The following is a 144,179-nucleotide window of genomic DNA, read 5'->3' as shown; positions in this document are numbered from 1 at the left end:
GGAAGTGAATAGATTTGATGTTCATTTTTTTCATTATATGAGGGCTTACTATGTGCAAAGAATTAGCAAAATGAAAGTGATGCCCAGACATTTTCATACAAAAATGTCATATACTACTTTCTTGTCTGACATGTAAAGAGGTTGGGAGTTCTCATTTCTAGTCTCACAACAAGAAAAATGTGGGAAAACTGAAAATCAACAACTCTTTTAGATCTATCAGAGAATCGAGCTCATAGAAAACTGCCACCCCAAAAATTGGAGAGAAAGGCAAAACCAATATCACAGCTTACCTGGGATAGAAACTTCTGCTGCAGCCAGCATTGGGTAGAAAAGCTTAAAAGGTAATTGCATACTCATTGAACACTAAGCATAGAGTATCTTGAAAGATTAAAAACTTCTGGGGGCCCAGCCTTGTGAGCTTTATGTCTAGGAGTCTCAACAGGTTTCCAGTGTGAGGACTGGAGAAAAATTCCTTCATGTTTTTGGAAGGAGGAGGGGAAAAGTAAGTATTTTGGAATACACCCTGAGCATTCTGTTCTCCTTAACCTTTCCTCAAGGAAAACTGTTAATAGATCCTACCTGATGTGGTAGAAGGAAAATGCTCTGGCCCGCTTTATCCTTCTTGTCTCACCTAATGAGAGTAGGGGGTGGGGAGCTGTGAAGCATTTGTGAAGGCATAGCCCAGGATTACAGGCTCATTGGAATATGAAGACCTAATCATAGGGTTATACCCATTGCCCTCTAGTCAATTCCTACTCACAGCAACCCTATCGGACAGAGTAGAACTGCCCCGTAGTGTTCCCAAGGCTGTAATCTTTACAGAAGCAGACTGCCACATCTGTCTTCCACAAAGTGAATGGCATGTTCAAACAACTGATCTTTTGGTTAACAGAGAGCCTTTAACCACTGTGCCATCAGGGCTCCTTTTAGGATTATAGAATGCTTCATATCCCCCATAGCTTACCATCACATAATTAGTGCTCCCGTGTAACAACAGGAGGTTACAGCTAAAAAGAATTGCAAAGTCCAGACCCTATTTAAGAAGGTGTCTCTCGGGAATCCCAAAGACAACAGGGGAAGAAAAAACACAAGGATACAAGAGGAAATTTTAACCTCTGACACCTACAGCTAAGCACACAGTAAATATAGCCTGACTCCTAGCCAGAAAACTTAAAATCTTACAATAATGGCCTATTTACCTCCATTCCTTTTATCTGATACATCATGTTCAGCTTTGAGCCAAAAACTATAAGTCATACAAAAGGCAAAAACATAGTCTGAAGAGACAGAGGAAGGATCGAATCAGACTCAGATATGGCAGAGATTTTGGAATTATCAGATCAGGAATTTAAAATAATTACGAGTCATATGCTAGGAGCTTTAATGGAAAAAGTGGACAACATGCAAGAAAGGATGGGTAATGTAACAGTGAGATGGAAATTCTAAGAGATAATTGAAAGGAAATGCTAGAAATAAAAAATAAAAAAAAAACAAATATAAAGAATGCCTTTGATGGGTTCATCAGTAGACTAGATATGACAAAAGAAAAAATCAGTGAGCTTGAAGATATGTCAATAAAAACTTCCTAAACTGAAAAACAAAGATAAAGAATGAAAAAAGTAGAATAAAATATTCATGCAATGGGAATGCCAGAAGAAGAGAGAAAGGAAGAGAAGAAATATATGAAGTAATAGTGGCTGAGAATTTTCCAAACTTAATAACAGACACCAAACTACAGATCCAGGAAGGTCAGAGAACACTAAGTATGATTAAAAAAAAAAAAAAAAATTCACTTGGGCATATCATATTCAAACTGCAGAAAATCAAAGATAAAGAGAATCATGAAAGAAGCCAGTGGGAAAAATATTACTTATAGAGGAACAATGATAAAAATTACATCAGACTTCTCTTCAGAAAGCATGCAAGCAAGAAGAGAGTGGAATGAAACACCTAAAAGTTTGGGGAAAACAAACAGACAAAAGAAATGCCATTAGCCTGGAATTCTGCATCCAGGAAATTTACCGTTAAAAAGTGAAGGGTAGAGGAGGCGGAGCCAAGATGGCGGAATAGACAGACGCTTCTGGTGAGCCCTCTTTACAACAAAGACTTGACAAAACAAGTGAAATGAGTATATTTGTGACAAGCTAGGAGCCCTGAGCATCAAAGGCAAGCTTAGACAACAAACTGAGGAGCAGAAGGAGGAAGAGACTGTTCAGAAGTGGAGAGGAGTTACCCGAGCTGAATCGCAGGGAGCCCTCAGGCACCATTCACGGAGCGGCGGCGGCAGTGGGGGCCTGGTACTAGCGTTGGGCTGCAGTTTTCTCAGGGAGAAACAGCCAGCCACACAGCCTACACACAGCTCTGGAACCTGAGGAAAATGACGCTCCCGGCAAAAGCTAAGTACTTGTGTATATTTTACCATGCCCTCCACTGCCACCCCCAAGCCAGCTTCAGTGGCTGAATTCCTGGGCCTGAGATAGACCCTGGTGAGCACCTAGAGCCATCCTCCCAGCCTTGGGGAAGGAAAAAAATTGCTACTGGGGGGAAAAGATAATTTGCTAGCTCCATTAACTGTGGGAGCTCAGGACAGAAGAGGCTCCTGTCCAGGCATAAACCATCCGTGGACCTTGAGCACCTTTCACTTCTGCATGGACCTGTGTGGGCCTATTTTGGGAGAATAGGCCCTTTTTGGCAAACTCCAACCATTTCAGCTTTGTGGCGGAGAGGTGGGTGTTTGAAGTTTGACATTGCTTTGCCTATTAAACAAGGTCCTCACCTACCCACATCAGGGACCTAAGGACCAGAACCTCCACTCAGGTCACCCAGCCACCTGCGACAGGGGTCCAAAGACAACTAGTACCTCCCAGTTCTTACAACCAAAAACTTTGCTGCTCATGGTCCCTCTGCAGAACCCACACACCAGTACGCTCTGGGGAACAGAGATGTATTTTCTTCAGAGACACTTGGGGGTTGGTTCTCAGCCCCCTGCCTTGTTCAGAGAGTGACCCCCTGCTGCAATCAGATACTGGCTTATACGCCAATCACCCCTGCCCCTCTAAAACTGTAGGACACAGCCTGTACTATACACTTGATGATCAGCTACCTGGAAACCTGAGCTGAATTCATACAAGAAAACTGAATGGACTCCTTGACTAATACACCTGATAAGAGATCTAGCCAGCTGGAGACAGGACACGAGAGCTCCAAAGGTGAAAATAATCAAGCTAGCTCACTCAAGCAACCCATAGGGGTATACCAAAACAAAACAAAGCAAGAAGGTATAACACAGTAAGCAAGCATAAACTAATACAATAACTTATAGATGGCTCAGAGACAACAGTCAATATCAAGTCACATAAAGAAACAGGCCATGATCTCCTCAACAGGCTCTCAAAACAAGGAATCCAGGGATCTTCTAGATGTAAGTACATTCCTGGAATTACCAGATGCAGAATACAAAAGTTTAATATACAGAACCCTTCAAGTCATCAGGAAGAAAATGAGGCAATACACAGAACAAGCCAAGAAACACACAGATAAAGCAACTGAAGAAATTAGAAAGATTATTCAGGAACATAATGAAAAGCTTAATAAGCTGGAAAAATCCATAGACAGGCAGCAATCAGAAATTCAGAAGATTAACAATAAAATTACAGAAGTAGAAAACTCAATAGAAAGTCAGAAGAGCAGAATTGAGCAAGTAGAAGCTAGAATTTCTGAACTTGAAGATAAATCACTTGACACTAATATATTTGAAAATATCAGTTAAAAGAATTTAAAAAATGAAGAAACCTTAAGAATCATGTGGGACTCTATCAAGAGAAATAACCTACAAGTGATTGGAGTACCAGAACAGGGAGGGATAACAGAAAAGAAAGAAACGGAGAGTGGCAGAATGGATTAAAAAACAAGACCTGTCTATATGCTACCTAACAAGAGACACACCTTAGAGTTAGAGATACAAACTAAAACTCAAAAGTTAGAAAAAAATATATCAAGCAAACAACAATCACAAAAGGGCAGGAGTGGCAATATTAATTTCTGACAAAATAGACTTTGAAGTTAAATCCGTCATAAAGAATAAGGAAGGACACTATATAATGATTAAAGGGACAATACACCAAGAAGATATAACCATATTAAATATTTATGCACGAGATGACAGGGCTGCAAGATACATAAAAAAAACTCTATCAGCATTGAAAAGTGAGATAGACAGTTCCACAGTAATAGTAGGAGACTTCAACATACCAGTTTCCGTGAAGGACAGGACATCCAGAAAGAAGCTCAATAAAGACACGGAAGATCTAAATGCCACAATCAACCAACTTGACCTCATAGACATACAGAACACTCCACCCAACAGCTGCAAAGTATACTTTCTTTTCTAGTGCACGTGGAACAGTCTCTAGAATAGACCACGTATTAAGTCATAAAGCAAGCCTTAGCAGAATCTAAAACACTGAAATATTACAAAGCATCTTCTCTGACCATAAGGCCATGAAAGTGGAAATCAATAACAGGAAAAGGAGGGAAAAGAAATCAAACACTTGGAAACTGAACAATACCCTGCTCAAAAAAGACTGGATTATAGAAGACGTTAAGGATGGAATAAAGAAATTCATAGAATCTAATGAGAATGAAAATACTTCCTATCAGAATCTTTGGGACACAGCAAGAGTGGTGCTCAGAGGCCAATTTATATCAATAAATGCACACATCCAAAAAGAAAAAAGGGCCAAAATCAAAGAATTATCCCTACAACTCGAACAAATAGAGAGCAACAAAAGAAACCCACAGGCACCAGAAGAAAACAAATCATAAAAATTAGAGCTGAACTAAATGAAATAGAAAACAGAAAAACAATTGAAAGAATTAACAAGACCAAAAGCTGGTTTTTTGAAAAACTCAACAAAACTGATAAACCATTGGCCAAACTGACAAAAGAAAAACAGGAGAGGAAGCAAATAACCCAAATAAGAAATGAGATGGGCGATATTACAACAGACCCAACTGAAATTAAAAGAATCATATCAGATTGGTATGAAAAACTATAGATCATGGAAGAAAAAATAGGGACAATGTTAGGAGCCCTGGTGCATGGCATAAACAGTACACAAAACATTACTAACAATGCACAAACACCAGAAAATAAACTAGATAACTGGGAGCTCCTAAAAATCAAACACCTATGCTCATCTAAAGACTTCACCAAAAGAGTAAAAAGACTACCTATAGACTGGGAAAAAGTTTTTAGCTATGACATTTCTGATCAGCACCTGATCTCTAAAATCTACATGATACTGCAAAACAACTGCAAAAAGACAAATAACCCAATTAAAAAATGGGCAAAAGATATGAATAGACACTTCACTAAAGAGGTTATTCAGGTAGCTAACAGATATATGAGGAAACATTCACGATCATTAGCCATTAGAGAAACGCAGATCAAAACTACAATGAGATTTCATCTTACTCTAAGAAGGCTGGCTTTAAAATAAAAAACAAAAAATAATAAATGTTAGAGAGGATGTGGAGAGACTTGAAGACTTCTACACTGCTGGTGGGAATGTCAAATGGTACTACCACTTTGGAAATCGATTTGGCGCTTCCTTAAAAAGCTGGAAATAGAACTACCATACTATCCAGCAATCCCACACCTTGGAATATATCCTAGAGAAATAAGAGCCTTTACATGAACAGATATAGGCATACCCATGTGTATTGCAGCACTGTTTACAATAGCAAAAAGATGGAAGTGACCAAGGTGCCCATCAATGGATGAATGGATAAATAAATTATGGTATATTCACACAATGGAATACTATAAAGAACAGTGAGGAATCTGTGAAACATTTCATAACATGGAGGAACCTGGAAGGCATTATGCTGAGTGAAATTAGTCAGTTGCAAAAGGACAAATATTGTATACGACCACTATTATAAGAACTTGAGAAATAGTTTAAACTGAGAAAAAAACAGTCTTTGGTGGTTACGAGAGGGGGGAGGGAGAGAGGGTGGGAGAGGGGTATTCACTAATTAGATAGTAGATAAGAACTACTTTAGGTGAAGGGAAAGACAACACGCCATACAGGGGAGGTCAGCACAACTGGACTAAAGCAAAAGTAAAGAAGTTTCCTGAATAAACTGAATGCTTCGAAGGCCACTGTAGCAGGGGCAGGGGTTTGGGGACCATGATTTCAGGGGACATCTAAGTCAATTGGCATAATAAAATCTATTAAGAAAACATTCTGCATCCCACTTTGGAGAGTGGTGTCTGGGGTCTTAAATGCTAGCAAGCAGCCATCTAAGATGCATCAATTGGTCTCAACCCACCTGGATCAAAGGAGAATGAAGAACACCAAGGACATAAGGCGATTACGACCCCAAGAGACAGAAAGGGCCACATGAACCAGAGACTACGTCATCCTGAGACCAGAAGAACTAGATGGTGCCTGGCTACAACTGATGACTGCCCTGACAGGGAACACAACAGAGAACCCCTGAGGGGGCAGGAGAGCAGTGGGATGCAGACCCCAAATTCTCATAAGACCATACATAATGGTCTGACTGAGACTAGAAGGACCCCGGTGGCCATGGCCCCCAGACCTTCTGTTGGCCCAGGACAGAAACCATTCCTGAAGCCGACTCTTCAGACATGGATTGGACTGGACAATGGGTTGGAGAAGGATGCTAGTGAGGAGTGAGCTTCTTGGATCAGGTGGACACTTGAGACTATGTTGGCATCTCTTGCCTGGAGGGGAGATGATAGGGTGGAGGGGGTGAAATGGAGACGAAAAGAGAGAGTGGAGGGAGAGAGTGGGCTGTCTCATTAGGGGAAGAGTAATTGGGAGTATGTAGCAAGGTGTATATGGGTTTTTGTGTGAGAGGCTGACTTGATTTGTAAACTTTCACTGAAAGCACAATAAAAATTAGAAAAGAAAAGTGAAGGGTATATAAAGCCTTTCTCAGAAAAAAAAAAAAAAGGAATTTGTCACAGTAGACCTGCCTTGCAAGAAAAGTTAAAAGAAGTTGTTCAGAGAGAAGGAAAATGATATAGGTTAGAAACTCAGATCTACATAAAAAAGGAAGAGCATTAGAGAAGGATATAAAATGTAGTGAAATCTTTTAATTTTCTCATTTATAACTTATCTAACAGATAAACAGCTATTCAAGAAAATAAAACCAAAAATATATTGGATGATTATAGCTTATGGATAGGTAAAATGATTTTCAGCAATATCATAAGTGACAGGAGGTGGAATTGGGATACTCTGATATAAGGTATCTGTACTACCCATGAAGTGGGGTAGTGTTACTTGAAAGTGGACTTAGATTAATTACGAATGTATTCAGCAAATCTGGGACAACCACCAAAAGTACTTTAAAGGAGGTATAATTGATATGGTAAGAGAGGAGAGAAAATGGCATTATATCTGGTGCTCAATTAAAATCAGAGAAAGCAAATACTAATGGAAGATAAAAAAAAGAAAGAATAAGGACAACAAATAGGAAACAGTTACAAATATGGTACATAGTAATCCAGCTCTATCAATGATTACTTAAAGTATGAATAGTCTAAATACACTAATTAAATAATGAAGATGTACATAGGATAAAGTAAAAACAAGCACTAACTGTATGTTGTCTACAGGAAACCCATTTTAAATATAAAGACACAGATAAATAAAAATAAAGGAATGGGGAAAGATATGCCATGTTAACACTAATTAAAAGGAAGTTAGAGTAGCCATACTAATTTCAGACAAAGCAGACTTCAGACCAAGAAAAATTATCATGGATAAACAGGGACATTACCTAATCCTAAAAGGGTCAATTCTACAAGAAGGAATGACAATTCTTAATGTATACACATTTAACAATAGAGTATCAAAACTCATAAGGCAAAAACCGACAGAACTGCAAGGAGAAATAGCCAAATCCACTCTTACAGTTCAGAATTTCAACGCTCCTCTGTCAATCATTGACAGATCCAAACAGGCAGAAAATCAGTAAAGATATAGTTGAACTGAACAGTACCACCAATCAACTGGATTTAACTGACATAAAACACTTCATCCAACAGCAGTAGAACACACGTTCTTCTCAAGTTCACATGGAACATTCAACAAGATAGACTACATCCTGAGCCATAAAACTCACTGTAGTAAATTTAAAAGAAGAGAAATCATACAAAGAAGAAAACTGACAAACACAACAGTAAAAAAACTAGAAACAGTAAGTAATTATATAAAGATTGAATACGGGTGTGCTTATGTCTATTTGTGTGATGACTCTTATTTCTCTAGGATATATTCCTAGGAGTGAGATTTCTGGACCATATGGTACTTCTATTTCCAGCTTTTTAAGGAATTGTCAAATCGTTGGTGAAAAAAATAAATGGAACATAGATCAATGGAAGAGAATAGAGATCCCAGGGGCACAAACGGAGTCAAGAGAACTTTGACAAAAGAGCAAAGACAATTCCATGGAGAAAAGTTTTTTCAACAAATGGTGCTACAACAACTGGCCATCCACATGCAGAAAAAAGAAGAAGAAGAATCTAAGCACAGACTTTACATTTTTCACAAAAATTAACTCAAAATGGATCATAGGCCAAAATGTAAAACTATATGTGAAGGATAAAAAAAGAAAATCTCAGTGACTATGGGTTTGGCAATGACTTTTTAGATATAATACCAAAAATGTAATTCATGGAAGAAAATATCAATAAGTTGAACTTCATTAAAATTAAAAACTTCTGTTCTGCAAAAGACACTGTTAAGAAAATGAAAAGACAAGCCATATGCTGGGAAAAAACACCTATCTGATAAAGAACTTGTTTTGAAATATTTAAAGAGTGTTTTCAACTTAAAAATAAGAAAAAAAAAATTTTTAAGTGAGCAAAAGATCTCAGCAGACACCTTACCAAAGAGGATGATAAATAAGCATAAGAAAACATACTCTACATCATATGTCACTAGGGAATTGCAAACTAAATAACAATGAGATACTACTACATATCTACTAAAATGACTAAAATCCAAAACACTGACAATGCTAAATGCTGACAAAGGTATGGGTTAAATAAAATATATTAAAATTAATTTTACTTTTTTTTTTCTTTTTTAGTATGGCTACTAAAAAATTTAAAATTACATCTGTGGCTTGCATTTGTAGCTCTTATTGTATTTCTATTGGACAGCACATATCTTCATTTCATGGAAGAAAAACAAACTTAAAATGTTAAAGGATTTCTTCCAAGTCAAGAAACTACTAAAATTATTAAATGGTTTGTATTTTTTTGTTGTTGAAGGAGATAGAAAAATAAGAGACTTTGAAAAGTATTGAATACAGAAAAAAATGGAATTTTTAAAAATCACATATAAAACTGAAAAACTATAGAAAGGATAGGTCTACATCTTGGGGAAAAAAATTAGAAGCACATGTCTGGAGCAGGGGGAGTAGTGTCTACATGCTGTTGATCAAACCTCACACAATCTGGGCAGACAATGACAAATTTGAATATGTCCTGACAAGAAAAATCAGAATAATGATGAGCTTTAGGTAAAAGAGCTTTGGAAATGGAAAAACACTGTATTATTATGTCACAAAAAACAAACCACATCATCAACATGGGGATTAAAGAAAGTTATATCTCTTATTTTTCTACAAACTTTGGCCCTTATCTGACTTTATTAGCTGGAAGTCCAGCATCTTTCTCTTGAAATCCACTCTTCTCAGGCTTCTTTCACCCAAAACAGCATTTCAAAACCTGTTCTCACTCCATCTATCCCAAAAGGGTCAGTTCAGCTTCCAAGTGTCATGGAAGGGAAAACCAAAAAAAAAAAAAAAACCCATGGAAAGGAAGAGAACTACTAAATACAACCTGTTGTTGCTCTGGTGTTACCATAGCTGCCACAAGGTGTCACTGTTGAACACTGGGTCTTGCACAGCCCTGTCTACTGCTAGTCCAAATCCCTTGATAATAGCCTCCCACCTGTTTCTTAGTAGTCTTTCCTCCTTACTCCTATTATTTCCTTCCAAACTCCAAATTCTTGGTGATTTTTTTAAAGATACAGAACAGCTTTACCTTATATATTTAAAATCCTTTATAGAGTAGTTTCCTAAACAAGAACAGCTTTCCTTTTATTATTCTGCTGTTAAAAATATTTTTTTCTTATCTTGCTACATTATAAATAATAGATCAGAAAATTACAGGTAGATCTATTACAAGGATGTTAGCACTTCCTACCACTTGTGCTACCTTGTGAAGTAGTCGATTCCTCAACACCGGAAAATTTCAAGCAGAGGCTAAATAGTCATTGACAGGGTTTTTTTAAAGCATGAGGGAAGGAGTTAACTCAGCAGGCCTGGGTTGTTCAAACTCTGTACTTTCCCAAGTAAGGTCTATTTTCAGGACTGGCCTTTGTCCAACTCCAGAGAACTTAGCTCTTAAAATATAAAGTCTGATAAGTGTATTTTTGTAGACCTGAGGCCTTGGGCCATGCTATACCAGTTTTTCCAGATAGTTTATTGTAACGATGTGATGCATGGTAAAGAATTGTTTTCTCTCTGAATGTCTGCAGCTTAAGTAATTGATGTCAGTTGTGAAGGCTCAGGCAAGATTCCCTAGTTGGCAGTACTTTACGTGTGTTATCACACATCGTTACTGGGAGACATAAGTGTATCCCATGAGACCCAACTGAGAAGGGACACTGAAAGCTTGTGCCTAGTTTTCTCTGGACGTTGCCCCACATGGCTTCTTCTTTTCCTAATTTTACTCTCTATGCTTTCACTGTAATAAACTGTAACCATGAGTATAACAAACTGTTAGTCCTGGGAGTCCTTCTAGCAAATCATTGAGCCTGAAGATGGTCTTTGAGGGCCTCCAACTCAGTGGGTATCTATATGGGTGAGAGATTGTTCTCAATTTGCATATAAAATACTGGCCATCGAGGAGCCTGCAATAAAATCCACAGCATAATTAAAAAAAAAATCAACGTATGTAGGGAAATTGAAGGTATGAAGTTTAAAGGTATATGAATTGCCCAGTTGCTGTCACTGAAGGAAAGAAAATGACAGAAATTTCATAAAATTGTGGAAAAATATAATAGAAGAATCCTCAGTAATATACTAATCTAACTTCCTCATCCCATCTTTTTTCTTTTCAAAATAGCATATGCTTCATTACTGCACAGCCAATATTACAGCAATGTTATGGATTGAATTGTGTCCCCCCAAAATGTGCTGTAAATCCTAACCCCTACACTTGTGGATGACCCCTGGTGGTTAAGAGCTTGGCTGCTAACCAAAAGGTCAGCAATTTGAATCCATCAGCTATTCCTTGGAAACCCTACAGGGCAGTTCTGTTCTGTCCTATAGGGTGGCAATGGGTAACAGGATACTTATGGATGTAATCCCATTGAGAATAATATTTTCTTTGTCATGTTAATGAGACCATATCAGGGTAGAGTGTGTCCTAAACCAATCATTTTTGAAATATAAAAAGAGTAGATTAGGCAGAGAAGCAAGAAACACAAAAGGAGAAATATTGATGCTACATGGAGATTACTAAGGAACCAGTGAAAAGAAGCTGAAAGAGACAAGGATTTTCCCCCGGAGCAGACAGAGAAAGCTTTCCCCTAGAGCTGGTGCCCTGAATTCAGACCTCTAGTCTCCTAAAAAAAAAAACTCTCCTAAACAGTGAAAAAATAAATTTCTGTTTGTTGAAGCCACCCACTCATAAGCAGCACTAGATAACTAAGACAAGCAATAATAGAAAATTCACAAACATCCTGATGGGGAATTACTGCTTAAATTTTTTTAGTAAAAAATAAAAAGACATGTTATACTTGTGCTTTTCTTTTTCAGTCCAAAATATCTTTAGAAGAAGAGATTGTACTTTCTATTCTATCCTCTCTAATATTGAATTGGCATTTCATAAAAGAGTACATTATTTTAGTTAAACTGTATTAAAGTAAAACAACAAAAACATCCTGAATTCCACTACCATAGCATATAGAGTCAGGCACTCTTGGGTTCTTTGCCATTTAGTAGCAATGTGACCTTGGCTGAGGGACAAATTATATTTATTGTCAGCATTAGCCTATAAGATGTTTTCACATTTCCTTCCGTAGCTCCTTATCCACATATCAACTCCTTTATTTTAAAACTTATAAACCAGAGTAGCTACATAATTTGCCCAGCTGTATAACGGTCACTTAGCTAGTTGACAGTAGGAAAAGAACTACCACCCAGATGGTCTAACTCTTAGCCCAGAAATCTTTCTTCCCTATCATGTTTAATATAAAGTTGTGGACAAATTTTCAAGGACATAATAGCTTGTTTAAAATAGATTGTTTATTAGTGATAAGGAGCAGAACAATTCAACCAGCAGAGTTCAAGAAAGCATCTGTTGCCCTGGAAGACGAAGAACTTAAAACGGAATTGCATAAAGCCTGTAAAGAGCAATGGAACCGTCTGGTTCCCATTCCCGTTTGCTATGGATTGAATTGTGTCCCCCCAAAATATGTGTTGTAAATCCTAACCTTTATGCCTGTGCTTATGCCCCCTTTTGGGAATGGATTGTTTTTGTTATGTTAATGAGACCAGATTAGTATAGGGTGTGTCTTGAGTCAATCTCTTTTGAGATATAAAAGAGATTAAACAAGGAAGAGAGAGGAGCAGAGATGTGGGAAGATTGAGGCCAAGACACATGGAAATCTCCAAGGAACCAGGAAACAAGCTGAAGAGATAAGGACATTTGCCCAGAGCTCACAGAGACAAAAAGCCTTCCCCTAGAGCCTGCGCCCTGAATTTGGACTTCTAGCCTCCTAAACTGTGAGCAAATAAAATGCTGTTTGTTAAAGCCATCCACTTGTAGTATTTCTGTTATAGCTGCACTAGACACCATTCAGTACAGGAGGCAAAAACTTCATAGATGGCAGGAGAAGTATAATCTCCGAAGAAATTGAGCCAGAGAACTGTGGACTGAGTGACACCAAGCATAGAAAAGTGTGTGGTTAAGTCGTGAGTCTGAAGTCTGAAAACAAATCCAAACACACAAGAGAGTAAGTACTGTGTGGTTCCATCTATATGAACTTCAAGAACAGACAATATTAATCTGGAGCAATAGCAGGCAGAATACTCAGGGAAAGGAGAATTATCAATGCAGACGGAAATGGGGTAGGGAGGATAGAAATTTTCTATACCTTGACCAGGATGGTAGTAACATAGCTGAATACATTCATAAAATTTGTGGAGCTGTGTACTCAAGATTTGTTTATTTTACTGAATTGATAGCATATCTCAATTTATTAAAAGAATCCAAGGGGTCTGTTGGCATCAAATCTAAACCTCTCAGGCTCAGTAAAGTTTTTGTAGAAGCGTAAGAAAAGAAGTCCCCAATATATAATTGAATTTGTGTTTTGGTTCTGTTTTTCACCCAGAATACTCGATTCTCAACTTTTCACTGGGTGAAATTGTCTCTGCTGCCCCAAAATATTCTTCACATTTATATAACTAGCTTATCCTCAATCTAAACCCCCAATTATAGCCACTACCTGTAGTGATATTTAGATTTACATGTTTTTAAAGGGATACCTAACACATTATTCATGATCTTTAATAAGTCAATAAGCACAACTCGCCCACCTCCCAAGGTAAGTATTATTCTAACTCTATCACCATAAATTTGTTCTGCCTAATTTTGAACTTCACATAAATGGAATCATATAGTATATACCCTTTTGTGTCTGGCTTCCTCCATTCAACATAATTCTTTTGGAAATAGTAACTTGACATATCTGGGTTGACAGTCTTAACTGCATAAGACTAAAAACATAGAGGGATGTCAGGGTCTAGAATTAATTCTGCTCGGTGTTATCAGGAGGTCCTGGAGCACCTAATCAGTTGCCAATGACGGAGATAAGCTCAGTCAACCAGGTGGAACAAGACACCTGAAAGTCTGACAGTAGACAATAAGGAAATGCACAGAACAGTTTGAGCAGAAAAGGGACAGTCAAAAACACAGAGAAAAGGATTCCAAAAGGAAGTAATGGTAATCGAACAAACAGAGGGACCACTACATTGGGAATCCAGGGTCCAAGAGATCCTTGGAAGTTAAGTATATGTAATCAGTAAGATTTGTATAGCAGTGCTATTCTTTGATGTGGGGCAAAAGGGAGGTTAGGCAAGTGACCACTGTGTTCGGGGAAAGGAATCAAAAGTGGGATGAGCCATACCAGCAGCATGCATGACTTGATGTTGTGTCTGCAAGTGCTATGGCTTTAAATCATTCAGTCTTAAGTTAGGGTTGGGCTGTCTGTCTATTGGCTTCTGCTTTATGAAGAAGAGTGAGGAAGAGTCAACAAACCTGGACAAAGCCAGAGATAAGTAAATACTGCTTTCCTAAGGATGAAATCTGATTACAAAACATTATTGGCACTATTTCTGCTTCACAGATTCCCAAACCTATTCAGGAAAACTCTACTTCAAGTCAAAGAAATCCCAGTAGGGAAAGAATTCTGTCCATTTTAGAGTCTCTTGGAAAAGATACTGCCCACGTGACATAACATCCAATGTGATTAATAGACACCTACATCAGAACTTCTATAATTCTACCCTAGGCCTAAACAGTTTCTTTCAAGTTGATTCCAACTTATGGCAACACCATGCGTGTTAAGAATAGAACTGTGCTCCAGAGGATTTTCAAGTCTGACCTTTCAAAAGCAAATCTCCAGGTCTTTCTTTTAAGGCTCCTCTGAGTGGATTCAAACCACCAAACTTTCTGTTAGTAGTTGAGTGCTTAACTGTTTGTGCCACTCATGGACTCCTACCTAGACCTAAAACTGAAACCAAACCCATTGCCGTTGAGTCAATTCCAACTCATAGAGACCCTACAGGACAGAGTAGAACTGCCCAATAGGATTCCTAAGACTGTAATCTTTACGGAAGTGGACTGCCACATCTTTCTCCCACAGGGCAGCTGGTTAGTTCAAATGGTCAACCCTTTCGTTAGCATCCAAGCACTTAACCACTGCTCTACCACGGCTCTTTCTCTGCCTAGACCTCCTGGTGTAGAATTTCTTAGGGTAGGTACTTCAAATTTTCCTTTTCAATAAACTCCCCAGGTGATTTTTATGCCTGTTAAAGCTTGCGAACCATTGTTTTAGATTGTTCCAGAAATAATTCTAATTGTCAACCACGTCCATGTAATAATGAATAATTAACTCTAAGAAATCAACTATTATGTATTTTCAGGTACTGAGGTCTTCAATTCAAAGAACTAGCTGTAAATCAATTTAAAACATAAGAGAGTTAAAATTCTGATCTTCATGTTTTTTCAGAATTATTTTGTCAATATAATTTCTGATCATCACCTATTGTTATAGTTCTAATTTTATCCAGTACGTATTTAACAATATATTTCCTAACCGAAAATATGAGCTTGTATCTTGCTCAGGTACCCCTCCATGACTCACCATAAAATACAGTCAAAATATTTCCAAAAATGCAACACCAGTATTCATGGTAGTAAAAATTTTGAAAACGTTTCATTTGAGGAAAAAAATATTGTCAGTTTTTTTTTTGGCAAATCCAGGTAGTCGTATATCATCTCATAACCTTGACATTTTTCCATCAGGCAACAGTGAATAACAACTTAACATGCAGTTATTGTATTCATTGCAGATTACTGCTGTGTGATTGAAAACATAGATCACAACTACATCACACAGAGTTTCCTTTATAGTGATCTCAGGAGAATTTTTGTCGGTGATGGGAAATACTGGGTTTCTTCAGAGTAGCTCATTTATTCTTATCTTAGGGACACTGGAGCTATTCTAACTGAAAATAGTTTTTTCATGATACTACCTCTCACTAAATTGAAAGTTAAATTTTTTACTCATTTTTCAGTACGTACTCATTTTGTGTCTTAACGCTATCCCTGACTTTAGTTTCCCAATTTTATCTTTTATTGTCATCTCTATCTCCATTTTTCCTTCAATTTCATTTTTCATCCTGCATATTAAGAACAAGTTCTGTTAGAATAAAAAGTGTTAGAATGAAGAATCTCATATCATTAAATTCCACATTTTAGACAAGTTTCTATCACCAAACCAATTGAAGTTTCTAATACTTCATTCTAGTTTCAAGCCCCAGGTAACATCCTTTAAAGATCTGAGGAGAACACACTCTCCAGTTCTTTCAAGTTATTATTCAGTTATTTTTGGAGAAGAATAGAAATAAAAATGTAAAATCCAGGGATTTTCAGATTAGTCTGATTGTGACCAGTTAAAACATTACATGGTAACTTTTGTGATGTCTAATTTAATGGCACCACAATGTACTGGTATTATCTTGCTATTTTTCCAGATGAGTACTTTATGGTTAAATTTTTGCAATCATAAGAGGATATTATTATACCTGTTGCATTTTTATATATTTTTTTATGATTTTCTTCCTTTGACAACAGAATGAACTTCTTAAATTCACAATTCTAAAAGAACACCCTTGGTTAAAAACCCTGCCCATGTACACTTATAACATAATTTGTTTTCCTTTCAAAACCACAACATACTTTTAAAAGTTATCACATATTTTGAATATTTCCACAGCCATCAGTATATTATCGTATTTTCCCCACCACCAGTGCTATTGAGTTGATTCCAGCTCCTAGTAGAACTGCTCCTTAGGGTTTCCAAGACTGTAAATCTTTATGGAAGCAGGCTGCCACATCTTTCTCCCATGGAGCTGCTGGTGGATTCCAACCGCCCACATTTTGGTTCCCAGCTGAGTGCTTAACCACAATGTCACATTATTCAGTGTTTCAGTTCCATTTTACAGACAGTAAGTTTTCAGAAGAAAGTCCTAGAGATCTACTTTTGAAAAATCAGCCATTGAAAATCCCATTGAGTACAGTTCTATTCTGACACACATGGGATTGCATGAGTCAGAGTCAGCTCGATGACAGCTGTTTTTGTTGTTGTTCTAAGTAGATGCTAGGTATGAAAATGGTAATTTTGGTAGAATTTCAAAAAAGAACATAGTACAAGGGCCAACTAATAGTGTTTCCACCTACCAGGCCACTTTTTAGTTTCCTTCTTATCCCTCTCCTGTATGTGACAATTTTAAGCTACAGAAATTAAGTTTGGTGTTGTCTAAACCCTGCTTCTGCTGTTGTCAAGAAAATGACATTAGCCTACAATGTGAGTAATTCACAGAGTGTATAAATTACTCCACCTGATTCAGGCCATAACAATGACCCCAGTGAAGGATAGAGAATGCCCCCTCTCTTAATGAGGAAAGAGTACATATCCATCTCAACTTGGATCATGCAAAAATCTCAGAAAATCTCAGAGACTAGGAAATTAATATCTGACTGATATGGAGATAGAACAAGAAAGGTCAGTTGCATTTTCTTTATCATGAATGTACAGGGTACCATTACAGTCAATTTCAAATTCCTACTTTAACTAGTCATGGTTTTGGAGTAGTTTTGGTCTTTAGTTTTACTAAAACACCCTCAAGAGGATTAAACTTTGCTTGGAAGAATTCCAATCATCATAAAACTTCAACAAGCCAACTTATGAATATTTAGTCTTCTCCTCATGTTCAAAAACATCTAAAAAAAGAAGAGAACAAAAAGAAATGGCCCCTCACAGGCATGATGATCAACTCTGAAGAAATGTCAGTGTCTATGGATTTGAGATATGAGATGCATTTAATATTTAAAAGACTCTTTAGCAAGGTATGAATTTTCCTTTCCAATTAATTATTGATTCAGGCACTCTTTTCCCTTTCATTTAAAACTTCTAAACAAAGTGTCTCAGCATTTGGGTTTGGTACTAGAAGGGATGGTAGACATTGGCTTGAGTTGCTTAGAGGTGGGGTAAGAAAGGAGTTCTAACAATGTGGAAAACATGCACACACGTACGACCAACTTTTATTATCCTTTATTTGACTTTTCTGGTGCCATCAGGCAAACGTTAAATAAAAAGCAAATGCTGTTGAAATGTTTAGCTAAATGAAACTGAAACACTCACAGTTGACAATTTCATAAATACTTTACTTAGAAGTGTCCCCAAAGAGTGTGTATCTTAGTTACCTAGCATTGCTATAACACAAATACCACAAGTGGATGGCTTTAACAAACAGAAATTTATTTTCTCATAGTTTAGGAGGCCAGAAAGTCAGAATTCAGAGTGCTGCTCTAGGGGAATATTTTCTCTATCTGTTGGCTCTGGAGGAAGGTCTTGTCTCTTCTGAGCTTCTGCTTTTGGGCGATCTTCAAGTGGCTTGACATCTCTCTTCCACCATCTCTGCTTGCTAGCTTGCTTGTTTAATCTCTTTTCTATTTCAGAAGAGATTGACTCAAAATACACCCTGCACTAATCCTGGCTCATTGGTATAACAAAGACAACCTATTCCCAAATGGGATTATAACCACAGGCATAGAGGTTAGGATTTACAACACATATTTTGGGGGGACACAATTCAATCCATAACATGATGTGAGTTTGAATTATTAACATAAAACACTGCATTATAAATGACAGAATTGCATTCCTAGTATGCTCCATGCTTAATTTAGTATGCCGTAGGAAAATTTGCCAATTACTTCACTGTTTTGTACTTAATGGCTAGTTTTATGTGTATATTGTTCCTTTAAGATAAAATTGAATCAGAGCGTACATACATGTTAGGTGGCATGTTACAGGGAACACTCACACTTGAGTCCAAAAAGTGGCTGATCTCGCTTTTTTTATGAATAGTTTGCATTCAAAGTGATTTGTTGTTAAGATCTCATTTCAGCTTCTGACTACCCTCCTCTGTCTCAAAGGTCATTTTTCTTCCCCAGTGATGCAGTCCATCCATAATGGCAAACAATTTTTACTGAACTGCCCAAAGCATGGCTTTTTATGTGAGTGAGTACTCCTTGGTATTATATTCATAAACATATAGACAAATAACTTTCTGAATAACAAAGAGCCAAGAATCTTGCCAAACTAAACCTGGATGGATATTGTTATTTACACTACGAGGACACATTCTAAATATGTTTCTTCATTTGAAAGGAATTGTTTGTATGAAAAATTCCAAATATTGTAGTTTACCTATGCGTATATCTTTCAAGTGTCCTCATTTCTTATGATTTTATCTTTTGTTCCCATTTACGTTGCTATTTTATTCAAAAACCTTCTAAAAAAACTGATCTTATTTTCTTCTTCTTCTAGCGGTAGAATCCCTTTGTTGAATAAAATTTAAAAGCCAAATGAGCCCTAGACTTAATAGAGTAAGCCTTATCCAGATACATGAGAAGCTAAAATAGTATGAATGAAAAATTTACATACAAAATTATTTATTTTTAAGTGTAGGTGTCTAAGGAGAGGAACCTCTTGAAGTTTTCCCTTCTAACATCTCTCTCTTTCCTTCTTTAGATTTTCCAGGATACCGATTGTCCACATTTTCTACAAAGAGTGGTCACTATGGTTAAACAGTTAGGCATCACTCTGTGGCTCTCTGCTCGTCTTCATCTTCCATCAGTGCTGCCAGGACCATAACCTGAATGGCACTCCTCTCGTTGTTTTTGGGTCCTTCTAAAACTGGTGGTATTGTTCAGCTTTTAGATAGTGGGAGAGTAGAGGTCCTTAGCCCTTCTTTAGCATAGGCCAACAAACCCAAACCCACTGCTGTCAAGTTGATTCCAACTCATAGTGACCCTATATGCTCCAGCTCAATTCAATTCACGGGTGTTCTGAAGTAGACATTCCTGTAAAAATCTAGCTAACAATGGAAAGTTGATGTGGGTATGTGTATATATATTTTTTGTTCGTTTATTTTTTAATATATTGAATTCCAGGCAGTAGATCATTTGTTACCACAATGTTGTAACTATTAGACAGGGACTTTAAAATAACTATGATTAATAAAGGATGTAGTGGGGGAAATAGACAAAATGCATAAACAGATGAGGAATTTTAAAGTAAAAAGAGAATACTAGATACAAAAGAAAAAATAATTTTAAGGGAGAGGAAGAATTTCTTTGACAAGCTAATCAACAGACTGGGCACACCTGAGGGAAAAAAAATGAGTGAATTTGGAGAAAACTCAATAGAAATTACCCAAACTAAAACACAAAGGTATGAGAAAAATGAAACGGGATATCTAAGAGCAAACACATGTGTCACTGGAGTCCCAGAAAGAGACAGTGAGAGCAGACAAAAGAAATATTTGAAGTAATGATGACCAATAATTTTTCAAAAGTAATAAAAAATAAAAACACAAATCCAAGTATCTCTGAGAACACAGGTGTATGTGTGTGCAAATTTATACACATAGAACACACACGCGTCAAGACAGAAACCTATAGCCATTGAAATATTCTTCAATCCTTCAAATATAAAGGTAAAATAAAAACATTTGGAGTCAAATTTCAAAAGAATTAATTTCCAGCTAATATGCACAATGAGACATTAAAGGAAGTTCTTCAGACGTAAGGAATTTGATACCAGATGGAAATTTGGATCTGCACAAATAACTGAAGCAAGTCATAAATGGGGGTGAATATGAGACTTTTTTGTTACTTTTTAAATGTTTTTAAAAGATACTTGATCATTAAGCAAATATTTTGACAATAAATTGTGGAGCTGATAATATATATACCAAAAACCAAAACCAAATCCATTGCTGTTGAGTTGACTCTGACTTATAGCGACCCCACAGGAAAAAGTAGAACTTCCCCTTAGGGTTTCCAAGGAGCAGCTGGCAGATTCGAACTGCTGATCTCTTGGTTAGCAGTTGAGCTCTTAAACACTGCACCACCAGGACTCCAATAATACATATAGATGTGAAATTCATGACAAACATAACACAAAGAATGGCCTGAAGGAACTGGAAGCATACAATTTTAAGGTCTTATACTCCAAAGTGGTTAATATTATTTCAAGACAGGCTGTAGTAAGTTAAAGATGTATATTATGAATCATGGAGCAAATCCTTTAAAAAAAAAAAAAAAGGCATAACAAAATGGAAAAAAAGAAAGAAAAATACTCAATCCAAAAGAAAACAAGAAAATAGGTGAGATCCCAAATATAAAGCAGATAGCATTAGATGTAAATGATCAGACATCTCAGTTAAAAGGCAGATATTCAGATTTAATTTAAAAAACCAAGACCCAACTATATGCTGCCTGTAAGAAACAGACTTAAAATATAACAACATAGATCAAAAGAAAAGAGATGGAAAATAATATATTGTGCAAATGTTAATCAAAGAAAAATCAAAGTGATTATATTAATACTAGATCAAAGAGACATCAGAACAAGGAATATTATCAGGGATAAAGAGCAAAACATTATGATAATGAAGAGAATAATTCAAGAAGACCTAACAATCTTAAATATGTATGTATCTAATAACAGAACTTCTAAATACACAAAGAAAAAAACTGAAGGAAACATGAATAGACAAATCCACAATTAAGCTGAAAGTTCAACATTCCTCTCTCAGTAATTTATAGAACAAACCCAGAACCCAGTGCCGTCGAGCCAGGTGCTCCTTGGAAACTGTATGGGGGCAGTTCTACTCTGTCCTATAGAGTCGCTATGAGTCGGAATTATAGAACAAGGAGACAAAAAATCAGTAAGGTTATAGAAAATCTGAAAAGATACTATCAAACAACCACCATATATCATATTATGGTCTAATTTTACTAAACAAAAACAAACCACAACAATAAACAAAAAATTTTACCCCCATTAATGGCTTAGAAAAGTCTGTTAACACTACATTTTCTAAAACTCTTTTTACCTCATTTCTTTTTATCATTATAAAAATGACCTCGAGAACTTTCTGATATATTTCACAACTGACTCTAATCTAAAAGTTTCATCTTATCCCGAAAGAAAGTGGCTATAAGTCATCACATCAAGATGTCCACACGTAACTGTTGTGTGCCATCGAGTTGATTCTTACCCATAGCGAACTTACAGGACAGAGTAGAACTGCCCCCATGTTTTTAATAACCACCTCGAATTTACATGTTCAGAACAAAATACTCTTCCTTTTCCAAACTACATCCTTCTTCTTCTTGGTCAATGGCAACACTGTTCTTCCATTGTCTCAAGTCAAAAACGTGGAAGCTATCACTGAATTCTGTTCTTTCACGCTTCACAACAAGTCAATAAGTCCTATCCATAGTCTGATCACTTGTTCCCAAGACCACCACTTTTCTAGACAGTATTAGTCTTTCCCTCTTTCCCATTCAGTCTATTTTTGACATAGCAGCTGAAGTAATCCTTTAAAAAAAATGCTATGTCAGATCATTTTGTTCCTTTGTGCCAGTAGTAGGTAGGATTACATTTTCTTTACTGTGGGTTCAGCACTATTTAAAGGATATTTTTCCCAGCGTCAAATTAGAAAACAATATTCTCCTTTTTGTAATCTAATCTGTCCAATTCATTTACTTCAAATTCTTTCAAACTCTTACTTTTTCCTGTCCTTCAATTTCTTTAGGTCCCTGGATGACACAAATGGTTTGCACTTGAATACTAACCTAAAGGTCGGTGGATTGAAACCATCCAATGGTGCCTTGGAAAAAAAATCCTGGCAGTCTGCCAGAAGAGAGGCCTAACAATCTGCTTCTGTAAAGGTTACAATCAAGAAAACCCTACGGAGCATAGTTCTACTCCATAACACTTGGGGTTGCTATGAGTCTGAACTGACTTGATGGCAGTGGATTTGATTTCAGGTTTCGATTTTTTTTAATCTAGAATTTCTTTTTGATCCAGTCTGGACTGGATGCTTGTTAAGGTCTGAATGGCTATCACCTGGAACTTCATTTGACTGCCCTCCTGGGTGGTACATACCATTTGCTAGATCCCATCATTCTCTACCCCTTTTTCCTTATGAAATTTGTAGGAATATATCCAAAGAAACTTCATAAGAAAAAGTGAAAATGCCTGATTCATCTCTTAAATGTTTGGCTGGATATAGAATTCCAGATTAACTTTTCCTCTTAACTTTGAAAGACACATGCCACTGTCTTTCAGCATCTCTTTTGGCTGAGGAGACAGGTGAGGCCCTATGATTCTGAATCTTTATGTGCCCAATTATCCCTGTCTCCCTGGACTCTTTTAGAACATTCTCTTCCCAATCATGTGTTTAAGTTTACCTTTTTTTTTTTCATTCTTTCAGTCTGAAGATTCAAGACTAGAGCCTTGAGATTTTGTTTTGAATGTAACTGATCGTTTTTTCTTCTCTATATTCTGGAATTTCTATTCACTAAATTTGGATAACATGCATTGCCCTTCTAATTGTCTTTCTTAATTTCCTTCTCTGTGTTTTATTTGTGTTCTAGGGAAATCCCTTAGCCTCATCTTTCAGTTCTTCTATTGAAAACTTTTTAAGTCAAGTTTATTGAGGCATAATTTTTTTATACAGTAAAATTGACCCTTTTTAGTGTACTTTAAGTTTTGACAAATACATGCAGTAGTGTAACTACCATTGAAATCAAATGTGAATTAGGAAAAAAAAATCCTTTTGCCCTTTGTCATCGGCTTCTTTCCCTACCTTCATCCCCTGGCAACCACCGATCTGTTTTCTGTCCCTATGGTTTTGCCTTTTTGAAAATGTCATAAAAATAGAGTCACATAGTACCAAGACTTTTAAATCTGGTGTCTTTTACTTAGCATAATGCATTTAAATTTCATCCATGTTGTCATGTATGTATATACATATGTAAATAATTTGTTACTTTTCATTGATGTGCAGTACTCCATTGAATGGATATACCAAAATTTATATTTATTTAACTTAGGATGAATACAGAAGTGGAGGGGCACTTGGGTGTTTTCCAATTTTTGATAATTATGTAGGCATGTTTTCATTTCCTGGTGTAAATACTGAAATTTAAAAAAAGCATGACTCATTAATTTATACAATCTTTTCCTTATTCTCTGTGCATGCCTTTTTGTTTCCATAACACTGTCCTACTTTTACTGATAGAGTATCTTTTCAAATGTCTCTGAGCATACCAATGAGAGATGAAAATTTATAAAATATTTTCTATTTCTTGAAGATTTTGTTTCCTTTGTGGTCATTTTTCTGTTCAGTTTTCTAGATGTCTCATTTTGCAAGTATTTTTAAAAAGTTGGTGTTCTTTCATTTCCTGTATCTTTAAGAATAGGCAATAAAAAGCTGATTCTGTGTTCCTTATATGTTCATGAAGGTCATTGCTTGGAGAGGAGGAGAGAGGTCAGAGGGTATATGGACAGCTTTAGGGATACAGATTTGTAATTAATCTTCTTGTTTTCCGCCTCGTTATCTCCTCTTCAATATCTCTCCTTAGAATCTCTTCTTGAGGTTATAGTTGCATGAATTTCCTTTATAAGCTTTTCCCCATAATTTTTGATCCAATTAAAAAATAACATCATGTCGGGGAAAGAATATCAGCTTTATTCCTGGAAAAGATGGATGAGGTAAGGTGGATTGGACTTGTGGCAATATTGAATATTATTTCTTAAAAGACTAAACTTGAAACCAGCCTAAGTTTATAAACAGGACACATATTCGCCCAAACAGTTTGAGATCCCACAGCCATTGGGCCTTAATAATGATAGACCTCCAGACATGGGCACAAGTGTGTCCCCATCCAGTAGAATGGCTAACTTTGAACATGACCATTCAGAGGCACTGAGCTACAATTTCTCAGATGAGTTTCTACCTACTATAGAATTTACTCTTCTTTTAGTTCAGCAGGGTAGAAAGAAGGGTGGAATCTTCTTACTTCGTGGGGATTGAATCCTTCCTGAGCAATGCATATGCTGGTGAAAGTTCTCTAGTTGTGGCTTATTCTGATATGCATCTTTTAGTATTATTCTATCCTATTAGAAACTTTGGAAACCCTGGTGGTATAGCGGCTAAGTGCTACGGCTGCTAACCAAAGGGTTGGCAGTTCGAATCTGCCAGGCACTCCTTGGAAACTCTATAGGGCAGTTCTACTCTGTCTATAGGGTCACTATGAGTTGGAATCGACTCGATGGCACTGGGTTTGGTTTTGGTATTAGAAAATTTAGGAGCCTTTGGTGGCACAGTGGAGCCCTGGTGGTGCAGTGGTTAAGAGCTATGGCTGCTAACAAAAATTTCAGCAGTTTGATTCCACCAGCTGCTCCTTGGAACCCGTATGGGGCAGTTCTGTTCTGTCCTATACGGTCTCTATGAGTCAGAATCAACTTGACGGCAATTAATTTTTTAGTTTTAGTGGCACAGTGGTTAAGTGCTATGGCTGTTAACCAAAAGGTCAGCGGTTCGAATCTACCAGCTGCTCCTTGGAAACCGTATGGGGCAGTTCTACTCTGTCCTATAGGGCCATTCTGGGTCAGAATTGACTTGATGGCAATGGGTTTTATTAGAAATTTATTAAAATCTCTTATCGACTGCTAAACTCTTTTTCATTTTCTTCACTGTTTTTCATTTATATCATTAGTTGGTTTTTACTATTATTTATGGGGTCAAAAGTTGAAGGAGAAAAGATGATTATATTCACTCCTCTATCTTGGATTGTAAACTATTCATTGTGATTTTTTTTTTTTTTTTTTTTTGCTATCCCTCTGTAGCAAAGATCTGAAAACTAAATAAAATAGATAAAAATGTCAATTCTGGAACCAAAGCACCAGATGAAGGGATAAAGAACTAGATCAAACACCAAACGGAAAAAGAAACTGAACAAAAACAGAGAATGAGAAGTACAGAGTGGAGATCACCCTCCAGCTAACACTGCACGGATTTGTCATCTTAGTTCACAGCCAGAAACTCCCTGGACAGGGAGTTAAAAAAAAATCAAAAACGAATGCAATTTCATGGAGCTCCCAACAGGAGACACAGCACACAGTAACCAGAGAAACTCACTTTCCCACACTTCATCCTTGTACCCTGTACACAGCCCCCATCCTTCCTGAGGGGCCACACTGTGCCACTCGGCTAGAGAGCTACTGGCCTGCCATCACACAGGTCTGTCCCACCTCCATCCTCCAGCTCCTGCCATGATTTTTTTCCCTTTCTCACTTTTCTTTCTCCCTTACACCTAATCCCATTTGCCACCCCTGCCCCTTCCTGACAGGCCTGCTGTGCCACTGGACTAGAGAGACCCTCTATTACCCTGGGTTCACCATGCCCTCACCCACCACCTCCTGTCATGCAAATTAATTTTCTTTTTTCTCCATCCTTCCTTTTCTTTTTCCTTCCCCCTAGCCCCATTCACCACCCTTACCCTTCCCAACAGGCCACTTTACAACACTAGGCTAGAGTGTTACTGGCCCACCTTCACCTGAGGTACTCCCTGCCCCCACCAGCCAGCTGATGCCAGGACTTTTTTTTTTAACCTTACCTCCTTTTCTTTTTCCCTCTCACTTAACCCCATATGGCGGTGTAACTGAACGAGGGTTCTTGTCCTGTCCTATTAGCCGATTGAAATAAGATGGTTGCAAGGGAACCACCAGTTGCAAGGGAAACAAAAAGGGGAAATTTATTGTTTGTGCAGACAAGGAGCAACCCAGGGTCTAGCAACCATAAGACCACATGCTTGCTGTCTGAGGGAGTTGGGGAGCTTTTTATTTCCAATGGCGTCTGGGAGTTGGGTTTGGTGCCTGGAACTCTCTGCCCTTAGCCCTCCCACGTCCACATTTGGAGGTCTGGATGTTGAATCATGTCAGTGATGTCCAGGTCCAAGGACAGACTGAGGACACAGCTCTTCAGGTCCTGCGTATGCGCCAGAATCTTGGTTCGCACATGTGCAGGATTCTGGCACCAAATTCAAACTGTGGTTATGGCCGCAGTGTGGTCAGGCCAAATCACAGTTAGAAGCTGTGGCTTGGCGGGCTGTAGGGCAGGAAACCGCTGTGGAGCAGGGGGAAAGTCTCAGCAGAGGCTTCAATCCCCCTCAACAGGTTCCTTTTAGTCTTAGAAGGGGTTTAGGGCTGAAGGTCTCATCTTCTGTAGCTTCTTCTTGCTGGCTGGGGCACTGGCGTAGAACTGAGCTCTAGCTGGAACCTGCTCAGGGAGATGGGGCAATATCCCCATCGCAGCATCATTTGCAGGCTTGACTTCTGAAGCCTGGAAGACACAAACTTTACTAAAAAGTTAAACAAACAAAGCCTGAATACAAGCAGCAGGATGACCACGGCCAAGGATCTTAGAAGAGAAAGACACAATGTTAAGTTCAGGATTGTTGCCTTTACTATATCGCAGATATTTTGTGAAGTTGGGCCTAGGTTGAACTTGTGTAGCCATTTATCACAGAGGGACTTGAGTCCTCAACAAGGGGCCAGGAGCCCTATTACTGCACCTGCCTCAGTTAGGATTAAACCCAGTGCTGTCTTTAGTCTACAACCTGAGGCTCGCCTGGAGGCCCAGTACATGCAGACACTGGTGCCTGAGAGAAAAAAAAATCCTAAGGAACACTGACTGTGACAGGGCCAGTGTTAAGAAGCTGCCTATCCACAAGCCTAGCTGCGGTCACCCAGGCACAAGCCAGACCCACACACTCAGACACATCCACCCAGGGCACACAAAGATTCAGTGATGGCACAGCCACTGGCGGTGGCACCAGCTTGTTTGAGCCGAGTGCTACTCCATAAGTTCGGGGCCAGGGGACCACAAAGCCCAGGTCAGCACACTCGGGCTCTGGTATTTTTTTCTTCTGGCATTATAAATGTGTTTCAGAGGTAAATGCATGTGCCCGGGGGTATAGGTCCCATGTTGTTGGGCAAGCAATAGTCAAGGGGCAAATAAGTTTTGGGGAAATTTTTGGATATCTTCTCTCAGTAGGTATCCCCATGTAACAGACTTGATTGGTCAGATTACTCTGGAGATAATTTGTCTCATTCTAATTGTCTGGGGTTTTAGCAGTAGAGTCAGTGAGACTCCGGATAGTCTGTTGGACGAAGTCCTATTGTAATTAATGAAAGATGGGCCCAGGGGGAGACTCATCACATGGGGAATCTAGTAGTGTTTTTAGTAGGTGGGGGCACCTGGACGGGGACTGCCTCTACATTGTCTTTAGTTCTGGTGGGGGGGTGAAGCAGACCCAGTGATTTTCTAAGTGGAGAACATTTGAGGTGTTTATGAGATAATTATCTTGCCATTCTGGGGGCCCTGTTTTTCTTCTAGAGAGACACAGGAAATAAACAAGCAGGATATAAGGCCGCATATAGGTGGTAAACTTGAGCAGAGTCATGAATAACAACCTGCACAATTGCCAGGGGATGACAATCAACTGGCACAATTGTCTATCACTTTAAATCCTCTGAAGCCTGACTTTTTCAATTATTACTGTCTTGCCAATTCTTATTGTTCTGCAGGGCTTGTTGGTCAGTATCATGAGAAGCAGCCAGCTCGATACAAGAGTTGTGGATCTACCCTCCCTTTTTGACGATCTCGATTACAGTGCTGGGGATTTGTTCTCCTGCCGGGTCTGCAGTGCTCCAGGTGTTGACATGGAGAGAAGGACTTCAGGTTGTGGAAGAGTCTATCACATTGTGTACCTGTAAAGAGAGTCAAACATCCCTGCCACAGAATACAAATATTGTTTAATAGCGAACTAGCTTTGTGTATGTCTCTAGCCTCCAAGGTATCCTCAGAACCCAGAGTAATGAAGCTCTCCCACAAGTTATGGAGGAGGGGTCACCCATACATAAGCTCAAAAAAAGGTTACCTTAAGTTTGGTTTGAGGTGCAACCCTAGTCCTGAACAGAGCCAAGGAAAGGGTCTTAGACCATGCTAATTAGGTCTTCTTGCAAGGTTTGACCCGGTGGGCTTCAATAGTTCAGTTTTCCTTTTTCTTGCAATCTTTTTGCGGAACATATTTCTGGTGCTTAGTCTCCTCTTACACTGTCAAGATCTTGCTGTCATCTTTTTTTTGTAAGTAGTGGTCTTTAATATTGAGAGGCACTATACAGAGTGACAAGCGGTATAGAGCCAGCTGTTCACAAGACTCTAAAACCTGATCCAGTAGCAGAATAAATCAATATATTTACATTTAGGTTTTTCCTGGAAACCCAGGAAAATCCTTTCTGGAGCCATCCCTCCCTTTCTTCTTCTCTACCTTTCTACTTCTTTCTCATATTTTTGTTTTCTCTTCATTCTTCTTTATCTCTACCCTTTTACTCCTCCAAGCTTCATCAGATGTTTCTTCTCTGTCCAGCCCCTATTTTTTGCAACTATAAAGGTCTTCTGTAGCTTACAGCAAGCTAGAATCAGTCACTACTATTGGGGTCACCGTTCTCACTGCTCGCTTGGCCTATAAGTCGGCCCTTTGGTGGCCTTCGGCCATCACTGTATCTTCCTGTTGATGTCCTTTGCAGTGTACCACAGCCAGAGTGACAGGGAGTGACACCACCTGAAGGAGTTGTAAAATCTGTTGGCCATGATTGATTTCTTTACTGACCCAATTTAAAAGCTCTCTTTGCTTCTACAAAGTCTCATATACATGTAAAACTGACAACACATACTCCGAATCTATAGACATGGTCACTCACTTGGACTTGGCGAGCCACAAGGCCTGGATCACCACAACTAGCTCAGCTTTTGGGGCTGAGGTTCCATTTGGTAGAGCGTTTGCCTCAAGGACTTCGGTGTGGCTGACAACTGCGTAGCCCACTCTCTTTTGGCCACCCTTGACGAAGCTACTCTCACCTCGGAAGATCTCTAAACTGGCGTCTCTTAGAGGTTGATTTTGTGCGTCTGGACAGCTGGCATGGACCAGGCCCACCCTCTGAACACAGTCATGGTGGACGGAGTTTCCCAGGGACAGAATGGGAAGAGGGGTGGCTGAATCTGGAGCGGCAACAGATTGGACTGATGTGCTGGGCTTACCGACTAGAGAGGTCTGGTATCGAGTTACTCGGTACTCACTCTCTCGGGACACTCTCTTTGTCAGTGGCCCTCTTGTTCATGATATGCACACTGGTTCTCTCCCAGCGGGGGTCAGGGCTGGGCCTCACTAGGGTCTACAGGTCTTTTCCTCCTAGGGGGCCTATACTGTTTCTATACTGTTGCTGCTGTTGCCAGTCGGGCAACCTGGCACTTCTTGTCTTTTTCCCTATTTTTATAGACCTTAAATGCCATCTCAACTAGGTGTTTGATACTCATAGTTAGTCTTCTCTCTATTTTGTGAAGTTGGTTCACAATATCCTGGGCACACTGTGTTGTAAAAATATTACTGACCATGTGAGTGTTTGTTGAGTCCTTTGGATTTTGATCAGTATACTCTCTAAAGGCTCTATAACTCTTTTGAGGAAGGCTGCAAGGTCTTCATCTTTATACTAGTTAATTTCATATACTTTGTTCTAATCTAAGAGCTTAGGCACTCCATATCTAAGGCTCACTAAAAGACAGTCCTGATATCAGGTGAGCCTACCATATTGCACTGTGTGACTGTAGTCCCAGTGGGGCCTTGAAGGGGGAAGATGTTATCGACTGCATCTCTGGTCCATTGAGCATCACGTCACCTCTGGGCTTCTTCTCTGGCCCTGTCTAGGACCATCTCCTCTCTTCTGGGGGAAGGAAGGTGTTTAAGAGAGCTTGACAGCCTGCCCGGGTGGAATCAAAAGAGTTAAAGATGGCAGTAAACAGTTCATAAAATTTCTTTGGTTTCTCTCAACATCTTAAGGTGTTATTCTTCCAGTTAATCAGGTCTGCTGTACTAAAGGGAACCTGGACCCTATTTGCCACTGGACTTGTTTGGTGGAGGAAATACTGGCCGGAGGCTAGCCCTCCTTGTTGACTCTGTCCTGGCTTTGTGGCACCCAGGGCCACATTTTTCCCTCCATAGGATGTCCCCCCAACCCTCGTACGTGGCGATGGCAAGGGAAAATTTCCAGGACATTTGAATTCTCTGCACTTTCCCCCCACCCAGAACACATCCAGAAGGGAGCCACGCAGGCTGCTGGAGTTGTAAGGGCTGTTCATCACTAACCCTGGCAGAGGCGTAGTGGACTTTCTCTTTTTCCCACGAACACAACTGAATTTATTTCAATTCTCTGAAGTACACCTTCAGGGTGAATGTTTTGGGACGTTTTTAGGATTATCCCTGTTCCTACACCTATACACTCACACGAAGACACATAGACAAAGAACACCAGTTTTAAACGCATTCAGACAGAAGTACGCTCCCCCCACCCCACAACCTAAAGAAGCACCCACCAGACAGACAGACAAAGAATACCAGTGCAAAAAGGACATCCCCTAAACCAAAAACTAAAACCAAAACCTGGACCTAACCAAAATCAATGACCATAAATTAAATTATCTGTTTTCTGCTGTGGTAGAGCAGAGACAAAGAAAGGAAAAGGGAAAAGAGTATTCCAAAAGAAAGATCGTTGTGAAGACAGGGCAACCTCTGAGGGACTTAAATATCCTCTATCAACTACCGATTAACCTTGGGTGATGGCAGATGGACAAAAATCATCGCCGATCACAGAGTGACCTGATATCCCTGTTTCAGATGGGGCAGGGACCCCAGCTAGGCTGAGGATGGATCCTGGAGGCCACTACCCCCACTTCTCTCACTTTACAATCCCTGGGGTTGAGTCTTAGGACTGCGCTGTAGGCACCCTCTTCTTTACCTAGCTCCCCAGGGGGACTGTAACCCCCCTCAGGGGGATTTTAAACCCCCTCAGATGTCCAGTGGAATAACCTGGTCCCGCACATGTGCACGCACTTACCTTTATTCAGAGCCCTTTCCCATACAGTTTCCAGTTTCTGTTTCCGAGCTGAGGTGGGGACCCCGTGGACCTCGTCCCAGGGTGGGGATCACGGTGGCCATCTGAAACTCCTTACCGACCAAACAGGGTCAGGGTGCTCCTTAAGGGGTTGCAGGGGTCCAGATGCTCACTGCCCAGGTTTTGGAGTCCTCAAGTCCCACCAGAGTCACCAAAATCTGTAACTGAATGAGGATTCGTGTCCTGTCCTATCAGCCGATCAAAATGAGAAGGATGCCACACAACCAGTTGCAAGGGAAACAGAAAGTAGAAATTTATTGTCTGCACAGATAAGGAGCAAGGCAGGGTCTAGCGACCATAAGGCCATGTGCTCGCTGTCTGAGGGGGTTGGAGAACTTTTTTATTTCCAATGGAGTCTAGGGGTGGGGTTTGGTGCCCGGAACTCTCCGCCCCTAACCCTCCCAAGTCCACATTTGGGGGTCCAGACGTTGAATCATGCTGGTGATGTTCAGGTCCAAGGACAGACTGAGGACACAGCTCTTCAGGTCCTGCGCATGCTACCAAAATCTCGGTTTGCACATGTACAGGATTCTGGCTCCAAATTTAAACTGTGCTTATGGCTGCAGCATGGTGGGCCAAACAGCAGTTAGAAGCTGTGGCTTGGTGGGCTGTGAGGGGGTGCAGGGAACCACGGCGGAGTGGGGAGAAAGTCTAGGCAGAGGCTTCAGTGTACCTCTACCCCTTCCTGCCAGGCCACACTGCTGCATATAAAAAGCTACTGACCCACTACCAGCCCAGGTACCCCCTCAATCCCCACGCATCTGCTCTCACCTCACCATTTTTTTCCCTGTCCTCCTTTTCTTCCTCCCTCCCACCAAACCCCATACCCCAACTTTATGCAATGGAATGTTATGAAGTGGTAAAGAACAATGATGAATCCATGAAACATCTTACAACGTGGAAGAATCTAGAGGGCATTATGCTGAATGAAATAAGGCAATCATAAAAGGAGAAATATTGCATGAAAAGGTTTGCACGCAGAAAAAAAAATCTTTGGTGGTTATGAGAGAGGGGAGGGGTGGGGAGGGAAAATCATTTACTAGATAGTAGATAAGTGTTAACTTTGGTGAAAGGAAAGACAACATACAGTATAGGAAAATCAGCAAAACTTAACCAAAGCAAAGCCTTGGAAGCTTCCTAGACATATCCAAATACCTTTAGGGACCAAGTTACTAGGGCTAAGGGCTGAGGATCATGGTCTCAGGGGACATGTAGGTCAATTGGTATAACATAGTTCATAAACAAAATGTTCTACATCCTACTTTGGTGAATAGTGACAGGGACCTTAAAAGCTTTCAAGCAGCCATCTGAAATACATTTATTGGTCCCATGATGTTCGGAGCAAAGGAGGATGAAGAAAACCAAAGATCCAAGGAAAATATCAGTCCAAAAGACTAGTGGGCCATGTGAACCACAGCTTCCACTAGCCTGAGCCCAGAAGAACTAGATGATGCCTGGCTGGCTATACTCATTGACCATTTTAACAGGGATCACAATAAAGGGTTCTGAACAGAGTGGGAGAAAAATGTAGAACAAAATTCAAATTCACACACACACACAAAAAGACCAGACTTACTGGTCCGACAGAGACTGGAGGGACCCCTAAGACTATGGACCCTGGGCACCCTGCTAATTCAGAACTGAAGCCACTCCCAAAGTCCACTTTTCAGTCAAACAATAACACACTTGATGAATGTGCTTCTTGGTTCAATCAAGTATAGGAGACAAAATGGGCAACACTTGCCTAAAAGCAAAAATAAGAAGGGACAGGAAAACTGGACGAATGGACACGGGGAACCTGGAGGTGTAAAGGGAAAGGAGGAGAGTGCTGACACATTGTGGGGGTTGCAACCAATGTCACAGAACAATTTGTATATAAATTTTTGAATGAGAGACTAATTTGCACTGTAAACTTTCACTGAAAACACAATAAAAAGAAAAAAAAAGTTATTATGTGGCTTTGTTTCAAATAAGAGAATAAAATTGGCTGGACTTGCAAAATGACAAATATTGTATGAGACCACTATTATAAGAACTCAAGAGAAACAGAGAAGAAAACATTCTTTGATAGCTACAAGGGTGGGGAGGGAGGGAAAGGGGGATTCGTTAACTAGATAGTAGACAAGATTATCTTAGGTAAGGGAAGGACAACACACAATACAGGGGAAGTCAGCACAACTGAACTAAACCAAAAGTTAAGAAGTTTCCTGAACACAACCAAATACTTTGAGGGACAGAGTAGCAGGGGAGGGGCCTGGAGACCATGGTTTCAGGGAACATCTAGGTCAGTCGGCATAACAAAGTTTGTTAAGAAAATGTTGTGCATCCCACTTTGGTGATGTGGTGTCCTGAGGTCTCAAAATCTAGCAAGTGGCCACTAAGATGCATCAATTAGCCCCCACTCACCTGGAGCAAAGGAGAATGAAGAACACCAAAGACACAAGGAAAATATTAGCCCAAGGGACAAAAGGGCCACATAAACCAGAGACTCCATCAGCCTGAGACTAGAAGAACTAGATGGTGCCTGACTACCACCAATGACCACCCTGACAGGGAACACCACAGGGAGTCCCTGTTGGAGCAGGAGAAAAGTGGGGCGTAGAACTCAAATTCTAGTAAAAAGACCAGGCTTAATGGTCTGACTGAGACTGGAGGAACCCCAGAGGATGTGGTCCCCAGGCTCTTAACCCAGAGCTAAAACCGTTCCCAAAGCCAACTCTTCAGACAAAGATTATACTGGATTATAAAAACATAAAATAATACTCATGAACAGTATGCTTCTTAGTTCAAGTAAATATATGATACTAAATGGGCAGTTCCTGTCTGGAGGCGGGATAAGAAGGCAGAATGTCATAGAAACTGGTTAAATGGACACGGGAAATTCAGGTTGGAAAGGGGGAGTGTGCTGTCACATTATAGGGATAGCAACTAGGGTCACATAACAATGTGTGTATAAATTTTTGTATAAGAAACTAACTTCAGCTATAAACTTTCACCTAAAACACAATTAAAAAAAAAGAAAAGAAAAAAAATTGGCTGGATTTATAACCTTCCTATTTCTGTAGTCTAATTATGAAATTAGAGTTCTTGGGTGGTGCAAATAGTTAACGTCCTTGGCTGAAAGGTTGGAGGTTTGAGTCCACCTGGAAGTGCCTCAGAAGAAAGGCCTGGCAACCTACTTCTGAAAAAGCCATTGAAAACCGAGAGTAGCACAATTCTACTCTGACACACATGGGGTTGACACGAGTTGGAATCATCTCCACCACAACCAGTTTTTTGGTTTATTGTGAAATTCAAAGTCAAATGAGTCTACATGTACAAAGTTTCCAATTTCACTTCTAATTCATAAGGGAGAGTTTAGGGTAGTTTTTGACAAATATTTCAGAAAATAGATTTGGCTGATTAACATTTTGATGAGTTAGTGGAAACAAACCTAAAATAGCAAAAAAAAAAAAAAAAAAATTGTGGTTTGGGGGAAGAGGAATGAAACCCTAAAGCATATCTTGTTTTCCTCGTTGCAAAATATTTGAAAATGAATTTGTGACTTTGTTGACTGTGCAGAGCAAATAGGCTCTACCTCTAGCTTCTGGTTTGTTTGCTTTCTGCCAGAAATTTGGGGAGAAGAACATGGGTACTACTGGCGCATGGAGTGTAAAGATGTCATATCAGAAGGTTACCGGTAAAATCTGATTGATCTTTTTTTAAAAAACTTTTTATTATAAAAGTCGCTAACATACACACATCTAGAGAGAACGGTATTATGAATGTCATGTGCACATCACTCAGCTTCAACAATTTATCAGCTCATGGCCAATCTTGGTTTATCAATATCATCGCCCACTTCACCCCTTTCTAATTAATTTAAACATCAAATGATATATTATTCTACCTTTAAATATTTTAGTCTGCATCAATAATAGCTGAGGACTGTTGTTAAACATAACCAAAACATATTATCACACCTAAAATTAATAATAATTCCTTAACACTAGCAAATATTCAGGTAGAGTTCACATTTTCTCAATCCTCATAGTTTTTTGGGGGGCCTTCACGTATGTGTGTTTTTAATAACATGCTTTACTTGGGATTCAGATGAAATCCATATATTGCAATGCGTTTAGCCATTCCAGTGGTTAAATCCAACTCTCTTCATTACATAATGAGACCCTAATGTGCCTAAAAGAGCCCTAGTGGCTCAGTGGTGAAGAGCTCAGGCTGCTAACTAAAAGGTCAGCTGTTCGAATTTACCAGCTGTTCCTTGGAAACCCTGTGGGGCAGTTCTACTGTGTTCCACAGGGCCGCTATAAGTCAGGATCGACTGGATGGCAACAGGTTTTGGGTAACATGTCTAACATGATTGAAAGGAGCCCAGGCGGCACAAGCAGGTTGAATCAGCTGTTAAACTAAAGGTTGGTGGTTTGAACCCACCCAGTGGCTCCACAGAAGAAAAAGCCTGGAGATACACTTCCATGAAGGTTACAGCCAAAAAAACCCTATGAAGCAGGTCTACTATGTAACACTTGGAGTCACCATATGTTGTTGGCCTACTCCATGGCAGCTAATGAGAACAATAACAACAATACGGTTGAAGCAAACCGCACAACCATGATGCCAGGTCTTAATTATTAATGTTACCAGAAATCATGCATTTCCCTAGACCATTTTCTCCTATTTTCCTAGCTCATGCCTTCCTTCCTTCTCTGGCTCACACCTCCGACACCTCTTCCTTATCCTTATTCTCAGGTTATGACCCAATTTTCTCTTTCAGGAACGCTTTTAGTCTCCCACTGCCATGTGGACTAACCTACAAAATCTGCAGACACACTCTGCCTCCCCACTTGCTCCTTTCTAGAACCAGGTCCTCCATTTGGGACCTCTCACCTACTCAAGGATGCTGCTGTTGTTGTTAGCTACCACGGAGTCAGTCCCTAACTCATGGAGACCCCGTGTACAATGGAACAAAATGTTGCCAAGTCCTGCTGCATCCTCATGATTGGTTGTGGATAGAACCATTGTGATCTGTAGGGTATTCACTGGCTTATTTTTGAAAGCAAATCACCAGGCCTTTCTTCCTAGTTTGTCTTAGTCTGGAGCTCCACTTGAGCCTGTTCAACATCGTAGCAACATGCAAGTCTCCACTGACAGACAAGTGGTAGATGCACATGAGGTGCATTGGTTGGGACTCGAAGCTATGTTTTCTGCATGGAAAGTGAGAATTCTATCATTGAACTATGAATGCCGTTATTAAGGATACTACCACTCCGGCGGTCTGAAATTGACTGAACATGCAGCCAGGATGCATTGATAATTACTAATTGTTGGAATGCGAAAGTTGGGAACAAAGAATAAGGATCAGTAGTTGGAAAACATGGCCTTGGTGATAGAAACAATGCCAGAGATCACGTGACAGAATTTTGCAAGACCAACGACTTTCTCTTTGCAAATACCTTTTATCGACAACATAAATGGTAACTGTCTTAGTCATCTAGTGCTGCCTCAACAGAAATACCACAAGTGGATGGCTCTAACAAAGAGAAATTTATTTTCTCATAGTCTAGTAGATTACAAGTCCAAATTCAGGGTGTTGGCTCCCGGGGAAAGCTTTCTCTCTGTCGGCCTTTTCGTCAATCTTTTACCAGACTAAGAGCTTCTTTGAGCAGAAACCCTGGGTCCAAAGGACGCACTCTGCTCCTGGCACTGCTTTCTTGGTGATATGAGGTCCCCAACTCTCTGCTTGTTTCACTCTACTTTTATCTCTTGAGAGATAAAAGGTGGTGCAAGCCACACCCCAGGGAAACCCCCTTTACCTTGGATTGGGGAGGTGACCTGAGTGAGGGTGGTCTTAAAATCCCACCCTAATCCTTTTAACATAAAATTACAATTACAAAATGGAGGACAACCACTCAATACTGGGAAGCACGGCCTAATCAATTTGATACACACATTTTTGGGAGGACATAGTTCAATCCATGGCCGTAACTATACACATGGACCTCGCCAGATGGAATACACAGAGATCATATTGACTACACCTGTGGAAAGAGATAATGGAGAAGCTCAATATCATCAGTCAGAACAAAGCCAGGGGCTGACTGTGGAACAGATCATCAATTGCTCATATGCAAGCTAAATAAGCTGAATAAAATTAGAACAAGTTCACCAGAGCCAAAGTGAACCTTGAGTATATCCCACCTGAATTTAGAGACCATCTCAAGAATAGATTTGACATAATGAACACTGATGACCAAAGACCAGAGAAGTTGTGGAATGACATCAAAGATATCATGCATGAAGAAAGCAAGAGGTCATTAAAAAGACAGGAAAGAAAGACAAGACCAAAATGGATGTCAGAAAAGATTCCAAAACTTGCTCCTGAATATCGAGAAGCTAAAGTGAAAGAAATAAATGAGGAAATACAAGAGCTAAACAGAAGATTTCAAAGGGCAGCTGGAGAAGACGAAGTAAAGTATTATAATGACATGTGCAAAGAGCTGGGGATAGGAAAACAAAAGGGAAGAACATGCTCAGCATTTCTCAAGCTGGAAGAACTGTGGAAAAAATTCAAGCCTTGAGTTGCAATAGTGAAGGATCCTATGGGCAAAATACTGAAAGACACAGAAAGCATCAAAAGAAGATGGAAGGAATATGCAGAGTCACTGTATTAAAAAGAATTAAAAAAAATTTTTTTTTTTTTTTTAAAGAATTAGCCGGTGTTAAATCATTTTAGGATGTAGCACACAATTGAGAACTGATGGTACTGAAGGAAGAAGTCCAAGCTACATTGCAGACATTGGCAAAAAACAAGGCTCCAGAAATTGACAGAATACCAATGGAAATGTTTCAACAAACAGATGCAGTGTTGGAAGTGCTCACTCATCTATACCAAGAAATTTGGAACACAGCTACCTGGTCAAACTATTGGAAGAGGTCCAGAGTTATGCCTATTCCAAAGAAAGGTGATCCAAAAGAATGCAGAAATTATTGAATAATATCATTAACATCACACGCAAGCAAAATTTTGCTGAATATCATACAAAGGTGGCTGCAGCAGTTATATCCACAGAAAACTACCAGAAATTCAAGCTGGATTCAGAAGAGAATGTGGAACCAGAGATATCATTACTGATTTCAGACGGATCCTGGCTGAAAGTGGAGAATACCAGAAAAATGTTTACCTATATTTTATTGACTATGCAAGGGCATTCAACTATGTAGATCATAACAAGCTATGGATAGTATCGTGCAGAATGGGAATTCCAGAACACTTAATTGTGCTCGTGAGGAACCTGTACATAGACCAAGAGGCAGTTGTTCGAACACAAGTGGATACTGTATGGCTTAAAGTCAGGGAAGTGTGCATCAGGGTTGTATCCTTTCACCATATTTATTCAATCTGTATGCTGAGCAAATATTCTGAGAAGCTGGACTATATGAAGAACAAAGAATCAGGACTGGAGGAAAACTCATTAACAACTTGCATTATGCAGATGACACAACTTTGCTTGCTAAAAGTGAAGAGGACTTGAAGCACTTACTGATGAAAATCAAGCCTTCAGTGTGGATTACACCTCAACATAAAGAAAACAAAAATCCTCACTACTGGGCCAATAAGCAACACCATGATAAATGGAGAAAATACTGAAGTTGTTAAGGATTTCATTTTACTTGGGTCCACAATCAACATCCATGGAAGGAGCAGTCAAGAAATCAAATGACACATTCTATTGGGCAAATCTGCTGCAAAAGACCTCTTTAAAGTGTTAAAAAACAAAGATGTCATTTTAAGGACTAAGGTGCGCCTGACCCAAGTCACGGTGTTTTTAATGGCCTCATATACATGAGAAAGCTGGGCAATGAATAAGGAAGACTGAAGAAGAATTGACGCCTTTAAATTTATGGTGTTGGTGAAGATATTGACTATACTGTGGACTGCCAAAAGAGCGAACAAATCTGTCTCGGAAGCAGTACAGCCAGAATGCTCCTTAGAAGCAAGGATGGTAAGACTACGTCTCACGTACTTTAGACATGTTTTCAGGAGGGATCAGTCCCTGGAGAAGGACATCATGCTTGGTAAAGCAGAGGGTCAGCAAAGAAGAGGTAGACCCTCAATGAGATGGATTGATGCGGTGGCTGCAACAATGGGCTCAAGCATAACAACGATTGTGAGGATGGCCCGGGACCAGCAGTGTTTCGTTCTGTTGTACATAAGGTCACTGTGAGTCGGAACCAACTCAACAGCACCTAACAACAACACAACACCACTCCAGCAATTATCTCATTTTCATACTACATCACTTTTTATTCTCTCGTGGATAATTCCCATCAGCATATATGATCACTTTCTCCCACCTTAAAAAAAAAAAAAACTGCTCCTAACCCCACTTGCCCCATCAGATTCTTCCTCAATATTCCATTTTTCTCTTTCCATTAGCATCTGGACTCCTTCAAAGTTTTGTCTAGACTGACCAAGAAAAACAGAGGAGAAAAAAAAAAGCACAAATAAAGATGTTAGAAAATATAACTACTCACACAGTATTTTATTTCAGAATATATAAACAATTTCATAGCAATAAATTTGAAGACCTAGATGAAATAGATAGATAACTTTTAGTAAAAAATATGAATTACAAAGTTTGACTTGAAAAAAATCTAAATAAAACAATAGGCTTTAATTACATTGAATCAATAATCGATACCTCATCCCTTTTCTCACCCCACGCAAAAAAGAGAGCAGGCACAAACGATTTGAAAGGTGAGTTTTTCTAAACCTGAAGAAACAGGTAAATCCTATCCTATTGTTGTTGTTAGGTGCTGTTGAGTTGATTCTGACTCATACGACCCCATGCGACAGTATAACTGTCCCATGGAGCCCTGGTGGCATAGTGGTTAAGAGCTTGGCAAAAGGTCAGCAGTTCGAATCCACCAGCAGCTCTTTGGAACCTCTATGGGGTAGTTCTACTCTGTCCTATGAGTCGGAATTGACTCGATGTCAACGGGTATAGGGTTTTCTAGGCCATAATTTTTATGAAAGCAGATTACAAAGTGCTTCTCCCACAGAGCCACTGAGTGGGTTAAAATGATCAACTTTTTGATTGGCAGTCAAATTCTTAACCATTTAGGCCAGCAGGGCTTCTAACTACATAATTTGTGAAAAAAAAAAAATATTATCTTGATAATAAAAACTGATGTGGTCAGTATGAGAAAGGAAAATTATAATCCAATCTCACCTATAGTGTATTGTTTTAAATCCTAAAAAATAAGTACTGTATTTTTTACACAAATAACACCTGCCTTCTACATTTGTTTGCCAATTGTGCCCTCCCCCCACAAGGTATTTTCATAAGCGTGCTATGTTAATTTTTTTAAAGCAACATGTAATAATACTGGCATAGTAGCACTTAAGAAAAAAAAAAATATATATATATATATATATACACATAGTAGTTGTTTTTGTCTTGTGCCACCGAGTTGATTTTCTGCTCATAGCAACCCCATGTGACAGAATAGAGTTTTCCCATAGGGTTTTCTTGGCTGTAATCTTTACAGGAACATGTATATATACATAATATATACATACGTATATACATACACACACACAGACACACGCATATGTATATAAACACATACATGGGTATATAATCTCCAATGGCTTTGTTTCTTGGAGAACTTTGACTAATGCATACCCCTTTGTCAATTTTCCTACTCCATGTCCCAAGGTAGCAGGAGTTCATGGTCAAGGTGGCCTCTGCAGGAGAAGAGTTCTTAACCAAAGCTCCTGTCCAAGGAGAGTTGAAGGGTTTGGGTTTATTGTAAGGAAGCAGGAAGGAGGTCCAGTGCATTAGGCAGACCACATAGCTGTGTCTCAGATTTCATAGGCTGCCCCTTTGCTGTTGTATATCAAAAGCAGGGCCTACCCTTCATTGGTCCATCTTCCCAAGATTGCTATATCAAAAGAGTGGACTTAACTTTACCTTGGCTTCTTTACTTTTAAGACTCACTGATTAGAAGGAGGAAACCCAGGAGGCGTAGTGGTTAAGTGCTACGTCTGCTAACCAAGAGGTCAGCAGTTCAAATCTGCCAGGAGATGCTGGGAAACTCTATGAGGCAGTTCTGCTCTGTCCTGTAGGGTTGCTATGAGTCGAGAGCAGCGGGTTTGGTTTTGTTTGTTTGTTTGATTAGAAGGAGGAAGCTAACTGATTAGTTTTCCTTGGCAATAGAAAGCTTTGAAGCAATAAAAAAGAAAATGCTCTTCTAACCAGTATAAAATTATCTGTTTGAGTGAACTCTGAAGCTGTCAATAGATTTCATATTCTCTTTTCCCAAATAATCACAAAGATGATCTTTAAGAAAATTCTCCATTCACCTTTCTTTTTTTCTTAATTTTTCCCCACGACTTCCTTTGAGAAAGCAATGATAAATTAAGGTGGTTCTTCCCGAAACAGGATACCAGTGTGCCTCTTCAGCTGTTTTTCATATAGACCATTCCTTCACCATTAAAACATCAAAATATGGGCTACTTCTTGGATTCAAAGATTTTTGGTGAAAACATTTAAAATTAGAACTACCATGAAGATAATTGTTAAACAGAATGGAAAGTTCACATTATTTGTTAAGATAAACTATTAGACTCCAAAAATATTTTTGTCTTCTGCAGCAGCTGGTAACTGACTACAATCCCCCTCTCCCAATGCTCTGTTCTTTTTTCTCTGCCATTGAGGATGCCATAAGATTACTTCAGTAGAAAAGTTTGAGAAGCACTACTTATGGTAGCGTCATAGAGTAAATGAGGGTGTTGTATTTTTACCTGAGACATATGGGTAGGTTGAGATTGTGTGTCAAATTGGCTGGGCCATGATTCTCAGTGTTTTTGCAGTTGTATAAAGTTGTGATCACTTTCCTGTTGAAATTTGGTATGTGATCACCCCCAGGAGGGAATCTGCTGAGTGGTACCGGTGGGGGTGGGGCCTGTGGCAGCTCACTGCCCCCTCAACCTTCATCTGTCCACCTTCCACTGCCTACTTCCTTCCTGCTCGCCTTGCAAAGGTTGTTGGCTTGTTCTGGATCCAGCAGCTGTCTCTTGTCTGACCTCTGGTTCTTGGGACTTGAGCTAGCAGCTTACCTGTCCATCTTGGGATTCACCAATCTTCACGGCCTGTGAGCAAGAGTCCTGCTTCCTGAGCTATCTATCTTGGGTTTGCCAGCCCCTGCAGCTAAGTGACTCAGGAGAAACTTTGCGGTCTTGCCTGCCGAACTTGGGCTGTCACAGCCTGTGAGTGGGCGCCGTGCTCTCTGATCTGTTCATCTTGGGTTCACCAGTTTCTACATCTCCATGAATTGGCAAAGGACTGTATTCTGATCCAAGGACTTTGGACATTCCAACTCCTACAATCGCATGACCTATTTCCTTGATATAAATCACATTTATACACTTTACTGGTTTTGCTTCTCTAGAGCACCCAGCCTAAGACAGGGGTAGACATCTGAAATCTACAGTAGGATGTGAAAGGAGAAAAGCAAAGATTATGAAGTCAAAGGTGTTTCCTGAATGTTTTATCTTTTAGCCTTTGACCAGACCTAAGTTTTGGGGTGTTATGTGAACTCACATTTTAATTTCTGCACATTGCTCACCATGAGGATATTCTTAGCTAATATCCAGCCACTCTACTTATGTATACTCACAAGTTTATATATGTAACATTGACACTTCACACACACATGCACACACACTTGTTGGGACAATAGGCCTAAGAAGGAAAATGTGGAAATTCAGGAGCTAGGCCCCCATGGAACACTCTGATGAAGACAAAGATGTCACCCCAAAAACATGAAGCCTGCTCCACTGACCCTACAAACTTTTAAAAATTGTTTTCTACTTTCTTGGTGCCTTTCCCCAGCCCCTAAGCAGCCATGTTCTCCCTGACTCATAGAGTTTCTACAGCAGCAGCTCACCAGGATTCCAGTAGTCTTCACCTCAACTCACCGTGGTACAGTGAACTACTTAATATGGCCCTTATAGCTGTAGTCTTTGTGACTCCCACCAAATAATTGGATGTGACTATGCAAACAAGGTGCTTATGGCCCACCAAGAGGATTGGACAGTATGTTAATAACACAAATAAGGTGCATGGCACCCTTGTAAGGGATGAGACCATGCAAATAAGGTGTAAGGAAAGGGATTGGTCAGTTTTGCCACCCCACTAGGCTTAAAATGAGCCACCCCAAAAGCAGAGGCGGGGGAGGGGGCCTCACTACCATCAAGAAAGAAGAGCTAAGAGTGGAACGCATCCTTTGAACCTGGGATCCCTGGCTGAGAAACTACTAGACCCAGAAGACCAAGAGGGAGACCTGTAACACTGGAGATGGTGAAGAGATGACAAGAAGCAATGGCAGAGAAATGGTGACGGCAGAGGCAGCAGAACCAGGAGAACAGCAGAAGACTGCATGGTGGCCTTCCTGGCCCACAGAGTGAGAAAGCTGAGTGCCTTCAGGCTTGTTTTTGTTTGTTCATTTGTTTATTTGTTTGTTTTTGTCATAAGCTATAGAGAAACAAATAAAAATCTCTGGCATGGTGTTGGGGGTTGGAGGTTGTGGTGACAGATTTTTAAAGCTATCCCACACCAGTCTCTTCGACCTAAAAATGTTCTGACGTACCATGAGGTGTGAAAATCCTTTGCCCCATTCTCCATTTCCATCCCATACATGAGAAACATGGCCTACAATGAGAGTTACCGCTGACTGTGCTGCTCACATAAATGTTGAGATGGCAGAAAATTAAAGATTGTGAATGAAGTCTATAAAATACTGAGCATTTTCAGATACTGATTTTCTATCAGAAGAGACTTTTTGTATCTTGTAACTATTAATAGGACACAAATTACCGATAAGTACAAATGAGCTTAGTGGTTTCTCAACAAATATTAGGTGGCTTAATCCTTCCCGGGGTTTTGTAGAACTTCAACCCAGTAAATAACTACCAATTAACATGAAAGCAAAAAATGGCAATGCCCTGTAAATAAAACTGGCAAAGCTGGTAAAGTAAGAATCCAAACCAGAAACTAAAGCCATATTTTCTGAAATAAATGTTTGAAAGTGGCTCAAACAACCTGGGACCTGGGAGGACAACAACAACAACAAAAATCAATAAGTTAAATACAAACGGGGTTTAAATGAAACTCAGATGGATGACTTCGTTGTGCTCCCATTGTCTCTCGGTCTGATTGATTCTGGGTAGGCTTTCCAAAGAAGTAGACTCCAAACTGTTCAGATTTGGCAAATCTCAGACTCTACATTTATCAACCTCTTTTTCTTGTCCAGTGTCTAGGTGAACAGCTTACCCTGGAATCATATGGATTTGAACAACAACAACAACAAAAAAAAAAAAAACAGTTGAGAACATCATCCTGTTTACATGAACCTGAAAGGGTGCACTGTACAAGTGAAAAAAAAACAACCTTTGGTTTAGTCCATTTTACATTCTTCATACAGGTGGTAAAGTCACTGTCCAGCATCAGCTGTCCCCACAGGCAAAGCTACACTGACAGTAGATTCAGATGGGTAAGGGCCTGGTGTTTTTAAGGGGTTATCAGGAGAATGCCAGGCCTTTTCTTCTTGTCATTTCAACACTATTTGAATACTGTACTCAAAGAATAATTCATGCAAAGAACATCTCACAGTGATGCTTCAATCCAGTATGAACTGAGAGGGACAATACCAAAGCATAATGAAGACTGTATGGTTATATTTTTCATTCACTACAGATGCTGTGGAAATACTGGTGGCATAGCGGCTAAGAGCTACAGCAGCTAACCAAAACATCAGCTGTTCGAATTCACCGGGTGCTCCTTGGAAACTCTATGGGGCAGTTCTACTATGCCCTATAGGGTTGCTGTGAGTTGGAATCGACTCGACGGCAGTGGGTTTTTTTTTTTTTTTTGGTTTTTATGGGTGCTATTATGGGTTATATATATATATATATATATATATATGTATGTATAGTATCTGCTGTAAGGAGCCCTAGTGGTGCAATGGTTAAGAGCTCAGATGCTAACCAAAAGGTCAGCAGTTCAAATCCAATGGCTGCTTCATGGATGAAAAGGCATGACAATCTGCTCCCATAAAAATTACAGCCTAGGAAACCCTATGAGGAAGTTCTACTCGGCTACATGGAGTCGCTATGAGTCAGAATCAACTTAACAGCACACACATTGGTGCTATTGGATGTTTGTTGTCTCTTTGCCTCTCGACCCCTTATTTAGTAAATTAACATTTGTTCAAATCTCAACTAAGATTTTCTCCACTATCTGTGAGACTGAGACTACATTTACTGATGGTTTTGCAAGTTCCATTAAGACAGGTATCCCTTTGAAGGGAGAAAGCTAGGTTTACTCATCTGCAACTCTCTATGTGTTTTGGTTTCATGAACTCCAAAACCCTGAAAACATTTGCTTCCCCACCTATTGGCTTTCCCCAAATTCCAGTTCTGGAACATCATGTTTTTAAGTTTAAGGGAGTGTTTCTTACAAAAATATAAAATTCGGGTGAGGAGTCACATTACAAAATGTTTTAGCCATTTCAATTTGCTTTGCTTTCTAAGAGCTGAAGAGCAGACCTGATCAATGGAGAACAGAAGAGAAGTAAGATACCCAGCCCTACTGAGGAAGAAGCAGAAGTGGGCAATCAGAGTCAATGGGATGCTGGAACCCAAAATAAATCAACTTCAGCATTTTCCGCAGGACAGTCAACAGTGAAAATCGATCTCTTATGATACAACTGGGATGAAAATTATGAAAGTCTAAGAGGGATATAATGCCCAAATCTCTAATACATTAGGTAGGATATTACCCCCAGGGAGCCCTGGTGGCACAGTGATTAAGAGCTCCGCTGCTAACCAAAAGGTCAGCAGTTTGAATTCACCAGCTGCTCCTTGGAAACCCTATGAGGTAGTTCTACTAGACTCGACAGAAACGGGTTTGGTTTGGGTTTTATTTATTACCCCAGAGACACGCCTAGGAAATGTTCTCCAGGTCAAGTCATCTGATAACATTATTAGTTTCATTCTGTTTTAAATCATTGCACTTAATGTTTGGATCCATTAAAACACAGAATAGTATCCTTAACAGCCAAGACTATAGGGCTTGGCTCTCCTAGTAAGTTACCTCCCAGGAATAGGCCCATGCTCCCTGAGACATCTCATGAATTCTTTTAGAACATGAGGGCCCCGTTAACTGAATTACTAAGTCAGCGCATTAAAAAGTACCCAGGTGGGTTTACAAAATACCCAACTACTCATACCAGGCAGTTTGTGCCCTAGGAGAATCTGTCTTGTTGATCATTAATCTGCATAATTTTAGGTGCCTGACACATGGGATCACCATGATTTGGAATTGACTCGACAGCAACAGCACACACACACACACACACACACACACACACACATTTCAGGGACTTTTTTACAACTCCTTCAAACACCATCCCCAGATATAAGCATGGCAGGAATATGCATTTAAAGCTGTTCATTATTCTAAATACGGAGAAAGTTCTGGCAATTTACTTCCTAAAACCAGCCAGTGAAAACTATGGATCACAATGATCTAATCTGTAACCAATCATAGGCATGGTGCAAGACCAGGCCGTGTTTTGTTCTGTTGTACAAATAGTCACCATTTGTTGGGAGACAGCTTGATAGTAACTAACAACAACAACATATTCTAAAAATATAAAGATCCAAGCATTTCTCATTTCCTCATCCTCACATTCTCCCATTCAGGCCACATCATTGAAGCCTGGCACCTAAATATACTGCATCGCCCATTTTCATGGAAGGACCTACACAGCCAATGTTCTTCTCCTTTTACAGTTCAAACAAAAACCCTACCCTCATTTGCTCATGTATTCTTTACTTCACTATTCCAGGAGGATGCATATTCACAGTAAGAGAAGAAAATAGCAGAAAATCCTTGCCCAGAGAATGCTTACTTCTTTGCAAATCTCATGCCCACTACCACCACCCATCTGTTAGTTTGTCGTACTGCGGTGGCTTGTGTGTTGCAGCGATGCTGGAAGCTATACCGTCAGTATTTCAAATGCTGACAGGATCACCTATGGTAGACAGGTTTCAGCAGAACTTCCAAACGAAGATAGACTAGGGAGAAAGGCCTGGTGATCTACATCTGAAAATAAGTCAATGAATCAATCGTAGAACACTGTCCAAGACTTCAACTTGCTCACTTTGGATGCATCACCAGGAGGGACCAATCTCTGGAGAAGGACATCATGTTTGGTAAAGTGGAGGGCCAGGAAAGGTAAGAGAAAACTTCAATGAGATGGACTGACACGATGGTTGCAACAATGGACTCAAACATACCAACTGTCTTGAAGATGCGGCAGGACCAGGCAGTGTTTTGTTCTGTTGTACATAAGGCCACCATGAGTCGGAGCCACGGACAGCACCTAACAAGAACAGCAACAAAGCTATTACACATGCTCTATAAATTGCAGGACCCTGCATAAGCATTCATCGTTATTTACGTTTACTCTGGAATCTTCCCCTGAAATTTTTTCTAGAATGCATTTTCCTCTCTGTGTTCTTGCTCTCTTTTCCACTCTCAGGTGAGTTTGTTTTTATTTAATCCTCTTTTTTCCATCTTCCCACCTTCTCCCTCTTGAAAGCATGGTCCTTTTTTTTGTGTGTGTGTGAAATATAATTGCCAGTAATGTACAAATATACGGCCATGTATGTTCTAAAGGAACAGCTGCAAAATTGCTAATATTAGGTCTAATTTAGCTACAATAAATTAGCACATGTGTGGAAGCACAAGGATGACAGCATAATTATAACAAGTCAATGTGTTGAAGCATATAGATGACAATACACACTAATTTTAGAGAGAAAAAAAGAATCCTACACCAAATGAAACGCACGCAATGAACAGACGGTACTAATAGCTCAGACACATATACTTAATGTGGCCAGTCACTGTAAAAAACAAAAAGATAGATGAAGCTGTTCAAAAATCCAGCACTAACAAGCAACGCAGTCTGAAACCATTAGCTGTCAGAGGTAATAACACTCAAAGTGCTGAAGGGCCGTAAAACAGCAGCACTTTCCCGGGCTGGTGGCTGTTGTACCAGTGCACACCTGTGAGGAAGACGCTGCATCTATTCTCACATTCATTATAACAGGGGGAGGAAAAACAACACTAATAACGTAAAGTACAAACGGAAATAGCAGACAGCAGAGAGTGACATTCGCATGGTCCCAGTCAGCTTGTTAGCTGAAGTGGGTTTTAATTAGCTATTTTCCAGCAAGCAAATGGGCAAATTAGTGGCAGCTATAAACAAGAAGAGACAATCAGGCCCAAAGAAAAGGAGAAGTGATCAGGGTGTCTTTGCAGGGTTGGGAAGAGGAGGGTAGGGAAACACAAAGCTTTTATTGGAAACGTGTTTTCAATCATAAAATTAAAGAATGGTATCTTCTGAAAGCACCTTCGAGGTGATCCAGTCCTCCCCGCTCAATTTACAGGTGAGGAGACTGAGGTTCAGCAGGTTAGCTGACTTGTCCAAGGTCACAACTCTGAGTGTGACTGTAAAAAACGAAGAGTGTCTTCCACGTCTGTGTTTTCCAAAAATCTGTTTCTGAAATATTGTGAATGGATCAACCCCTTAAGAACACAATAAAGTACAAAGCCATGTGCAAAGTTTGCAAAGTAATTTAGGGATAAAACTTCGGGCTCGAATATGTTGAGAGATATAAAATGAAATGAGAAAGAATATTAGATATAGGATAAGAGCACCTATAGGGTCGCTACAAGTCAGAATGGACTTGATGGTGGTGAGTATTTGGGTTTTTTTTTTTTTTCCTTTGGATAGCCAAAAGAGGATTCCCTGGTTGGTGCAAATGTTTAAGCATTCAACTACTAATTGAAAGGTTGGCAGTTTGAATCCAGACCGAGGTGCCTCAGAAGTAAGGCCTGGCAATCTGCTTCTGAAAGGTCACAGCCATGAAAACCCAGTGGAGCACAGTTTTACTCTGACACACATGGGAGCTACATGAGTTAGGGTGGATTTGATGGCAACTGGTTGGTTGGTTAGTATACCCAAAAGTACCTTTTGATAAAGTATCATTCTGAACACATATTCATTACATATTCAATTAGTATCTACTATGTACTAGGCATAGCATTAAGTGCTGAAGGTATAACTTTTTGCTGTTTGATAAGATGTGCAGAGGAGGAAACAGACTTGTGATGCCAGCTCTGATATGGCAAGAGAGAGTACCAAGGGAGCCCACTGGACATGCAGCTAAACAGGATGTGGAGGGCCAAGACCAACATTTGAGAGGAACAGCTATCAAACCAGGACCTGACAATGCACAGCGGATACCAGCCTCTTCACAACTCCACAGGAAACAAGTACTCATGTGTTTTAAGGCAGTCATCTCTGTGAAAAGAAAATTTAAAAAATAATTTGTCCCATTGGACCACATAAAAAGAAGTCCCCAGAATGCATTAACAAGAAAGAAGCATATTTTATAGTTTTTATTATCTACTAGGAGCCCTAATGGCATAGTGGTTAAGAGCTTGACTGCTAATCAAAAGGTTGGCAATTTGCATCCACCAGCTGCCCCTCGGAAGCCCTATCGGGTAGTTCTACTCTGTCCAATAGGGTTGTAATGAGTCAGAATCGACTTGAAAGCAATAGGTTTTTGGTTTGGTTTTATTATCCAATTTAATCTGACTTACTACTAATGTGCAAAGAGGATTAAATTGTATTAAAGCATGATATAACACAAATAGAATGCATAGAGAAAACATAAAATTAGGAACACGAGACTGGAACAAATATTACCATAAATGTTCGCCACTATTATAGATAATGAACTCACAGACAGCTCTTAGGGATTAGGAAACTGGAGGCTGTATTTACTGAGAAGCATCAACTTCAAAATCAGTATGGATTACATTTGTTGAATCACAATTATATGGAAGATATTGTATAGGGTAGAAAATTGGTCCTGCTTCTTAACTTTACCATCCAAACAATGACTTCAACTATGAAACAGACAAAAAGATGAATAAAAACCAAAAGCAAGCCCATTGGCATCAAGTCAATTCTGACTCACAGCGACCCTATAGGACAGAGTGGAACTGCTGCACAGGGTTTCCAAGTTTGTAATCTTTACAGAAGCAGACTGCTGCATCCTTCTCTTATGGAATGAGTTCAAACTAAGGACCTTTCAGTTAGCAGCTGAACGCTTAACCACTGCACCACCAGGACTCCTTCAAAAATATAGGTAGACACAGGAAAATGAAAAAAAGTATGTTCTTATCTCACCTGCAAAGATAAATGAGATTAATTTGTAGTGTCATTAATTCACTGTTCTTTCAATCATCCAACAAACATTTACTGAGCTCCTATTTTATGCAAAATATTGGCTTAGACACTAAGTACACTGACACAAATGACCCTAAAGGCCATTCAGTCATGTCCGGCCCCTCTTCCACATGTTGGATCTTTAGTAGTAGAAAACAACTACCATATTTTCTGATTTTTCTTTTCTTGACGCTGAACAACCATATTTTCCTCATCCTTTCCCATATGATATTTCCAAGTGCCTTCAATCTCCTTTCTCCACTATGAAGGAGATTATCTATATCTCATTGTAGAAGTGATGACTAGAATAGTATTGTCTGTTATTGCAGAATTAAATATAACTATCACCTCCCACTTTTTTTTTATCACTTCCCACAGTCTAAGTAAACCCATCACCATTGAGTCAATTCCGACTCATAGTGACCCCACAGGACAGAGTAGAACTGCCCCATAGAGTTTCCAAGGAGTGCCTGGTGGATTCAAGCTGCTGACCTTTGGTTAGCAGACATAGCTCTTAACCACTATGCCACCAGGGTTTCCACGGTGTAGATATTACTCCATTAATCTAACCTAAAATCGCATCTGCTTTGTCAGCAGCCACAACACAATGCTAATGAATTCTAAGTTTCCAGTTAACCAATAAGTCTAAAACTTTATCACATTCTGATAATATCCCACATTTGAACAGATTCTATTGAAGGATCTTAAATCCACTAAGATAATCTCGTTAGATTTTATCCATTTTCCAGCCCGTCAATAATTGTTTGTATTCTGGTCCTGTTATCTGATGTATTTACAACATTCTCCCCTATACCAATACTATGTCATCTCCAAATTCATTAAGAAACTTTCTATATTTATATTCAAGTATTGGCAACATTGAGAAAGACAGGCAAAAATACCTCCACATGGTACCATTAGAAGTATACTTTCCAATTGACAAAGCTCTATTAGCAGTCATTGGTTTATGACACTATTCAATTATCTTAGAATCTGGTTTAAAATTTTTGAATCTTAATTGGGATCCTTAAGGATGACTACAATTGAAGACAGGCAGTTTATTTGGGTGGTTATCTCAGACAGCCCTGGTGGTGCAGTTTTTGAAGTGCCTGGATGCTCACTGAAAGTTCGGCAATTTGAACCCACCAGACCCTCCGAGGGAGAAAGATGTGGCAGTCTGTTTCTGTAAAGATTTACAGTCTTGGAAACCCTATGGGAGCAGTTCTACTCTGTCCCATAAGTTCACTAGGAGCCGGAATCGACTTGGCGGCAGTGGGTTTGGTTTTGTTTTTGGTTTTGTCTCAGAAAGCACTGGTAGAGGAGAGTGAAAATGAGACAGGGTAGGGAAGGACACTGAAGATGAGGAAGCTGGGGTATGAATCTACTGACTCCCATCTGTCACTGATTGACTACTGTTCCCAGGAGCATTAATACCCTGGCCTGGACATGGTCACACACATGGCTGGGGAGAGAGATGTTCTCAACCCAGAAAGTAGCAGGTGCTTGTGGTAATAAGCCATGAGAATGCTGAGTGCTGAGGGGATATGCATGGAACACCAGCAGCATCTGCTACACTGCAGCTGATCTACTTATTGCATGAGACTTGTTTCAAAAGTTCATTCACTTAAAATTTTTGAACACTGATTATATGTTCATGTATTGTAGACACATCCTTGTTTCCTGGTGATCTATTAGACTAGTAAAGGAGCACTGGTGGAACAACGAATGGTTAAGCGTTCAGCTGTTAACCAAAAGGTTGGCAGTTCAAACCCACCCGTGGCTCCCTGGGAGAAACACCTGGCAATCTGCTCCTGTAAAGATTACAGCCAAGAAAACCCAATTGGGCAATTCTGCTTTGTTACATGGGGTTGCTATGAGTCATTATCAATTCAATGGCACCCATCAAGAACAACAATTAGACTGGCAACCTAGTCCAAAAGATGATATTCATCTTAGAAGAGTATTCTTTAAAAAGTGTATTCTGAACCTTAATGATATTTATTTATGTGTTCTCAACCAATCTTTTATTAGTTTGTTCCATAATCCTGGTGTACAACCGATACCAGGCTTATCTATTGTAAGTTTGTAGAATTTTTTTTTCATTATTTCTTTCCTTTTTTTTTAAAAAATCTGGTATCTCCATTCTTTGGCTTTATTAAATATTTGTTCTGTTCTTTAATGTTTTCAAGAGTCCCAACAAGATTTATATTTCCAGCAATATGACAGACTAGATATTTCCGTATACCAAACAAACAAAGAAACTAGAAATTCGGGGGCGGGGGGGAACATAAGAAATACCCTTATAAATGCACAGCTGAACTGATACGGACCAGGAAGCTAAAAATTAAAGCATTTAGCAGACTCCTCAAACTTTGACTTCCTGGATGATATTTGTTAATTTTTTTAGTAGTCAAGAGTCTTGGACTTTAATGGCATGTGGTGATAAGATTTCGGCTCACACAATCTGGGGACTTGGGACCATCCCCACACTTGAGTAAAGCAAATTCTCAGAAGGCTACACCCTCAGTCAAAAGTTTGGCTGGAGAAAATTCTGTTAACAAAAAGAGTTGAAAATAAATGTTTTTTTTTTTTTAAATCTCTTTCTGGAATCAAAGATAAAATAGCCTTCTCTGATAATTTAAACCATGCAAGTTTGCGGCTAAAATATACATTATCAGCATCATTCAGAAAATCAAAAATCATATGGCAGGAGATTAACTTAAAATAGTCCTAGATTGGTAACACCAAGGGTCTGGAAGTAGCAAATGCATATCCTCTATGGAAAGAGGTACCTTCCAACCCAGGCTTAGAGGAATTAAATCCACAAAAACCTCAAAGATGGAATTACGGATGTTGATACTTATGATTAACATCATTAAAGCTTTAAAATAGAATTTTTTTAATGAATTACTGAGTAGTTACAAAAAGATTTGAAATGTGTCAAGTAGAACTAGAATTTAGTTCATTGCATTTCTAAGAGTCCAGCAAATGAGTTAGCATATTAGATCCAGCCAAAGATGAAGAGATCATTTCTGAATGGGAAGATGCAAATGAAGAAATTTCTCAGATAGTAGTTCAGAGAGCTAGAGATGCTTCAACATACACTCAAAAGAAATGTTATAGAAGCAAATACAGAGAATGGGGGATAAGAAATACAGATATAACTACTGAAATTTTTGAAGAATGAATAAAAGACAGATATTCTCATATTTATAAGCATACAAATCCTGAGCAAGATATAAGAAAAAATCCATACCTAGAAAAATCATGAAGAATCAGCCAAATGCCAAAGACAAAAGGGGGTCTTGTCTGCAACCAGAGAGAGAGTGAAAGATACCCTTCAAAGAAATGGCAAAACCACTGATAACATGCTATTCAATAACAAGAATAAAAGCCAGAAGACAGTGGAGTAACTTTCAAAACATCAACAGCAGTCAACCTAAAATTACATACTCTGCTAAACTATTACTTGAGAAAAACAACAACAACAAAAAAGACAAGCTAACATCAAGAATTTACCATCACACATCCCTCTTAAGGAACTTCTAAAACTTTCACACCAGAAAGAAGGAAACTGAACCTAGAAGAGACTACTGGTGTCTGTGCCACCACAAGGCACACTCCAGGTAACATTATTTGCACAGAGTGCAGTATGAATGTCACCTGGAGGTATGCAACCCAGCAGCACTTTCAGAGAGCTAAGTACAATGTGGAAAAAAAATCATAAATATATATGTACCTAAATCTAAACAAACATCAACTATATATACAACTATGCATTTTTTTTTTAAAAAACTCCCATAAAAATGACCAAGCTCGGAATAAAAAATAATAATTGGAACTAAAATACAGGTCCCTGACAGGCGCAAGTGATTTGCAATCAGCTACTAACCTAAAGGTTGGCTGCTCAAACTCTCCCTGCATTACTGCAGAGGAAAGGCCTGGCAATCTGCTTCTACAAAGACAACAGCCAAGAAAATCTCATAGAGTGCTTCTACTCTATAATACAGAGGGTCACCATGAGTTGGAATCAACTCAACAGCAACAAGTTTGGAACTAAAATAATTGCAAATGTAAACATGTAAAATAGATCAAGACAAATATGTGAGTTAAAAATTCAATGTAACCAATAAAATTAGAAATAGAATGTATTGCTTCTAAACCAGTAGTTGGAGGTGGTGAAGGGGTGCTCCATTAGCCCAAAAGAAAAAATGAGTGGGGCCAAGATAGCAGAATAATCAGATGCTATCTGTCATCACTCTTACAAAAAAGACCTGAAAAAACAAGTAAATTGATTATATATGATGATCTAGGAGCCCAGGTCATCAAAGACAAATTTCAGAAGTTTGACCAAGTGGCAGGGGGAAGGAGAGGCTGTTCAGAAGCAGTGAAGTACCAGTAGTGAGCTTGCCATCACCCTGCTGATTGGGTTGGCCAGTGCATGCCAGCTGAGGTGAGCAGTAGTGCTCAGGACGCATTTCACCACTCGGGTGGCAGAGAGCCTGCACAAGCCTCCAGAGCCAAGGAAGCAGTGCTGAACTTGAAAAGTTAAGGGGAACCATCTAACCTACCCACTCAAGGTCAAAAAAGCCCCTCCTCCTCCAGGACTTTTATAGCAGAGAAGTGCCTCTTTCCCAGCCCCTATTCCCCATCCCTCTCCACTCTGACACCGGTCAGGCAATATTCAACAACTGTCACACTCCCTAAGCTGGAACTCAGGGATATCCACACCCAAACCAGTCTTGCAGCTTTAAAAAAATCACCATAGCTCCTAAGCCGGGAACTCAGGGAAGGCACTGCTTCTTTGCCTAGGCACTGGCATAAGAGGCTCATGGACTTCTAGTGCCCTTCACCCCTACCTAGACCTGTGTGGGCCCATTCAAGACTGCAGACCCTCATTAACGCCAAGCCCCCTAAGCCAGGAACCCAGGGCTATTCACACCAAAATCAGTCTTGTGCCTTTAAAAAATCACTACGCCTTCTAAGTTGGGAACTCAGGGCAGGCAGTGCCCTCTTGCTAGGCACTGGCATAAGACTTCTAGCACCCTGTACCCCTGCCTAGACCTGCGTGGGCTGATTCAACACCACAGCCCCTCATTAACATAAAACAATAGGGCATACACCTGAAGCCTATTTTCAACTGCAGGAGCCAAGATGGAGTTGCAGATTCATGACTTTGGATACTGCTGTGCCGATTAAGCAGGGTCCTCACCCACCCACATCAGGGGCATCTAGCCACCCACAGCAGAGGTCTGAGAGTATGTGGTACCTCCCAGTCCCTACAGCCAACAGCATTTGGTGCCCAGGTACTGGGTACTTAACTCACTCCCATAAGCACTATAGGGGACTGGGACACAACCTCCACCCAGGTACTCAGGGGCAGACGTCAGCCCCTCTGCCACCTACTGCAACCAGATACCAGTGCCTGCTCCAAACAATCCTAGGCAGCCCTGCCCACCTAGGACTGTATGTGAGAGTCTGCACTACACATTTGGTGACTGACAACCTGGACACCTGAGCTGAATCAACACAAGAAAAGTGAAATGATTCTTGGGCTCACACACCTAGTAGCTGCTCTAACCACTTGGTGACAGGACGTGAGAGCATCAAAGACACCAATAACCAAAGTAGCTCACGCACCCAGCCTACGTGGGCATGTCAAAGAAAACAAAACAAAAAGCTAATACACAGTAAACAAACATACAATAAATAAATATAATAACATATTGATGGCTCGGAGACAACAGTCAATATCAAAGCACATAAAGAAGCGGGTCAAGATGGCTACAGGAAACAACCGAAATAAAGAACCAGGAAACCTTCTGAGGGAAGAGAAGTTCTTGAAGTTATCAGAGTTAGAATTCAAATTAATATACATAATTTTTAAGATATCAGGAAGGAGATCAGGCAAAACATAGACCAAGCCAAGTGTCATGGATTGAACTGTGCCCCCAAAAATATGTATATCAATTTGGCTAGGCCATGATTCCCAGTATTGTACGATTGTCCACCATTTAGTCATCTGATGTGATTTTCTTATGTGTTGTAAATCCTATCATTATGATGTTTATGGAAACCCTGGTGGCGTAGTGGTTAAGTGCTACAGCTGCTAACCAAAGGGTCAGCAGTTCAAATCCACCAGGCGCTTCTTGGAAACTCTATGGGGCAGTTTTACTCTGTCCTATAGGGTCGCTATGAGTCGGAGTCGACTCGACTGCACTGGGCACTGGGTTTTATGATGTTTATAAGATAGATTAGTGGAAGTTATAGTGATGCGATACACAAGATTGGATTGTATCTTAAGCCAATCTCTTTTGAGATATAAAAGAGAGTGAACAGAGAGATGGGGGAACCTCATACCACCAAGAAAGCAGTGTCAGGACCAGAGAGTGTCCTCTGGACCTGAGGATCCTGCATGGAGAAGCTCCTAGTCCAGGGGAAGATTGATGAGAAGGACCTTCCTCCAGAGCCAACAGGGAGAAAAAGCCTTTCCCTGGAGCTGATGCCCTGAATTTGGACTTCTAGACTACTAAACTGAGAAAACAAATTTCTCTTTGTTAAAGAAATCCACTCGTGTTATGTCTGGTATAGCAGCAGTAGATAACTAAGACACTAAGGAACACACAGACAAAGCAATAGAGGAATATAGGACAATGATACAGGAATAGAAAGACAGATTTAACAGGCTGCTAGGAACCACAGAGAGACAACAACTAGAAATCCAAAATATTAACAATAAAATTTCAGAATTAGACAACTCAATAGAAGGTCCTAGGAGCAGAATTGAGGCAATAGAAGTCAGAACTAGTGAGACTGAAGATAAATCCTTTGACATGAACTTATCTGAGGAAAAATCAGAAAAAATAATTAAAAAGTGAAGAAACCTAAGAATTATGTGGGACACTATCAAGAGGGAAAACCTATGAGTGACTGGAGTACCAGAGCAGGAGGGAATAACAGAAAACACAGAGAAAATTGTTGAAGATTTGCTGGAAGAAAAATTCCCTGATATGGTGAAAGATGAGAAGATATCTATACAAGAAGCTCAACGAACCCCACATAGGGTAAATTCCAAAAAAAAATCACCAAGACATATTAAAATCAAACTTGCCAAAACCAAAGGTAAAGAATCTTGAGAGCAACTAGGGGTAAACAAAAAGTCACTCTACAAAGGAGAATCAATAAGACTAAACTCTGACTACCCAGCAGAAATCATGCAGGCAAGAAGGCAATAGGATGATATATATAAGGCCTTGAATGGAAAAAATTGCCTGCCAAGAATTATATATCCAGCAAAACTGTCTCTCAAATATGATGGCTAAACTGAGGCATTTCCAGATAAACAGAAGTGAAGATAATTTGTAAAAAAAAACAAACCAAAATTACAAGAAATACTAATATTTCCAGTTAGAAAACCAAGAATATCAGATGACAACCCAAGGAGAGAAGAGAGGACACAACAACCAGACATCAACCCAGATAGGAAAGTCCAAAAATAACTCAAATCCAGAAGATTGAAAATACAGAAATAGAGATGTCAATATGTAAAAGATGAAAACATTAAGACAAAAAAGAGGGACTAGATAGTGTAGTCATAGAACTTTCATATGGAGAGGAAGCTAAGGCAATATCAAGAAATGAAAAGATTGGTTTAAACTTAGAAAAATAAAGGTAAATTTTGAGGTAACCACAATGGAAAATAACAAATCTACCCATCAAAATAAAAAGAAGAAAAACATTAAGACACAGCAAGCATAAAATCAACAATAATGAAAAAGATGGAAAGATAATACATAAAGAAAAATGATTCAGCACAGAAAATTAAGTGGAAAAAAGAAACTGTGAACATCACACACACACAAAAAATACATCAAAATGACAGCAGTAAACTCGTATCTATCAATAATTACACTGAATGTAAATGGACTAAATTCATCAATAAAGAGTCAGAGAGTGGCTGAATGTATAAAAATAAGATCTGTCAATGCTGCCTACAAGAGACACACCTTAGATTCAAAGATACAAACAAACCAAAACTCAAAGGATAGAAAAAATGTACATATCAAGCAAACAACAACAAAAAAAGTAGGAGTGGCAATATTAATCTCTGACAAAATAAATTTTAAAGCAAAATTCACCACAAAGAATAAGGAAGAACACTATTCACTGTTTAAATGATCTATACACCAGGAGGGCACAACCATAATAAATACATACAAACCCATGACAGGGCTCCAAAATACATAAAACAAACCCTAACAGCATTGAAAATAGAAATAGATAGTTCCACAATAGTAGGAGACTTCAACACACCACATTCACTGAAGGACAGAATATCTAGAAAGAAACTCGAAAAAGACACAGAAGATCTAAATGCCACAATCAACCAATTTGATCTCATAGACATATAAAGAACACTCCACCCAACAGCAGCCAAGCATACATTCTCTTCCAATGCAAATGGAACATTCTCCAATATAGACGACATATTAGGTTATAAAACAAGCCTGAACAGAATCAGAAACATCAAAATATTAAATAGCATCTTTTCTGACCACAAAGCCATAAAAGTAGAAATCTGTAATAGAAAAAGCAAGGAAAAAAAATCAAATATATGGAAACTGAACAACGCCTTGCTCAAAAACTACTGAGGTATAGAAAAAAACAAGGACAGAATAAAGAAAATTTTTTAAAATAATTTTTATTGTGCTTAAAGTGAAAGTTGACAAATCAAGCCAGTCTCTCACATAAAAACTTATGTACACCTTGCTACATACTCCCAATTACTCTCCCCCTAATGAGACAGCCCACTCTCTCCCTCTATTCTCTTTTCGTGTCCATTTCGCCAGCTTCTACCCCCTCTACCCTCGCATCTCCCCTCCAGGCAGGAGACGCCAACGTAGTCTCAAGTGTCCACCTGATCCAAGAAGCTCACTCCTCACCAGCATCCATCTCCAACCCATTGTCCAGTCCAATCCATGTCTCAAGAGTTGGCTTCAGAAACGGTACCTGTCCTGGGCCAACAGAAGGTCTGGGGGCCATGACCACCAGGGTCCTTCCAGTCTCAGACCATTAAGTCTGGTCTATTCATGAAAATTTGGGGTCTGCATCCCACTGCTCTCCTGCTCTCTCAGGGGTTCTCTGTTGTGCTCCCTCAGGGCAGTCATCGGTTGTAGCCAGGCACCATCTAGTTCTTCTGGTCTCAGGCTGATGTAGTCTCTGGTTCATGTGGCCCTTTCTGTCTCTTGGGCTCGTAATTACCTCATGTCTTTGGTGTTCTTCATTCTCCTTTGATCCAGGTGGGTTGAGACCAATTGATGCATCTTAGATGGCTTCTTGCTAGCATTTAAGACCCCAGATGCCAATCTTCATAGTGGGTTGCAGAATATTTTCTTAATAGATTTTATTATGCCAATTGACTTAGATGTCCCCTGAAACCATGGTCCCCAAACCCCTGCCTCTGCTACACTGGCCTTCGAAGCATTCAGTTTATTCAGGAAACTTCTTTGCTTTTGGTTTAGTCCAGTTGCGCTGACCTCCCCTGTATTGTGTGTTGCCTTTCCCTTCACCTAAAGTAGTTCTTATCTACCAACTAATTAGTGAATACCGGTCTCCACCCTCCCACCCTCCTTCCTTTCCTAACCACAAAAGAATGTTTTCTTCTCAGTTTAAACTATTTCTCAAGTTCTTATAATAGTGGTCTTATACAATATTTGTCCTTTTGCAACTGACTAATTTCACTCAGCACAGTGCCTTCCAGGTTCCTCCACGTTATGAAATGTTTCACAGATTCCTCACTGTTCTTTATCGATGTGTAGTATTCCGTTGTGTGAGTATACCATAATTTATTTATCCATTCATCAATTGATGGGCACCTTGGTTGCTTCCATCTTTTTGCTATTGTAAGCACTTCTGCAATAAACATGGGTATGCATATATCTGTTCATGTAAAGGCTCTTATTTCTCTAGGATATATTCCAAGGAGTGGGATTGCTGGATCTATGGTAGTTCTATTTCTAGCTTTTTAGGGAAGCGCCAAATCGATTTGCAAAGTGTTTGTACCATTTGACATTCCCACTAGCAGTGTATAAGTGTTCCAATCTCTCCACAGCCTCTCCAACATTTATTATTTTGTGTTTTTTGGATTAATGTCAGCCTTGTAGGAGTGAGATGAAATCTCATTGTAGTTTTGATCTGCATTTCTCTAATGGCTAGTGATCGTGAACATTTCCTCATGTATCTGTTAGCTACGTGAATGTCTTCTTTAGTGAACTGTCTATTCATATCTTTTGCCCATTTTTTAATAGCATTATTGGTCTTTTTGTAGTTGAGTTTTTGCAGTATCATGTAGATTTTAAAAATCAGGTGCAGATCGGAAATGTCATAGCTAAAACCTTTTTCCCAGTCTGTAGGTAGTCTTTTTACTCTTTTGCTGAAGTCTTTGGATAAGCATAGGCATTTGATTTTCAGGAGCTCCCAGTTATCTAGTTTTTCTTCTGCATTCTTAATGTTTTGTATACCGTTTATGCCATGTATTAGGGCTCCTAATGTTGTCCCTATTTTTTCTTCCATGATCTTTATCGTTTTAGATTTTATATTTAGGTCTTTGATCCATTTTGAGCTCGTTTTTGTGCATGGAGTGAGGTATGGGTCTTGTTTCATTTTTTTGCAGATGGATATCCAGTTATGCCAGCACCATTTGTTAAAAAGACTGTCTTTTCCCCATTTAATTGTTTTGGGGCCTTTGTCAAATATCAACTGCTCATATGTGGATGGATTTATATCTGGGTTCTCAATTCTGTTCCAGTGGTCTATGTATCTGTTGTTGTACCAGTACCAGGCTGTTTTGACTACTGTGGCGGTATAATAGGTTCTAAAATCAGGTAAAGTAAGGCCGCCCACTTTGTTCTTCTTTTTCAGTAATGCTTTATTTTTCCTGGGCCTCTTTCCCTTCCATATGAAGTTGGTGATTTGTTTCTCCATCTCATTAAACAACGTCGTTGGGATTTGGATCGGAATTGCATTAAATGTATAGATTGCTTTTGGTAGAATAGACATTTTTATAATGTTAAGTCTTCCTATCCATGAGCAAGGTATGTTCTTCCACTTACGTAAGTCTCTTTTGGTTTCTTGCAGAAGTGTACTGTAGTTTCCTAAGTCTTTTACATCTCTGGTAAGATTTATTCCTAAGTATTTTATCTTCTTGGGGGCTACTGTAAATGACATTGATTTGGTGATTTCCTCTTTGATGTTTTTTTTGTTGGTGTAGAGGAATCCAACTGATTTTTGTATGTTTATCTTGTATCCCAGTACTCTGCTGAACTCTTCTATTAGTTTCAGTAGTTTTCTGGAGGATTCCTTAGGGTTTTCTGTGTGTAAGATCATGTCATCTGCAAATAGAAATACTTTGACTTCTTCCTTGCCAGTCTGGATGCCCTTTATTTCTTTATCTAGCCTAATTGCTCTGACTAGGACCACCAACACAATGTTGAATAAGAGCTGTGATAAAGGGCATCCATGTTTGGTTCCCAATCTCAATGGGAATGCTTTCAGGCTCTCTTCATTTAGGGTGATGTTGGCTGTTGGCTTTGTATAAATGCCCTTTATTATGTTGAGGAATTTTCCTTCTATTCCTATTTTGCTGAGAGTTTTTATCATGAATGGGTGTTGAACTTTGTCAAATGCCTTTTCTGCATCAATTGATAAAATCATGTGATTCTTAACTTTTATTTATGTAATGGATTACATTAGTTGTTTTTCTAATGTTGAACCATCCCTGCATACCTGGTATGAATCCCACTTGGTCACGGTGAATTATTTTTTTGATATGTTGTTGAATTCTATTGGCTAGAATTTTGTCAAGGATTTTTGCATCCACATTCATGAGGGATATAGGTCTATAATTTTCTTTTCTTACGGTGTCTTTACCTGGTTTTGGTATCAGGGATATGGTGGCTTCATAGAATGAGTTTGGTAGTATTCCGTCCTTATCTATGCTCTGAAATACCTTTAGCAGTAGTGTTAACTCTTCTCTGAATGTTTAGTAGAACTCTTCAGTGAAGATGTCCAGACCAGGACTTTTTTGTTGGGAGTTTTTAATTTCCTTTTCAATCTCTTCTTTTGTGATGGGTCTATTTAGTTGTTCTACCTCTGTTTGTGTTAGTTTAGGTAGGTAGTGTGTTTCTAGGAATTCATCCATTTCTTCTAGGTTTTCAAATTTGTTAGAGTGTAATTTTTCATAGTAATCTGATATAATTCTTTTAATTTCAGTTGGGTCTGTCGTAATGTCGCCCACTTCATTTCTTATTCAGGTTATTTGCTTCCTCTCCTGTTTTTCTTTTGTCATTTTGCCCAGAGGTTTATCAATTTTGCTGATTTTTTCAAAAAACCAGCTTTTGGTCTTGTTAATTCTTTTAATTGTTTTTCTGTTTTCTATTTCATTTAGTTCAGCTCTAATTTTTATTATTTGTTTTCTTCTGGTGCCTCTGGGTTTCTTTTGTAGCTCTCTTTCTATTTGTTCAAGTTGTAAGGATAATTCTTTGATTTTGGCCCTTTCTTCTTTTTGGATGTGTACATTTATTGATATAAATTGACCTCTGAGCACTGCTTTTGCTGTGTCCCAAAGGTTCTGATAGGAAGTGTTTTCATTCTCATTGGATTCTCTGAATTTCTTTATTCCATCCTTAATGTCCTCTATAATCCTGTTTTTCTTGAGCAGGGTATTGTTCAGTTTCCAAGTGTTTGATTTCTTTTCCCTCCTTTTCCTGTTACTGATTTCCACTTTTATGGCCTTATGGTCAGAGAAGATGCTTTATAATATTTCAATGTTTTGGATTGTGCTAAGGCTTGCTTTATGACCTAATATGTGGTCTATTCTAGAGAATGTTCCATGTGCACTAGAAAAGAAAGTATATTTGGTTTCTGTTGGGTGGAGAGTTCTGTATATGTCTATGAGGCCAAGCTGGTTGATTGTGGCATTTAGATCTTCCGTGTCTTTATTGAGCTTCTTTCTGGATGTCCTGTCCTTCACCAAAAATGGTGTGTTGAAATCTCCTACTGTTATTGTGGAGCTGTCTATCTCACTTTTCAATGCTGATAGTTTGTTTTATATATCTTCAGCCCTGTCATTGGGTGCATAAATATTTAATATGGTTATATCTTTTTGGTGTATTGTCCCTTTAATCATTATATAGTGTCCTTTTTATCCTTTATGATGGATTTAACTTTCAAGTCTATTTGTCAGAAATTAATGTTGCCACTCAAGCTCTTTTTTGATTGTTGTTTGATTGATGTATTTTTTTCCAATCTTGAGTTTTAATTTATGTGTATCTCTAAGTCTAAGGTGTGTCTCTTGTAGGCAGCATATAGACAGATCTTGTATTTTAATCCATTCTGCCACTCTCTGTCTCTTTATTGGTGCATTTAGTCCATTTACTTTCAGGGTAATTATGGATAGGTATGGATTTAGTGCTATCATTCTGATGTCTTTTTTGGTGTGTTGCTGACAGTTTCTTTTTCCCACTTAATTTTATGTGCTGACTATATTGTCTTTATATATTATCCTTTCCTCATATTTGTTGTTGTTAATTTTGTTTCTGCTGAGTCTCTATTTTTTTCTTGTATTTTATTTTGATGAGTAGGATATTTTGTCTCCTTTGTGGTTACCCTATTATTTGCCCCTATTTTTTAAAATTTAAACCTAACTTTTATTTCTTTGTATCACCGTATCTTCCTCTCTATATGGAAGGTGTGTGATTACATTTCTTAGTCCCTCTTTATTATTCTAATGTTGTCTTCTTTTATATAATAATTCTGCTGTTACCCTGTTTTGAGCTTTTTTTTTTTTTTTTTAATAATCTTGCTTTGATTTTTTGGATTTCCCTGTCTGGGTTGACTTCTGGTTGCTCTGCCAGGTGTTCTAGTCTTGGGTTGATACCTGATATTATTGATTTTCTAAGCAAAGAACTCCCTTTAGTACGTCTTGTAGTTTTGGTTTGGTTTTTATGAATTCCCTCAACTTGTGTTTATGTGGAAATGTCTTAATTCCACCTTCTTATTTAAGAGACAGTTTTGATGGATATATGATTCTTGGCTGGCAATTTTTTTTTCCTTCAATTTTTTAAATATGTCATACCATTGCCTTCTTACCTGCATGGTTTCTGCCGAGCAGTCTGAGCTTATTCTTATTGGCTCTACTTTGTAGCTGACTTTTCATTTATCCCTTGCTGCTCTTATAATTCTCTCTTTATCTTTGGTTTTGGCAAGTTTAATTATAATATGTCTTGGTGACTTTCTTTTAAGATCTACCTTATGTGGAGTTCGATGAGCATCTTGGATAGATATCTTCTCATCTTTCACGATATCAGGGAAATTTTCTGTGAACAAATCTTCAACAATTCTCTCTGTATTTTCTGTTATCCCTGCCTGTTCTGGTACTCCAATCACTCGTAGGTTATTTCTCTTGATATAGTCCCACATGATTCTAAAGATATTTCATTTTTTTAAATTCTTCTATCTGATTTTTCTTCAAATATATTAGTGCCAAAGTGATTTTTCTTCAAGTTCAGAAATTCTAGTTTCCACTTGCTCAATTCTGCTCCTCTGATCTTCTGTTGACTTGTCTACTTCTGTAATTTTATTGTTAATCTTCTGAATTTCTGATTGCTGCCTGTCTATGGATTTTTCCAGCTTGTTAAACTTTTCATTATGTTCCTGAATAATCTTTCTAATTTCTTCAATTGCTTTGTCTGTGTGTTTCTTGGCTTGTTCTGCTTATTGCCTCATTTCCTTCCTGATGTCTTGAAGGGCTCTGTATATTAAACTTTTGTATTCTGCATCTGGTAATTCCAGGAATGTACTTTCATCTAGAAGATCCTTGGATTCTTTGTTTTGAAAGACTGTTGAGGTGGTCATGGTCTGTTTCTTTATGTGACTTGATATTGACTGTTGTCTCTGAGCCATCTATAAGTTATTGTATTAGTTTATGCTTGCTTACTGTGTTATAGCTTCTTGCTTTGTTTTGTTTTGGTATACCCCTATGGGTTGCTTGAGTGAGCTAGCTTGATTATTTTCACCTTTGGATCTCTGACGTCCTGTCCCCAGATGGCTAGAGCTTTTATCAGGTATATCAGTCTAGGAGTCCATTCAGTTTTCTTGTATGAATTCAGCTCAGGTTTCCAGGTAGCTGATCATCAAGTGTGTGGTACAGGCTCTGTCCTTACAGTCTTACAGAGGCAAGGGTGGTTGGCATATATACCAGTATCTACTTGCAGCAGGGGCTCACGCTCTGAACAAGACAGGGGGCTGAGAACCAACCCCCGAGAGTCTCTGAGGAAAGCGCATCCCTGTTCCCTAGAGCATGCAGGTGGGTGGGTTCTGCAGGCAGACCATGGGCACCCAACATTTTTGGTTGTATGGACTGTGAGGTACCAGTTATCTTTGGACCCCTGTCGTGGGTGGCTGGGTGACCTGAGTGGAGCTACCAGTCCTTAGGTGCCTGATGTGGGTAGGTGAGGACCTTGTTTAATAGGCAAAGCAATGTCAAACATCAAACCCCCACCTCTCCACCGCACAGCTGAAATGGTTGGAGTCTGCCAACAAGGGCCTATTCTCCCGAAATAGGCCCACACAGGTCCATGCAGAAGGGAAAGGTGCTCAAAGTCCACAGACGGTTTATGCCTGGACAGGAGCTACTTTTGTCCTGAGCTCCCCCAGTTAGTGGAGCAAGCAAATTATCTTTTCCCCCAAATGCAAATTTTTTTCCTTCCCCAAGACCAGGAGGATGGCTTTAGGTGCTCAACAGTGCCTATCTCAGGCCCAGGGGATTCAGCTGCTGAAGCCAGTTCGTGGGTCAGGGGGCACGGTAAAATATACGTAAATATATAACTTTCGCTGAGAGCACTGTTCTCCTCGGTTCTGGAGGTGCGAGCAGGCTGTGTGGCTGGCTGCTTCTCCCTGAGGAAATTGTGGCTCAGAATAAAGAAATTTATAGAATCTTTTTAATGAGAATGAAACACTTCTTACCAGAACCTTTGGGACACAGCAAAAGCAGTGCATAGAGGTCAATTTATAGCAATAAATGCACACATCCAAAAAAAAAGGAAGGACCGAAATCAAAACATTAACTCTACAACTCCAACAGACAGAAAGAAAACAACAAAAGAAGTGCCCAGGCACCAGAATAAAGGAAATAATAAAGATTAAAGCAAAAATAAATGAAAGAAAAAATACAAAAATAATTGAAAGTATCAACAAAACCAAAAGTTGGTCCTTTGAAAAGATCAACAAAATTGATAAGCCATTGGCCAAATGGACAAGAGAAAAACAGGAGAGAAAGCAAAAAAAAAAAAAAAAAGAAATGAGATGGGTGATATAACAGCAGGCCCAACTGAAATAAAAAGGATCATAACAGAATACTATGAAAAACTGTACTCCAACAAATATGAATACCTAGAGGTAACAGGCAAATTTCTAAAAAAAAAAACTATCTACCTAAACTAACACAAACCAAGGAAGAAATGTGCCCATAACAAAAGAAGAGATTGAAGAGGTAATAAAAAAAAATTCCCAACAACAACAAGAAAAAAAACCCTGACCCTGAAGTCTTCACTGGAGAATTCTAACAAACTTTCAGAGAAAACTTAATACCAGTACTACTAAAGGTATTTCAGAGCATAGAAAAGGAAGAAATACTCCTGAACTCATTCTATGAAGCCAGCATAACCCTGATACCGAAGCCAGGTAAAGACACCTCAAAAAAAGGAAAATACAGACCAATATTTCTCATGAACATAGACACAAAAATACTCAACAAAATTCTAGCTAATAGAATTCAACAGCATATCAAAAAAAAAAAAAAGTCATCATGACCAAGTGGGATTCATACCAGTATACAGGGATGGTTCAACATTAGAAAAACAATCAGCATAATCCATCATATAAAACAAACATTAAGAGCTATATGAGCTTACCAATCAATGGAGAAAAGGCATTTGACAAAGCCCAACGCCCATTCCTGATAAAAACTCTCAGCTAAATAAGAATAGAAGGCAAATTCCTCAATGTAATAAAGGGCATTCTTCGAAAGCCAACAGCCAACATCATTCTAAGTGGAGAGAGTCTGAAAGAACTCCCCTTGAGAACAGGAACCAGTCAGGGTTGTCCTTTATCACCACTCTTATTCAGCATTATGCTAGAGGTCCTAGTCAGAGCAATAAGGTGAGAAAAAGAAATAAAAGGCATTCAGATTGGTAAGGAAGAAGTAAAAGGATCCCTATTTGCAGATGACATGATCTTATACACAGAAAACCCCAAAGACTCCGTGAGAAAGCTACTGGAACTAACAGAAGATTTCAGCAAAGAATCAGGATACAGGATAAACATAGAAAAATCAGTTGGATCCCTGTACCCCAACAAAAAGAACTTCAAAAAGGAAATCACCAAATCAATACCATTTACAATAGCCCACAAGAAGACAAAGTACTTAGGAATAAACCTAACCAGAAATACGAAAGATCTATACAGAGAAAGCTACAAGACACTACTGCAAGAAACCAAAAGAGACTTACATGAGTGGAAAAACATGCCATGCTCATACATAGGAAGAATCAACATTGAGACAATATCAATTCTACCCAAAGTGATCTACAGATACAATGCAATCCCAATCCAAATACTAAAGGCATTTTTTAATGAGATGGAGAAAGAAATCACCAACTTCATATGGAAAAGAAAGAGGCTCTGCATAAGTAAAGCATTACTAAAGAAGAAGAAAGTGGTAGGCCTCACGCTTCCTGATTTTAGAAAGTATTGCACTGCCACAGTAGTCAAAGCAGCTGGGTACTGGTATAGCAACAGATACATAGACCAATGGAACAGAATTGAGAACCCAGAGATAAATTCATCTACTTATGAGCAGCTGATATTTGATAAAGGCCCAAAGTCCATTAAATGAGGAAAAGACCCATACCTCACGCCATGTATAAAAACTAACTCAAAATGAATCAAAGACCTAAATATAAATTCTAAAATGGTAAAGATCATGGAAGAAAAAATAGGGACAGTGCTATGGACCCTAAAACATGGCATAAATAGTATACAGCCATAACTAACAATGCACAAACACCAGAAGAGAAACTAGATAACTGGGAGTTCCCAGAAATCAAATGCTTATGCTCTTCAAAAGACTTTACCAAAAGAGTAGCATCTGGGATCTTAAAAGCCTGTGAGCAGCCATCTAAGATACTCCACTGGTTTCATCCCTTCAGGAGCAAGGGAGAATGAAGAAAACTAAAGATACAAGGGAAAGATTAGCCAAAAGGACTAATGGACCACAACTACCATGGCCTCCACCAGACTAAGTCTGGTACAACTAGATGGTTCCCAGCTACCACCACTGACTGGCCTGACAGGGATCACAATAGACGGTCCCAGACAGAGCTGGAGAAAAATGTAGAACAAAATTCTAATTCACAAAAAAAGACCAGACTTACTGGCCCGCAAGAGACTGGAGAAGCTCCAAGAGTATGGCCCTCAGACACCATTTTAGCTCAGTAATGAAGTCAATCCTGAGGGTCACCCTTAATCCAAAGATTAGACAGGCCCATAAAACAAAACTAGGCTAAAGTGGCACACCTGCCCAGAAGAAAGGACAAGAAGGCAGGAGAGAACAGGAAAGCTGGTAATAGAGAACCAAGGTCAAGAATGAAGAGTGTTGACATGTTGTGGGATTGTTAATAAACGTCATAAAACAGTAGTGTACTGTTTAATGAGAAGCTAGTTTGTTCGGTAAACCTTCATCTAAAGTACAATAAAAAATTAAAAAAAAAAAAAAAGACTTCACCAAAAAAGTAAAAAAGACAATCTACAGACTGGAAAAAAAAATTGGGGGCTATAACATATCTGATAAGGATCTAATCTCTAAAATCTACAAGCTACTGCAACACCTCAACCACAAAAAACAAATAACTCAATTAAAAAATGGGCAAAGGATATGAACAGACACTTCACCAAAGAAGACATTCAGGTGACTAACAGATTAAAGAAATGCAAATTGAAACTACAATGAGGTACCATCTTACCCCAACGAGGCTGGCACTAATTTAAAAAACATAAAATAATAAATGTTGCAGAGGTTATGGACATATTGGAACACTTATGTACTACTGATGGGAATGTAAAATGGTATAGCCATTTTAAAAACAATTTAGAGCTTCCATAAAAAGCTAGAAATAGAAGTACCATACAATCCAGCAACCCCACTCCTAGGAATATATCCTAGAGAAATAAGAGCTATAACACAAATAGACATGCGCACATCCATGTCCATTGCAGCATTGTTTATAATAACAAAAAGAAGGAAACAATCTAGGTGCCCATCAAATGACAAATAGATTAAAAAAATTATAGTACACACACACAATGGAATACTATGCAATGATAAAGAAAAACAAATCTACAAAACATCTCATAACATGAATGAATCTGGAGGGCACTATGCTGTGTGAAATTAGTCATAGAAAGGCAAATACTATATGAGACCACTATTATAAAAACTCAAGAAAACGTTTAAACACAGAAGAAAGCATTATTTGATTGTTATGACAGTGGGAAAGGAGGGAGGGGGGAATTCACTAACTAGACTGTAGATAAGAATTATTTTAGGTGAAGGGAAGGACAACACACAATACAGGGGAAGTCAGCACGACTGGCTCAAAGCAAAAGCTGGTAAGTTTCCTAGACACATCCTATCACTTTGAGGGACAGAGTAGCTGGAGCTGGCACCTAGGAACCATAGTTTCAGGGTACATTTAGGTCAAGTGGCATAACAAAGTTTATTAAGAAAATGTTCTACATCCCACTTTGGTGAGTGGCTTCTGAATATCACTCAAAAGCGGCTTCAGCAGTGTATTGACAGGGAACTGCCAGAAATTCAGGCTGGATTCAGAAGATGATGTGGAACCAGGGATATCATTGCTGATATCAGATGGATCCTGGCTGAAAGCAGAAAATACCAGAAAGATGTTTACCTGTGTTTTATTGACTATGCAAAGGCATTCGGCTGTGTGGATCATAACAAATTATGGATAACATTGCAAAGAATGGGAATTCCAGAACACTTAATTGTGCTCATGAGGAACCTTTACTTAGATCAAGAGGCAGTCGTTCGAACAGAACGAGGGGATACTGTATGGTTTAGAGTCAAGAAAGGTGTGTGTCAGGGTTGTATCCTTTCACCATACCTATTCAATCTGCATGCTGAGCAGATAATCCAAGAAGCTGGGCTATATGAAGAAGAAAGGGGCATGTGGAGGAAGACTCATTAACAACCTGCGTTATGCAGATGACACAACCTTGCTTGCTGAAAGTGAAGAGGACTTGAAACACTTACTGATGAAGATCAAAGACCACAGCCTTCTGTATGGATTGTGCCTCAACATAAACAAGACAAAAATCCTCACAACTGGACCAATAAGCAACATCATGATAAATGGAGAAAAGATTGAAGGTGTCAAGGATTTCATTTTACTTGGATCCACAATCAACACCCATGGAAGCAGCAGTCAAGAAATAAAAAGTTGCAAGGCATTGGGAAAATCTGCTGCGAAAGACATCTTTAAACTGATAAAAAGCAAAGATGTCACCTTGAAGACTAAGGTGTGCCTGACCCAAAACCAAAGACGCCAAACCCATTGCAGTTGAGTCGATTCCAACTCACAGTGACCCTATGGAACAGTAGAACTGCCCCAGTAGAGTTTCCAAGGAGCGCCTGGCAGATTCAAACTGCCAACCTCTTGGTTAGCAGCCATAGCACTTAACCACTACACCACCAGGTTTTCCATGCCTGACCCAAGCCATGGTATTTTCAATTGCATCATACGCATTCAAAAGCTGGGCAATGAATAAGGAAGACCAAAGAAGAATTGACAACTTTGAATTGTGGTGTTGGCAAAAAATATTGAATATACCACGGACTGCTAAAAGAACAAACAAATCTGTTTTGGAAGAAGCACAACCAGAATGCTCCTTAGAAGCAAGGATGGCGAGACTATGTCTTACATACTTTGGATATGTTATAAGGAGGAATCAGGCTCTGGAGAAGGACATCGTGCTTGGTAAAGTACAGGGTCGGCAAAGAAGATGAAGACCCTCAACAAGATGTATTGACACAATGGCTGAAACAATTGGCTCGAGCATAACAATAATTGTGAGCTTGGCGCAGGACCGGGCAGTGTTTCATTCTGTAGTACATAGGGTTGCTATGAGTCAGAATCAACTCAACGGCACCTAGCAACAACCACAACAAATATTCAAAGACTATTTGTAATTAAAAGGAAAAGTCCTAGCAAACTAGAAATAGAGAAACATAATAATCTCATGAAATATATATAGTACACAATACATTTAAAGGTGAAAATTTAGGAGTATTTTCTTTAAAATCAGGAATAAACATTCTAGCCAACTCAAAATGTTAAAAAAAAATTATAAAGATTGCAAGGAAGCAACAAAAATTTCCTTTTTGTGGACAAAAATGTTCCCTAGATTGAAAACGGAAAAGTATTTTAAATGGTTTGAATTAATAAGAACTCAGCAACGTGGTGGGATCAATATACAAAAAAAAAAAAATTTTTTTTTGATCGTGTTCCTACACACCAGTAAGGAACAGAAATGTAATCAAAGATCATCAACAACCATTCAGCAATCTCTCCAAGCCTTGAGATGGAGTATTTCTCAGCTGGGGCCTTTTACTCATTCTGCACAGTTATCTACTCCCATTTTACTTATTCTGTGTTTCCTTCCTGCTTCACTGAAGTCATTGATGGCCTTTTCAGTCAGAATATCAGGAGTTAAGAACTGCTTTCTCCAAGTAAAAACTTCCTGGGTGGTGCAAACAGTTAAGCACTTGGTACTAACCTACAGATTGGTTGTTCAAACCTATCCAGCAGCACTGTGGAAGAAAGGCCTGGCAATCTGCTTTGTAAAGGTTACAGCTGAGAAAATCCTATAGAGCAGCTCTACTCTGTAACACATGAGTTCACCATCAGTTGGAATCAACTCAATGGCAACAGGCTGGCTTTTGGTTCTCCCAAGCATCTCTTAATATTATACCAAGGAAAGAATTATAATTTCCTTGCTTTTCTTCTTACTAACCAAGTTTTTGTTGCCCTCAGCTCTTTTTCAAGTTTCCTTTGATGTTTTAGATTTACAGATCTGTTCCATCCTTTTATATTTGTCCTGGGTCTGTTTCTTTCTTTTTATAATTCATTTCTATCTTTTTGAAATTTGAACTACTAGCTGCTTCAGTTTCATTGGTACCCATCCCCTTTTTTCTCTATTAGGAATATCTGCATAACTGGCACTGTGTTATCTGAGGTCCTTGCAAGATATGTTAGTGTTCTCTTTCAGAGTCTCACAAGGAAAATTGGCCCTGTTTGCCTTGGCCTTCTCAAAAGTTGAAGCCTGGGGTTAATCTTGCTCCTGTATCAGTTAGGATAGTCAAGATTAGGTTGTGGTAACAATTAGAAAATCACAGTGGCTTATGACAACAGTTAAGGAGCCCTGGTGGCACAGGGGTTAAGAGTTTGGCTACTAACTGAAAGGTCAGCGATTTGAATCTACCAGCTTCTCTGCAGGAGAAAGACCTGGTGATCTGCTCCTGTGAAGATTACAGCCTAGGAAACCCTGTGGGGAAAGTTTGACTCTGTCTTACAGGGTCGCTATGAGTCAGAATCAACTTGATGGCACACAACAACAACATAACAACAGTTATATCCCTTATTGTTGTTACTGTATTTTACACAAATAACATACACATTATGCCTTTTTTTCCAACTACACAACCCCCTCACACATTATTTTCCTAGGTACATTATATGCACTATATGTGTGAGAGAGTTATTTGCGTGGGCATGTTATTTGAGGAAAAATTAAGTGCATGTCCTTTGTGGATCAGCTGCACATCATTATTATTCCAGATCCCAGGCTAGACTAGCTTCTATCTAGAACATTGCCAGTCTCAAGGCAGAAAGAAAAGAGACATGTTATTCTTACAGTTTCTGCCCTAAAGTAACACGTGTCATTTCTACCACATTTCTTTGGCCAAACAAGTCACATAGTCATCCCTGAGTTTGACAGGGTAGGATTGCATAATCCTCTGGCAGAGTGGAGCATCAGCCATAAATCTTGCATAGTCCACCATCCTGATCACCACGAATGCATTCAAGACTACCCTCAGACTTCTGTCTGGATGCTTAGAGCTAACATTTTCTCTGCTAATGAGCACTGGGTTTTCCCAAATGTAGAGTGGTTAATCTTCTGCTCTAACAACTTAAAATTACTATACACACACACATACACACACAAACACACACGTACCCCTTATTCTACCTCCCTTTGTTTTTCTCCTTAGCATTTATCTCCTGTTAACATATTACACATTTTACTTTTAGCCGCATTTATCATCTTTCCTTCTCCAGTAGAATGTAAACTCCAGTAATTTATCCTTTTACTTTCATGTTTGAGTGTTGGGAACAGTGCTAGTATACAGAAAGCGCTCAAAAAATATTTGTTAATGAACGTGAAGATGAAAGGTGGACATAAATGTACAGATTCTGTAGAACTTTTTATTATCTTGAAGTGATCAGAAAAGCCATGAGACTGCCTCAGTTTCATTCTGGGCCAGGAAAGAAATTTCCCTCAATGAGCACATTTTTTAGGGCCAGTGGAAGTAAAAGTAAAGTTTCTATATGATTTAAACACCAAGTCCTGCTTAGTCTACACTATAGCCCAATTTTTTTCTTATAAGTCAGAATTGAGTTGCAAGTATGAGTTACTCTTATCACTTTCTCTATAGAGCACAGGTCTTCCACAACATTTGTCACGTTTATCCCTAAGTATTTCATGATTTTATATCACTGTAAATAGTAGATTTTTTAAAATTTTAATTTCCAATTATTTGGCACAGTATATAGAAATACAGTTGATATTTTATGTTTATCATGTATCCAGCAACATTGCTAAACTCACTTGACATTTCTACTAGCTTTATCTCCAGATGTCTGAATGGATAATTTGAGCTATTTCTTTTACAAGGATCATCACAAAGCTAGTTCCTATGAGGCAGAGGTTAAAGATGTCCCAAATGCTCAACTTTTCCAAACTGCTGTCCCACTCCATCATCTCTAACATCAACTAATCCTCCTCCTATCAGTACCCTCCCTCCCATGTTTGGGTTCTATAATTTACTGTAGCTTCTCACAGAAATCATGAACCATATCTCAAGGAAATGGCTCATGGTTGTGGAGGCTGGCAAGTCCCAAAACCATGGGTCAGGCTTTAGGCTGGAAGCTTCTCCCAACCCACATGGCTGCAGGGGCTGATGAACCTAAACTGGAAGTTTGGAGGGCAGTCTACTTGCTAAAGGGGCTGTGAAAGCTGGAGAATCCCAGAACTGGTAGCAGACAGCAGGCTGCTGGCTCACCCTTCAGAAACTGGAGGTCAGATGATGACAAGCCAGATGCAGGATCCAGCGTGAGAGAGAACACTTCCCCAGAGCATTAATATATATTTGATGCAGACCACAGCCTCAAGGAAACTCCCCCTACTTGAAAAGGCAGTGATTTGAGTCATGCTCTTTAGTAAGGGTAGTGACTGGGTTAAGGATGGTGACTTGAGTCACAGCCTCTAGTAGAGTGGTGACTTAAGAAACAGTACCAAACCCAAACCAAACCCACTGCCATTGAGTCTATTCCGACTCTTAGCAACCCTATAGGACAGAGTAGCACTGCCCCATTGAATTTCCAAGGAGCACCTGGTGGATTCGAACTGCCATAGCAGTCGTAGCTCTTAACCACTACACCACCAGGATTTCCTAAGACACAGTAGTCCCCTGTTATCTGCAAGGGATACGTTCCAAGACCCCCATGGAAGCCTGAAACCGCAGATAGTATCGAACCCTATATATACTATGTTTTGTCCTATATATACATACCTCTGATAAAGTACAATTTATAAGTTATGCAAAGTAAAAGACTAACAACAATAATTAATAATAAAATAAATAAATAATAAAATAGAACAATTCAAACAATATACTGTAATAAAAGTTATGTGAATGACAGAGTGGGACAACATGAGATTCCGTCATGCACTATGTACTCATTTAAAATTTTCAAACCACAGTTGACCATGGGTAACTGAAACTGTGTAAAGTGAAACCTTGGATGATGGAAGACTACTATAAATTCTAATCCTGCCTCATTAACACAATCACAGGCATAGAGGCTAGGATTCAGAACATATCACAAAATGGAAGATAATTACATCATATCACGAAGTAGAGGACAACAAAACAAAACTGGGAATCATGGCCTAGCCAAGTTTACACATAACCCTAAACATTACAGGTCCCACATATCTTATTTGCACAGTCCTACTTGATCACTGTATGTGAGTCTCAAAGACTCTCAAAGACATCCAGAAGGGCCATACCAAGTAATTCATTGCACTGCGATGTCATAGGATTTTCTGCGTAGATGATCATGTCATCTGCAAATAAAAATAATTTTACCTCTTCCTTTCCAAACTGGATGCCTTTTATTTCTATTTTCTTGTCTCCAAGCAGAAAGGAGACATGTTATTCTTACAGTTTCTGCCCTAAAGTAACATATGTCACTTCTACCATATTTCTTTGGCCAAAACAAGTCACATGGTGACCCTTAAGTTCAAAAGAGTAGGGTCGCACAATGCCCTGGCAGTGAGGAACATTAGCCCTAAATCTACCACCTCCTCCTGAAAACAAAATACTGAGTTCAGCACCATCCCAAAACTTCCAACTGTTGCTTTAAGCTTAGGGATGCCTGCATACCTGCGGTATTTTTCTTGTGCTTGTCATTGTTGCTGTGTTGTATTTGGGGAGACTGATGGGGAGAGAGGCATTAAGTACTATCCTATACTGTAGGACTATCATACATAAAATATAGTTTATATCTGCTGTCCATCTTGAAGAATGGAGTGATACTATTGATTGAGGAAGTATATTTAGGTCTCAGGAAACCATAGCTGTTGAGATGTGAATATGAATATTTCCAAGTGCAGAACTCATTCCAATATTACGGGTTTTGAATGCCATTCAATTTTATAAGAAAAAGAAAAGTTATGTAAGGATAAGAAGTTTATACATATTAAGCACAATTTGCCTTTTTTAAATAAGATATAACACAAAAGTATATAAACATTTTGTCCTCAGGTGAATCAAAAATGCATTCCTTAAATTGCATTGGTTAAATATTTGTCATGACTGAAACTTGCATAATTGTATCATAAAATTGTTTTAAAGAAAATTTCCCCCAATTTTTCCTGTGGGTCTGTAAAACATTCAAAATTTCATTTACAGATGCCAACTATGTATCTACATACTAGTGGTCTCAGAAAACTCAAGCCTATGCCTAGGGCAGATACTTTCAGAATTTTGCCCTCATACATCGCTTTCCATGAAAACAAAACAAAAGTAATTGAAAGCAAAGGGAAGTATGTACCATTGCCAAGCATATCCTGTTGTTTTTTTTTTTTTTTTGATCATTAGGCATGAAATTTGGTATGAAAAATTTCAATGGGTAATGAATACTCAACTATGTGATACTTTTATAGGCTCTGGGTTCTTTTTCTTTGAAAAAATTTATCCTTAAAAACACACACAGGCACACACAAAACTTAATACTTCCTCGCTTAACAGCGAAGACAGATTTTGAGTTCCATGAAATACATTCAAAGTGTTAATGTTTGCTTATATCTTTCTTGATAGATATTAAAGAAAGATATAGCCAACCCCAAAAAGTTTGAACATGCACCTTGATATGATGTTAATAATTAAAATTTACTTTTCCTTCTGGAGAACTGCAGAGTCTTCACCAGAATCTATATCGAGCAGCCTCTAGCTAAAGCAATCAGGGTATTTCAACACTGTGATGTGTTTGTTTCATTCCTAACATTTTTTCAATACTATTCATGAAACATAGTATGCCAGACTCAAATATAAGAGTACAGTATTTTGAATTGTCTGTCTTTGAAGTCTTAAATACAGTTTTGCTATTTGGGAATTAATATTCATGCTTTTATAATTAACTTGCTATGTGTTAAATCTTTTTTTTTTCATTTTTGTTTTAAAAGTCACTGATATCCAATATCTAAAATATCGTAGTTTTTTTTTTTTTTTTTTATCTCACAGGATAAACATTATTTTACATCTACATATTTTTTGCAAATTAAAGAAAGTCTTTTATGGCAAAAAATTTCATATAATACTTATCATATCTGGTATTAATATCTCCATTGTCATTAAAAAAAAAATGTGCTGTTATATTATGGCCTAATGGTGGTGTTATTTTTATAACTGATATTATATACCCTAAAAGATATAAGGTTTCTCTTATAGCTCCATTGATAGCCTTCCGACTGGTTATTCTGGTCTATTAGGTGTTGTAATTATGGACTAATTAGATGTTCTTTAAAGACTATCTTTGGCACCCCATGGATTAGAATGGTTCCTCTGAAGCTATTACCAGAGCTCTTATGTAATTACATAATGAAATCCATACAGTAAAAATCTTCACAAACTCTTTAAAACAATAAACAGCCTGCATTGGGGCAACAGGTAACTTTGATTGCACACACGAAGTAGAAAGAAAGTGGTAATGCATCCAATGTCAACAGTAAAGTTCTTTAAATACACACTTTATACTGGGATCACGTCCCTCAGTGAATAGCTCAAAGGCGTTGGATCTGGCCCCTCAATTGTCCAGAGCACTGGGCTATACTTAGCTTCATCTGCAGCACTTTAAGAGAATTTCTTCTCCATAAACTTGCCAATTCTCCTTCCTTGGTAATAATGAATAAAATCGATATAATTTGAGGGATGCCAACAAAGATAAAAGGTGATCAAAATAGCAAATTAAAAAAAAAAAAGCTCACCGTATTATCGTTATGCATATTTTTAAGTCAGTGAAATTCTGTCATGCCCTATGTTGTCCAAGCAGGTTATCTTAACTACCAGTTACACATGTGCATGTGAAAAGTAGGAAGAAATAATAAAACTTGGACTCAAAACCTGCCCCAAAGCTCACAAAGATAATACTTTTTAAAAACTTCTCTGGCACTGAAATACAAAGACACTGTATTCTAATGAATTCCCCAAATAGAAAATCGAGATTCGTGAAAGTTGGTCCTTCTTCTAACACTTTGTATGAGACAGAAGCAAAGATCTATCAGTCCATAGAGAGACATACAGTTCCAGGCAAAAAAGTCTTTTAAGCCTTTATTTTCTCTTTCTAAACATCTTCTTTCTTAGACTCCCTAAGTCACCTCAAACCTTGCAAGCATGTTGTTAGTTGCCACTGAGTCAGCTCTGACTCATGGTGGCCTTATGTATAACAGAACGAAACATTGGCCAGTCCTGCACCATCTTTATTTTATTTTTACATACTGCATAACTCCATTTATGTGACATTTCCTTTTTTTCGGTAATACTCTATTGTATTTAAGGTGAAAGTTTACACAGCAAATTAGGTTCCATTAAACAGTTTCTACACAAATTATTTAGTGATATTGGTTACATTTTTCACAATGTGTGGTCATTCTCATTCATTCCATTCTGGTTGTACTATTTCCAGTGCTCTAGTCTCCCTGTCCCCTTGCCTTCTCATCTTTGCTTTAGAGTAATTTTTGATATTTTGTCTCATGTAGATAATTTTTTTAAAGAGCTCATTACTCATGGGTGATATTCTGTATTTTATGAGTCAATCTGTTTTTTAGCTAAAAGATGACGTCAAGGGATAATTTTGGTTTAAGGTTTAAAGAATATCTCAGGGTGATAGTGTTGAGGGGTCCTCTAGTCTCAACCAGTCCAGTAATCCGTACTTTTTAAGAATTTGAATTCTGTTCCACATTTTTCTTCTATTCTATCATGATCTACCTTTGATCCACAGTGGCCCAGATCAAAATGGTGAGTAGTGGTAAACCGGGCACTATCTAGTTCTGGCTTCAGGGTAGATGAGCCCATGGTTCATATAGACTATTAGTCCTACAGACTACTTTTTTTTCTGAGTCTTTGGTTTCCTTCTTTCTCTTTTGTTTCAGACAAGTAGAGACAAATAGTTGTATCTTAGAAGGCTGCTTATAAGCTTTTAAGATCCCAGACACTACTCACCATATTGGGATGTAAAACATACAGTTTATGAACTATGTTATGCCAATTAGCTGAGTTGTACCACAAGACTGAGCCTTCAAACCCAGAAAACCAATCCTCTCGAGGTGTTTGGTTATGTCTAAGAAGTATCGATAACTCTGGGCCCTATGTGGTTTACTACATATATGGATATACATGCATGCACACACATACCTGTATGTACATACACCTATAGATACATCTATCTGTATACACATTTGTACCCACGTATTCATACCCATACACATATATGCCTACGTACATATTTGTGTAACTACACACGTATTTTTTGGTTATTGTCAGTGTTGTTCCAAATTATGTTTGTCACATCCTTTACCAAAAATGTCCTTTTCTCTTGTGTCCTTCCTAGTGACATGATTTACCCTGGTAAAGCTGTATGCACTTCACCCACATTCAATGCAACCTTTCCCATCACCCAAAATAACAAGTATCTACTAAAAAAAAATATATATATATATATATTTTTTTTACTATCTTGAGAGTGCTTTCCCCTCCCCCTCACCCATCCCTGGAAACCACCAGTAAGCATTGGTCTCCATATATGTAATTATTCTTGTCTTCTTATACAAGTGCAATCATATAGTATTTGTCATTGTATGATTGACTTATTTCACTCAAAATAATGTCCTCCAGATTCATCCACATTATGTTTCAAGGACTCATCATTATTCTTTACATATGTGTAGTATTCTATTGTATGTACATGCCACATTTTGTTTATTCATTCATCCATTGTTGGTCACTTAGATTGTTTATTTATTTATTTATTTATTGCTATTATGAATATTGCTGTGGTGAACACACATGTGAATATGCTGGTCCTGCACCTTCTTCTTTATCATTGATATGCTTGAGTCAATTGTTGCAACCAGTGTATTTTGAGTGCCTTTCAGACTAGGGGCTTATCTTCCAGCACTATATCCGACCATATTCTGTTGTGATCCTGTACTATATAAGAAACCATCCTAAACCTTAGTGGCTTAAAACAAGGGTTTATCATTGTTTCTCATGGTTCTGTGTGTTGACTGGCTCACCTAGGTGGTTATCACTTGTGGCTTTCATGAGGATGTAGTTAGATAGTGGCTAGAACTGTAGTTATCTGAGGTCTGACTGGACTAAAACGCCCAAATGGTTTTATGTTCACATTCCTGGGACCTCTGTTAGAAGGGCTAGGAAAACTAGGAGCTGGATGTCTCTGTCCTCATGACCTTCCTACATGACAAGCTTGGGATTCCTCATAGCATGGCATCTTCACACTGATGGCTGGCTTCTCACTGTTGTGTATCTATGTTCAAGAGACTAAAGTGGAAGCTTCCAGTCTTATGAACTATCCTCAGAGGACATACAATATAGCATCACTTCTGCCATATTCTATTGGTTACACATGGCTAGCTTAGGATCAGTGTGGGAGAGGCTGCATAAGGGTGTAAATATTGAGAGATGCGGTTCCTTGGGAGATCATAGATGGATGGATGGTCCACACTCATCAACTATGTTACCACCCTCATTACATATAGTATGACAAAGCAAGGTATGTAAGGTGGGGAATATGACAAGTCAGGGTATAAGTTAATGAAAACATCCCTAAAGTTGCTAAAGTAGCTAGAAAAATTTTTAGTGTATCTGAACAGCTTCCACTCTGGTTGAATCTACAGGTTACTCCAGTCCCATTAACCCTGGGGCAAATTAGCTTAGATTCTCACTCCACAATACTCAAAAAATTTCAGATGAGTTTAAGTTCCTTAAAAATATTCATACTACGGCAACTGTTTAAATCCTCTAACAATCAATGAAAAAGATTACAATTTGTCTATCAAGTAATATTTAAAAATATTATAAATATATCCATATAAACACTATCTGCTGGCAAGGGTGAGATGAAAGAGTCATACTTATACTATGCTAATAGAAATGTGAATAGCCATAGTCTTTTGGAAAGAAACTGACACTATGCTCACCTTGCTTGACCCAGTAATTCCACTTTTTGGAACTGAGAAGATTCAGAAAATAAGATAAACTGCAGAAAAATCTTTTCACACAAAGGTGTTTATTCCAAGATTATTTACAAAGGTAAAAAAACTGTAAGCAACCTAAACGGATAACAAACTATAGCATACACCAAGGATAAAATTCTATGCAACCATATAAAATTATGTTCTTGAATATCTTATGAGAAATATAATAGCATTTACTGAGTACTTGCTATCTGTCAGGTTAAATACCCAACTAGCCAGGATCTACTCAATGGCAATTAGTTTGGTTTTTGGTTTTATGTGTCAGGAGTTCCTGAGTGGCACAAATGGTTAAATATGTGGCTACTAACCAAAAGGTTGGTGGTTTGAACCCACACATAGGTTCTTTGGAAGAAAAACCTGGTGAACTACTTCTAAGAGTTCACAGCCATTGAAAACCCTATGGAGCAGTTCTACTCTGCACACATGGGCTCGCTATGAATTGGAATTGACTCAAAGGCAAATGTTTTGCTATGTGTTAAGTACATACGGTACTTGAAAACTTAACATACATTATGTCATTTGATTCCCCCAATAGCTCCCTAAAGTACGCATGATTATCATTATTCATTTTATAGATGAGGAAACTAGATTTAAAGAAGCTGATTCACTTTTCCAAATTTTCACAACTAAGGGAATCAGGATTTGATCCCCCACACTCTACCTTTAGATCCTCTGCATGCATTCATGACCATCTTGCTATGTACTGCCTCTGATGAATAGCATTAAATAAAAACAAACAATATACACATGCACACACATACACATTTGACATTTTAGAGAAAGTATGACTGCAACTAGTTTAAAAAATAAAATATGCAGAAGAATTGGAAAGATATAAGCTAAAATTCTGATAATGGTTGCCTTTAAGTGTGAAACTCTGGATTGTTTTCCCTTTTCCTTTATAATTTCTAAAGATGTTCTAGAATAAACCAGCTTTTTAGTCCTGGAGGGGAGAAGAGAATTTTTAAATCCTGAGCAGCTATTCCTTTTTGTGCAGATAAGAAGGTCAGCTATAAGCATATCTATTACACATAACCTGGGCATGTAAAGTCTTAACACAAGCTAATAAAGTTGGAGTTAAGAAAGATGCAGAAGTTCTGAAAAGTTGGAAAGACAAATTCCACCTTTTACTTGATAAGTGGTAAGCAGGGACATATTCTTTCCAGAATGAAGATGGGTTAAATAAGGAGTCTGGCAGAAGGAAGGCTCCACAAGCTTTGTCAATGGTCAACATGTAGTGGGAGTCCCAGAGCTCCAAAGAGTTCTGGCTGAGTCAGATTTACCAATAACTAGAAAGGACCAAGGAAGCCCTGGTAGCACAGTAGTTAGAGCTTGGCTGATAACCAAAAGATCATCATTCCAAACCCACCAGCCGCTCCTTGGAGAAAGATGTGGCAGTCTGCATCCATAAGGATTACAGCCTTGGAAACCCTATGGGGAAGTCCTACTCTGTTCTATAGGGTTTCCATGAGTCAGAATCCACTCATCAGTGATGGGTTTGTTTAGAAAGAACAAAAAGAAGATTTTCTGATATCAGTTTCAGATTGTAGACAAGATATGTGACCAGACTTAGATTTCTTATCAATCATGGTTGATTGATTGGTTACTGTTATACATGAATTTCAACAATATAATAATTGATAAAATGTTTATGCTCACCTGTTGTAATAAAAATTCATTCTCTTAGGAAAGGCTTATTAGAAAACAGTAAGGTCTTCATTTTCTCACTGACTAAATCTGACCTTTTCAGTTTCCAAGACCCCAGCTTCAGCGCAGTTTATATGAATAACTGACCAGGTAACTAACCCCATTGTCACCAAGTCGACTGCAACCCGTGGTGGCTCCATGTATGTCAGAGTAGAACTGTGCTCCATGAGGTTTTCAATGGCTGATTTTTTTGAAGTAGATTGCCAAATCTTTCCTCAGAGGTGCCTCTGGGTAGACGCGAACCTCTAATCTTTCAGTTAGGGGCCAAGCCTGCCAACTGTTTGTACCATCCATGGCCTCCAGCATACATTTAAGGGTCTGCTATATCCTGGTTTTATTTCATAATGATATCAAACTTTCTTAACTGATGTACTGATTTCCTCCACATTTAAGTAGAACTTTTCTTCTCTTTAAGTCTTTATTCAATTAATTGACCTCCTACTATTTGTCAAAGGAACCTGGGTGGTACAAACTGTTAAGCACTCAGCTGCTAACCTAAACCACTCAGCCACTCCACTGGAGAAAGTTCTGGCAATCTGCTCTGATAAAGATTTCAGCCTTGGGAACCCAATGGAGTTCTACTCTGTCACATGGAATTGCTATGAGTTGGAATCGACTTGAAGGCACCTAACAACAACTGTATCTTAAGCATTGTACAAGGCACTGGGGATATAAATGGTAAATAAGAAAGATAAGGTCTTATGATTGATTCAAAAAGACCCTAAGATAATAAATACATAACTGCAATTTTAAAAAGCATTTTGAAGAAGTATAGAGTCTTAAATTATTTCACGGTTTAACTTAAGTCTCTGGGGTCAGGGAAAACTTCCTTGAGGGAATTAACATCTAAATTTAGACTTTAAAGGTGAGGAAATATGACTGGTAAAGAGACTGGGAAAGAGTCTTCTTAGTAGAGGGAACATCATCTGTGAAGGTTCTGAGTCAGGCAGGAGCTTGCGCCTAGAAGTAAACAATCCAAAGTTAGCAGAAGTGAAGCATAGTCAATGAGGATGGAAAAGGTTGAGATGTTGTCTGGAAAGGCTCCAGAGGCAGAGCCTGTGAACTGGGCGAAATTTTCAGACATTAGCTTTATTGACAGGACCATCATTAAAGGGTTTAAGCAAAGAATGAACAAAACTTTTGTTGCTGTTAGCTGTCCTCAAGTAGGCCCAGACTCATGGCAACCCTGTGCACAACAGAACAAAACCTTGTGTGGTCCTGTGCCATCCCCATGTAGATTGGACAATGCCCTACTGTGATCCAGACCCTGGTTTAGTCCCCGGACAATGCACCTAACGCACAGTTACCACCATCCGTCTGTCAATGGAAGCTTGCATGTTGCTATGATGCTAGACAGGTTTCAGTGGAGCTTCCAGACCCAGACTGCCTAGGAAAAAGGTCTGGCAGTCTACTTCTGAAAATCAGTCAATTGACAAAACTTATGTTGCTGTTGTTGTTAGATACCTTCGAGTTGGCTCTGACTCATAGCGACCCTAGGTACAACAGAACAAAACACTGCCACATCTTGTGCCATCCTCACAATCATTGTTATGCTTAAGCCAATTGCTGCAACCATTATGCCAATCCACCTGTTGAGGGTCATCCTCTTTTTCATTGACCCTCTGCTTTACTAACACTATGCCCTTCTCCAGGGACTGGTCCCTCCTGATAACATGTCCAAAATATGTGAGACATAGCCTCACCATTCTTACTTCCAAGGGGCGTTCTGGCTGTACTTCTTCCAAGACAGATTTGTTTATTCTTCTAGCAGTCTACGGTATATTCAATATTCTTTGCCAACACCGTAATTCAAAGGCATCTTTTCTTCTTCGGTCTTCCTTATTCATTGTCCAGCTTTCACATGCATATGAAGCGATTGAAAAATACCCTGGCTAGGGTCAGGCGCACCTTAGTCTTCAAGGTGATGTCTTTGCTTTTTTAACAGTTTAAAGAGGTCTTTTGCAGCTGATTTGCCCAATGCAATGTGTCCTTTGATTTCTTGACCGCTGCTACCTTGGGTGTTGATTGTGGATCCAAGTAATATGAAATCCTTGGCAACGTCAATCTTTTCTCCATTTGTCGTGATGTTGCTTATAGGTCCGGTTGTGAGGACTTTTGTTTTCTTTATGTTGAGATACAATCCATCCTGAAGGCAGTAGTCTTTGATCTTCATTAGTAAGTGCTTCAAGCTCTCTTCACTTTCAGCAAGCCAGGTTATGTCATCTGCATAACACAGGCTGTTAATGAGTCTTCCTCCAATTCTGATGCCCCGTTCTTCTTTGTATAGTCCAGCTTCTTGGATTGTTTGCTCAGCATACAGATTGAATAGGTATGGTGAAAGGATACAACATGATGAACACCTTTCCTGACTTTAAACCGTGCAGTATTCCCTTGTTCTATTTGAACTACTACCTTTTGATCTATGTACAGGTTCCTCATGAGCAGAATTAAGTGTTCTGGAATTCCCATTCTTTGCAATGTTATCCATAATTTGTTATGATCCACACAGTTGAATGTGTTTGCATGGTCAATAAAACACAAGTAAACATCTTTCTGATATTCTCTGCTTTCAGCCAGGATCCATGTGACTTCAGCAATGATATCCCCCTTTCCACATTCTCTTCTGAATTTCATTTTAATTTCTGGCAGTTTCCTCTCGATATACTGCTGCAGCTGCTTTTGAATGATCTTCAGCAAAATTTTACTTTCCTGTGATATTAATGATATCGTTCGATAATTTCTGCGTTCAGTTGGATTGCTTTTCTTGGGAACAGGCATAAATATGGATCTCTTCCAGTCAGTTGGCCAGGAAGCTGTCTTCCAAGTTTCTTGGCATAGAGGAATGAGCAGTTTCAATGCTACGTCTGTTTTTTTAAACATCTCAGTTGGTATTCTGTCAGTTCCTGGAGCCTTGTTTTTCATTAATCCCTTCACTGTGGCTTGGACCTCTTCCTTCAGTACCATCGGTTCCTGATCATATGCTACCGCCTGCAATGGTTGAACGTCGATCAATTCTTTCTGTTATAATGACTCTGTGTGTTCCTTTCATCTTCTTTCGATGCTTCCTGTGTCATTTAATATTTTCCCAGTAGAATCCTGCAATATTGCAACTCTAGGCTTGAATTTTTTCTTCAGTCATTTCAACTTGAGAAGTGCCGAGCGTGTTCTTCCCTTTTGATTTTCTAACTGCAGTTCTTTGTGCATGTCATTATTTTACTTTGTCTTCTCGAGTCGCTCTTTAAAACCTTCTGTTCAGCTCTTTTGCTTCATCATTTCTTCTGTTTGCTTTTGCTACTCGACATTCAAGAGAAAGTTTCAGAGTCTCTTCTGACATCCATTTTGGTGTTTTCTTTCTTTCCTGTCTCTTTAATAATCTCTTGATTTCTTCATGTATAATGTGTTTAATGTCATTCCACAACTTATTTGATCTTTGGTCATTAGTGCTCAACTAACAAAAAGTATATGCTTATGAATATGCTCATGCAAATATGCTCTCTTTGCTATTTAGAATAGATTACAGAGAGGCATGAAGGAATAACAAATAGAAGGCTTAACCAGGAGGTCAAGTAGTAGATAACAAAGGATTAATTAAAGCTGATGACTGTAGAGATGGAGATAGTGGACATATTTTGCATATATTTGGGAGCTAGAATGCCAATAGTTGTAAACATAGCCAGTAAGGGAGAAGGGGTGTCAAGAATAGCTCATATTTCTGGCTCACCTGGGACATTAGTGGAGCCATTCATTGAGATGTGGACTACAGAAGGAGGAGTAGGTGTACATGGTGTGCACAGGTAGTCCACCAGCCTTTTTCCAGCTCCCTGGACTTGGACATGGTCACACCTCAGCTAACCAATATCTGCGTGATTAGTGACTTATAAAAAATGAGCAGGTGAGGAAAAGCAAAGCACACAGAAGAAATGAGTTAAAATTGAACCTCTTTTAGTGAACTTGATCAGTGTGCAAAGCCAGCCCTGTGCTGCAAGAATTAGAAGGACAGGCAAATAGCTTTATTTGAGATATGGTGGAAGATTCCGTCAGTCCCCAATCTTCTTCCCTGCCGCTCTGACATAGTGCTGACTCTTTCTGACTTTTTACCACATTAAAAGGCTAACCATCAAAGCCTCTAATGGGCTTTTGTCTTCAGAAAGTCTTTGTGAAAAGGTCACGAGTTACCTGGAAGACACCCCCCAGCTTCCTCTGCCTTTTAGCACAACAGCATAAATTGATAAGCTCAGCCAGACAGAACAAGCAAGTAGGGAGGGAAAGAGATTCAACACAAGTAAGTGTCACACTGAGGAAGACTTAGCAGCTCCCAGCTGTACATCAATCTGTCTTGGAAGAAGTACAGCCAGAACGCTCTTTAGAAGCAGGGATGGCGAGACTTCATCTCACGTACTTTGGACATATTATTAGGAGGGACCAGTCCCTGGAGAAGGGCATCATGCTTGGTAAAGTAGGAGGTCACTGAAAAAGAGGAAGACCCTCAATGAGATAGACTGACACAGTGGCTGCAACTATGGGTTCAAGCACAACAACAATTGTGAGGATGCTGCAGGACTGGGCAGTGTTTTGTTCTGTTATACAAAAGGTTGCTATGAGTCAGGGCTGACTCAACGGCACATAATGACAACAGCTCTGCATCTGCCACCCATCCGTCAGTTTGTCATACCGTGGTGGGTACTGTATTGCTCTGATGCTGGAAGCTGTGCAACCAGTATTTTAAATACCAGCAGGGTCACCCAGGGTGGACAGGTTTTAGTCAAGCTTCCACACTAAAACAAGGAAGAAAGGCCTGGTGATCTACTTTCAAAAATTAGCCAATGAAAGCTCTGTGGATCACAGCAGAATATTGGCTGATATAGTACTGGAAGATAAATCCCATAGGTTGGAAGGCACTACACGATAACTACAACAATTAACTAAAATATACCAACAATCATGAGAATGGCACAGGATCGGACAACACTTTCTTCTGTTATACATGGGGTCATCATGAGTAAGAGTTTATTCCACATCAACTCACAACAAAAGCTGTACATACTGGGTAAGGGTAGACAATGAAACAATAGCCTTGGAGGCTAGTAAATTAAGATATAATGTCCTAAAAGGCAGAGAAGTGAGTGGCATGGTGGCAAATGTTTAAGCACATGCTCCCTGAAGACAATATTTTTTAACAGCCTTAATTTGTTGCATTTACTGATTTCTGTGGTGAAAATACTCCCACCATGGCCAAATTTAAGCTAACTGTCTTTAACAGCTAACTTGCAAAAGTCCTGAAAATATAACAATTGTCTCCTTTAAGTAGGTACAGGCAGTATGTTAAGTAGATACACCCCATTGCAGGGATGATACTGGGAGAAATGGGATGCTGAATAAACCTATTTCCCAAGTTTGCCAGAGTTTTTTGAATAGGTGTGCAGACTTTAAGTGAAAAAATCGATATGGTTAAAATAAAAAGTCCTGCTACCACCTCCTGCCTTCTGTTGGCATAAAATTTGGATAGGGAGCTTATTTTATATTAACTGTATCAATTACCAGCATAGTCACTTGGCTAAACCCCAACTCTGCTAAGTCCAACTCTTTGCCCCCTCCATATCTACACCTACAGTGACTAAATATAGCTGGAGGAGGACGTGCAACCATAGTGACCAATTTCACTATAAATTCATAATGAACTTCAAATTGGTCCTTAAGGCTGGTTGGCAGGTCTACTATACTCTTCTAGATATTTCTTCCTCCACTCTCCTAAACAATTATTTCATATCTTCTCCTCTCTTCTCAAACCTCCAACCCTCCTCCCACATCATCTTTACATTGCTATACCACTCAGCGTAAAAGCCAACATCCTTATGATGACCCAGAAGACCCTACACAACCTGGTCCCACAGCATATGTCTGGCTTCATCTTCTACCACCTCCACTTGGTTCAGCCTCTTTGCTTCAGCCCCACTGACTTTTCTGTTGTTTCTCCAACATACCATCAAGCTCCTGCTTCAGAGCCCTTGCAATTGCTGTTGCCTTTCCTGAAATGCTTTTCTACCAAAAATTTCCATGTGCTATTACTTCAGCTCCTTCGTGTCTTTGCTCAAAGGCCACCCCCTTGGTGAAGCCTTCCCCAGCCACCCAACCTACAATTACAATCTCTTCTCTCACATCTATCTCTTGTTCTCATTTCCTGCTTTGTTTTTCTCCTTTGGACTTGTAGGTCCCCAGAGGGCACAAATGGTTTGTGCTCAGCTACTAACCCAAATGTTGGTGGTTCAAACTCACCCAATGGCACCAAAGAAGAAGGGCCTGGAGACTTCTTTCTGTAAAGATCACAGCCAAAAAAAAAACCTATGGAGCAGTTCCACTCTGTAACACATGGGGTCACCATGAGTTGGAACTGACTTGACAAAAATGGGTTTGGTTGGTTTTGTTTTAGTACTCATAGCCATTTAACCCATACCCATTGCCATCGAGTCGATTCTGACTCATAGCGACCTTATAGGACAGAGTAGAGCTGCCAGATAGAGTTGCCAAAGAGCACCTGGTGGATTCGAACTGCCGACCTTTTGGTTAACAGCCATAGCTCTTAACCACTGTGCCACCAGGGTTTCCAGCCATTTAAAAAAAAAAAAAAGGATACATAATTTAACTGTGTATTTGTTGATTGCCTTGACTTACACTGCCAGGATGCCAAATACCATACCGGCATGACGTTTGTAAGCGTTGTTTACTGCTGTATCTTCAGCCTCAAAGACCATGCCTTGCACATATTAGGGGATCAACAAATGCCGGTTGAATTAAGTAAATTTGTCATTGTCTAGAACTTTTTTAACATTCAGGAACTTTACTCTGCCTTCTCATGAGAGCCACTTTGCTTTTCTAGGCATTTTTTACCCCCCTAAAACCTGAAATAGGGCAGCCATCCTCCTTAATGCATCAGGACATTAGAAGGAAAAAGTTTTATCTGCTCCTTGCACTAGCAGCTTCAGCGCTCAGATTTACAGATCTCTGAGGGCACTTATGCACCCACTGTTTATTTATTTTGGAATTATTTTATTATCAGCTTTACGTGATTATAAACAGTTGCTAAGATAGAAAGTCCTCAGAGTCCTGTTATTACTCATCCTCAGGATACGCCTTGCCCTGACCTTGAGAAATAACTGTAGCTCCTTGCAGAAAATGGAGATAATAAAATTTTCCTTCCTTGCTCAGGGCCAAAGAGATTTCACAGAGCTCTGCCCAGCCTCAAGAACAGGCTGCTCTTTGCCCTGGAGCACTGCAACTCTCCAGAATCACCCCTCCAGGCCCTAAAGAAGTACAGCCACCACCACACTAGAAAGGTCCCTGTGTTCAGTCACACACACACACACACACACAAATCTGCCTCTGTCTTGGTTCCAACTTATGGCAACCCCATGTGTTACAGAGTAGAGCTGCTGCATAGTGTTTTCTTGGTTCTAATCTTTAGCAAAGCAGATCACCAGGCCCTTCTTCCTCAGTGCCACTGGTGGGTTCAAACTGCCAACATCTAGATTAGTAGTCACACACAAACCTTTTCGGCCACCCAGTGACCATATTCAGCCACGACCAGGGGCTTTTATAAGCTTTTGTTGAGTTGTGCATTGTTTTCTCCCCACAACATGCAAAAAAAGCACAAATTAGCAAGCAAAGAAACATGACTTCTGCCTTCATTCTTTTAAAAAAAGGGAAAAAACATTTTAAATTATAAAATAAAATTATTCTACAGAAAGTTTTAAAAAAAAGAACAGGTTACCTATAATCATATCATCCCAAGACAACTTCAATTTGCTGCATTACCTTTCTGCTTTTTCTTATAATCATACTTTACATAGCTGTAAGCATAACGTACATGGAATTGGATATATTCTTAAAATTAATATTATAATCATTGCTTAATTAGGTGATTAGCAAAAATTTAATGAGCACAAACTATAAGCCATGTATTCTTACAGGCATGTGGCTAACATCATAACCAAGAATTAAATCCTGTCTTCAAGAGGCTTATATTCTAGACCAGTACTTTCCATTAGAAATGTGATGCCAGCCACCTATGTAAGTTCAAATTTTAGGAAACGGATGAAATTAAATTTACTAACACTTTACTTAAACTGATACACCCAAAACATTATGATTTCAACACATAGTCAATATAAAAGTAGTTAATGAAATACTTTACTTTTTCTTTTTGTACTAAGTCTTCAAATTCTAGTGTGAATTTTACTCTTGCAGCACATCTCAACTTGAACTAGCCCATTTCCAGTGTTCAGTGACCCCATGAGGCTGATGACCACCGTACTGGGCAGCACAGGTCAAGAAGGCACTTTTCCATGTTTCTTAAGTTCCTGTCTGCAGATATCATTTCACGTGCCTCTTTAATATGCCTTTGGGTTTATTTAGCCTTCCTGTCTTTACTGAACTTTTAAGTCTATTTTTTTTTTTTTTGCAGTTACAAATTATACTGCAATGGATTTATTTTTCCATATTTTGAATTAGTATTTAATTAGACGGCTCTTAAAGATGTGGAAGAGTTGAGGAAAAAGGTTCAAAATCTGTAACGGCTTTTCATACATTTTCAAGTTGCATTCCAAAAAAACTAAGTGACTTTACCACGCCTCCAGCAATGTGTGCAAGCCACTTTTACTGAGCACACCCAGTTCTGGCCCTTTAAATGCTACATCCTTCCCAAGACTTCCTTCTGGAGTTCTTGAGCATTAGCTTTCCAGGGTTATTTTGTGGCAGTTTTATTTGTTTTTGTGTTTGGTTTTTGCTTGCTTTCCTTGGTTTAGGGTATACATTGGTTTAGTTGTTTGTTTTTAAGTTAGAGAAAAAAATTCCAATTCTGAATCCTCTCACTCCCACTCACAGAATTTTTCCTTCAAAACTAAGCCAACCTCCACCCAGCATGGAAATTCAGATCATGGCAGGAAGGAGTCTTCTATCCTTTTACCTCCTTTGTTTCTCCTTGTTCTCACCCCAAGGAGGGAGATCTTCTAGAGTAGGAATATGCCTCAAAGTTGTGCTATGAGAGAAAAAAGAAAAATTGCCAAGGGATATATTTAGAGTATTAATTTGTTTTATGAGTCTAAACAATGTGAGAATGCAGGATAATTTGACCTACACTGTTGAATGCAAGGGGCACAAGTAGGAGGAAGCAGGGACCAAGGGAAGAAGGGTAGAAAACAACGGAGGTGTAACCTGACCCTACAAATGCAAGTAAATTTCCATTAGTCAGAAAAGACTGCCTTAAAGTAGCCCAACCCACAGACAGCCTCTCCTGCATGCGTAGAAGGGCCAGCTGTGACTGCTAATTGACCTCAACAGAGGACGCAGCAACAGGTGGAACGAATCAAATGGAAAATCATCACCTGGACACCATTCCAAAGTGAGAGGACCACATCACCTCCTGTTTCCTGGCCACCATAATGCTTGCAATGTCTTCTTTCTAGAATTTTCCCTCCCCAGTATGCCTGTATGGCTGCCATCTTGCTGCCCAAATCACATATAAGCCCTGCTTCCCCATAGCTCAGGGAGTTGAATCTTAGGAACTGCCTCCTGGTTCCTTGCTCTGCACACTGCAATAAAGTTACTTTCTCTTTCTCAAAGACCAGTGTCCAGATTGTTGGCAGGCCTGAGCTCTCTGGACAGAACTCACCTTCTAGGGTTCAGCAACAACTTTGGTGCCCAACGTGGGGCTAGAGGGTCATACGGACCGTCCATCTGGAATCTGGACCCCCTCAACCACAAGCAGAACCTCCACAGATCCTCAGTGCCCACCAAGGCTAACATTTGGGAGGATTGCATGAGCCTCCTAACCAAGACCAAGGCAGCAACTGGCCCAAGGTGCTTTTACTTTGAGAAATCAGGAACTAACTTAGGTATGGACGTCTACTAGATAAGTGCCCTTGAAATTTCTCTTTTTATGTGTCAGTGCTTGTGATCAGAGGTGGGGAGGTATCTGGAGGATTGAAAGTAGGACTAAGACATACCCATTAAGGAGGACTGAAGTCCTGCTAAGACAGTCTTGTTACTTTCCCTGCTGCTCCCCTAGCCGACAGCAGAGAACAAGCAACCTAGTTTCTGGTTCACCTTGGTCAGGTTCAATTTCTGGTTCTGATCCTGAGTGAGAGTGTGCATATGAGTGTAATATGGGGAACCAACCTAGTGTCCCCAAATGTGTCCACTTAGGTTGCATACTTAAAAATGGGCTCTCCTTTAGTTATGAGCCTATATAGAAACAGAACCTTATTTTTTTTGTTATACTGCCTGGCCCCAGTACCATCTTACAGTTAGATGTCTTAAAATGGGATGAAATCCCCTATGTACAAACTTTCATATCTCTCTGACAAAATAAAAATCTATAAAAACAGTGTAAGCTAATGGTGCAGGTGGTAGGGGAAAAAGGAAGGGAAGAAAAGCCCTACCTGGAAAGGCCTGGGGCCAAAGTGAGGCCAGATAAGCAGGATGATTGATAGGGGGCCAGGGTCTTATGGTTCCAACTGGCCAGAGACTCAAGGCCATATGAATATGAATGGAAAGATAGTTAACGAGTAGAGAAGACAAAACAGGAATGTTTTAAAAAGGTTATATGTTTAGGATTATCCATTTATCTGAATGCGTTATGGATATTGACTGTTTCTCCTACCTAATGTTGCAAAGCAGACCTAAATATATGATAGAAATGAATATTGGGTATTACGGATTACAGAGGGCGTGCAACTTCACCTTCAGCCAATACTTAATTAGATATGCTAAAAAAGGAACTAGAATTTGCTGGGGAGAAACACAGGCTTTTTGTTTCAAGCCAGAGCCCAGTGTATAGAGTAGGGGCTTAGGTTGAACCTGGAGGTGTAGGCCTGGTTCCCAGCCCAGCACTGGTGCCTTCAGTCCCGATGGCCCCAAAGCCAGCAGCCCCTGTTGCCTCACTGGTGGCAGCTGCTACCCCTTTGTAAGTTTGGTTTGTTTTTTTCATATTCCTATATTTCTGTTCATCTGGAAATGTCCTAATTTTGCCATCATATTTGAGTGAGAGTTTTGCAGGATATATTTTTCTTGGTTGGCAGCTTATTTTTTTCAAGGTTTTATATGTCATCCCATTGTCTTCTTGCCTACACGGTTTCTGCCAAGTAATTAGAGTTTAGTTTTATTGTTTCTACTTTGTACGTGACTCTTCATTTTTCTCAAGATGCTCTCAGGATTATTTCTTTGCCTTCAGTTTTAGTGAGTGTGATTATCATATGCCTTGGTGACTTTCTTTTGAGGTTTATCCTATATGGGATTCGCTGAGCTTCTTGGATGGTCAGCTTTTCATCTTTCATGATATTAAGGAAGTTTTCTGTCAGCAAATCATCAATGATCCTCTCTGTGTTTTCCATTTTCTCCCCCTGCTCTGGAACTTCGATCCCACACAAATTTTTGCTTTTGATTGTATCCCACATTTTTCTCAGGATTTCTTCATTTTTCTTCATTCTTTTCTCTGGTTTTTCCTCAAACAAAGTGGTATTTAAGGATTTGCCTTCAGTTTTGCTGATCCTATCTTCCATTGTTTAAAAATTTGCTCATAAAACCTTCTATGGCACTGTTCATTTTTGTAATCCTGGTTTTTAACTTTTGGATTTCTAATTGCTCTTTTTGTTTGATTTCTAGTTGTTTATTTTGACGTTTTGTTCCTGTATTGTTTTTCTGAGTTCTTTCATTGCTATGTCTGTGTTTTCCTTGATTTTGTTTGTATTTTCCATGATTTTGTCTATATTTTCCTTTTTTTTTGCCTGCATTTTCCTTCATCCATTGGAGAGCCCTGAATATTAGAGTTTTGAATTCTTATCAGGTGGTTCCAGTGCCTTTTCTTCTACCAGAAGTTCATCTGGTGTTTTAGTAGTTTTTTGGAACCATCCTGTCCTTTTTTAAATATGTTTTGATATTGTCTGCTGTCTTTGGAGCATTCAGGAATTATTTTCTTTTTTAATTAATTGTAGACTTGTTTGTTTCATCCTGCTATTTTGTATTAATTGGTTATGTCTGGTCAGGCCAGCTGAGCATGCTTTGTTGTTCACTTGTCTGTGGGCATGATATTGCTCACCACTTTGTCCAGGGCTGGTCACTCAGCTATGGTGCAGTAAGGCAGGTCTAGTTGGGGCGGGGGGGCAAGGATGGGTCATTTGCAACACTGGGGCCAATAGGGTGAGGCTTGGGGTCAGTGCAGTGTAGGGTCTGCTGATCCGTACCTGCGCTGCTCAGGGGCATGGAGCTTGGTGCATGGTGTAGATAGGCAGCAGGGAAGGGACAGGATGTGATGTGTGGAGTTAAGTGGGTGAGAGAAAGAAGAGAGAGAAACAGAAGCAAAAGAAAAAGTATAAGTATTGCAGTAGGACTCGGCAGGTAGAGGCAGGGCACATTCAGCAAGGCCGTGTGCTGGTGGCTCTCTTGCTAAGAGGTGCAATTCGGCCTGTCAAGAAGGGGCATGGGAAGTGCATGGGGCTAGAAGAGCAGGAGAAAGGAAGGGAGAGAGAGAGAAGAAACAAAAAACAAATAAATAAATATGGTGCTGTGGGAGCAGGCCATTGGGGGTGGGGAGGAATTGGGGTGGCAGCAAGCGGCAAGCTGATGTCTCTCTCACTGAACAGTGCAGCATGACCTGTCAGGAAGGGCCAGAGGTAGCAAAGGGCCTACATGGGAGGGAGAAGAAGAAAGATAAAGAAAAATTTAAAAAATGTGGTGTTGAGGGAGCCAACCAGTGGAGGCAATGCAAACCTAGGGAGACCATGTACCAGAGGATCTCTAGCCCAGTGGTACAGCACAGCCCATTGGAAGGGGGGAGGCTCATGGGGCTAGGTGGGTGGGTGAAAGGAAAGGAAGGGAGACAGAGAGAGAGAGAAGAAGCAACAAAAAAAAAAAAGCGAAAACAAACAAACAAAAAATAAAATAAATGCACTGGAGGAACCTGCCAGTGGGGACAGCATAGACCTGGGGAGGCCATGTGCCAGTGCCTCTCTAGCTGAGCAGTGTGATGCCACCCATCAAGAAGGGGCAGAGACTGCACACATGGCTATGTAGGTGGGAGAAAGGAAAGGAAGTAAGGGAGAGAGAGAAGAAACAAACAAAAAAAAAAGCCAAAAAAAAAAAAAAAGCAATAACATAAAAAATGATACTAAAGGAGCCAGCCAGTGGGGGCGGGATGAGTCTGGCCAGCAGTGAGCTGGTATTTCTCCAGCCAAGCAGCCATGGCCTGTTGGAAAGTGGCGGAGGCCACATAAAGGGAAGAAGAGGGTGGAGAACCTGTATGCCTGGTTACCAGGTGTTCTGTTTCCTGTTGGGAGCTCCATGAAGTTGCCTTCCCATACTCCATGTCCATGGTCCTTGGTGGCTGTGGTCCAAGATGGTGAATCCAGGTGGAAGTGAGATGGCATCTTTCCAGCCGAGTGACCACGGCCTGTTGGAAAACAGCAGAGACCTTGTACAGTGAAGAAGGGGGAAGGTGGGAAAGTGTGTACCCCTGGTTACCAGGTGCTCTGACTCCTGTTGGGAGCTCCATGAAGTTGTCTTCCTGTACTCCCTGTCTGCATTCTTTAGTGGCTGTAGTCCAAGATGGCAAATCCATGCTACTTTAGCTGGTAAAGGACCTCCACTCCATAGCTCTCCTCGTTCTCTGTTTTTGTTCAGTTTCTTATTCCATTTGGTGCTTGATCTAGTTATTTATCCCTTCATTTGATTCTTAGGTTCCAGGACTGATGTTTGTATCTGTTTTACTTAGTTTTTCAGGTCTCTGCTGTAGAAGGACAGCAAGGTGCTTCTGTCTATAGGGCCCTGTTGGCTCCACCTCCAAGCATTGTGCCCTTTTAAAGAATTATCTATACATGACAATATTGATAACAGCAAATTGAAAGCTTAGTTGAGAAGCATGGAGCAGTGAGTTTGTGTTAATAATGGTGAAATAATTTGGGAAAGGATGTCATGAAAGGTGGCACAAATTGAAGAATATAACCAATGTCACTGAGTTATACATGTAGAATTTGTTGATTTGGTGTATGTTTTGGTGTATATATTTTCACCAAAAAAAACCCTAAGTATTTAACATTGGTACATTATTATTAATAAAACTACAGACTTTATTCAGATTTCTCCAATTCTTCCACTAATGTCTTTTTTTCTGTTTCAGAGCCAAATTCAGGATACCAAATTATATTTAACCATCATGTCTTGGTAGGATCCTCCAACCTGTGACAATTTCTTAATCTTTCCTTGTCTTTAATGATCTTGACACTTCCAAAGAGCCCTCTGACCAAGCATTTTGTAGAATATCCTTCAATTTGTTTTCTCATGATTAGACTGGAGTTATGGGTTTGGGAGGAGAGTACCACAGAGGTGAAATGCCCTCACTACATCATATCAGGGGATATTTGATATCAGCATGACTTATTACTGGTGACCTTGGCTATATTTTCATTTTGTTTGCTCTGGTTTATTATATCTATGTTTTTCTCCTTAGGTACCAGTCTCTCAAAAATCATTAAAAAAAAAACAGTGACATTTGAATAAAAATAATTTGTAAGGACATGTGAGTAGTTACTTCCTAAATGTAATTTCCTTCAAGATACCCTCTATAAGAGATTTCATTTTCCATTGAAGCTACCAATATTTTATTTTTACATTTTATATATTTATTTTTTAATTTTAAAGTTATTTTTGCAAGAATATTACAAATAACTTTTTTTCATGAACTATTTAAGAATATATTGCTGACATGATGCTCTACCACCCTTAAATGCATTGGAGTGTAGTCCCTACAAACACAGAGATTCTTCTACACAACTGCAGTAAAAAAAGAACCATCTAAATCTGAAATTTAACATTGTTACATTATTGCTATCTAATCCACAGACTCCAGTCAAGTTAGCCTATTGTTCCAGTTAGCTTCTTTCTAGAAAAAAGATACAACCCAAATGTCTTAGTTACCTAATGCTACAGTAACACAAATACCACAAATACATGCCTTTAAAGAAGAAAAATTTATTTTCTTACACTTTGGAAACTAGAAGTTCAAATTCCGGACTTGGGTCTACAGAGAGGTCCTTCTTGTCTATTTCAGCTTCTAGTAGCTACCAGCAATCCTTGTAGCTGCCTCTATCTCCGTTGTCTGTCTTCCTTTTCTCCCTGTGTGTCTCTGTGTCCATTGTGCTCTTTTTATAACTCAGCGTGATTAGATTTAGGACCCACCCAAGTCATGCATAGCCTAGTAACACAACAAAGAAAGCTCTATTTCCAAACAGGATCATAATTAGAGGCAAAACCAAAAAACCAAACCCACTGCCATTGCATCAATCCCAACTCATAGCAACCCTATAGAACTGAGTACAACTGCCCCATAGGGTTTCCAAGGTTGTACATCTTTATGGAAGTAACTGCCACATCTTTCCCCATGGAACAAATGGGAAAAGAACAAATTCTACGTGTACAACTCAGTGACATTTGTTATATTTGTCAATTTGTGCCACCTTTCTTTGATGGGTTCAAACCACTGACCTTTCAGTTAGCAGCCAAGCGCTTTAACCACTGTGCCACCAGGACTCCATTTATAGGTATCCAAAAACCAAACCAAACTCATTGCCGATGACTCAATTCTGACTCATAGCAACCCTACAAGGCAGGGTAGAACTGCCCCATGAGGTTTCTAGGGAGCAGCTGGTAGATTCGAACTGCCAGCATTTTGGTTAGCAGCCAAGCTCATAACCACTGTGCCACCAGGGCTCCAGGCTTTTAATACATATTTTGGGAGAACACAAATCAATCCATAATACCAGGTAACCAAAGCAGATCCAGTTGTTATGTCTCTTTAGTTGCCTTCAATCTAGAATAGTCCCTTCGTCTTTCCTCAACTTTCAAGTCCGTGACAACTTTGAAGATTACTGACCAGGTGGACAAGAGAGGAAAGGATATTCAATGGCACTGGGAAAAATTCTAAATATGTCCTTTTTTCCTCTTTATCAGGATTTTGCATAGATGGTTCTGACCATGCCTTATACTGTTAGTCTCTTATTTTCTCTGTGGAAATAATCATTCTGTTAGGAGTTGGTGTAATGAATTGAGTTTGTCTGTTATGTTTTCATAAAATATATGAAAATTGCTCAAATTTGCCCTTCTTTACTCCTGGAGTAAACAAACTAATATTATGACACCAGTTTCCTTCGAATTAGTATTAGAAATTCTACACAAAAGAATAGAATCACTGGGGTGGAGTGATTTCTGAGACTTTCCCAGAAATCTCAGCTCCATGTGTCCTCATGAACAGATCTGTGGCTTTTCTACACTGGTCTCTTTTCTATACCACTGAGGCACTGTGTCTGCCACACGTGACCACCATGAAAATGATGCCCTTTGAGGTTCCCAGCAGCATGGCCCCTCTCTCCTTTAGCCTCTACCGTAAGTGAGGGCAGAAGACATTCCCATATTCAGTATGGTGCCCCAGGGACCAAGCTTTAACTTCTATAAATAGTTTTCTGAAGGGTTAACGGGATAGAAAGAAAAGGAGAATAGAGACAGGGAAGGAAAGAAAGGAGAAACATATGCATTTTATAATTATCGCTAAGGTCTAAAATCCACCAAGCGATTCCTCACAGGCCAGCTGCTTGCCACACAATCTTGTCAGATAGTTCACTCCTACCCTCCATCCCCTATCTCCTCTACTATCTACCACCACCACCATTCTGGTTCTTTCTAAGTCCTTATTTCCAGTCCCAAGATTGGGCTTTGCTCAGGACAAAAGCAGTTTTGAAATAAATAGTACAATGGAGGAGTTCTGCTCTGCACACATGGGGTCACATTGAGTCAGAATCGACTCAATGGAAACTAGGAACAGTACAAAAGCAGAGGGCATGTCCATTCTATTCTGGGGAGTCTCCATGCAATGCACGAGCCTGTGGCTGGCTTATGGCCTCTACAAGATAACCATGGTGTATGCAACAGTGGGTTCTTCAAAGACAGAGTGATTTAGTCTTACAAAACAATATATGGAAAACCAACAGAACCACCTAGCTAGAACCTTGCCAGGCTCAGACTAGGTTTTTAACTTTTGTTTTGTTTTGTTTAAGACTCTTAATAAAAATTTAAAAGCCTTGACATGAGTCCAGTCCCACCCACAGTCACCTTAGCCCTAGTAATTATCATCGTGGATGGCAAGAAAATTAATAGTATCCACTTTTAAGCTCTGTCTCCACTCATGTCCCTATTCCATTTCACTAAAATATGCTACTGCTTAAAAGAGGGTTGCGTTTTACAACAACTTCAGCAGTTCAAGAGGTTCTCTATCAGATTGACTTCTGCTGGTTGTAATAACTTATATTTGTACATAGTACATGAAAATTCACAAAATGCTTTCACATCTGTCTACATAACTGCTCTGTGGGTGTGCCTGGTGACATATTTTTTACTCCCAGTTTTATAGATTAGAAAACAGAAGTTCCTGTAGTTTTAAAGGGGGAGCAGCAGGAACAGAACCCCAAGCCTCTAGCCTGATGAGTACTTCTCTCTTGCGCACTGTCTCCCTCCTTCATGATTAGACATGAAGAAGAAATGTGTGTGCAATTATTATAGATGCTCAAGGTTGGGGGCAGGGGATTAGGGACCAAAGTTACTGTGTCCTTGAACAGGAAGATTAATAGATATAAATTTAGGGGTTGCAAACATCTTTAACTGCACCTCCTTTTTCCCTACTTTGCCGATAGAAATTGTCCTCCTCCTTCCTTCTCCCAATCTGTATCTTTCCTCTCCATGAAAAAACAAATCAAACCTCAGGAATGCACTATTCTAATTAACATGTCTCTTTCCATTCATTCCCCCTTCCAGTTCACCCCTCTAGTCTGCAGCTCACCCATGAAAATGTATCCCATCCCATTGGCACACACTTGTATATTGTTTATGCATGTCCTTAGATCTTTGCCAAGTGCGGATGCTGTGTCTCAATGTTTCCTTTGCAAAAATAGATGTTTACACATATGTTTCTTTGCATATGTTCTTTATTTTGTTGTATGTTTATCCTTGGCACATTATGGTGTTTATCATATATATGCTGCCATGTACCATCTTCTGTCACTTTTGCATCCTCACATACTCTCTGTAACCATCTTCAGCACATAGGGGATGCTTAGGAGATGTTACTAACTGATTTTAAGTTTTCTCAAAGAGCATTCATTATCAATGTGCCCACACTGGAAAAATGTCAGATGTCAACGTCTACTTGGCAGGAAGAAATTGACTTGTGAATGTTAATACAAAATCAGTTGCCGTTGACTCAATTCCAACTCACGGCGACTATATGTGTGTCAGAGTACAAATATATTCCGTAGGGATTTCCATGGCTGATTTTCAGAAGTGGATCATCAGGTCTTTCTTCTAAGGTGCCTCTGAGTGGCTTTCAACAGCCAACCTTTCCATTAACAGCTGAGCATGTAAACCATCTGGACCACCTAGAAATTCCTTGGTGAAGTATTTTTCCATAGATACGAATTTTTACAGAAAATGCTGTTTCGATAGACCTGGATGTAATAATGTGTACAGACTAGTTCTTTCTCCCTGAAAAAAGAAAGGCACCCTCACAACACACCTTCCAGAATGTTTTTGTGGTGGGTATAATACTAGTGCGGAGAGCTATGTCTCTTACCCACAGCTGACAGATTCTTTTTATCCATCAAATCAACCGTCAGATCAGTAGTTCATGTACAGGATTAGACAACTGCCAAATTGTTAGACTACAGAGAGAAGCTCCTCAGACACCTGTCACATTGAAGAAAGCAGCACCGTCCTCTGACCTTGGCTGGTTCAAGGTCGATAATGAGACAAGCCAGGCAAGAAGCGCAGCGTGGGCTGACTCTATTAGTGTTCACCGTAAGCGCACTCAGGAGCACCACATTTCCTGTCAATTAGTGCGGGCAAACTGGGGACTGCTGATTACCCGAGACATGGTGTGGCGAGCTGCAGTTACGTTTACTTCTGTGTCCTGCTGCATTTTAATTAGCCCCGGTGCCTTGTCTGTGTCTTCAGAGCTTCATTATTGCCATTTCCAAAACATTCAAGAAAGGCTTTTTACATCTCCTATCATGCACTGGAAGAAATGTCAGCATTCGTGTAATGGGGTTTGATGACACTGGATTCCAGATAGTGGCTTCACGGGGCTTCTTAGAACAATAGAGTCTTCACTTGGTCAGAGCTGTGTGTAGCTGGACACACAGAGATCTACAAGGAGAGATGGGCAGTTTCTGGTAGGGAAGCCATGGGAGGCAGCTGGGAAAGAGACAAAATGAACATGGGATGGTAGCTGTGACTTACTATGGGTATGCCTGTGTAGAAGTGTGAGTGTACTCTTACAAAGAAAAAAAAACAAAACAAGCTTTGAATTCACAAAGAAGGGAATAAAAGGAAAGAATAAAAATCTAAAAAGGGAGAAGTCTTCATTTCAGAATAAACGCTTCACCCTAAGCATCCCGTGACCAGTTTAAAATCCTTCTATTATGGCCAAATTGTGGGTTGCTGAACTTTTACAAGGAGAAATGGTTTAAGGCTTTGGAAAAATCATTCTACCAGATATATTTAGCTGGCAGAAAAGAGTTTAAAACATGAAAGTTGGCAGGCTGTTGTTCTCATAAACCAACACCTTGGTTTTCCTGAAGTGATGGTTCTCAAACTGGAGAGAGTATCAAAATCACCTGGAGGGCCATTAAAGCACAGGTTTCTGGCACCCTGCCCCCCACATCCATCCCACCTCCAGCGTCTCTGATTCAGTAGGTCTAGGGTGGGGCTTGAGAGTTTATATTTCTAACAAGCTCCCCGAGAATGTTGATGCTGCTACTGATGGGGAGGGGCGCATACTTTGAGAATCATCGTCCTAGAAGTAGGGTCCCTGGTTGGCACAAACAGTTAACACACTCACCTGCCTGTTAACCAAAAGGCTGGCAGTTAGAGTCCACCCAGAGGTGCCTCAGAAGAAAGCCCTGGAGATTTGCTTCTGAAAAATCATCCATTGAAAACCCTATGGAGCATAGTTCTACTCTGACACGCATGGGGTGGCCATGAGTTGGAAGTGGCTCCAGGGCAACGGGTACTGGTGCTGGTCCTAAAGGCAGTTACCTAAATTACAGGTGTAGGGCTTAGGAAAAATAATGAATCCTTAACTCTTGCCCTTTCAATCAAAGAAAACATTACACATGACCACCTGGTTTAGTCATTAAAACTTTTAGGGTGAAACTGATATGCAATAACATTATTTTTTCAATTGTGTGAAATGAAATACTTTTTATTGTTGTGTTCTAGTGAAATTCTTTAATTATATTAGTAATGAGTTCACTGTAAAGTAAAAAGGGCATCTCTTCACATAGGTCATGCCTCCTTAATGCCACCTTCCAAACTACGTCTTTGTCTATACAGGATAATGGATAACTAGCCATAGGTTCAGCCAGAGGAGCAATGGTCTGGTAAGTCCTCAGAGCAGTCTATTATGTGCATGTCGTTACCCTGCAGATGAGTTGGGTATTCTAGGTCTTGATTTAGAACCAAATATTATGCGTTGTCACTCTGATTGTTGAACAACTTGCTTTACCATACGTACCCAGGTGGTATAAACAGTTTGATCTCAGCTACTAACTGGAAGGTTGGCAATTTGAATCCTCCCAGCAGCACCATGGAAGAAAGGCCTGGCAATCTGCTTCCGTAAAGATTGCAGCCAAGAAAATCCTATGGTGCTCAGTTCTACTCTGTAACACGTGGGGTCACCATGAGCTGGAATCAACCAGAGGGCAACGAGTTTGGTTTTGGTTTTTGCATTAGCATATGTAAGCTTCAGTTATCCATCTGTGAGATGCAGAAGTACACCTAAAAATGTTGGTTCCTTCTGACTTTAAGATTTCGTGACATGGATCCCTATTTTTCTACTTGAGTCAACATGTTTAGTGCTTGCTGTGATGTTCAGATTAGAAGTGAACTTTTTAAATTCCGAGCTCAGTTCCTTTAGCAAGTTGTTTGTTTTTTTAATCTGGATGAACACCAAATTAAAAATACCTCTTAACCTGACTCTACTCAGTATTTCTGCAAGCAGAAGTTCAGAACCACACTTCACATTCCAAACCATCTACTAACCCAGATACTCCTAGGATAAGTAATGTGTCAAAAGGCCACAGAAAGATCGAGTCTTTTGTCTGTGGAAATCCTTGGAAAGAGCACTGGGAGGTCATTACGTCAGAATTCAATGGAAAGATCACTTTCACAAATACTTTATCTATCTACCTTTATTTAGACCTTTTATTAGAATGGCCAAGGTTACTGAGTTAATAGCCTAGTATTGTAAGCTGTTGTCTAGTTGGCCCCAACGCATGAGGGCCACATGCACAAAGGAACTAAAAGATGTCCAGTTCTGTGCCACCCCCATGAACAGTTGCAGATCGGACCTTTGTGATCTATAGGGTTTTCACCAGATAATTTTCAGAAGTAGATGGCCATACCTTTCTAATCCATCTTAGTCTGGAAGCTCCACTGAAATCCGTTCAATATCACAACAACACAAAAGCCACCACTGACAGATGGGTAGTGGCTATGCATGAGCTGCATTGGCCAAGAATCGTACGCAGGTCATCAGCACAGAAGGTGAGAATTCTTCCACTGAACCACATGGTCCCCAACATGGTCCCCATACTCTGAAACTAGTGAATTCTAAATACCCTCTGTAACTTCAAGTTTGTTAAAAGCTTACAATCAATTTCAACAATTATGCCGATTACATAAGAGAGACTGCTCATCAAAACCTGGCTCTAATAAGGCCAACTTGGTTTTTAGAAGAATCTGTATCCTACCCCAATGATGGAGGCATGCTGTGCCCACAGGAAGTATCTTGGATCAGGAGCAATAAAACAGTATGTACAGAAATGGTTCTACCCACTTGGTTGAAGTCTAATATTATTTCTAGAAATGTTTATTTAGAGTTATTCAAGGTCTCTCTGATCACATTTTTCTTATTTAGATTCATCAACTAACCAGTTGCCAGTCGAGTCAACTTCAATTCATGGCAATTCTATGTGTGTCAGAGTAGAGCTGTGCTCCATAGGGTTCTCAATGGCTGATTGTTCAGAAGTAGGTCATCAGGACTTTCTTTGGAGGTACCTCTGGGTGAACTTGAACCCAGAGGTGTAGCGAGGGGGGTGGGTAGAGCGAAGCACTTGCCTCTGGGAGCAAGTCCAAGAGGGTGGCAGACAAGGCATGGAATGACATTCCAAGGTACCACAAATATGAAAGATGCCTGACTGAGGCAGCCAGACAAGAGGGGGGAAGGTGTTTCTGCTGTTGTGTGGCCACTATCAATGTCTATTCATCTTGAAATTGGTGGGGGGTGCGCAACTTAGAGATTGCCCCTGGGAGTTTGAATTGGAGGGCTGGCCCAACTTAGAGATTGCCCCTGGGAGTTTGAATTGGAGGGGTGGCCCAACTTAAAGATTGCCTCTGGGCGCTTGTTACCTCCCTATGCCTGTGCTTGAACTGCCAACCTTTCAGTTAGCAGCTGAGCACAGGAACCACCTGCACCATGCAAGGACTTCACTTGACCCACTAAAGTATGCTAATTTCTATCTTCAGGCCAGGCCTCTTGGGGCAGAATCAAATTGCTATCAATCCAGATCACTTTCAAGTAAATTTCCATTTCTTTTCAAAAACAATCTAGAATGTTTTCTTAAACACTTACATGTTCTTAAACACAAATATGTCGTTTTCCTGTCAACATATTTGTTTAGGGTGACACTGACACTTTGGTCAGTTTTGGTGATTTCAGATGATTCATGGTTGTTTAAGTATAAAACCAAACAAAACCCATTGTCATCTCGTTGATAGCGACCCTATAGGGCAGAGTAGAACTGCCCCCGTAGAGTTTCCAGGGAGCGCCTGGTGGATTCGAACTGCCAACCTTTTGATTAGCAGCTGTAGCACTTAACCACTATGCTACCAGGGTTTCCTGCTTATGTGTATAGAATCTAAATTTCCTACCTAGATAAGCTCTGTCCAACAGAATTTTCTGTGACGATGGAAATGCTCTGTATCTATGTTGTCCAGTAGGTTAGCTGTCATCACTAGCTAAATATGAAATCATACCGGGGAAGTAAGAGCTTTAATAAAAGCTGAAAGTCTCATTCAGAGTTTTCATAATAGCTGCAGGCTTCTTCTGACACCACAGAGCTCTAGTTCCCAATTGGTGTGGAACTGGCAAGCGGGAAACTGAGAACTTTGTGAGTCAATAGGCAAAAGTATCAGCAGACTAATAAATGTTTAAGCCACTAAGCTAGATGATGTTGTCTATGTCTTTGTGAATTTAAGACATAGCTCAAGTTTTCAGGAACTGAAAGCCCAGCCATGAAACCCTCTTCTGCTTCCTGTCTCCAGCATTTCAGCATCTGACTGAGTCCCCAAGGCACCCTTCCTTTTTCTGAGTATCCTTGTAGCCCCTCTTTGGCCTCCCACTACTTTAGGTAATTTTTTTAAGTCGCTGTTAAGTCAGTTCAGACTCTTGGAGATCCCATGTGTATCAGAGTAGAGCTGTGCTTCATAGGGTTTTTAATGACTGGTTTTTCAGAAGTAGATTACCAGCCCTTTCTTCCGAGTCACTGCTAGGTGGCCTCCAACTTTCGTTATCGGCAAAGTATGTTAACCATTTGCACCACCCAGGAACTCCCTTAGATGATAAAGTTAAAACAGTTTCTCTCACTCCTCAGATCAAAAATCATCAGGCTTTTATGCAGAAAATTCCTTTTCTCCACCCAAACATTTGAGGTGAGCAGAGTGGCCCTTTCAGGTGACGAGACACGTGCAGGTCAGTGAGGTGAGGAAGAGGAAAAGCCCAAGCCCTTTTTGAAATTTCCCAACAACTATGTACAAAACATGCAGAGAGTTTGAAAGGAGCTTAGTCAAAGTATTTTCATTTATAGAGAGGAAAACTGAGGCCCAAGGGATCCAAGGAGCTTACCTGAGAGCAGAGCCAGGTCTGGAAAATGTTGTAAGGCACTTAATACCAAGCCACGGTACAGCCATTCAGGAATCATGTTTTGTTTTTTTTTTTTTTCAAGAGTATCTTATTAGCCAAAATTCAACTATATTTGTTGCTCTAAAATATTTATAAAAACTACCACAAAGTTGTAGTTGTTGACAGTTGCTGTCAAGTCAATTTTGACTCATGGTAACCCCATGTATGCAGAGTAGAACTGCTCCTATTGTATGTTTTCATGGGTAAATATAGAGAAATAAAGAATTGGTTTATGATTTAAAAATGAGAGTGTAAAACTTAAATGCAGGAGACACACATATTTCAGGAAATCTCAGAAACTAGTCCACCGACTTCTCATGTGTTACGCATCCAAACCCAAAAAGCCCAATTTTTCATTTTCACTAGGTATTTGCATGACACCATGTATTTTGGTAGCTTTTGAGACAACCCCTAGCAATTTTGTTTCCTTCAGACTGTTAGAATACGGGTCTGTATACTAATTAAGGAGGCTTGGTGGTGCAGTAGTTAAGAGCTACAGCTCCTAACCAAAAGGTTGGCAGTTCAAATCCACTAGCCACTCCTTGGAAACCCTATCGGGCAGTTCTGTTCTGTCCTATAGGGTCGCTGTGAGTTGAAGTTGACTCAACGGTAATGGTTTTTTGTTTTTGTTTTGGTTATACTAATTAAACAAACCTAGGGAAGACAGTTCAAGCCTCCACAAATCATTGAGACATACCCACACATAAGCTGTAATGAAAGTTTTTTGTTTTTTTCTTTTTACCACCTACTCTATAAAGCATCACATTCTTCCATAAGGAAAGGAGTTCTAAAAGAAGAAAAAAGAAGTGTCTCTGTGGGGGATATGTGTGGTGTGTGTGTGTGTGTGTGATGTGTGTGCAAGCGTGGTGTGTATGGTGTATGTCTGTGTGAGCTGTGTGGTGTGCTGTGTGTGCTGTGTGTTTGAGGTGTATGAAAGTGTGGTGTCTGTGGTGTGTGTGTGGTGTATGGTGTGTGTGTGATACGTGTGGTGTGTGTGTGTTGTGTGGTATGTGGTGTGTGTGGCCTGTGGCGTGTGTATGGTGTGTGTATGGGGGTGTGTGCGTGTGTGTGGCGTGTGTGGTATGTGTGTGTCTGGTGTGTGTGGTATGTGTGTGTGGCATGTGAGTGTGGAGCGTGTGTGGTGTGTGTGTAGGATCAGAATGCCCTCTGGTGGACACAGTTTATTTCTTCATTCTTTTAAGATGTAACAAAGGAGAAAAGGTAACAAGGAAAAGGCAAACAGGAAAGAACAGCAGGAAGTAAATACAGAAAACAAGAAAGGGAAGGAAAATTGGAAAAGGAAAGAATAAGTCAAAAAAAGAAACACAAGTCAGAAATACAGAAGAAAGAAAATCAGGAAAACCAAGAATGATATTTAGGCTAAGAAAAGAAACGGACAGCGAGGGTTATGAGCAAACACAAAGAGAAAAATGGCTACTCTTGCCTTACCATTTGATAGACTCCTGAATTATTCATGGAGAAATGAAATAATTATAAATTCTAAATATACATGACACGTTAACATTTTTTTTGTTTCAATATATCTGTTTATTGCATTTAAGCTGTGTTTTAACGGTAGCTGTTACCTGTTGCCGTCTTGTCTACTCTGACTCACGGTGACCTCACGTGTGAAAGAGTAGACCGTGCTCCCTAGGGTTTTCAGTGGCTGGTTTCTCAGAAGTAGATCTCCAGGCTTTTCTTCTGAGACACTTCTGGGTAGACTCAAACCTCCAACCCTTCCGTTAGCAGCAAGTACATTAACTATGGCCAGCTGTTAGACTGATAGTAAGAATTAGGGAAATGTTTTATGGAACTTAACAGAGAAAAAAGTTAAAACATTTAAAAATTGCTTTCCCTTGTACTTTTATAAGTTGCACATTTCGGCTGAATAGGCCTTTAAAAATCCAGTTAATTTCATAAGGACTGAAGTAGAAACTAATGTTTCATTGACAATTTCCAATGCCCCTCCCCCCACCACCACATTTGAGGAAGCTCAAAGCACTGTCTTCATGCCACGAAGCAGCTTCGTTTACCAGAAATCTTACCAGTAGCAGCCATCTTATCTTTGACCAGGAGTAGACAAGGAACTTTCCCTCCCCAACTCTGTGCAAGTGTTTTGAGGGCCCAAAGACCAGCCTCTGACCATTTGTCATCAGCCTGTATCAGATGTAGAGCTCAGGCCCTTCTGGGCACAGATTATCACCCCCTTCTTGCCACTGAGGAGTCCGTGGGTAGTATAAACAGTTATCATGCTCAGCTGCTAACCGAAAGGTTAGAGGTTCGAGTCTATGCAGAGGTGCCTTGGAGAAAGACCTCTTTATCTACCTCTGAAAAACCAGCTATTAAAAACCCTGTGGAGCACAGTTCTACTCCGATAACCAAAAAAAAAAAAAAAAACCCATTTCTATCAAGTCGATTCCGACTCTCAGCAATCCTCTAAGACAGAGTAGAATTGCCCCATAGTGTTTCCAAGGAATGGCTGGTGGATTCAAATTGCCAACCTTTTGACTTGCAACCCAGTTCTTAACCACTGCACCACCAGGGCTTCTCTACTCTAATATGCATGGGATTACCATAAATCCCCCAACTCAGCTCTGCAGAAACTGGTTTACTGGTTCTTACCACAGAAACAACCACAGTTAACTCTTACCCTGTTGAATCCGCAACAATGGTTTTCTGCTGCAACACTGACCGTAAAAAAAAAAAAAAAAAATTTTTTTTTTTTTAACCGTAAGCCCCTGTAAATATTTACGAAAGGGATATTTTGGAAATGGGCAAAATTAATTGGGTCCATGGAAACCTTTAGGACATCTTGGGTCATACAATCAAACAGAAGCTTGGCAATGGGGGAAAAAATGATACACAGCTGGGTTTCCGGGTTGTGGCAGGAATCACAGGCACAGATGCAACAGAAAGAAAAGAAACCCAAATAGCTGAGTTTTCTTCTTGGACAAATCCCTTCCTCCTATCCCCAAAAGGGCAGCTTAAGAGACAAATGTAAGTTTCCAAGGAGTGGCTGGTGGATTTGAACCACCGACCTTTTTGGTTAGCGGCTGAGCTCTTAACAACTATGCCACTAGGGCTCCTACTGGAATAAGGGGGGATTCAAAGGGCAAATGGGAGCAAGTGGACAAGACAGTCATATAGAACAAGTGATTCGTCTTTGGGTTTAATGCTTGGGCGTTGTGTTACCTTGAACTCCCAGCACCCTGCCCAGTATGAGATATGCTCACTACCTGTGAAGCTAAAGTTACCTTTAATTAAAATGCATTTTGTTTCCTAAGTGTTCAGATTTCTAGGAACCCATGTCCTTGTCACCTTTGGCTTGCATAAGCTATGTAACGATATTAATCTTCTTTCATTCCACCCCCTCCTTCTCTCTCTTAATTTATTCACTACTATCATGTCTTTCCATACTGAAAAGTAAAACCTAATTATCTCCAGTAAGAACCTTCATTTTGCTCAAGCATGAGAAAATGAGCTTCCCACTCTGCTAGGAGCAGCATCTGATCAAAAAGGGATCCATCCCCCTTAGGGGGCAGGATATATTACATGTAGAAAATCAAACAATAGGAAAGATAGCTCTACAATGGTGCGGTAAAAATTCAAATATCTTTGGTGGAAAAAAGTCACCAAACTTTAGCACAATAAGTTTAATATTCAAGGTGAGATATATTTCCCATATCAAAAAAAAAGTTTTTCACTTGGAAGGTTATTGTTAGAAAAGTTAACCTTTGGTAGGGGGGAGGTGGGAAGCATTGTTGCTACAAATGTGTTTGATTATACTAGAAGGTAAGTCATCAGCCAAGACGCCAAGAAAAAGATTTCAGGTGTTTTAGTTTGAGAAATTATAAGCTTATCAAAACCAGATTTGGGGGGTTTCCTTTCTCATTAAGCTAAAGGAGTCACTTGCCCCAAACATTTGAATTAATCTGTGACTGTAAATTGGGCATGAGCAAAAAAAAAAAAAAAACCCATTGCTGTCAAGTTTATTTCAACTCATAGCAAACCTATAGGACAGAGTAGAATTGCCCCATAGAGTTTCCAGGGAGTGCCTGGTAGATTTGAACTGCCGACCTTTTGATGAGCAGCCATAGCACTTAACCACTACACCATCAGGGTTATATTAATTATTTTAGAACAGAAAAATGATGCATTTAAACCTTATTTCTGCATTGCAGCAATTTTGAGTGTTCCCAAACAGTAATGTTAACAATTGTTGGGTAGAGTACTTCTCTAAACACAATTCAGGTCACTAAGCTAGAATGATAGTTATATTTCAAAGTATTTATAATATAAACTTTGTGCTTTCAGCTATTTGAGAAAATCAAAACTGATTTCTTAATTTTTGAAAATTACATCCCATTTAACATAACTCTAGAAAAAATGAAACTTAAATCAATCAAGTTAGTTAAAATAACATTTCTGTAACTACATTAACTCACGCAATTATCATTTATAAGATTAAATTTACCTGAGGCTCATAATTATTTCCTAAGTAATTACTAGCTTAGCCTACAGCTATTGACTCCAAAGTTCCCTATTCATTCAGAAAACACTTATTGACTGCTAGGTGCTAGGAGGAACCCTGGTGGCACAGTGGTTAAGGGCTCAGCTGCTAACCAAAATGTTCGGCAATTCCAATCCACCAGCTATGGGGCAGTTCTAGTCTGTCCCATAGGTTAGGTGTCCTATGAGGCAGAATCGACTTTACAGCATCAGGTTTGGATTTTGGTTTTTTGGGGTGCTAGGAACACAACATCGTGTTACTTCTAATACATATTTTAAGGTGCTACCATTAGAGAGGAAAAGATAGACAAGTATATGATATAGTTTGGCAAATACCTGGACAAAGGAAGCATAGTTTGTTATGGCAGCACAATCAAGGGCCAGCTAATCAAAGAAGGCTTCAAGGAGATGATAGCCAAGTGAAGTTTTTAATGATAATAATAACAACAACAACAACCACACTATTTCACATTTATTTATTTTCATTTAATGTTTACAGAAGCCCAATGACAGATAGATCCTTTTGAGTCAGTTCCAACTCACAGCGACCTTATATACAACAGAATGCCCAATCCTGAGCCATCCTCACAATTGGTGGCATGTTCAACACCATTGCTGCAGTTATTGTGCCAATCCACCTCCCCGAAAGTTTCCCTCACCCTCATTGGCCGTCTACTTCACCAAACGTGGTGTCTTCCTTCAGCGATTGATCCCTTCTGATAACGTGTCCAAAGCAAGTGAGTCAGATAACGCTCTGTTGTAATCCATATGGTTTTCAGAAATAGATTGCTAGAACTTTCTTCCTAGTCTGTCTTAGTCTCGAAGCTCCTCTAAAACTTGCTGTCGGGGAACAGCCCCAGTAAGGAAAGACCCTCACTGTGTGTCCTGGCAGATAATCCATAGAGCTGACATGTAGCCCTTTCCAGATTCATGAGTTCAGGGAAACTTACTGACACAGGCAAGCAGCGGCTCTCCAGTGGCAGCTGGCTGGAGTATTTTCTGCAGTCACCTAGCAGGGGACCCAGGCTTATATACCATTCCAGTTGGGACCAAGGCTCATTGTTTTTCTCCCACATCCTTGGGTAGTCATTGTTCCCAAGGACTTCACATCCAGGCCCAGATGTTTTCCTTCTTGTTGCTAAGGCATTCCTTGGCCTTGGCCACTGGCCCAGTCATGCCACTCCCGGCCTTTTACCTTAGCCCGAGTCCATCCCGAATTCAAGCCCAGCATGCTTCGGGGAAGAGCAAAGTTGATTCCATTGGGGAGGGGACGCATATAGCTGAATAGCATTACCCTCACTTGCCCACCATAGATGACTCTGCTGGTATTTAAAATACCAGTGGCACGTTCTAGCATCACAGCAAAAGGTAAGCTACAAGAGACAGTACAACAAACTGACAAATAGGTGGTGAGATATATATATGTCTATATATATATACATACACACACTATTTTTTATATATACACATTTTGTATATATTTACCATTTTACATATATATACACCATTACATATATACCATTTTATGTATATATCATATATATACCATTTTATACATATATACTATTATACATATGCATACATATGTATATATACACATATGTGTGTATGTATACATATGACATGTCTAGTATGAGGCCCTGCCCATCAGACCCACTCAGGGACCAAAGCTAATGAGTGCTGCATCTTGACCCTTGACTTCCAGGATGCCCTAGCAGGAAAAGAGAGAACTACAGATTCAAGTACAGGCAATAAATTGCTTTGGCTCCAAAGTTGTATATGTCACTTGCACTCCCATTTCATCATCCAACTCTGGTTACATGATCACACCTAGCTTCAAGAGGGCAGGGAAGTACAATCGTCCTTATATTTTGAAGTAGAACAGAATTGGATATTGGTAATCATGGGTAATGCGTACCACAGTGATTTGGATATTGGTAATCATGGGTAATGTGTACCATGGTGATTTTTACAGTACTGGGAGGTAATAAGGTACACTGCATAAAAACGTGATTTGAAGAAAATCTCAACTCCGTGACTCATCAATTTGTGTGTTTTTGAGTTTGGTACTTAGCCCTCAAAATTGTAGTTTCGTTTCCTTAAATATAGTGAAATTACCATGTAGTCTTTCAAGATTGTTATGTGGTTTAATGAGAATCTGTATATAAAGCATAATGTAAGTGCTCAGGACATAGGAAACAAAACACACACACACAAAAACACTCAACCAGTTGGCATCAAGTTGATTCCGACACATGGTGACCCCATGTATGTCAGAGTACAGCTATGCTCGTTAGGGTTTTCAGTGGCTATGACCTTTTGGACGTAGACTGCCATGCATGTCTTCTGATATGCCTCCAACCTTTCAGTTAGCAGCTGAGTGGGTTAACTATTTGCACCATCCAGGGGCTTCTATGACGTAAAATAAAATAAAAAAAACACCAAACCTGTGGCCTTCAGGTCGACTCCAACTCACAGTGACCCTATCAGACAGAGTAGAAATGCCCCAATAGGGTTTCCAAGGAGCATGTGGTGGATTCAAACTGCCTGCCTTTTGGTTAGCAGCTATACGGCTTAACCACTACACTAACAGGGTTTCCCCTATGACACAGTAAACAAAACAAAACAAAAAAACACCCAATCAGTAGTTGTTGTCAAGGCAATTCCAATTCATGGCAACCCCATGTGTTACATAGTGGAACTGCTCCATAAAGTTTTCTTGGCAGTAATCTTTATGGAAGCAGATCACCAGGCCTTTCTTCCACAGCACTGCTGGGTGGGTTCAAACCACCAACCGTTACTAGTCAAGAACAAACTGTTTGCACTACCTAGGGACCATGTTATGACATAGTAGGAGTCCAGTAAATGGTAGTTTCATTTTTAATTGATCAAGAATTTGCAACTTAGTAGAAGTCAAGAGCAGACTTTACAAAAAATTATTGTGACATGAGAATAATTGATTAGAGTGGTTACCTTAGGTTATACGATGAAATATTGAATGAAGTAGCAGGATATTAGAATCAATATGCTATAAACTAGGATTCTTAACCTTGTTTCTCCTTTGTATTAGGTTTTTATTGCTGCATAAGAAATTAATACAAATTCAGTGGCTTAAAATAATTCCCATTTATTATTGCACAGTTCTGTAGGTCAGAAGTAGAGGCAGGGCAGTTTCTCACAAAACTAAATGCAAAATGTTAACCTGGCTGCATTCTCATCTGGAGATTGGACCTTCTTCCTATTTCAGGTGGTCACTGAAGTATTCAGTTTCTTACAGCTACAAAACTAAGGTTCCTGCTCCTTGCTGGCTATCAGCTGGGGCTGCTCTCAGCTCCAGGGGTTGCCAGTAGTTCCTTGCCTTGTAGTTCCCATGAATCTCTCACAATGTGTGTGTTTGCTTTCTTCCAGGCCAGCTGGAGTGTGTCTGACTTCTTTCTCTGTGTTATGAATTGAATTGTGCCCTCCAAAAATATGTGTTGGAATCTTAACCCTTATACCTGTAGGTGGAATCCCATTTAAGATAGGATTTTCTTTGTAATGTTATGAGGCCATATCATCGTAGGGTATGTCTTAAACCCATTCACTTTTGAGATATAAAAAGAGTAGGTTAGATGCAGAGAGGCAAGCACAAATGAAGGGGAAAATACATGCCACGTGGAGATCGCCAAGGAATCAAGGAATCCCAGGCCTACAGAAACTTAGAGATGAGATGACAGAAACTTTGCCAAGAGATGACAGAGAGTGCGCCTTCCCCTAGAGCTGGTGCTCTGAATTTAGAAGTCTGAATTCACAAGCAGTGACTCGCAGAGGTATAGTATAGAAGGCATTTATGCTGTGTAAAACATAATCCTTAGTGCTAACTAGCCTATGATTCCTAGACAGACAGCTAGGTAGCTGGATACCAAAAAACCCAAACCCGTTGCCATCCAGTCAATTCCGACTCATAACAACGCTATAGGACAGAGTAGAACTGCCCCCATAGTGTTTCCAAGGAGCAGCTGGTGGATTAAAACTGTTGACATTTTGCTTAGCAGCTGAACGCTTAACCACTGTACCACCAGACAGATTGGTAGATAAATAGATACCACTGAGTCGACTACAATTCTTGGTGACCTTATGTACAACAGAACAAAATGTTTCCCAATCCTGCATCATCCTCAAGATGGCCAACATGTCTGAGTCCATCATTGTGGCTACTATGCCAATTCATCTTACATGGGTTTTCCTTGCCCTCACCAGCCCTCTACTTCACCAAATGTGATGCCTTCCTCTAGCAATTGATCCTTCCTGATGATGTAATCAAAGCAAACAAGTTAAACAAAGTTCTGTTGTGATCCATAAGGTTTTCATTGGCTAATTTTTGGAAGTAGATCGCCAGGCTTTTCTTCCTAGTCTGTCAGTCTGGAAGCTTGACTGAAACCTGTCTACCATGGTTGATCCTGCTGGTATTTGAAATGCTGATGGGATAGCTTCCAGCCTCACAGCAACACACAAGAAACCACAGTAGGACAAACTGACACATGGGTGGTGACAGGATTCCTAGAGCAAATAATTTCTGTTTCTCTCATTGGAAAGCCCATTTCTATGGGAACCCTTCACATATTTGTTGAGAGACAATTCTCCATGTGTTTCTCCTTTCTACATTCTTGCAAGCAGAGGCATATGTTATCCTTTGTTTCAGATTATATTTTAAAGGATATTTGTGTAGCTAAGGACCTTGGAAGGTAGAGAATATGTCTCCCTCCAGAGCAAAGAGCAGATTTGCTCACTGGTTTGTATAATAAAGATACTATCTCTTCCAGAGCAAAGGGCAGGCATTCTTACTGCCTGTAATAGATTGAATTGTGTCCCCCCAAAATATCTGTCAACTTGACTGCGTCATGATTCCCTTATATGATTGTATGATTGTCTATCATTTTATCTTCTGATGTGACTTCCCTATGTGTTGTATATCCTATCACTATGATGTAATAAGATGGATTAGTGGCAGTTATACTGAGGAGGTTTACAAGATTAGATACTGTCTTAAGCCAATCTCTTTGGGGATATAAAAGACAGAAGCAAGCAGAGAGACATGGGAACATCATACTACCAAACAAGCAGCGCCGGGAGCAGAGCGTGTCTTTTGGACCTGAGGTTCCTCACCTAGATGCTCCCAGACCAAGAGAAGACTGATGACAAAAGCCTTCCTCCAGAGCCGACAGAGAGAGAAAGCCTTCCCCTCGAGCTGACGCCCTGAATTTGGACTTGTAGCCTACTAGACAGTGAGAGAATAAATTTCTCTTTATTAAAGCCATCTACTTGTGGTATTTCTGTTATAACAGCACTAGATGACTAAGACACCCCATTAAAAAGATTCAGGTTCGTCAAGTTCAGAAATCCTCTCTTACAACACAGTTCGCTGTGTATGAGACACCCATCTGAGCATATCCACTCCACACCCATGGACTTGGAGGCAAAGAGAAACTGACACCCTGGTTACTACTATTGTTATAATAAACATTCCTTCATCTCTGATCCACAGGAGTCTCATATGTTCTGCCAGCATCCATGAAACTGTAGCAAGCTGTCATGTTAGCTTACAGGTGGGGTAAAACCTTAGACCTTGCGTAGTTCTTGACAATTTTCAATGTATTAAAAAGGAAAACATGAGAAATGGACCTTGGGGAAAAGGTTTGTGCTCAGGAAATAAATAAGGCTGACTGCATTTATTTGTAAGGAAATCAACCTAAATAATCTTTTTTCCCCCTTACGTTATAAGCTTTCTAGCAGGATGGGCTTAAAAATACCTAGATTGACAAACAACCTGAGTGATTTAAATGGTCTGGTTTGTGTTACTAAGGCAGAAAATGAAATCAATGTTTCTGCACAAACATTATGTGAATATTTTCAATGTATGTTTGTTTTTCTTTTTCTCAACACTGACTTTTAATATAGATCACATTATCTATATCTGCACAGCCATTTCAGGAGGTAGCATATGATCAAGAACCAATGATATTGAAGGCAGAAGACCAAGCTGTGCTGAAGGCATTGATGAAAAACAAGGCTCCAGGAATTGACAGGATACCAACTGAGATGTTTCAACAAACCGATATAATACTGGAAGAGCTCTTTTGTCTATGCCAAGAAATTTGGAAGACTGTTACCTGGCCAACTGACTGGAAGAGAGCCATATTTGTGCCAATTCCAAAGAAAGGTAAGCCAGTAGAATGTGGAAATTAACTAACAATACCATTAATATCATATATAAGTAAAATTTTGCTGAAGATAATTCAAAAGTTGCAGCAGTACATTGACAAGGAACTGCCAGGAATTCAAGCTGGATTCAGAAGAGGACATGGAATGAGGAATATCATTGCTGGTATCAGATGGATCCTGGCTGAAAGCAGAGAATACCAGAAAGATGATTACCTGTATTTTATTGACTATGCAAAGACGTTTGACTGTGTGGAACATAACAAATTACAGATAACATTGCAAAGAATGGGAATTCCAGAACACTTAATTGTGCTCATGAGGAACCTGTACATAGATCAAGAGACAGTCATTCAAACAGAATAAGAGGATACTTTGTGGTTTAAAATCAGAAAAGGTGTGTGTCAGGGTTGTATTCTTTCACCATACCTATTCAATCTGTATGCTGAGCAAATAATCTGAGAAGTTGGACTATATAAAGAAAAATGGGGCATCAGGATTGGAGGAAGACTCATTAACAACCTGTGTTATGCAGATGACACAACCCTGCTTGCTGAAAGTGAAGAGGACTTGAAGCACTTACTAATGAAGATCAAAGACTGCAGCCTTCAATATGGATTACATCTCCACATAAAGAAAACAAAAATCCTCACAACTGGACCAACGAACAACATCATGATAAATGGAAAAAGTGCTGAAGTTGTCAAGGATTTCATTTTACTTAGATCCACAATCAATGCCCATGGAAGCAGCAGTAAAAAATCAAAATTGTTCAAATGAATTTGTATAGCATATTAAATAAAGGGATGTTGGTTGGTTGTATTGTTGAAATGATATTTCAATACATGCATTATCCTGTAGCATGCTTCTTTCAGTTGTCAATATATACTGGATATTTCTAGAAATCAGTAGGTACGCATCTAATTTGCTCTTCTAATTTCCTTATACAGGCAAAAGTACAAAAATATTCTCTCTCTTTCTCACCAAAAAACCCATTGTGGTCCAGTAGATTCCAACTCATAGTGACCCAATAGAACAGAGCAGAGCTGCCTCACAGGGTTTCCAAGGCTGTAATCTTTAGGGGAGCAGACTGCCACATCTTTCTTCCACAGAGCAGCTGGTGGGTTTGAACCACTGACCTTTAGGTTAACAGCCAAGTGCATACTAAACCACTGTACCATGAAGGTTCCTTTATACATATATATATAATTTTATACAAATGGAATAATATTTTTTCTTCTTTTGCTTGCCTTTTTCCTCCCACCTTGAGGACTAAGGTGTACCTGATCCAAGCCATGATATTTTCAATTGCCTCATATGTATGCGAAAGCTAGACAAGGAATAAGGAAGACCGAAGAATTGATGCATCTGAACTATGGTGCTGACAAATAATATTGAATATACCATGGACTGCCAGAAGAATGAACAAATCTGTCTTGAAAGAAGTATAGCCAGAAAGCTCCTTGGAAGCAAGGATGCCGAGACTTCGTCTCACATGCTTTGGACATGTTATCAGGAGGGATCCGTCCCTGGAGAAGGACATCATGTTTGGCAGAGTAGAGGGTCAGCGGAAAAGAGGAAAATCCTCGACGAGGTGGATTGACATAGTGGCTGCAACAACAGGATCGAACATAGCTATGATTGTGAGGATGGCACAAGACTGGGCACTTAACAACAACAACATATTTGTACAAAGTAATTTTAAACACATTTTTCTTTCATCTCCACAGATAATTCATTTGTAACTCTGTAAATGTTGCAAGTCCAAATTATTTACAAGGAACCTGGTGGCAATTTTTTCACAAATACAGAACACTTTTTATCCTCAATCTTGCTTTTAAACTAGCATGCAACTTTACTTATGGAAGAAACCATTGACCGATGACTGCAGTGTACAGATTACCTAAAGTAGAAAAACATTATTTATTCTCGAGGAGTTTTTGCAAATAAAATAATTTTTTTGAAAAAGCGTAATTCATCACCAAAGCTTTTCCCCCACATCATCTATTCATTAATTCTAGTACCTGGATATTGAAATAAACACACACACATGTGCACCTGGTTTCTTGTCTAGAAAAGCAATTTTTGGGGCAAACATGAATGTCTTTTGGTAATTCACTAAAATGTGTTTTCATATCCAGTCTGATTTTGAAATGTATTTGATATTTCTTCAATACATTTATTTCTCATAATCTAACATTAGATTAATGCTTTTAATGATACCAGAAATTCCCTGGCTTCTGGTTTTAATGGAGTTAGTTCCTGAAACTAAGGAGGCCTGCCCCAGGTTCTTTAATCTGGCACAGTTTGTCAGCTCGTCACTTTTTTACATTTTTGTTCAGTTGTGGATGTAGTGTCAAATCCTTGGAAATGTTTCATTTGGTTGTGGGATATCAGCCAGTTTCAGAGTCAATTAAAGTTTCTATTTCAGCTGTTTGCAATTAAAATGATAAAGCCCTTTTCCACAGCAGGCATCCACTACCACTGGACTTTGCCTCGTGGTAAACTGAAGATTTACAAAGTTTGAGTCAAAATTAAATCAAACCTCTTCTCCAAAAGCACACTAAAATATTACTTAAAAAAAGAGACACAGACAGTGAAAACAGAAAAAAATGGAAGGGAAGAATTATCAGAGCAATAACATAAGACAATTTCATTCAGCTGGAAACGTGCATGTTAGACTGAGGTCATTAATAACTGATCTGTTTTCTAAGGAAGAGAAGGCAGCTGAGTTCAAAGAACGTAGGTGATGAGGTTAACAAAAAGGAGAGAAAAAATCCAAGTCCAAGAAAGGGTTAGTAGAGTAACCAACTCCACCTTTGGCTCTGAGCTTCCTGAGGTTGTCCCTGAGAGGGAAAAATCACATGATGAGTTCTCTTAGTCAAAAAGGTGGAAGCACAATAGTTTCTCGGAGAAATCAAATGTTTTCCTGGTACTCAATTCTAAAATTAATTTTTATGTAAGAACATCCTCATGCTGAGTGATGTAATGACGTAATGGCAAATGGGCAATGCTTTGGTCATGAGTAAGACAGACTAGTCTACAGGAGGAGCCACAACTCATTAACTGCGTGCCCTTGGGCACGTTTCTGAGCCTCACTTTCCTCATCTTTAAAATGGGAATAAAAAATCTACCTCAAAAAAAATGAAATCAGAAGTCATATGAAAATATTTTCTGAGTATGTGAACATTTACAGGTGGTAGTTTACAAACAGTTCATTTTTCAGAAAGAGTAAGGACTGAGTCATCATCTCTTAGATTTGAGATGAATGTTTTCTCTCGTTAGTCAGTTGCTTTTTTTTGGAAACTGACTATACCAGACATCAGTCATATTCACAGTGGTGTATTTTCTACATCAGAGAGACCAGGAGATATGAGTCATTCTTGCCCCCCGCCCTTTTTTTTTTAATTTGGAAAATCAGAGTCATAACACAAAAAAAGCGCGTATCAGATTTAAAAGGGATCAGAAAATGACATGGAATGTATATTATTCTAAAAACCTTATTTTTGAAAATTTATTATATAAATTAGCTTATGGAACTTAGAAAGTTGGTTTTAATTCCGTTTTCTGAGTATAAAATACAAGATGGATATAGATAGAAACACATACATATGCACGCTTTACATGCATTATAAAGCCTGTTGAAACTTGGGAAAATACAGAAAAATGTAAAGAAAAACATTGAAATTAACCAGTATCATACCACCCATGACAATCCCTGTTAATATTTTGTTGTAATTTTTTCTTTTTGTTGTAATTTTTTGTTTGTATACAAACACATATATGTGCATTGAACACTTCATATATTTTGTTGTTGTGAATATACACATAACACACAATAATTCAACAATTTCTACATGTAAAATTCAGTGACATGGATTACGTTCTTCAATTGCCTTTTCTGAATTGTTCCTTTCACATTAACATAAACTCACAGCCCCCCAAGTTTCCTTTATAATCTTTTGAGTTGCTGTTGTCAGTTTGATCCCGTAGAGATGGTTCTTAAAAGAGCACAATCCTAAAGGCAGACATTTTTTACTAGTTAGGCAAACTATCATTTGGTTTTAAAAAGAAGACTCAGGAAATATTTTTGGTTTAACATTTAAAATTTAAAGATTATCTCAGAGCAATAGTTCCAAGGTTTCATCCAGCCTCCATGACTCCAGAAAATCTGGATTCCACTAGAATTTGAAATTCTGTTATGCATTTTCTATTGATCAAGATTCTTCTATAGAATCTTTGATCCCAAATTTTCGGTAGTGGTAGCTGGGCAACATCCATTTCTTCTGTTCTCAAGGAAAAGGGGGCAGTTGTTTGTCGAGGCAATTAGCCACAGATGCCATTTCTTCCTCCATTTCCTGACTTTCCTTCTTCCAGTGTTGCTCTAGGCTAACAGAGATGAATTGTCGTACCTTGGATAGCCGCTTGCAAGGAACTATCTAACAAATTAGAAGATAGAACGGAATCACTAACCATGATATTAGGCCAAATAACTGGGATACCCCATGAAACCATTACACTAAATCTCCAAACCAAAAAGCCAAATCCCATGAGGTATTTGGTTGTATATAAGCAGACTCAGCAGCTGATCTTTTTGTTGTTGTTGTAAACATATCTATCACACTACTTTCGTGGTGTTGCTTTTTATACAATTTGTTATCATTTTCCCATTACATAAACATTCTTGAAAAGCCATCTTCATGGCTGTGTAACCCTCCTATTATTAGACAGTTATCTTTTATAGATTTTTGATATTATAAATAATTTTATAACAAATGGAAATAGTAATTGATGGTCTGATCTGCAGTCGGCCCCTGGCCTTGTTCTGACTGATGATATTGAGCTTTTTCACAACTCTTTCCACAGATGTAGTCAATTTGATTCCTGTGTATTCCATCTCAGTGAGGTCTGTGTGTATAGTCGCTGTTTATGGTGGTGAAAAAAGGGATTGCAATGAAGAAGTCATTGGTCTTGCAAAATTCTATCACACGATCTCCAGCATCATTTTTATCACCAAGGCCATATTTTTTAACTACTGATCCTTCTTTGTTTCCAGTTTTCATGTTCTAATCTCCAGTATTTATCAGTGCATCCTGATTGCATGTTCGATCAATTTCAGACTGCAGAAGTTGGTAAAAATCTTCAATTTCTTCATCTTTGGCCTTAGTTTTTGGTATGTAAATTTGAATAATAGCTGTATCAACTGCTCTTCCTTATAGGCATATGGATATTATCCTATCACTGACAGCATTGTACTTCTGGATAGATTTTGAAGTGTTCTTTTTGACAATGAATGCAACATCATTCCTATTCGAGTTGTCATCCTGGCATAGTAGAACATAAGATAGTCTGATTCAAAAGTACAAATACCAGTCCATTTCAGCTCACTAACGCCTAGAATATCAACCTTTATGCATTCCATTTCATTTTTGACAATTTCCAATTTTCCTAGATTCATACTTCATACACTCCAGGTTCCAATTACTAATGAATATTTGCAGCTTTTTCTTCACTACATCAGTAGTGAAGGTCGCAAAAGCTTAACTCCATCCACCTCATTAAGGTGGACTCTACTTTGAGGAGGCAGCTCTTCCCCAGTATTATTTTGAGTGCCTTCTAACCTGAGGGGCTCATCTTCTGGCACTATACCAGACAATGTTCCACTGTTAATTATAAGGTTTTCACTGGCTAATTCTTTTCGGAAATAGACTGCTGGGTCCCTCTTCCTAGTCTGTCTTAATCTGGAATCTCAGGGGAAACCTGTTTGCTATGGGTGACCCTGCTGGTATTTATACTCGTGGCATAGCTTCCATCATCACAGCAACACACAAGCTGCCACAGTACAATAAACTGACAGACCTGTGAGGGATGTAAAATTTTATATATATATATATACATATATGTGTGTGTGTGTGTATACATATAGGAACCTTGGTGGTGCAGTGGTTTAGCACTTGCCTGCTACCAAAATGTTGGCAGTTTGAACCCACAAGCCACTCCACAGGAGAAAGATGTGGCAATCTGCTCCCATAAAGATTACAGCCTTGGAAACCCTATGGGGCAGTTCTACTCTGCTCTACAGGGTCACTGTGAGCTGTAATTGACTCAACGCCAATGGGTTTTTTTGTTCATTTTATATACATTGGGATGCATTGATAATCACCAGTGATTGGAATGCAAAAGTTGGAAACAAAGAATGATTGGTACCTGGAAAATGTGGCCTTGGTGATAGAAACAACGCCAGGGATTACATGATAGAATTTTGCAAGACCAACGATTTCTTCCTTGCAAATAACTTTTTCAACAACGTAAATGGTGACTATGCACATGGACCTCACCAGATGGAATATGCAGGAATCAAATCGACTACAGCTGTGGAAAGAGTTGATGGAAAAGCTCAATATGTTCAGTCAGAACAAAGTCAGGGACTGACTGTGGAACAGACCATTAACTGCTCATATGTAAGTTCAAGTTGAAACTGAAGAAAATTAGAACAAGTCCGCCAAGAGCTAAAGTATGACCTTGAGTATACGGCACCTGAATTTAGAGACCATCTCAAGAATAGATCCGACACGTTGAACACTGACTGAAGACCAGACGAGTTGTGGAATGCTGTTGAAGACATCATACATGAAGAGAGTAAGAGGTCATTAAAAAGGCAGGAAAGACAGAAAAGACCAAAATGCATATCGTGAGAGACTCTGAAACTTGTTTTGAATGTAGAGTAGCTAAAGTGAAAGGAAGAAATAAAAGTAAAAGAGCTGAACAGAAGATTTCAAAGGCAGCTCGAGAAGACAAAGTAAAGTATTATGACGATATGTGCAAAGATCTGGAGATAGAAGACCAAAAGGGAAGAATATGCTCAGCATTTCTCAACCTGAAAGAACTGAAGAAAAAAATTCAAGCCTCAAGTTGCAATACTGAAGGATTCTATTAAACGACACAGGAAGCATTAAAAGAAGATGGAAGGAACACAGAGTCACTATACAAAAAAGAATTGGTCGATGTTCAACTATTTCAAGAGGTAGCATATGATCAGGAACTGATGGTAGCGAAGGAAGAAGTCCAAGCTGCACTGAAGACACCGGTGAAAAACAACGCTCTGGGAATTGATGGAATACCAGTTGAGATGCAGCACTGGAAGTACTCACTCCTCTATGCCAAGAAATTTCGAAGACAGCTTCCTGGCCAACTGACTGGAAGAGATCCATATTTATGCCTGTTCCCAAGAAAGGCGATCCAAGTGGATGCAAAAATGATAGAACAATATCATTAATATCACATGCAAGCAAAATTTTGCTGAAGATCATTCAAAAGTGGCTGCAATAGTACATTGACAGGAAACTTCCAGAAATTTGGGCTGGATTCAGCAGAGGATGTGGAACCAGGAATATCATAGCTGATGTCAGATGGATCCTGACTGAAAGCAGAGACTACCAGAAAGAAGCTTATCTGTGTTTTACTGACTACACTAAGGCATTCGGCTGTGTGGATATAACAAATTATGGATAAAGTTGCAAAGAACGGGAATTCCAGAACACTTAATTGTGCTCATGAGGAACTTGGAGGAACCTGTACATAGATCAAGAGGTAGTCGTTTTAAGACAACGAGTGGATAGTGCATGGTTTAAAGTCAGGAAAGGTGTGCTTCAGGGTTGTATCCTTTGACCATACCTATTCAATCTGTATGCTGAGCAAATAATCTGAGATGCTAGGCTGTGTGAAGAAAAATGAGGCACCAAGATTGAAGGAAGACTCATTAACAACCTACGTTATGCTGATGACGCAACCTTGCTTGCTGAAAGTGAAGAGGACTTGAAGCAGTTACTGATGAAGATCAAAGACCACAGCCTTCAGTGTGGATTACGCCTCAACATAAAGAAAATAAAAATCCTCACTACTGGACCAATAAGTAACATCATGATAAATGGAGAAAAGATTGAGGTTGTCAAGAATTTCATTTTACTTGGATCCACAATCAATGCTCGTGAAAGTAGCAGTCAAGAAATCAAAAGACGAATTGCACTGAGCAAATCTGCTGCAAAAGATCTCTCTAAAGTGTTGAAAACAAAGATGTCACCTTGAAGACTAAGGTGCACCTCACCCGAGCCATGGTGTTTTCACTTGCCTCATATGCATGCGAAAGCTGGACAATAAATAAGGAAGACCGAAGAAGAAATGATACCTTTGAATTGTGGTGTCGGCAAAGAATATTGAGTATACCATGAAGTGCCAAAAGAACGAATAAATCTGTCTTGGAAGAAGTACAACCAGAATGCTCCTTAGAAGAAGGAAGGATGGAGAGATTACATCTCACATACTTTGGACATTTTATCGAGAGGGATCAGTCCCTGGAGAAGGACATCAAGCTTGGTAAAGTAGAGGGTCAGCAGAAAAGGAGAAGACCCTCAACAAGATGGATTAACACGGTGGCTACAACAATGGGCTTAAGCATAACAATGATTCTGAAGATGGCACAGGACCAGGCAGTATTTTGTTCTATTGTACATAGGGTTGCTACAAGTCAGAGCCTATTCACTGGCACCTAACAACAACATATATATATGTATGTTGTTTTATATATATATATATATATATAAAACCTGTTGCCATCAATTCCAACTCATAGCGACCCTAAAGGACAGAGTAGAACTGCCTCCTAGGGTTTCCAAGGAGCAGATGGTGAATTCAACCTGCCAACCTTTCACTTAGCAGACAAGAACTTAGCCACTACGCCACATATATATATGTGTGTTATATTTGTATAAGTGCAGATATAGGTATAGAGATATATATTTGTGTATTTTTGCCTACGTAAGGAAATCAGAAAAGCAAATAAGGTGTCTATGGACTGAATTCTAGAAATGCCCATGACATATTAACAACTGAAAGTAGCATGCTACAGGATGATGCATGTATTAAAATATCATTTCAACAATAACAACCAACCAACATCCCTTTACTTAATAATAAAAAAAATATGCTATATAAATTCATTTGAACAAGAAAGTTATGGAACAGGGATGGGTTACCTAATAAGCAAGGTAAACACAGGCTTACTTGTGCTTATTTCCTAATCTGTAGTGAACAATTTCACATGTTGTTCAATGTGGTGAGAACATGCGAAATTGTTCACTAGAGATTAGGATTTCATTTCACTTATATTGTGGATATAAGTGAAATGAAATCCTTTACAACTTCAATATTTTCTCCATTTATTATAAGGTTGCTTATTGGTCCAGTTGTGAAGCTTTTTATTTTCTTTATGTAGGGGTGTAATCCGTACTGAAGGCTTGGATCTTCATCAGTAAGTGTTTCAAGTCCTTTTCACTTTCAGCAAGCAAGGTTGTATCATCTGCACAACACAGGTTGTTAATGAGTCTTCCTCCAATGCTGATGTCATGTTCTTCATAGAGTCCAGCATCTCGGATTATTTGCTCAGCAGACAGATTGAATAAGTATGGTGAAAGGATGCAACCCTGAACCACTTTTAAACCACTCAGTATACCGTTGTTCTGTTTGAAAGACTGTCTCTTGGTCGATGTACAGGTTCCTCATGGCCACAATTAAGTATTCTGGAATTCCCATTCTTTGCAATGTTACCCATAATTTGTTATGACCTAAGCAGTTGAATGCCTTCATAAATCAGTAAAACACAGATAAACATCTTTCTGGTATTCTCTGCTCTCAGCTAAGATCTATCTGACATTGGAAATGATACCCCTTGTTCCATGTCCTCTTCTGAATCCGGCTTGGATTTCTGGCAATTCTCTGTTGATGTACTACTGCAACCATTTTGGAATTATCATCAGGAAAATTTTACTTTCATGTGATTTTAGTGATACTGTTCAATGATTTCTGTATTCTGTTGGATCACCTTTCTTTGGGACAGGCAAATATTCCAGTCAGTTGACCAGGTAGCTGTCTTCCAAATTTCTTGACATAGATGGGTGAGCACTTCCAGCATTGCATTTTTTTGTTGAAGTATCTCAGTTGGTATACTGTCAAGTCCTGGAGACTTCAGTGCATCTTGGACTCCTTTCTTCAAAGAGAATTTACTAGGTCAAAAAAAAAAAAAATCAGCGCATATAAACATTTTAAGATGACAGACAGACAGGAAGGTAGATAGAATGTTGTAATATGCACTCTTTTATCAACTGCATTAGGCTGGATTCTCTAGAAAAAACAAATCAAACGAAACCCGTTGCCATCAAGTCAATTCTGACTCATAGTGACCTTATAGGACAGAGTAGAACTGCCCTATAGGGTTTCCAAGGCTGTAAACTTTATGGAAGCAGACTGCTACATCTTTCTCCTGTGGAGCCACTGGTGGATTTGAACCAGTGGCCAAGCTGCTTAACCACTGTGCCACCAGGTCTCCTTCTAAACAAAACCAGTGAACCTTATATGTGTGTGTGTGTGTACAGAGAGAGAGAGATTTATCTCAAGTAAACTGCTCAAGCAGCTGTAGAGGCTGGCAAGTTCCAAGTTCGTGAGTCAGGTGTCAGGCTGGAGGCTTCTCCTGACTCACATAGCTCCAGTGGCTGATGAACACAAGATTACCAGGTAAGACGGCAGGCTGCTGGCTCACAGGCTGTGGAGATGGACGAATCCCAAGATCAGCAGGCAGTATGGCATGCTTCTGGCTTAAGACCCAAGAACTGGAGGTCAGATGATGACAAGCCAGATGCAGGATCCAGAGGGAGAAAAAGCTAGCGAGCTTTGCCATAATGTCCATATAGAGTGGATGCAGGCCATACTCCCAAGGAAATTCCCCTTACAACTTATTGGCTGATCACATCAGATCACATCATGGAAGTGATTACATTATATCACAAAATGGAGAATAACTATATCATTACATAACTACCAAATTACATCATTACATAACTGCCAAACCACTGAGAAGCATGGCCAAGCCAAGTTGACATACAACCTTAACCATCACACCAGCAATATGCAAAGGTGTCTATTTCTCCATAATTTTTCCAACACTGGACATTAACCTTTCCAAACTATGAAAAATAATTGTAAGCATGTATGTTTTAACTTACTTTCTTTTCTTTGATTATTTGTAAAAGTGAATTTTCTAACAGATGTTATTCTTGTGGGGGTGAAAAGGCCATTTTCTAAAAAGATATTTTGCTTATTGATTTGTGAGTATTTTTGTATATTAATGATATATGTAATAGTATGTATGTGTGTGTGTTTATATATCTACATATACGTGTGTGTGTATATAAATATACACACAAATTAACCATATAATCATTTGTCATATATTGCTAACACTTTCCCTTTTGATCATCTGACATTTAATTTTGGTCATGAGGTTTTAATATCCAAAACGTAGGAGACATTACTAATAATGAGTGCTCTGCTTGTGCTGTTACTCACTGCAGATTCAATTATTCCTAAAGTTCACTTTCAATGTTTAATACCGATAGCTATAATAGTTGCTGAAAAAGCCTCCTTTTCCTTCTGGAGCTCAGATATAGAATCACAAAGTTTGTTGTTTTTTTTTTAAGTATCAGTAAATTTGATGTTTATCTATTACTTCTGTCACAGAAACCTATGTTTTAAATATTTTAGCTTTATACCAAATTCCAGTATCTCATAGGAAGAGTCTATCTTTATTACCTCCTTTTTCAGAAATTTCTTAAATATCATTGCCAATGTATTATTTAAAATAAACTTCAAAAATATTTTGCTAAATAATCATTCTGGAGTTTTTATTGGACTAGTATTCATTATGTAAGTGAATTTGAAGAAATCAACTTCTTCATAACTCCTCCTCATAGTAATTTACTTTATTAAAATTTTCTTTTATGCCCTTCAGTGAACTTCTGTTTTGGCTATTTTTTTGTTGTTGTTAATTCATTCCTGAATATGTTTTAAGATTTTGTTAATCTGGGGGATAAGATTTTTTATTAGATTTTCTAAGTACTTATTACAGCCTTATAGGAAGGTTATTATTTCTCCATGTATGTGTGTGTGTGTGTGTGTATATGTGCATGTTTGTTTATTTTAACCTGGCCACCTAACTGACCTCTTTTATAATTCGATTAGCTTTTTTGTTTTCTTGTAGTTCCTAGTTCTACCACATATGACCGTGAGTAGTCTGCATTCTCCTTTCAAATAGGCATTTTGACTATCATGGTTTTCTGCCTCCATACACTAATAAAAACTTCCAGGACAATGTAAAACAATAATGATGATAGCAGACATCTTTGTCTCAGTCACTGAACTTTCAGGGAGTATATCAGTAAGTACCATGTTGGCTCCATGCTTATGATAGATGCCCTTTTAATGTTAAACATCCGTTTTGCAGAGATTTTTAAAAATAAGGAATATATATTAATTTTAGTAAATGCCTGTTCAGAACCTATTGAGATGCTCATTATGTTTTTGCTTTTACTATTCAATCAATTGATTTGATACATACTTTTAAAATACTAAATCATTCTTGCATCCTTGAACTATAACTTGACTAATATCAATTTTAGCGGACATAAGTAGAGCTATGCCTAACTTCTTTTTGTTTGTGCTTGCCTGATATAGCTTTTCCAGTTTTTCTATTAAAATACGTTTGATTATTTGGTTTTAAGTATCTCTTACATTTGGAGAATTTGGAAAGTTCTCATTTTTTAATTTTTTTTTTTGCTTGTTTTGTTTCTAAAGATCTTTCTAGTAATGAATGAAAAATATACCTCCTGAGAATTGATGCCCATTGATGTATATCTCAACCTGTAGTATGAATACCCAGGAATACACATGTATTCCAGGGTACACATGATGCCACAGAACAAACATAAACTCCCTTCCCTGAAAATATGAAAGGGAGAAGGAAAAACCACTAATTTACATTATATCAACACAAACATATTATGGAATAGAATGCAACAGTTGGATAATATTTTTAAATGAAATATGAATTCTCAAAGAAATTTGACAAGTATCATTAAGGGTACTTTAGTGGGAAAGCTGAGAAGCACTTCTCATCTACAGTAACCGAAACAAATCTGTCTCCTACATAAAGGTTGTACATACCACAGCCAATGTTTTCACATCCCCTCTAAATTTTCTGTTCTTCATAACCAGCATTTTTAATTTCCCCAATTGTTCTCCATATGACATAATTTCACAGTCTTAATTATCCAGTCTCACTTTTCTATTTACCTTCTATTTTTCAAAAATGTAAAATAAAATTCCTAGAGCAGTACAATGCTCTGGGTGTGCTGAGATATTCTTAAATGATCTGAACTTTATGTATGCTTTTATGTGTGTAGTCTAACATTTAATTAGGATTGTTTTTTAACTCTTGGATAACATGATTGGTTCATATTTAAAATTCCCAGTTATTTCTTAAATGCTTCGCTCCGTGTGTAAATGTATGTATGAACCCTTGCTGTTGAGTCGATTCTGACTCATAGCTACCTATAGGACATAGTAGAACTGCTCCATAGGGTTTCCAAGGAGTGGCTGGTGGATTCAAACTGCTGACCATTTGGTTAGCAATCTCATGTACATAAGTATATCTACATATTTCTCTCTCTATATGTATGTAATTTCTTAAATATCAAATTTGATATTTGTCCACATAAAATTTTACCTTGTCAAGTCCTTTTCCCAACTATTGAGATAATTTTGAACCTTGAACCCAAAAACCAATGGTGCAGATGAGAGTGGAGATAATGATGGTTAAGAAAAAATTACTTGCATTTTTTGAGTATCAGGCCTAATGGTACTCAAAGTACATTCAAAAAATTATTTTGTTAAACCAGCATTATGTATTGCCCTTACAATGCAGGTAGATATCCCACAGGTTATAAAAACATGCATTTTAAGGATTGATTTGATTTCTTGATTTTAAAATATGGTGAATGGGACATAGATAAAAGCCCAATGGCATTCAGCTAGAGGCCTACATTGTAATCATTTGCTTAATCTCCTATAAAATCACCTAACTTTATTTCTATCCATCTCATATTTCTTCATCTCATCCTCAAGAACCTTATAAAATATTTTGCTTGCATGATGCTTCTTTACGTGTTTGACAAGCTCCAATAGATGCTCATTAACTAAGGAAATGGCCTCTCCACACTGCTTCCCTCTGGAAAAAAAGAAATGAAACTGTAATTGCAGTACAAACTCTAGTAAAGAACTTGAAGTTGGAATCTCAGAAGCAAGATGGACACTGGGAAGAACAGAATTTCCTCTGGTCAACTACTGTGAAAGACTTAGTCAATAGAAAATCAACAATAACTTTCTTCTTCTTAAGAAATAATAGTGCTTGAAACAGGGCTTCATTGAATGATTTTAAAAATCAAATGTAATATCACTGGGGAAAATTAAGTTTTTTTTTTTTTTAAAGAATCAAAATATTAATAAACAGTGCTAAGAATCTAGTAATCATGAATAGAAGGTCATTATGGACAAGTGCTCCCATCATAGAAATCAGAAAGAAGGCAGAAAAGAGAAAGTACCAAAGGATATATGAGACAAATAGAAAATGAATAGCAAAGTAGTAGACCTCAATACAACAATATTTGTACTATATGTAAATGGACTAAACAGTTCAATTAAAACACACACAGATTGTCAGACTAGATAACAACAAAAAAAGTTGGAGGTCTGAGTTTACCCTGAGATGCCTTGGAAGAAAGGCCTAGCAATCTATTTCTGAAAAATCAGCCACCGAAAACCCTGTGGAGCCCAGTTCTGACATTCATGGGGTCGCCACAAACTGGATTCAACTCGACAGCAACTGGTGGTATGTGCTTTTTATAAAAGACACATTTTCAAATACATGTCACAGATATGAGATATACATAGGTTGACAGTAAGAGAATAGAAAAAACTATATCTTGTATTCAATAATTATAAAAGAGCCAGTATGGCTATAGGCAAAGAAGATCTCAAGAAAAGGAGTATTAACAAAACAAATAGATATACTTTATAATGACAACAGTGTCAATTCATCAGAGGGATATAAAAACCCAAAGTATAAATGCACCTAGCAACATAACTTCAAAATATCGCTGTATATATGTTCAAATACCAGTTTTCTGACACTTGATTTTCTGTTTATGGACTACTCAGTGTAGGTCTTATTCCTTCCAACATATTTTTATTGATATTAATTTATTTCTTAATACTAAATATACCTGGGAAAGTGGCTCACTCATCTTTAATAATAACAACACTAACAGCAACAACTGTTAACTAGTATTTTCATGTTTCCTATCTCCCAGGCACTATGCCAAGAATTTTACCTATATTTTTCATGAGGATGTTATTATATTTTTTTCCTATTTCAAAAATGATGAAAGTAAATATTATAAAGAGTTTAAAAGATTTTCAAATGATCGTATTACTAGCAGATGACTGGGCTTGAATTTGAAGCCAAGTATTTGTTCTTAATTGCTGACTTTGACATTTTAGAGTGAATTATTCTAATAAGTCAACAAGTTTTTTCTTTCTAATAGCTACTTAAATAATTCAGCAATTTGATTAGATGTAGTGATGAAGAGAAAATATGTATTTGGGGTGGACATTGTAAGAAAGCCGGCCAAATGAAGGAAATATTAAGGAGTTACATAAAGGCCATAGATTCCTCAGAGTAAAGAGAATTTGGGACAGTTGGGGACCCCCCCCAAAAAAAGGTCAGTGCTTAATTTTTTCTTGGGTCCGTGTTCCCAATGGTTCAGTAGACACCAATTTTGGCATATTGGCACCACTTTTGGTACTGATTACTGCCTAGATTTCTCTTGAGATAGATATAGGTATACATATAGATATATAATTTTATCATATTTGGAAAAAAAAATGAAACCTCTTAATGCTGAATTATGGAAATAATTGTGGCTAAGTGGGTACATGCATTCATCACCACCTTCTCCCAAACCCTATGTTATGGATTGAATTTCATCCCCCAAAAAGATATGTTGAATTCCTAACCCTTGTACCTGTAAATGTGTGACCTTGTTTGGGGAGATAGGATTTTCTTTGCAAATGTTAGCAGCTGAGTTAAATAGGTCATACCAGAGTATGGCGGGTTCTATTCCCTTCTAAGTGGTATTTTATAAAAGGAGGGAACAGAGCCAGAGACAGAGTCACACACATGAGGAAGATGCCATGTGAAGATATAGTTACAAGCAGCAGAGGAACACCAAGCATTGCCAGCAGCCCCTAGAAGCTAGGAGAGAGGTATGGTACAGCTCCTCTCTCAGAACCCTCAGAAGGAATCGATACGGCCAATACCTCGATTTGGACTTCTAGCCTCCAGAGCTGCAAGAAAATACATTTCTGTTCCTTAAAGCCACCCACTTTGTGGTATTTTGTTACTGCAGCCCTGGGAAACTAAGACACTCCAATAAAATGACAAATGTTGGAAGAAAAAGTTAAAAATCTACATGGACAAAAGGAATGAAAGGTACACAATGAAACTAGAAATATCAACCAATTTTCAGAAGATAGAAGGAGGTTAGAGTAGTGGTAGTTGACTTAAACCAAAGTATAAAAAGTAAAATCCTATGGGCCCCAAGAGGATATTAATGAGAAGCAAATCGGTTCATCCTCCAAAGATGCTTAAAAGTTTCAGGCAACAGAATATAAGGTATCATACAATATAAAAATTAACTTTGGCAGTGAGAAAAGGGAAAATGACTTTTAAAATATGTGTAAGAAGTAGTTAAACTCTTAGCTTTCCTCTTCTGCCCCACAATTCAAGGACAATATTCATTTCCATTCTGTTAGGAGAATAGAGGTATCTTCCCTAAGGAAATTGAACTGGAAATGCACTACTTTCAACACAACCAAAAGCAAGAATCAAGTCCTAAGTAGAAAAAAGAAAATTAAATCTGTTTACTGAAAAGATGAGGCCTATAAACCACCCCCCATCCAGTTGCCAGAACACATGCAGACTAGACAAAACCCCTTGGGTGTAGTGATAGGCAGCCTTCCAAATAGTTCCAAATAATTCCTCTTTCCTGGTATTCAAAATTTGTGACGGTGGCCCAGATCTGGTGACTTGCTTATAACAAATAGAATACACCACAAGTGATGGGAAGACTTGATTATAAAATTAAAAAAACATGAATTCCATCTTACTGGTGCTCTTTCTCAACTTCTTGGCCTACTCACTTTGACGAAGCAAGCCACCATGTTAGAGAGACCCATATGGCAAGAAACTGAGGGCAGTCAACAGCCAGTGAGGAAATGAGGTGCTCTGTACAAGAACCTGTGAGGTACTGAATCCTACAAACAACCTTGAGATTGAGCTTGGAAGCAGATCCCTCCCCTGTCGAGACTTGAGGTGACCAGAGGCCAGCTGACTCCTTGTTTGCGGCCCATAAGAGATCATAAAACAGAGCCACCAGAGCCATGCCCAGATTCCTGACATACAGAAACGTAAGGTAATGTTTTTGTGTCAAGTCACTACGTTTTGGGGTAGTTTTTTATGCAGCAATAGATGACTAAAACAGTTTGAAGTATCCCTTTATCGAAATAAAATCTTGAGTGACCCAAGAGAAAGGCCTACAGTCGCTGACACTTGATGGACTCAACAAACAAGTCAGATCCCTGCCTGACCACCTACAGTGAAGTCCACAAGCCAATAAACACTGCAGCAAGACACAGAGCTTCCAAATAGCTCTTTATTATGAACAGGCAGCCAAGAATCACCAGAATTTGACTGAAATCTCCAACATGGAAGGCAGGCTAAAACAAACATACAAAAGAAAGAAACTTCAAGGAAATAGAAACAACTCAGAAAACAAGTGTTATGGACTGAATTATGTCCCACAAAATATGTGTTAGAATCCTAACCTCTATACCTATGAACGATTTGTAAATTGAGGCTTGAATTTTTTTTTTTTTTTTCCAGATCTCACAGCTTGAGAAATGCCAAGCATGTTCTTCCCTTTCAGTTTTCTAACTTCAGGTCTTTATACATTTCATTATAATAATTTACTTTGTCTTCTCAAGCCGCCCTTTGAAATCTTCTGTTCAGCTCCCTTTAGCATTCCTTTAGCTACTACACATTCAAGACCAAGTTTCAGAATCTCTTCGGACATTCATTTTGGTTTTTTCTTTCTATTCTGTCTTTTAACGACTTTTTGCTTTCTTCATGTATAATGTCCTTAATGTCATCCCACAACTCATCTGGTCTTCGGTCATTAGTGTTTAATGCATCAAATCCGTTCCTGAGATGGTCTCTAAATACAGGTGGCATATACTCAAGGTTGTATTTTGGCTCTCATGTCCATGTTTTCATTTTCTTCAGCTTCAACTTGAACTTGTATATGAGCAACTGATGGTCTGTTCCATAGTCAGCCCGTGGCCTTATTCTGACTAATGATATTGAGCTTCTCCATCAATTTGATTTCTTTGTATTCCATCTGGTGAGGCCCATGTGTATAGTCACCATTTATGTTGTTGAAAAAAAAGGTGTTTGCAATGAATAAGGTCTTTGGTCTTGCAAAATTCTATCATGCAATTTCCCATGTCATGTCTATCACCAAGGCCATATTTTCCAACTAACAATCCTTTGTTTCCAACTTTTGTGTTTCAATCACCATTGATTATTGATGCACCTTGATTGTATGTTTGATCAATTTCAGATTGCAGAAGTTGTTAAAAAATCTTCAATTTCTTCATCTTTGGCATTAGTGGTTGGTATGTAAATTAGAATAACAGTCCTATTAAGTGATCCTCCTTGTAAGCATATAGATATTATCCTATCACTGACAGCACTGTATTTCAGGATAGATCTTAAAATGTTCTGTTTGACAGTGAATGTGACGCTGATCCTCTTCAATTTGTCATTCCCAGCATAGTAGACCATATAATTGTCTGATTCAAAATGACTAATACCAGTCCGCTTCAGCTCACTAATTCCTAGGATGTCAATCTTCAAGCGTTCCATTTCATTTTTGACAATTTCCAATTTTCCTTGATTCATGCCTCATACATTAACACGTTCCAATTATTAATGGATGCTTGTAACTCTTTCTTATTTTGAGTCATGCCACATCAGCAAATGAAGGCCCTGAAACCTTGGCTCCATCCACGTCATTAAGGTCTACTCTGAGGAGGCAACTCTTCCCCAGACATCTTTTAAGTGCCTTCCAAACTGAGGGGCTCATTTTCCAGCACTACATGAGAGAATGTTTCACTGCTACCCATAAGGTTTTCACTGGTCAGTTTTTTTTCAGAAGTAGATTACCAGGTCCTTCATCCCAGTCTGTACTGGTCTGGAAGCTCTGCTGAAACCTGTCCACCATGGGTGACCCTGTTGTTGTTGTTAGGTGCCGTCGTTTCCAACTCATAGCGACCCTATGCACAACAGAACGAAACACTGCCCAGTCCTGAGCCATCCTCACAATCGATGCTATGCTTGAGCTCATTGTTGCAGGCACTGTGTCAATCCACCTCGTTGAGGCTCTTCCTCTTTTCCACTGACCCTGGACTCTGCCAAGCATGATGTCCTTCTCCAGGGACCAATCCCTCCTGACAATATGTCCACAGTATGTAAGATGCAGTTTCGCCATCCTTGGCTCTAAGGAGCACTCTGGTTGTATTTCTTCTAAGAAAGATTTGTTCGTTCTTTTGGCAGTCCACGGTATATTCAATATTCTTCACCAACACCACAATTTAAAGGTGTCAGTTCTTCTTCAGTCTTCCTTATACATTGTCCAGCTTTCACATGCATGTGATGTGATTGAAAATACCATGGCTTGGGTCAGGCGCACCTTAGTCTTCAAGGTGACATCTTTGCTCTTCAACACTTTAAAGAGGTCCTTTGCAGCAGATTTACCCAATGCAATGCTTCTTTTGATTTCTTGACTGCTGCTTCCATGGCTGTTGATTGTGGATCCAAGTAAAATGAAATCCTTGACAACTTCAATCTTTTCTCCATTTATCATGATGTTGCTCATTGGTCCAGTTGTGATGATTTTTGTTTTCTTTATGTTGAGGTCCAATCCGTACTGAAGGCTGTGGTCTTTGATCTTCATTAGTAAGTGCTTCAAGTCCTCTTCACTTTCAGCAAGCAAGGTTGTGTCATCTGCATAACACAGGTTGTTAATGAATCTTCGTCCAATCCTGATGCCCTGTTCTTCTTCATATAGTCCAACTTCTCTGATTATTTGCTCAGCATACAGATTGAATAGCTATGGTGAAAGGATACAACCCTGACACTGACACACACCTTTCCTGACTTTAAGCCAATCAGTATCCCCTTGTTCTTTCCGAACAACTGCCTCTTGATCTATGTAAATTTTCCTCATGAGCACAATTAAGTGTTCTGGAATTCCCATTCTTCGCAATGTTATCCATAGTTTGTTATAATCCACACAGTCCAATGCGATTACATAGTCAATAAAACACAGGTAAACATCCTTCTGGCATTCTCTGCTTTCAGCCAGGATCCATCTGACATCAGCAATGATATCCCTGGTTCCACGTCCTCTTCTGAAACTGGCCTGAATTTCTGGCAGTTCCCTGTCAATGTACTGCTGCAGCCGTTTTTGAAGGATCTTCAGCAAAATTTTGCTCGCGTGTGATATTAATGATATTGTTCTATAATTTCCACATTCGGTTGGATCACTTTTCTTGGGAATGGGCATACATATGGATCTCTTCCAGTCAGTGGCATAGCTTCTAGCACCACAGCAACACACAAGCCACCACAGTACGACAAACTGACAGATGAGTGGTACAAGAAAAAGTTCAAGCCTTGAGTTGCAATATTGAAGGATTCTATGGGCAAAAAAATTGAATGACGCAAGAACCATCAAAAGAAGATAAAAGGAATACACAGAGTCACTGTACCAAACAGAATCTGTTGACAATCAGCCATTTCAGGAGGTAGCATACAATTAAGAACGATGATACTGAAGGGAGAAGTCCAAACTGCACAAAAAGCATTGATGAAAAACAAGTCTCCAGGAATTGACAGAATACCAACTGAGATATTTCTACAAATGGATGCAAAGCTGGAAGCACTCACTCGTCTGTGCAAAGAAATTTGGAAAACAGCTACCTGGCCAACCAACTGCAAGAGATCCATATTCGTGCCCATCCCAAAGAAAGGTGATCCACAGAATGTGGAAATTATAGAACAATTATCATCAACACTACACGCAAGTAAAATTTTACTGAAGATAATTCAAAAATGGTTGCAGCAGCACAATGATAGGGAACTGCCAGAAATTCAAGCTGGATTCAGAAGAGGATATGGAATAAGGGATATTATTGCTGATGTCAGATGGATTTTTGTTGAAAGCAGAGAATACCAGAAAAATGTTTTCCTGTGTTTTATTGACTGTGCATTCAACTGTGTGGTCATAACAAATTATGCATAACATTGTGAAGAATGGGAATTCCAGGAGAGTCAGAGCCAACATGGCCACCTAGACAGACAAATCATGCCATTCATCTGCAGCAAAAACCTGGAAAACTAAGTAAAACATGCAACCATAAATCCTGGAACCGTAAGCATCAAATGAAGGGATAAAGAACTAGATCAAACACCAAATGGGAAAAGAAACTGACAGAAAATAGAACAAGGAGTGATATGGAGTGGAGGTCAGCTGCCAACTAACAGGGCACAGCATTGCTACCTTAGAACACAGGCAGCAAGGACCCTCAACGGGGAGTAAGGGAAGGCAACTTCACTGAGCTCCCCACAGGAGACAGAGCCCCTGGTAACCAGAGAAACATACTTCCCCAACCCTCACCCCTCTGGCGATTTGAAGCAAGAATCCCCCCACCCCAGTAGCCTCACCACCAGTTTACATAATATAAGCCCAACCCAGGCCCACCCCTCCCCCTCATGCTGCATGGCTTTTATTTTTTCCTCTTCCTTCCTTTTCTTTCTGCCTCCCACACAGCCCCCTACACCACTTTGCCCCCTTTCCACTGGCCAGCTACAACACTGCCCTGGGTAGAGGGTTACCTGCAGGTGGTCTCCATGAGTCTGCACCACCTCCACCTCTTGGCTCCCGCCATGCCACATTTTTGAGTTTTTTTTTTTTTTCCTTTCTTCTCTGTATTTCCTTTCTCCCTGCCACCTAGGTCCATACATCACCTCCCTTCCCTTTCCACTGGCTCAGAGGTCCACACTGCCCCCACTTACCTGCCCCACCCTACCACCATTTTTTTTTTTCTTTTATTTCTCCCTTCCACCTGACCCCAAACATCACCTCCCCTCCCTTCCCACAGGCCCCGAGTCAGGACAGGCCCCACTCACTTGACCTCCCTACGCTGCCGTTTTTTTAAATTATTATTACTATTATTTTCTCTTTTTTTTTTTCCTTTCTCCCTCCCTCCTAGCCCCAAACGTAATCTATTCCTTCCAGCCAGGCCAAGGTCCACCACAACCCTACTCACTGGCCCCCACCATGCCACCATTTTTTGTTCTTTTTTCTGTTTCTTCCTTCTCTTTTTCCCTCCCACCTAGATCCATATGCCATCTCTCCCTTCCTCTTCCCACCTGCCCTGGCCAACCTGCCACAGCTAGGGAACCACCAGCATACCAGCATGCTGCTGCCCTGGGTCAGTCCCACACCCAGCCACAGGCCCCCACCTTGTCACCTTTTTTTTCTTTCTTTCTTTTCTTTCTCCCTCCCACCTAGCCCTGTATGTCACCTCCTCTCCTTTCCAAACACCCCTGGGGTCAACCCCACCTGACTCACCAGCCCTCTTCATGCCACCTTTTTTCCCCTCTTTTTTCTTTTTTTTTCTGTTTCTTCCTTTTCTTCCTTCCTCCCACCTAGGCCGATATCACACCTCCCCACCTTCCCACCACCCCCACCACACCACTGGGGATAGAAAGCCATCAGCCCACTGCCACCAGGAGTTCACCCAACCACCACCCACCAGATCTCAACCACTGCCATTTTTTCTTTCTACCTCCCACCTCACCCTGTAAGCCACCTCTCTTCCCTCTCCTCCCTTCCTACCATCTACTGGGTCCTTCCCACCCCCACTCACCAGCCCACACCATGCTGCCTTTTTTTTCTTATTTTTCTTACTTCCTCCCACATAGCCCCATATACCACCTCTCTCCTTTCCTGCCAGCCTCACTGCACTACTGAGGATAGAATGCTACTAGCACATCGGCCCACTGCTGCCCTGGGTCTGCCTCATCCCCACCCACTGGCCCCCACCACAAAGCCATTTTTTTTTAATTATGTTTTAGGTGAAATTTAACTGCTCGAGCTAATTTCTCATTCAAAAATTTATACACATTGTTTTGTGATATTTGTTGCAATTCCCATAATGTGACAACACACTCTCCCTTTCCACCCTTAGTTCCCTGTGCCCATTATCTAGTTGCTGTCCCTTCCTGCCTTCTCATCTTCCTTTTGGACAGGAGTTGCCCATTTGGTCTCCTATATTTGATTGAACTAGGAAGCACATTCCTCATCTGTGTTTTTGTTTTTGTTTTTGTTTTATAGGCCTGTCTAATCATTGTCTGAAAAATGGGTTTCTGGAATGATTTCAGTTCTGGATTAGCAGATTGTCTGGGGGCCATAGTTTCGGAAGTTCCTCCAGTCTCTGTTAGACCAGTAAGTCTGGTCTTTTTGCATGAATTTGAATTTTGTTCTACATATTTCTCCTGCTCTGTCCAGGACTCTCTGTTATGATTCCTGTCAGAGTGGTTATTAGTGGTGTCAAGCTAATATTTTCCTTGTGTCTTCGATTTTAATTCTCCTTTGCTCCAAATGGGATAAGACTAATAGATATATCTTACATGGCTGCTCACAAGCTGTTAAAACTCCAGACACTACTTACCAAAGTACATTTTCTTTATGAATTGTGTTATGCCAATTGACCTAGATGTCCCCCAAGACAATGGTCTCCAGACCCCAGCCCCAGCTACTCAGTCCATCAAAGTGTTTTTGGGTGTGTCTAGGAAACATCTATGCTTTTGCTTTGGCCAGTTCCCCTATATTGTGTATTGTCCTTCTCTTCACCAAAGTTGACACTTCTCTACAATCTAGTTAGTAATTTCCCATTCCCCTCCTTCCCGGCCCTTATAACCATCAAATAATTTTTTTTTTCTGTGTGTAAACCTTATTCTTGGGTTTTTATAATAGTGGTCTCATACAATATTTGTCCTTTTGTGACTGACTTATTTTACTCAACATAATTCCCTCCAGATTCATTCATGTTGTGAGATGTTTTGCAGATCCATTGTTGTTCTTTATCATTGCATAGTTTTCAATATGTATATGTACCATAATTTGTTTATCCATTCATCTGCTGATGGGTATTCGGGTTGTTTCCATCTCTTTTGCTTTTGTGAATAGTGCTGCAATGAACATGGTTGAGCAAATGTCTATTTGTGTGACTGTTCTTATATCTTTAGGGTATATTCCCAGGAGTGGGATTGCTGGATCATCTGGTATTTCTATTTCTACCTTTTTAAGGAAGCACCATATCATTTTCTGAAGTGGTAGTACCATTTTACATTCCTACCAGCAGTGCATAAGAATTCCAATCTCCCCATAAAACCTCTCCAATATTTGTTATTTTGTGTTTTTTGGATTAGTGCTAGTATTGTCAGGGTGAGATGGATTTTTCAGTGTAGTTTTGATTTGCATTTTTCTAATGGCAAATGATTGATAACATTTCCTCATGTGTCTGTTAGCTCCCTGAATATTTTCTTTGGTAAAGTGTCTGTTCATGTCCTTTGCCCATTTTTTAATTGGATTATTTGCTTTTTGTTGTTGAGGTGTTTGCAGTATCTTGTAGACTTTAGAAATTAGACCCTTGTCAGATATGTCCTAGCCAAAATTTATTTCCAAGTCTGTAGGTTCTCTGTTTACTCTTTTGGTGAAGTCTTTTGATAAGCATAAGTATTTAATTTTTAGGAGCTCTCAGTTATCAAGTTTCTCTGTTGGTGTTTGTGCTTTGTTAGTTATGGTTTGTATCCTATTTATGCTGTATATTAGGTCCCCTAGCATTGTCTCTACTTTTTCTTTCATGATCTTTATCATTTTAGATTTTATATTTAGTTTTTAGATCTATTTTGAGTTGGTTTTATGTATGGTGTAAGCTATGGGTCTTGTTTCATTTTTTTTACAAATGGACATCCAGTTATGACAGCACCATCTGCTAGACTCTCTTTCCCCCCATTTAATGGACTTTGGGCTTTTGTCAAAGATCAGCTGACCATAGGTGGATAGTTTTACATCTGAGTTCTCAATTCTGTTCCATTAGTCAATGTGTTGTTGTACCAGTACCATGTTGTTTTGACTACCGTAGCTGTATAATAGGTTCTAAAATCAGGTAGTGTG

The sequence above is a fragment of the Elephas maximus genome, chromosome 1, assembly GCF_024166365.1.
Source record: "Elephas maximus indicus isolate mEleMax1 chromosome 1, mEleMax1 primary haplotype, whole genome shotgun sequence".
In the NCBI taxonomy this organism is placed as follows: domain Eukaryota; kingdom Metazoa; phylum Chordata; class Mammalia; order Proboscidea; family Elephantidae; genus Elephas; species Elephas maximus.
Note: the sequence above shows the minus strand (reverse complement) of the source record.